The sequence below is a fragment of the Pan paniscus genome, chromosome 6 (assembly GCF_029289425.2).
Source record: "Pan paniscus chromosome 6, NHGRI_mPanPan1-v2.0_pri, whole genome shotgun sequence".
In the NCBI taxonomy this organism is placed as follows: domain Eukaryota; kingdom Metazoa; phylum Chordata; class Mammalia; order Primates; family Hominidae; genus Pan; species Pan paniscus.
Window position 1 is genome coordinate 46,992,195 of NC_073255.2, and position 144,179 is coordinate 47,136,373.

The following is a 144,179-nucleotide window of genomic DNA, read 5'->3' on the forward strand; positions in this document are numbered from 1 at the left end:
CCCACACCTATCATCTCAATCCAAGACCTTCTGCAATAGGACGTTTCAACCTAACAAAGCTGGCATGAGATCTGACAAGGTTGCAAGTGCTGTGGGCCCAGCAATATGAATAAATGCTGGTTTTATTCTGGTATATTTTGGATGTATACGTGAATCTGTGAATCAGGAAATTTCAAGTTGGGGAATGGAAAGGTAAGAAAAATGTCACTTTTGCCTGTCCTGACGCAGCAAACATTTTTTAAGTAAATTATGATTGCCCTCATAACATTTGTATTTTGGTCACTTCATAATTTTTGTTGTCGTTTTTCTGCTAACATGATGCGTATTTCTTGATGCCTTGTTTTTACAACTTTTAATATAATACTTCCCTTTTTACACATTTGCATATTATATTCTTGTTAGAGAGTCCTCATGGGGATCCCTGGTTATGGACCTGAGAGACGCCTAAAGGATTGTGTAATACTATCGCCACCCTAGTGGTATTCTATTTGGAATTTAGGTCCAACTAAGGTTTACTACTAAAATAAAAATTCCTCTTTATAAACTCTGATTATTTCTTTATTCCTGCATACCTGTTTCTAAGGGAAAAAGAGAAAATACAGAGTGTTTGCTTGCTGTAGATTCAGCTATCATTGCTGTGCTTGAAAATCCACAGGCACCGTATTTGCTCCACTGACTGGACATTTCTGAAATAGTACCACTATCAGGTAGATCAGATTGTTGGCAAAAGCTTTGGCACCAAAGAGATTCAACAAATACATTTCATCACACTGACCCTGTACTAAGAGCAACTTTATGTGGATAACCTCATGGGAATGGAAGTTGAGAAAGAGCTATTTCAAGGCTGCCAATGCCTTAATCTCTGCTCTGTTCAAAATGCAAACTTGCTGCTTTTTATGCTCACAGTAGTAAAACAAATCTGTGGGATTTTTTAATCCTCAGCATGGGAAGGTAGAGAGAAAAGTGAACAAGGGGAATCCCACAAAAAATATCTACAGTCACAATAGAGAAAAGATAATGAGCAGTAAAACACCTTCTTAAAAAAAAGAAAAAGAAAAAGGAAAAAAAATTATATAGGAAATTCACCCAACCTCAATTATAGGAGGGCAAAAAATAGCTTTTATTTGAAGCACCAACACTCACTTCTTTGTTACAGAAAACTAGAGCAACACTCGGCAGACTTGGAGGCTCCTAAGTTATCAGGGAACTGTTTCCTGGGAATATGTTCACCCGTTCCATGCAGCCTGCTTCATAAAGGCAGAATGAGTAGTGCAAATAAATTCTGTAAAACAGATGAGTGTTCCATGCTTTGTTCTAACAACTATGATATTGATGTAATGGAAATTTCAGGAGATGTCTGATCAGCTCTGCCCAGAGTTGGATGGCTGCCGGGGGGACCCTGACTATTCTTGCTACAGCCAAGCACTCTCCTGCCACTCAAGGCCTCTATGCTGACCAACCTGCTATGTTCTGGCTGGAATGAAGGCCCCCGAGAGGCGCTCATTCCGCCCAGGCTGTGAAATACGGACATCGCTGTGAGATAGGGAGGTGGACCAGGGGCACAAAGACACGGACACGGAGACCCACTTATCTTGACCACAGTCTCCAGAGCAGCCATGTGGAAGGGTTCCACGGCCTTGGGCTCCCAAGTATCTGCTGTAAGCCTGTCTGTGACCCTGGGTTCCTTCTGTGCCTTCTCACACCATCCTCATAACTGCTGGGGAGGATCAGGAGAGAATGGGATTCCAAGTGGTTTTCAGAACATTGAGAAAGAGGCCCTTAGTCCCCTTTCTCTGTTAGTCATTACCAAATGATGGTTCTTAGCGGGCGATTTAAACAGTGTGGTAGCTTTGTTATGACTATATAGAGTGATTCCAAACCTATTGAACGATTTTTTATTGTGATTTATTTGTGTTCCTTAATTGAAACAAAATGGTACAGCATTCTATAATAATGGTACCAAGCCTTACAGCCCATAATAATGTGCAATGCTACTTTTTTTTTTTTTTTTTCTTTTATGGGGTCTGGCTATTTAAGTTCGTCCTAACTACTTGTATGTCGGAGTGTGACATTCCAGATTGGCTACAACTGAGAGAGCCCTGCAATGTTCATTTCTAAATCCAATCCTCACAGCCTTGTTATCTTTGTCAGAACAACCTAGTAACTGCTTCCTCAATGTTTTAATTTAGATTTCTGAGATACATGAGGAATTTAGATGTTATCCCCGCCCCCCACCCCCACCTTAAAAATGTGGCAGTGCCTCACTGTTTCTAGGACAGGCTAAAAAGAAACAGATCAAGCAGCAGTGAAGCCCTGAAATGTTATTCTAAGGAGTTTTCAGATTTCAGTCCTTCTGTACAGTAGTTGGGCCTCACTCAGGGATATACTGCTCAAGAAAACAGTCGCGGCATGGCCAAAGGGTGATGGTGATGCTCATTTAATGTTAAACAGCAGGCAGCTAATTGTTTCAATTCTGCAGTTTCAAGGGGTCATAAATGAAAAAGAAAATGAGAACAACTCCTATTTCTTTTACTATAAATCTTGAATACAAAATTTTTTTTCAAGGCCCATGTACAACACAATGCATCTTTTCATAAGTTTTTTTGGAACGTTCGTAGTTGTATATATTTCAGTTAAATAATTATTTGGGTGGGACTGTAAGGGGAGACCAAGTCATTTTATGAGTGGAAGCTTTCTGGATGAGAATTACTAGTCTTAGCTAGCCCCAGATTTTTTCTGGCAAAAAGTCTTTGTAGCAATTCCATCTAACCCTGTTCGGACTAGAAAATACCTTTGCGTTTTTCCCCCCATTTTGTCCTTGAGAAAGTCAGGTGTCCATGGTTAGTATATCTGGACACTAAACCAGACACTCAATCCAAATTCAGGAAAGACAAAGACCTATTGTGATAGGATAAATGCTTCCTTCTCAGGCGGCATTTGCTGTTTCACTGTCTTTGTTTTTCAGTTCACTGCTTTGGTGAGGTCTCTAGCAGCTGACAAACAGAGCCTAAAATTTAACACAGTCTGCAAAGGTCAAGTCCGCTTTCCTTGCACTTTTTGTGAAAGAGGGGCCCAGGCATCTTGCCTCGGAAAAGTAGCAAAACAAGACAAAAGAGAGGCTTAAGCATTTATCTATTGGAATTCTTCTGCATCCTAGACAACATCCTCATATTGACGTCCTTGTTACACTGTTGAACTCCACTGTCAATAGAATTTTTTACAGAGTTTTGGATTCTGGGACCCTGAGATACGATAAAGTAGTGTATTTGAAACCTCTAGAAAGAAAAAGAAAAAGAAAGCAGCAATCTCAACAAGGGCAAGGGCAAACAGAGTTGGGACAACAAAAAGAAAAACACGATACTAGCTTACTAAGACAACTTCTAAGTGTAGGGCACTCCAAGTTAATTTCAAAAGCTAATTGCAAGCATTAGCTATTGTGATCTTTGTAGAAAAATCCAATAAAGCTGTCAAAGGGCTTCAGTAATAAGTACTTTGCGGTTGGGAGATATCAATTTGTTTGCTTTTGGATTTGTTTGTGCCTTTAGTCATTTAGGTGCTGTTTTTTATTGTGATGGTTTAGCTTTTTTTGCATAAATATAACCATTTTTCCATTATTGAAGCAAAAGAAACAGTTACAGTTTCTGCACATTTTGGGCAGATAAAGATCAGCAGGGAAGTGAATATCCATTGTCTTCCTTTAACTCTCTCCTCAGTCGGTAACTGTATCCTTTCAGTTTTCCCCAAAAAACTTTTTCAGGTTGGGAACACAGCAACCAGCCTTTTTTTTTTTTTTTTGAGATGGAGTCTCACTCTGTCACCCAGGCTGGAGTGCAGTGGCGCGATCTCGGCTCATTGTGCAAGCTCCGCCTCCTGGGTTCACGCCATTCTCCTGCCTCAGCCTCCCTAGTAGCTGGGACTACAGGCGCCCCGCCACTACTCCGGGCTAATTTTTTGTGTTTTCAATAGAGACAGGGTTTCACCGTGTTAGCCAGGATGGTCTCTCGAACTCCTGACCTCGTGATCCCTCTGCCTCAGCCTCCCAAAGTGCTAGGATTACAGGCATGAGCCACCACGCCCGGCATTTTTTTTTTTTTTTTTTTTTTAGAGAAATGGATACTTCTTAAAATAAGGTTTTCCCTTTCCCAACTCCCCACCCCACCCCCAGGTTAATTCTCACCATTCAGGTGGAATATGTTTGCCTACCAATTGCATCTGGCACCCCAAAATGAGGAGAAGGTGCCAGGTCAGAATAGCAGGGAGCAAATCTCATGATGCCAACAAGTAGAGGAAAAAGACATCTCAAAATAAAAAAAAATCTCTTTTTTGGAGGACAAGGTTGGAGGTAATGGAGAAAGAAGGAAGTTCTTTGAGGAGATAACTTTTTCTTTTTTTTTCCTTCCTTTTTCTGCTTACAAGGAAAGGAAGTGTGCCAGGCCTTTGCACTTAGAAGCAGCTGTGGATATACACGTTGGTTGTTCAGAGAAGAACACATTCATTGCCTGTTGACATTCTTACTCAAAGCCAGGATTATAATTATCTTTTCCTAATGCCTTTCAAAATCTTTAAATAGAAAAAAAAAATGTATCTGTATTTCTCTACTGTTTAGGTCCAATTTCTGTATGAATTATAATTTTAAGTCTTTGAGTTTGCCCTTAGTCCATCAACACACCCATCTCAAACTGCTAAAGGCAGTTAATTTTTTTTATTTATTTATTTATTTATTTATTTGAGACAGGGTTTCACTCTGTCACCCAGGTTGGAGTGTGGTGGCGTGATCTCAGCTCACTGCAACCTCTGCCTCTTGGGCTCAAGCGATCCTCCCGCCTCAGCCGCTTGAGTAGCTGAGTTGACAGGCGCACACTATCACACTCAGCTAATTTTTGCATTTTTGGTAGACATGGGGTCTTTCCATGTTGATTTTAATTTTTAAATAAAATTATCATTATATAGGTCCTGTATGGTCATTTTATACCATATATGCCCTGTATGTTCAAATGTTGAATAAAAAAATCAATCCTTCATTCCAGTGTATGAGCCTGACCAGTGTTCAGATACTTAAAGTTTGCATGAGACTTGGATTTTGCTAGAAGGTGGAAATCACAGCCGCTGGTATTGTATTATTGAGCCCAGTATCACAGACAGCCAAGCACTTATTATAATGCTGTTGAAGGAGTGCCCAGGGCATGTAAAATTATTTTGATTTAAATTTAAACTCTTGGTAATGAAATGTCAGTACTTACAGAAAAAATGATATTCAAGTACATTTCAAAAAGAAACTCCTTTACTTTTCATCATTCAGTGGTTTCCTGGTTTGCCACTCTAGTGAAAATCTCTTGTCTGCTTGCCCAGTATCCATTACCCTCCTTTTGGTGACACTTCGCATTTCCTCAGGGGACTATCTACCCCCACCACCCTCCTTCCTCACTGCTCTCTCCACAGCCCCTTCCACCCCTAACCCCTATGTGGTTTGAATGAGACTATCTCCATCCCTGGCTGCAAAGTTGGGCTTATAACCCAGTATTAAACACAGTGTTTATCCCGCTGGCCATAGTCATTGGTTCATGGATGAAGATAAACGCAGTCAATGCAAATCAAACCTAACATGGGGCTTCTGTGGGAAAGATTTAGAGATGCTGAGAGAATTGGCCATAATATGGGCTTCAAGCTGCTGAGGAGCCATTTTGCCATCAAGAAGGAAGTACATAGAAGGACTAGAAAGAAGTGGAAAATGTTTCCACACACTTTTAAAAGGTAGAGCCAACAAATCTTGCTGAGTTGACTGGATATAGTTGTGGCTTGAATGTAGGTGATGAGAAAAATCAGAACTCTTGGATATGTTCTAGATTTGGGGCTGAAAAACTAGGTAGATATGATTGCCATTTGCTGAGTTAAGAAAACATTGAATGACACAAGATTGAGGGGGGAAAAATCAACTTTTGTCAAGTTAGGTTTGACATGTCTTTTAGACATTCAAGTAGAGATGCCAGTATGGAAATCTGAGAAAGAGGCAGGTTTGGATAGGTGGATTTGGGGTCACCAGCCCTTGGTTGGCATTTAAAACCAACCAAGCTGGACTGAGTTCTTGGGCGCATGCCAATTTGTGTCCAGGGTCAGGAGGAGGCCTTAGCAATAAAACCGAAGTGTCTCTGCATATTAAACAATTTATGATCTATTTCTTTATATGTTTCCAACCTTTTCTCTCCCTATCTCCTTCCTGTACCTTGCATTTCAGACATTTTAACTTCCTGCAGCCCTTCACTAGGATGGCTGAGTTTTCCCCTAGGACTCTGAAAGACTTGTCTTGTCTACTGGAAGTGTCCTCCTATCCCACTCCAACACACCTTTGGTTTTTCACAGTTTAATTTAGAAATAACTTCTTTTCTGACTCCCTCTCTGAGTTTGGATTGGGGTCCAAGAGGAATTTAGGTGTTCCTCTTGCTAGTTTATTATCATGCTTGGTCTATTTGTTTGTCTCTTTCACTAGAAAGCTCCCTGGGATCAGAGGCTGTGTGATTTGTTCATCTTTGCATCTTCAGAACCCTCAGTGGTAACTGGCTCTTAGTAAGTGCTTAAAAAATATGTACCAGTCCAGTACATATCTGACCAACTGATTTGCCACCCTATTGATTGTTCTACCGCCTGAGTCAGACCACTGCTCTGGAAGAGATTCACCTAGTACTATGGTTCTCACACATTAACAAGCATCAGCATTACCTGGAAGACTTGTTAAAATGCAAATAGCTCTACTGTACCCTGAGTGTTTTTGAGTCAGTATATCTCAATGGGACTGAGAATTTGCATTTTGAGTAAGTTCTCAGGTGATGGAGAGGTTTCTGGTCAAGGTCTACACATTGAGAATTACTGCCTAGGAACTTCCTCAAGTAAATCATTCTCATTGTCTACTCACCTCTACCCTATGCCTGCCTAATTAGCTCAGCCCCAAAACTTGGAGATGCTTCAAATTTTAATTACATGAAGCTGTGTACAAATGGCTTGATTTCTCAGTGTTGCACCAGATATCCATGTGGCTAGTTTCTTCTGGTGCGCAGAGACACAGAGATATGCCTAAGTGAAATTTACCTATCTTATGCAAAAGTTTATTAAAATGCTTCCACGTAAAATTACACTAAAACACTCCATTGACCAAGCCTGAATACAAATTTTTCCTATGTCTCAGGTTGTGCAAGAGGCACCAGTGTTAAACTTCATGTTGTTTGCATTATTAAGGGAAGTTCTGTCAACACATGAATCAGAGATTTCCGGAGCCCAGTTCTCAGTGAAAAATTACCACGTGTAAGTTGGCTGGATTTCAACCTGTATCAGATACCACAAGGGCTCACCATCTTAAATCCTCTTGGCCTCACTTTGCCTTCTTCTGTGTGTGTGTGTGTGTGTGTGTGCGCATAGAGACAGGGTCTCACTTTGTTGACCAGGCTGGTCTTGAACTCCTGGCTTCAAGAGATCTTCCTGCCTCAGCCTCCCAAAGTGTTGGGATTACAGATGTGAGCCGCTGCAGCTGACCTGCCCCTACTTTTTAAAAATATTTTTAAGGCAAGGTCTCACTCTGTCGCCCAGGCTAGAATGCAGTGGCGCCATCATAGCTCACTGCAGCCTGGAACTCGTGGACTCAAGCGACACTCACGCCTCAACCTCCCAAGTAGCTAGAATTACCGGTGCACACCATCGCATCTGGCTAATTTTTAAACAAAAATTTGTTGTAGAGATAGGATCTTGCTATATTGCCCAGGCAAGTCTTGAACTCTTGGTCTCAGCAATCCTCCCCATTGGGCCTCCAGCCCTGCTTCTTACTCCAGCCACTGCTGCAGTGACTTTTTTTGTGCAAGCTTCAAACAGCTTTGTTCAGGTGCAGTCTGATGGTGCTTCACCTCACCTGGGCCATGTCCTTCTTGCTTCTGCCACAGATTTTTGCTGACCCTCTGGTGAAGGGTACCTGCAAGATCTTACCCTGTACTCATGCCTGCATAGCTCTGTGAAGTTCAGGGATCCAATGGTTACACATTTTCCCCTTTTGTCCTTGGACACACATTGATAGGGCTTCTTTTGAAGGTCATCTGAGACAGAGCACCAGCCTCTGGATGTGGCCAACTTGATCCTGTATTGCTGAATTGGCTTTTCCTGCTCGCCATTACACACCTCAGTCCCTTATTTCTACTCCGTGGGATCACATTCTCATTGAAACTATTCTCATACAAGCTTTTGTCTCGGCTTTCGAGGGAATCCAGGCTAAATTATGGCCCAAAGAAAATAACCATACTGAGAGGTGAAGATTTAGCTTCAGGAGGTATGTAAGACCAATGTGCACTGCAAAGCCAAATTACAAATAAATATAAAATAACAATAGATGTGATTATTTTTCACTTAAGTGCATAGTAGGAAGTCTGTGACTTGAGTGATTTGAAAGCTTTGGAAGTAATCCTCTGTATAAGTTTAGAGCACTGATTAGAAAATTCTGTGTTTGTTTGAGAGAATGTGTAACAATTTTACTGAGCAGAGAGAAAAGAAAATCTTCCCTTTGTCAAACTTTTGGAAATTCAGGGGCAATAAAAATATTCACATCTAGCTAAATGTGGGAATTACTAATGATGATAAAAACAATATTATTTAGCGATATGTATGTGAAATATTTTCTACTTTAAATTGTGAATAATAGTAATTATTATCTCCTTCATTTGTACAACAGTTTGTACAACCTCAAACTTTTTAAGCATGCTGAAATTTCAGTTGATTTTTTTCAGCCAGCATGGGAGTGAGATAAGGCAGGTATTAGTTTTTTCATCTGTAAAATGAAGTAACTGAAGCTAAACTAGTTTACTTCCCTCCTCCAATAAGGTCCCTTTTTGTTTCTAAATTTTCTATGATTTTATTTTAAGGTTAAGGAAAATGAGAAGTTAAGCAACTTACTTAAAATGGCAGAGCTAGTGAATGTGGAGAAGAGGGAGAATCCAGGTCTTCTATCTCCCAGGTTACAATCTTTTAAAATGACCACCCTAGGCAGTGAGTTGATAAGGCCCCCATGGCCACTGGGACGAAATCTAACGGTGATGATTCCTGGAGCCCACCACTTTCTCCAGGGATTCCAGGGAACATGTTTTGCCTTTCCAAAATACTGCTGCAAGGATTGTAAATCAACACAACAGGTTGTCAAGAGCTGCTAGATTAAAAAATAATAATAAAGCAGGAAAGAAACACCAAAAAGTTTAGTTTGAATGCATGCTTGTCTTGAAAATTATTTTATAAAGACTGAAGCTAATTCGGTTGCCTGTAATGACTTTCTAAAGCGAGCACAGCCCATGAGCGAGCCTTATCACGTTCGTCTTTTCTAATTGGCTTTATTTCCATGGCAGCCAGAGCTTTCACACATAGGACAGGGCCTCTTGCTTATCCTGGAGGGCACACAGAATCCGGGTCCTCACATGGGGTGGCCAGATGTCCTAGATTAACCAGAATGACAGGGGAGCTGGAGCTACTGTCTGTCTTGTTGTGTGCAGACATTCTGGAGGGAGTGTCCTTCGAGCACAAGGCTCTGAGAACTCTTTGAAGGGGAGACACTCACGTCTTTCACCATTTTGGTCTCAGGAGGATGAGGAATGAATCTCTCAGGCCCAGCCCTAGGGAGTACTTGATTGCTTTTGTTTAAAAGGAAATGTTTCCAGTTCTATAAAGAGCTTTTCTTTATTTCTAAGAAGAAAGGAATGATACAACTTTACACATTTTGTAAGACTCCTAAGGGCGGGCATTCCTGAAAGTTTGCCACTTGGGATAGATTACTAAGAGATTCCAGGGAGAGACGGAGAGAGGGAGTCAGGGACAAAAGATACTGACCCACAGGAGATATTGTCTTCTGCACAGTAATAGCGGGAAGGGGTTCTCAGGAAGCAAGAGTGGGAATTTGGGACGGGGGCAGAAATTCCAGCGTATTGCTAGAGCGCCATCTATTTACAGGGCCCACAAGGCACTCTTGAAGTTGTCATTAATCACCGCTTCTCCTTCTGAAGAAGAAATGTGTTTCCTATAAGCCAGTTCTTATGAATAGGGCTGATTACAAAGTCAGACATGAATTAGTGTGCAGTCCCTAAAGTCCCTGAATGCCACACCAAGGCAGGACTTTTAAGTGCAATTATAACTTCTGGAACCAGCATAACACGATGTTCTGCATTTGAAAATCTGGGAAAGCATCTGCATGAATTTCTTATTCCATTTGCTATTTGCATACTTGCAAAATGTAAAAACCTGCTTTGGCATATGTCAGAAAAACTACAAAATCCCTCTCAGAATAATGGAAGTAAAAAAATATAAAATGCAGTGTAAATATTTGGGTCAAAAGCTTGACAAGGGCAATGCCACATTTTTCTTTCGTTTTGTTAATAGTTTCTTGCTTTTCTTAGCACAGTAATTTCAATGGACAAGCAGTTAGGTGAAAAAGTATCGATTTCCCTCACTTACTAGGGGAATTCTGCTCTAATTAAATGGCAGAACTAAAAGTTGGCCTTTGCCAACCAGATTTTAGTGCCAGTTAAACTCCTAGTGGGTTTTGAGTGGCCCATCGGTCTATATTACCAAGCCAAAACTCCTCTTGAGTTTCAGCATCTCTGCCCCTTCCCACCCACCCCCCCACCACTACAGCTCCTTTCCGTAGCCGCCTCTGAATTGCAGTGGGTAATTTTTCTAAGTCTCAGTGAAGATATAAGCAGACTCATTTTGCTGCTTTTACTTTGAAGTCTCAACTTTGTAGATTTGCTATCAAATCTGTAGTTAGATATGGGTTCTCAGGGGTAGGGGATAAGGAGGGTAATTAGTTGAGTTTTAATTTTTTTCTTTTTGAGTTACATTTCCAGGCATATAGACAATAAAATCCTTGCAAACAAAGTCTAAGACTCTTTTGTATGGTCACGAGTGGACATAAAGTATAACTTTTGAATGAATAACAATGAATGAATGAGTGAATGGGAGGTTTCAGAAACCCCATAATGAAAAATTCCTCCTGGCCTCCCTGGGTGTGGCTATTTGCTGAGCACATAGGTATCACGTGCCTCCGTCATGCCAGGTGCTGTTCTGTGCACCATGAATAGGAAGATGAACTGGCTTTTGTATTTGAGAAGCTAATTCCCTCTTGAAGATGAGAAGCCTGTAAACGGTTATAATGCCGGATACTGGAGGCCACAGTGGAAGAGTGGGTGGGAGCTACCAACAGTCACCAGGGGAGACAGCAAGATCCAGGAGCCCTAGATTAGCTCTTAGCTAATTGACAACCAGGAGGTTGTCCTCAATCAATGGGTGGTCACTTCTGCACCAGGACATTGGCCAGAATAAATGATTAGTGCAGTCTCTGGGGCCATGGGCTTTCATAATAGGCAGGGTCATGGTCTACCCACACTATTTTTAAAATAGTCTATTTTTAAAATAACCTTTTCCTTAATTCCAAATGTAATGCCATACAGGTTCATTGTAGAAAACTTGAGGCCACCCATCTGGTAACTCCTGACTCTGCTACTCTTGCTAGCATGCTTTATAAGTTTCAATTATTATTAACAGTGCTGATTGGGCAAAAAGTATGCCCAATCTATGAACTAAGCAGCTGCCTCGTTGAGGTGGTTTGGTGCCAAAGCTCTGCCCAGCAGAGATGGTGATGATTAACTCGATAGGAATTTGATCTGAAGAGTTGACTGTTGAGAGCAAGGGCAGAGAGAGGCTGAGAGGCACAGGGAAAAGTGGAGGCACAGAGATCTGCTGGTCCAATATAATGGAAGGGCATGACAAAGGAACCAGTAATTCTAATAGCTGAAATTGAAGTGTGTATTATGTGTCAATCACTATTCGAAGTGCATTTTACGTATAGTAACTCACTTCAAAGTTCACAATAACCTTCTGATGAGGAACAGAGAGGTTAATTAATTTGCCCAAGGTAACACAGACAGGAAGTGGGAAGGCTGAGCTATAAACCCAAGTAATCTGGCTCTGGAGTCCAAACTCTTATCATTATACCCCACTGCTTATCAATGGAATACATATAAATACATATATGTTTTTTATGTATGTATGTGTATATGCATATATGTATGTGTGTAAGTTTATATGCATACGCTATTTTGTCAGTGAAACTGGCCAGAAGGAGGGTGACCAGATAACCTCAATCAGTGTATCCAGAAAACTCTTCAGGTTCCTAAATCATGTCTCCTTGTCCCGGTAGCAGCTGCTACTCCTAGGCTCCTGCCAGACTCTTGGGTGGGTGACCAACTACCCTATTTTGTCCAGAATGTTTCTGGTTTCAATATTGAAAATCCTGTGTGGTTGGATTCTCATCTTCCTCATTTCTACCCACTCGTCACAATAGGACCCTGCTGATTAGAAAAGCCTATCTCTCTTCTTTGTAACCTTAAAAAGCTTGGTTGGCATCCCTGCCTTTGAACACTGAAATCCCTTTGCAAATCCTTTCCCCTCAGACCCTCACCACTCTGCCCTTCCTTTCCTTCTGATGGTACTGGAAAGGTGGTAGAGTTCCCGTTCTCTCCCTCCCCTGTCCCTACAGGATCCCCTTCAAGCATTGCTCCCCACCCCTCATGCGGTAGCAACAATGACTTACCACACCTTGGCAAAGCACTTTCCTCATAGGTCACCTCACCTGATCCCCTCTGATGACTCTTCAGCTCAGAGGAGGGAACCCATTTGAGAAAACAACCTCAAGGTGTGTCAGTTCCATCTTCCATCTGATGCAAAAACTCCCATTCCTGTATGGTGAATCATACTTTTCATTTTCCACAGAAGCCACCAAGAGTAAAGTTTGTACCAGTAAACTAATGGTCTCCATGAAGGGAGCAGAGATCACACAGAGTGGGAAGAGGGATGGATTCAGAAGCTGACCTGCTACACAAGGGAATGGAGAATGTGGGTAGCACAGTTGAGGAAAATAAATGCACCCACAGGTCGGGCGCGGTGGCTCACGCCTGTAATCCCAGCACTTTGGGAGGCTGAGGTGGGCGGATCACGAGGTCAGAAGATCGAGACCATCATGGCTAACATGGTGAAACTCCTTCTGTACTAAAAAATACAAAAAAATTAGCCGGGCGTGGTGGTGGGCGCCTGTAGTCCCAGCTACTTGGGAGGCTGAGGCAGGAGAATGGCATGAACCCAGCAGGTGGAGCTTTCAGTGAGCCCAGATAGTGCCACTGCACTCCAGCCTAGGCGAGAGAGTGAGACTCCATCTCAAAAAAAAAAAAAAAAAATGCACCCACAGTCCCTTGGATGCACCAGGTTTTTAACCTAGAAAGATGACTAGCAAACAAAGTGGGCCTGGGCACTGCTAGAGGAAAATAGAAGTAATAGTTTTCAGAAGCGATGTAATGGCTTCAGGGAAAACTATAGAATGGTAGTGCTATGGTTTGAATGTGTCCCCCAAAGGTGTGCATGTTGGAAACATAATTCCCAATGCTACTGTGTCCAGAATTGGTTCCTTCTGGTGGGTTCTTGGTCTTGCTGACTTCAAGAATGAAGCCACAGACCCTCGTGGTGAGTGTTATAGTTCTTAGAGATGGCCTGTCCAGAGTTTGTTCCTTCAGATGTTCAGATGTGTCCAGAGTTTCTTCCTTCTGGTGGGTTTGTGGTCTTGCTGGCTTCAGGAGTGAAGCTGCAGACCTTTGTGGTGAGTGTTACAGCTCATAAAGGTAGTGTGGACCCAAAGGGTGAGCAGCAGCAAGATTTATTGTGAAGAGCAAAAGAATAAAGCTTCCACAACATGGAAGGTGACCCCAGCGGATTGCCACGCGTGCTCTGGTGGCAAGCTTTTATTCCCTTATTTGGCCCCGCCCACTTCCTGCTGATTGGTCCATTTTACAGAGTGCTGATTGGTCTGCTTTTACAGAGTGCTGATTGGTGCATTTACAAACCTTTAGCTAGACACAGAGTGCTGATTGGTGCATTTTTACAGAGTGCTGACTGCTGCGTTTACAATTCTTTAGCTAGACAGAAGAGTTCTCGAAGTCCCTATCTGACCCAGAAGCCCAGCCGGCTTCACCTCTCACTACCATATTGGGAGATGGGGCCTAATAAGAAGTGATTGGGCCATGAAGATACACCCCACATGAATGAATGAATGTTATTTGCAGGACTGAGTTAGTTATCATGAGAATATGTTGTTATAAAGTAAGTTTGGCCCCTGGTGCCTTTCTGTCTCATGTGCTCGCTTCCACCTTCTGCCATGGGAAGACCCTTGCCAGATGCCAGTCTCATGTTTTTGGAGTTCCCAGCCTTTAAACCATGAGTCGAATAAATGTTTTTTTCTTTATAAATTACCCAGTCTTTGGTATTCTATTATAGCAACAAAAGACTAACTAAGACAGGTAGCAAGAGGAACTAAAGGGGGGTCTGAAAGGACCATAGAGGTCAACACTCTCATTTTCCTGTTGAGCCATCTGAGGCATAGGGAGAGGACAAGACAAGGATCTAAATAACAGTGGCTGAGGTGGAGGCAGTGCACATCCAGCACGCTGCATGGGCAATGAATAAAGTGAGTTGCAGATTAAAGCTAATTTGACCAATCATGAAGAGTTGTTGGAGGAGACACATGACTGGAAGGCAGCAGTGCAATCGTACGCTTTCTACAAGGCCAATTGGGGCAAGCATCCAACCTTGATGGCACAAGCAGAAGGGTGTCCAGTGGGTTGGGGGACACATGAAAAAGAGTGCAAGGAACGTCACCCTATTTGTTCAGGAGTCTTATGATTACTGTTTTCAAATACAAGACATGCTTTTATCTGGAAGAGTTAAGAAAACTTCTTAAATTAAAAGTACGTGTGTTCATTATATTTATTGCTTAACAATTTGGAAAGATATTAAAACTTTTGTAAAAGTGACTGTTTCTACCTGAAAGTAACACTATTAACATTTTATTTAAAAATTTCCAAGAGTCTTTTATGCCATGCATATTTTTTTAAAAGTTCAGGTCATATTACCTGTGCAATTTTCTATCTTATTTTTAATACTTAGCATATTATTGGTATTTCTTCATGTTATTGAAAACTTTTCGTAGCTATTAAAAACCAACATAGCCTTACATTGAGTGGATAATTTATAATTTATCTCATAATTTCTGTAATAGATATTTGACTTACGTCATCATGATATAATTGCACTGTGACAAAAATCACACGTTGATCTTTATTTTCTGTTTGTGAATAATTATCTGGTATATATTCCAAGAAATAAAATTATTTGGCCAGAAAGCATACTGTTTTAGAGTTGTTGATAAAATTACAAAAAATCTTTACAAAAAAATTGTAAAAATTAACACCACCACAGCATTGCACGCAGATGCCCATTTCACAAGCCTTCATCTACAAAGACCTTCAGCTGTAATAATCATATCATGTATTTGCTAATTTTGTAGATGTAGCTTTCTTGTAATTTTAATTCACTGATAATAACTGAGGTTGAAAATCACAATATATGAGAACAAATGTCATGCAAGAAGAGGTGGAAAGCCTAAGAGACCAATCACATAAATACAAGTTTTAAATTTTCTTAAATAATCTCTCCTTATACTCTAAAATAGTACTCTGTTTATCCACATTAGTTGGAGCCATAGGGGAGTTCTTTTAAATGTTTAAGGGACAAGTAATTGTAATTGTGTGGAAGAACAAAATTTGAGGAAAAAATCAGAAGTCATTTGTTATCCTACCAGAGATGATACAAACACCTGAAAAAAGTAACACATACACACACACACACAGCTGAAGGTAATTCACTCATAAACACAGATATTAAGTTTATTATTAAAATCCAAATCCAGAAATTCATTTTAAAAATACCCCCAAAAGCCGACTGGGTGCTATGGCTCACACCTGGAATCCTAGCACTTTGGGAGGCCAAGGTGGGCGGATCACAAGGTCAGGAGATCGAGACCATCCTGGCTAACATGGTGAAGCCCTGTCTCTACTAAAAATACAAAAAATTAGCTGGGCGTGGTGGCGTGTGCCTGCAGTCCTAGCTACTTGGGAGGCTGAGGCAGGAGAATCGTTTGAACCTGGGAGGCAGAGGTTGCAGTGAGCCAAGATTGTGCCACTGCACTCCAGCCTTGGCGACAGAGCGACATTCCATTAAAAAAAAAAAAAAAGCCAAGTAAGATTTATATAAGATAGCAAGGTAACTTAGTATTCAAAATTGATTAATTAATTATATTCTCAGTAAAGAGAAAAAAAAATTCTACAATTATCTTAATTGATATTGAAAAGGCATTCAGTTAAATTTAACTTCAATCTTTTAAAAATTGTCAAATAGGGATTTATGAATACATCTATATTGTAATAAAGACTATATATCTCAAACCCATATCCAATGTAAAAATTAGTAATGAAATATTTAAGATGCTACCGCTAAAGGCGGGGGAAAAAGTTGCTCACTCATCCCACTTTTACTTGACAAAAACCAAAATAAAATTATACATACTAGAAAGAAGAAGACATATTATCATCCCTAGATAGTATGGTTGCAGAAAATCTCTAGATAGTGTGGTTGCAGAAAATCTAATGTGAAAAACAAACCAATCAAACATTAGCTTGGATACAGTAAGTAAATGAGAGGGCCAGTTACTTTGCCTCTTGGGTTTTTTGTTATTTTTTGTCTTTTAGGTACTTTGAAGTGTAGCCAGTTCTCACCATGATGGCCATTTTGCTCAACAGTTCCAACCGTAGTATAGTGGTTCCAAAGCCACTCCGCTGACTCAAAGGCTCTTCCAATGCTTGCCTCCTCATAGGCTGCTGGCCAGTCTATAGGTTTCTCTCCAATTCCTGGACCAATGAGTAATGTAATTGGTAGTATGGAAGTCTTATTTGTAATAGAAACAAAACATATAGAACACCAAAGCCTGAGCCTAAGATACGTAAAGGACTTGTACATTTGAAACTTTAGAAGTATAAAGAGACATGTTTTATTATATAGAGAGAACTCTCTTATTTGGAGGAAAGAAATGTTAAGAAAGCATACAAAATTTTTCAAGTATTATGGTATAAGTGGGTGAGTTTTCCAAAGCTGAAATTAGTATCTTTTAGTATGAGATTTTGATGATGGAACACAAAATGGAATTTCTGGTTCTGAAAATGACATTAAGCTCATGCATTGTGCCAAGCCAACAATGGCCACACAAAAAAGCTACGTGGGTGGTAAGAAGAGGGTTAGATATGCTTCAGTGTGGGCAAATGGAAAGAAATGAATTTAGAGCAAAGTCATCTAAACCTGACTCATAAGATAATGGAAACCAAATTACCAGCTATAAGCCAGAGAAAGGAAGTAAGAGAAACTGACTTTTTCCTAAATTCACTGGCTTCTGTATTGAAGTCACATATAAAGGTCAACACAATTTTGGGTATCACTGGGAAGAGCACAAGAAAATAATAATGGAATGCATGCATTTACTGCATGGTCATTCAGCAAATATCTAATCAATGTCTACATTGTACAAAATGGCCCTCGGTAGAGACAGGCCAGTGGAGCAACAAAGGGTAATAAAGGAAGCAAACAGCACCCTGTGTTATGAGGAGATGGCAAGCAAAATTGGGACCAGCAGGTGGTCGGGTAGCGGGGAGTCAGCAAACAAAATAATTATGTTATATTCTCTATAGGAAGGTATGAGTGCTGGCCAGGCATGTTGGCTGGCGCCTGTAATCCCAGCACTTTAGGAGGCCGAGGCGAGTGGATCATTTGAGGTCAGGAGTTCGAGACCAGCCTGGCCAATATGGTGAAGCCCCATCTCTTCTAAAAATACAAAAATTAGCTGGCCAAGGTAGGCGGGCACCTGTAGTCCCAGCTACTTGGGAGGCTGAGGCAGGAGAATCGCTTGAACCCTGAAGGCGGAGGTTGCAGTGAGCCGAGATCTCACGTCTATACTCCAGCCTGGGTGAAAGAGTGAGACTCCATCTCAAAAAACAAACAAACAAACAAACAAAAAGGAGGTATGAGGGCTTAGCAGAAAAATAAAGCAAGGAAAAGTAAAACAAGTGTGAAGAATGACAGGATATCAAGAGGTCAGGTTCTGGGAATTTTTAAAAGAATGAAAGAGACATGTTGATGTTTTTGATGTAGGGTATAAAAGAAAAGGGGAATCAATTCTGGCTAAACATTTTGGGCTAGATAACTGGAGAATGGAGTTGTCTTTATTGAGATGGCTAGGTCAAGGGAAAAAATAGGTTTAGGAGAGTATCAGGAGTTCACTTTGGGGCATGGTGAATTTGAAATGTGGTTAAATAACCTAAGATGATGTCAACTAGGCAGTTGGATTGATGAGTCTGGAATTCAGGAGAGAAGTCTCAGCTGAAGACATATCTCTTGGAGTAATTGGCACATGGGTGAGATTGCCAATAGTGTAGATATACAGAGAGAAGAGAAGCACAAGGACTGTCCCTGGGCACTCCAACATGAAGATGTTGGGAAGATAAGGGGAAACTGAAAAATGAGCATGGGAGGAAGTAGCCAGGGAGGGAGGAGGAAAACCAGGCGAACACTGTGTTCTAGAAGCCAAGCAAAGATGGAGTTTCAAGAAGAAGAGAGTCATCAACTGTGTCAAATGCTGCTTATAGGATGATAGAGGACCACTGATTGGATTTAAGAAAGTGGAAGTCCTTGGCCACCCTGATAAGAGATGTTTCAGAGCAGTGGTTAGGGTAACAGCCTGATTGGACCAGGTTTACAAGAGAATAGGAGAGAAACTGGAGACAGCAAGAGACAGCTCTTCAAGGAATTCATCTATGAAAGGAAGGAGAGATACAGGACAGCAGATGGAGCATGAAGTGAGGTCAAGACAGCATTTTCTTCAAGATAAAGGTAAATGGCAGCCTTTTGTATGCTCTGGAATAGCCTGGTGGAAAGGGAAGGATTGCTGCTGCAGGAGAAACAGGAGAGGAAGGCTGGAGAAAAGTCTCTGAGTGAGAGAGAGCAGCATCTCGTGAACTCATGGAAAGTAAGTATAATCCAGGAGCCTGGCCAGTTCCCCCCAGGGAAAACAGGGAAATGGAGAAGTAGAGAACAAAGCCACAAAAATAGTCGGTGGGCAGGTGCAGAAGGGAGCTTGTGGAATTTCCCTCCCCAACGCTTCTCTTTTCTCGGTGGAGTGGAAAGCAAGGCTATTAGCAAAGAGTAGGCTGGAGGAGGAGGGTTTGGAAGTTTGAGATGAGAAAATACAAAATAATGGTCTAGTAAGTGGGAGAGTAAGTGGACTCGGGAGCACTTTATGGGGAGAGCTAGTGCTTTGCTTGAGGTTCATGGTCATGGATAATAAATGCCACCAGCTATCATGGTGGTGTGTCCTCATTCTTCTCAGAGCACTCAGTGACTCCACTGTCTTCAGAAAACTATGAAAGATCCATTATATGGTTGACAAGGGCCTTTAAGATCTTGCTGGAGCAATCTCCTCCAGCACAATCTCTCTCAATACTCACCAACTTATGCCCTTTTTTCCAGCCATTTACCCAAGTGCTGCTGCTTTGGGACTTGAAGTTCTCTCTCCTTGGATCACCTCCTCTATTAACTATTTCTCCTTCAATATTTAGTTCCTCCATTGCCTCCTTTGGGAGGCTTTTCTAGAAATGTCTCAATGAGTTATTTGTTTATTATTAATAATTCTTCCATCTTCGCGTTTATTATATAGCACCTTATGAGGTAGGTATCATCATCATCATCCTTACTTTATAGATAAGGGAAAGGAAGGAAAGAGACATTAAGTAACTTGCTGGGCTCCCACGAGTAGTGAAGTTTAAGGCTGGGAATTGAATGGAGATGTTACATTCAGAGTTCATACACTTGTCCAGTATGTCACGCTGTTAGTTTTAGATCAGATAAAGATGCTATCATTGCCACAAAGGGAGACTGAGCCAGCTGAATAATTCAGAGCTAATTCAGTTGACTATTATGAGGCTAAATACAACACCATGGAATTTGGGATTCTTTTTTTGTGTATATTTGTGTGTAATGTGTGTATTTTTTTCCAGAATGTGAGTGTGGCTACCTCTGGAGGTAATTGCACTTACGAGATTTAATGTCCTTTCATGTCATTCTATTTAAAAGAATTTTGCTGTTAACATTTTACTGTGAGATCATCGTAGAAATGTATATACTGCCTACATGTTTTGATTAAGATATAAGCTTTCAAATTTGAATTCTGAATACCTTCCCATGAAAATCCTTGGGGATGGATGTTCAAAATCCTTCTGGCAGCAGTTGCCTAATTTTCTAAGCTTATGTAGAAACAAGAGTTTTTGAGGGAAAATCATATTCTCCTACAGTTAAAATCAAAACGGCACACATAAGAGCCAGCATACTTGACACGAGTACTTTCAAAATTTACTTCTTGGAAATGAATACACGTTTCTTAAAAACTTTCTCCAATGGCATGTCTAATAATAGTGAAATATAAACTATTTGGCTTTCTTAGGCAACTTCTTCCTAACATATTATCTAATGGCATTCATCTCCGTCTGCCCAGATCCTGTGTTTTCAGCACAGTATAATCTCTATGTAGCAATACTTTGTTGTTCACAGCTGTGTCCTATTAATATGCTCACTTACAGAACTGCCATGCTGCCCCACAAGCTGAGAGCCTGCCAGTGAGTGTATGACTCTAAAGTCATCACCATCCCTAGGACATGAAACCAAAGGAATCACATAGACGGCTTTTAATTTAATTTAAGCCACTGGAAAGAGAAGGAATAGGAAGGTTACATGAGGGCCAATGTTGTCTGATTTTTGGATTCCATTTATTGTTTACCTTTTATTGGGCACAACAGTTTACATAAATTATTTCATTTAATAATCATATCAACATTCAGCTTCAGAGATTTAGTTTGAGAAACATTTATTAAGAAAACGAACAGATCCCAACATTCTGCTCTGCAATGAAGTGAATTTGAACCTCAATAACACGTAGTCTCTGCCTTTGTAAAGATCACTATCTAGAAGGAGCATGTAGGGACTTCCATCAAGTGACATACAATAGAGATAAGCTCTTGAAGGAGCAGAATTGGCTGGTGAGGGAGTGTAAGAAAACTTTCAGGATCACAAAATGTGGCTCTCTAGAGAAAAAATAAATGAGATTTGTCAATGTCATATGAAAAAAAATAGGTGTAAAAAAGAAGAGGGAGGGAGATACCCAACAAAATAAACAAGCTTCACTGATGTAACTCTGGGCGAAATTCCACCAGGTTCTCATAAGGTGGCCAAGCTGTGCATCGTGGAGGAGCCCTGAGACCTCCAAGTATACTAAGTTGGATCCGACAGGGCTTTCTGCTCTTCTGGATGTTGAATATTAGGGCTTATTGTAGAATGTGTTAGCGACCCATTTGGATATGTGTCCAAAACAGGCCTTAGAGAGAATGAAAGTCAGTTCCTCAGTGGAGTTCTGCAGAATGCTATTGCTTGATCTTCAAGATTACAGGTATCTCAAGGTTTTGTAAAAAGTGTGATAAATACCTTTTAAAAACCAAGCCATTTTATGAAGTGTCCCCTGATGTTTGAGTGTGTGTTATGCACTGTCAATTAAACCTCTTCATGTTATTGGAGGAAGATAAATTTATCCCACATTTGAGAAGTTTCTTGAAACACAGCTTTTAAAAATGATTTATTCAGGAAAACTTATGCAGCAAACATGCTGATTCAGTTGTTACAGGTGATGAGACAATTATACAAATAACTTTTAAAACGATAAATGTGAAAATCTTTTAAGAGAGGTACACAAAGCAGAGGCTTTACAGAAGGTTGAGAATATTAAATCAGAGGAACTAATTAAGGCCTTACAGATGAGGTGTCTTTTGAAGGAGGGATCAAAAGTGATGGCTAAGATTTCAACCAGTAGAAATGAGGACAGAAGTTCTTGTTATTCCAACCGTATAAGCAAAGGCATATAGGCAGGCAAGGTCAAGTCCACTGTGGATAGAAGTAGGAAAGTTTTAAAAGGCTGGAAATTTAGGTTAGGGTCACACAAAAGAGGGCTCTGAAAGCCAGGTCAATGGTTTTAGTTTTAATTCAGTTGGCTGCTTTTACAGGGATGAACTATGAAACATGATTGGAGTAGCCCTGTTGGAAGACTATCCTGGCAAATGTCATAATTGGAAAAGAGATGAAGACAGGTACCCTGGTGACAAAACCATTAGGTGGGAAGATTGAGGATCTGAATTAGTTTGGGGACAGTGAGATGGAAAGAAGGGAATGGAGGTGAAGATGTGGCAGGGGCCTTGGAGCTTTCCTAGCTATGGGAAAAGATACAAAGTTTTGAAGTTGATAGATAAAAACAAAGTCATATAGCAGATATGACAATATGATAATGTGGCCTCTAGCAATGGCCTTGGCTGGAAAACAGAGGTACAGCACAGACCTAGAAGATTCAATGCAGTAATAGCTCCTGTCCAGGAATAAATATGGAGATGAAGAGAAGAGTTGGTATACAAGTGTTCAAATAATTCCTGAGTTATCTTCTTTTAATTTCAGGGAACTTGATTCAACATTTTTTAATACAAATGAGTAAAATAAGAAGAATAAAAACACAATATGTGGATTATGTCAGTGGTTCTCAAGCTCTGTGCTCAGAAGAACCGCCTAGGGAGCTGGTATAAATTCCAGACACTCAAGAACACCCCTAAAGATTCTAACTCATAGGTTCTGGGTAGGTTCTAGAAATAAATAATATTCTCACCTATGCTAGATAATTATGAATTAAGTAATCAGAAAAAAAACATGAGAAACAATGGATTATGCATGCAAACTAGTACCTGACACATACATGTAACTTCAGATAATTACGGTGAGTATTGGATATCTGATGTGGCCACCAACCTTCTTTCCAAGGGAAGAGAAGAGCTTCCCATCATGAGTAGCCAGAGGGTTAGTCTCTGACTCATCTTAATCTTTGTTCTCTTTCTGAATCATGTTTAAGCCATCCTCTACTTGTTTATGAACTTTGGGAGCTTTCATTCCCTTGACTGCTGTCTTTATAAGAATGCTGGCTACAGGAACTACTTATACTCCATTTATGTATAGTCCAGTCCATCTTAAAATAGACAATATATAAAACTGTGATCTGCTGCTGCTGCCACTGACAATAATGAGATCCTGGGGAAGTAACCTCACAGAGTTTACATTTTGTCATCTTTGAAATGAAGAGGTCTGACTAGATCATTTTTATGATCCCTTCTCTGATTTTATGGTCTTGTGAGTTATATTCTGGATGCAAATACATTTCAGGGTTAGAAGGAGTCTTAAGTGGGATTTTGCCAGTCTGTCCTTCCAAATGTTGAAACTGCCCTGCCTTTCCTGTCCCTGTTCAGCGTAGGGACTTCAGTTTCCCCAAACAGCTCATTCCTACAGAGGGAAGAGGAATAGCCTCTGTGGCAAGACTCACTTAGGTGAAGCTGGAACGTATCTGTCTGTGTTGACTCTCACACTTCAGAGATTCACCAGCCTGAGGTATTCTTCTCTTATTTTTAGGGTTTTATGATCTCAGCAAACTTTTCTCCACAGTTTTAGATGAAAAATAATAATTTCTGGGCAAAGCACTAGGAAGACTTGCCCTGAGGGAGCTATAGATTCCTTTTCTGAGGGAGAGATGTTGAAGGTTTTTCAGTGGTGGACCACATGAACAGAAAACAGTGATGAACGGATCATGGCAATGTTTTATTAACAAAAAGAATGAGTTAAGAGAGTTCAAGATGGGGTCTGAATATTAAATGGATTGAGGCATACGTGCATATTTCTTTTTTACTTTTGTAGTTATCTTTTATAATGGCCCAGTTTTATGCTATAATTTTATGTATTCATTTCTTATCATGAGATAATACACCTTCAGAAAATAGATTATTAAAATGAAGAAAATTCATCTAAATATTTCAAAACAGGAATGACTAATGCTTTAATATATATTATTTTAGTCATTTCTTTCTCCCTGTCTCTGCCCATCTCTGTTTCTTTAAGTGTGTGTGTGTGCGCGCCTGTGTGTGTATGTGTGTGTGTGTGTGTGAGAGAGAGAGAGAGAGAGAAAGAGAGACAGAGAGAGAGAGAGAGATTTTATTTTAATGGGCCAATACCAAAGATGCTAACCTGATTTTTTTCCCCCAGGTTTTTTCTTTTTAGATTTATTCTTAACGGCAGTCTTGAAGTCCATCTTATGAATACATCACAATTTATTCATCCTATTCTCTTGATTTTAGTAGGGTTAATTTTAAATGGCACATATTATGTAATGACTAATCCCTGCCTTGAATTTCAGCTGTGTGATCAAACCTAGCAGCAAAGGTCCTCAGCACCACATCAGGGCAGTGGTCAGTCCTAACCAACCTGGCCCAGTTGAACAAGACAATCTACTTCCTCGGGTTTTTCTAGAGTCTTTCAGTGGGCACCAGTGGGCCTACAGGCCTCATGTGGGGTGCCCAAGGTCTTGTATGACTTCCCCCTGGGGATTGAATGAGCCATACTAGCTGAGTGTAATACCAAAAGCTTTAAGCTTTATTGAAACTGCCACTCTCCCAACAGAAATGGCCTTTCTGACATTATTCCATCCCAGGACATGTGGGCTATAGCAGTTCTTTGGACTCCTAACAGAAAAGAGTTTTTCTGTCCAAACCAAGCAGGTCAAATTAAACCTTCCCTTTTTGTTTTTGTGAGGCTTACTAGCACATACTTAAACCTAGGGAAGAGACCTGTACATTAAGAGCTCCAGTCATAACACGGGGAAAGATAAGTCCTTCTCATTCCAATAAACTATTGACAGGCTCCTCTGCACATACATTTGTGCCTCTTGCCTTGTCCAATTGAGCCGGAGATTCTAGATCATTACTGCCTTGCATGCTGTGAGCATCTCGTGACCAGTGTGGGCTCTAGCCCTTACAGAGACTCTCTTTGCACTTAACCTTTCTAAAGTCATGCTTATAAAACTTTACATTACAGCCTGGTTAGACTTGCTGACATCTCCCTGTGGAGTATGTACCTGGCTGAAAACCACTTGCAATAACTTTTAGCTAAAGTATAATAATACATGGGTCAGTTATAAGCACCATACCAGGAGGAAAGAGATGAAGGTCAAGCAGAGCTATCTTGGGAGTAGGTTGGGCCAAGAACAAGAAATACATATGCTCTGCCCATCGTTTCCTATATCCACACAGCTGCCATGTCCTGTGAATTCTCCCTTTAAAACATCTCAAACTCATTCTTGTCTATTCATCTCTATTAACTACAGCCCCTGCCCAGGTTACTAGCTATCCTAGTCAGTGCAGGCTACTATAACAAAGTACCATAGACTGAACGGTGCATAAACAACAGAAATTTATTTCTAACCATTCTGGAGGCTGGAAATCTGAGCTTAGGGTGTATTATGACCAGGTTTTATGAGAGCCTCCTTCTTGGTTGCAAACTACCAACTTCTCATTGTGTCCTTACATGGCAGAAAGAGGTCTAGAGAGCTTGCTGGGGTCTTTCTCTCTCTCTCTCTCTCTCTCTTTTTTTTTTTTTCCTTTTTTGAGACAGGGTCTCACTCTATCACCCAGGCTAGAGTGCAATGGCATGATATTGACTCACTGCAACCTCCATTTCCTGGGTTCAGGCAATTCTCCTGCCTCATCCTCCCCAAGTAGCTGGGATTACAGGCACCCGCCACCACCCCCAGCTAATTTTTGTATTTGTAGTAGAGACGGGGTTTCACCATGTCGGTCAGCCTGGTCTCGAGCTCCTGACCTCAGGTGATCCACCTGCCTCGACCTCCCAAAGTGCTAGGATTACAAGCATGAGGCACCATGCCCGGCTGCTGGGGCCTCTTTTATAAGGTCACTAATGCCACTCAAGAGGACTCCACCCTCATGGCCTATTCACCTCCCAAAGGTGCCACTTCTTAATGCCACCACATTTTAACACACAAATCTTAGAAACATGCAAATATCTAGTCTACTGTACTACCTTATCTTGTCTACAATATTTCTATAGCTTCCTCAATTGATCTCTCTCAATATTCTTCTGTTACCACCCCATTCATTTCTTGCAGAATAGCTAGAGAGTAGTTGTTATAAATATAAGTCTGTTGAGAGGTCGAGAAGGGAGGATCACTTGAGGTCAGGAGTTCGAGACCAGCCTGGGCAACAAAGCAGGACTCCAACTCTACAAAAACAAAACAAAACAAAAACCATTAGCTGGGTGTAGTGGTATGCACCTGTAGTCCCAACTACATGCGAAGCTGAGGCAGGAGGATGCCTGGAGCCCAGGAGTTTGAGGCTGCAGTGAGGCATGATTGTGCTACTGCACTCTAGCTTGGGTAACAGAGTGAGACCCCAACTATTCTAAAAAAAATCTAAGTCTGATTATATCCTTCCCAATAGAGTTAAAACTCTGAACAGACTTCTTCTCAAATCTGGCCTCGGCCAAATCTCCAGCTTCATATTGTGCCCCAATCCCAGATACAAACGAGGCTCCTTCTCCCAACTTGGAGGTTTTTATTTAAATGTCAACTACTCAGTGAGGCTGCCTTTGGCCATCTCACACAAAGTTGTAACACCTGTCCCTCCCAACATAGGCCCTAGCCTCTTGGTAGTCTTTTTTGTTTTATTTTTCTCTTTAGCTTGTTTCACCTTCTAACATACTTTACATTTCATTTCCTTATTTTGTTCATTTTCTTTCTTCCCTTCCTGAATGTATGCTTCATGAAAGTCAGGGTTTGTTTATGCGTTTTTAAAATTTTGTCTATTTTGGTTATTGTTTCATTCTGAGTACTTAGAAGAGTTCCTGGCAAATAGGAAATATTTAAAAAATTGTCAAATGAATATTTGTTGAATACACTTCTTATTTTATAATCTAGACACTGGTAATACATATTTATAAGCAGTATTTCTATGGCACTCCTATAGCATATCTATAGGAGATGGGTGTGTTACGAGAAGCTTTGTAAGTAACAGTGCAGGAGAAGGAGGCCAGGAGTAAGTGTTTTCTTCAATACTCCTCCTAACCACATCTCCTAAGTTAAATCATATGATTAAAATTTTTGTATTATGCTCTACTTCATTTTTGCAATTTTTATCACAATCATGACTAAGTAACATTTTAATGTATTTTGTGATTATCTGTTTTCCTAATAGATTAGAAGCATCATGAGGTAGGGACCATGTTTGTCTAGCCCAGGGCCAATGAGTGAATGAATAATGTGCCTCTTTTCAAGCAGCCATGAATAGGGAGGATGGGAGATTTCAACCTGGAAAGTAGAAGACTCAGAGGTTATGTAGTGGGTCTCATGGCCTCCTGTTCCTGCCTTTCCCTCAAGGCAGAAAAATGTAGTGATTAAGGAAAAGTGTGAAAATGGTCTCCTTCCCTTAGAAGGATTCGATCCTTGTCTTCTGAGAGAAGCCACAGAATTTCCTGCCTTGCTAGATTTCCATGTGCTAGGTCTTACATGAATTAAAAGGGCCCTGGGTGGTTGTTCTTTTGCGTTTGAGAAGAAACTAAATACTTACAAGGGTTTTCACTTATCTCTTTACAAGCTCTTCAGACATTATTGAACAACAGTTAAGAATCCTATTTAAGAACTAGTATCAGAAACTGCTCTGGAATCAAAGCAAAGCAGAGGATGCTTTGCATGAAATCAGTCATTTAGAGGATTTTCTGCTGGTCTAGGGATAGCAGAGGGAGTTTTTCTTTCCTAATTATTCAATTTTTGCTCTACAATCATGGTAAAAGTGTTTTCATTCTACTGTGCTGAATGCCAGATGGTAGAAACTTATGAGGAGGAAAGTATTTGTGAATAATCACGCAGCCTTTTGATGGCCAGCTTTCATAGTCATCAACTCAACTTCTTGCCTTTTCCACCTACCACAGCATGGCTGGGATCATGAGTGGGAGCAGTAGCTGCAAGTGAACTCAACTTTGGAAATCTCCCTTCGTGGGAATTCACCCAGTCCAGGACTGGCTCCAAAGCAAACTGCGGGACACATCTCAGGTGATTAAAAATGCCAAACAGAGAAGCATGGTGCCTGTGCGATTTTCTCAGCAAGGATTTGTTACCAACTCCTTGAGCACGTTTAGCTAGAGGGGATTCTGCTGACATTTTTCTTTTCACTGTTTTCATGAGTTTTGAATATTGAAACAGATTTTGCTGGGGATAATGGAAAGCAGACTTGGGAAACACTTTTTTTAAAAGAAAATCTAGATCCGATCTAGCTTTTGATGTAGGGCTAACAATAGGAATATAATGAAACAAGCAAGTGGGATTATACAAGTTAGTTTTGTTGACAGTATCTAAAAACATTTTCACTTCAAACCATTTTCCTTGAATATAATACTTGCCTTTAAAAAAGTCTAGCCTCTGCCAAATATTTCCCAATAAAAAGTTGGCCCATTATTCACATTATGGTTGCATTTTGATTTTCTGGTCATTGGAAGAATGTTCCATGGACATTTATCATGTAGTCATCTTTGTTATTACAACCACATATTGAAACAAAATGAACAAGAGTCACTGGAACTGTTAGAATAGCCAGACCGCGATGAAAAAGTATGTTCAGGTTGCTCAAACCAAAGAAATGTCTAGATTCAGAAAGAAAGACCGTGATGTTGCAGGTCTTACTCCAAGCACTCTATGTCTACCAACCAATTTAAATGGAGCCACAACCCTGTGAAGTGTGGGCTGTTATTATCAATCCCATTTTAAAGAAGAGGAAACTGAGGCCCAGTGATTAAGTAATTCATCCTGGGTTATATTGCTACCTAATAATAATAGCAACAAGTAAAACAATAACAGCTGGATGTGAAACTTGGAAGCCTCAACTGGAATTCTTATACTTAACCACTGCTCATATTGCCTACCTGTATGACCAAAAACGTACATCAGAAAAACCTCTGCTTGATCACATGGCTAACAACATACATCAGAGAAACCATTTTTTATGAGAGGAATGATAAAAGATGGTGTTATTTCCTTTTTTATAGCATTCCTCATATTTCTTATCTTGGAAACTCAAGGACACTAAGAATCCTTTGTGTGAGTTGGGTGAGCATTTTAAACCTAAATTCCTTCACTTTCTCATTTGTGAAATAAAGTTATTGCAGCGATAATGGTTGTGATTCCAGGTGTTCACTGAACAAGCCATTGAGCGTGTGCCTGTGTGGTTGAGAGTAAGGACCACATGAGGGAGGGAGAGGGGCATGGGCTTGGGTAGGAGGATGAAGAAGAACACAGTTTTCAAAGAAAGAAAAAAATGAAACTGAATAACTTCTTGAAATGACAGTGAAAGCACAGTGACATCCCTGGTGAGCAGAGGGACCTTCATGACTTACTTCAGGTTTCAACACTTGTAAGTTTTATGCCATGTATCTACTGGTGGGAATTGTGCATTACACCCCTGACCATTAGCAAGTGGTTTAGATGCATAAATGTTTTTTTTACCTCATCAGAGTTTCACGTGGAAGTAATTAGATTCTTCTGGTCACAAGGAAATCCTGTTTGATATCATCACTTTTGATGTTTTCCCCAAGTTGATCAGCAGAGGCGAGTCTGCTTTCTATAGAAAATAAAGGTATCTTAAAGACTGCAGATACTCAGGCTCTCTGGAGATATTTAGAAATTCTTTTCATGTGATTTGCAGGATTAATAAATAACAATAATCACAATTAAAGCAATAATAGTGTTATTTGGTAGGGTGCCTAATGGGCACCAGGCATTGTACTACACAGTTTATATAAATCTATATAATCATCCCAAAAAACAGCCAAATGATACAATTATTAGCCACAATCAGTAAATAAGAAAAACGAGAGGCTTAGAGTGGAAATGGAAGAAAAAGGACTCAAATGCTGGCTTATATAGCTTTCACTACACCATGCAATGCAATTCACTCCAGGAACACAAGCTGCTAATTTAAGAAAACAAACCATTATCTTTTTTTTGGAATACTGAGATTTTCATTCTCAGGTCATCTCAATTTTTTTCCACCTTTCCATTATTAATTTAAGAGGATTCCTGACTCCTGACCAGATTCTACAACAATAGCGTAATTGTAGCTACTCATGGTGTCCTTGGATCCATTGGACCTAAACCTGAAAGTTTAAAAAAATGCATCCTCTTGGCCCCACCCAGAGCCACTCAGTCAGAATCTGGATCTTAACCAGATCTCCAGGTGATGCACATACACATTATAATTGCTGTGTTTTGTAGCTCTCCTTAAGATTAACCTGCCTTCACAATCTAGCCATCCCTGATCGTCTAACCTTTATGCTTTCCCAACATCAATTCGTCTCTGTAGTGGAGCAAGTCTCTGCTCATGCCCCAGACTGCTTTTTCACAAGGAGCTTTCCTCATGCCATTCCATCCCGCCTGATGTTCCCTACTCCCTTTTGCCCCCTAATCAAAACCTGCTCTTCAAAGGCTGCTTCATGATTTGAAAGGAATCCCAAATTCCTCTGATAGGTGTTGCTTTACCACACATGGTGTCATTTGTTTGGTTTCATGTTATTCCCTTGCAGCCTTCCTTGTGCAAACTTCGCATTACAAATATACTTGCCAACTCATCTAGGAATTAAGAGACAGCTAAGGCCAAAAGCACCCAGAGGCACGTTTTAAAAACCACAGATTGAGTTTATCTCTATTGGTCCTTCTGTCTTTTACAGTCTAGGATTTTACATTTAAAAACCAGCCACACTATAACTGTATTGATCACTATCCTGTAACGCCCAGGGCCTAGTATGTCATAGAATATAACAGAATTAGATTTGTGTCTTTATGCTGCTGATAATTAAGAAAAATATAACTGAGCACATTTGATCTTTGTGTTTCTAAAATCGGTACCAGTATTTTAGATGAATCTGCCTTAACTGAGGTCAGCAAGCAAGTCGAAGCAGACCCAGAAAAATTCAGAGCATTTGGAAATGAAGTTGAAAAGCAATACATAGAAGAAGGTAGAAGCAATTAATTACATGAATTATTTTTTATCATTTTAAGTAATTTAATAGACTTAAAACAGTTCAACTTATTTTTACCAGTTGCTTGCTTATGAATTATAGTAGCCAGGTTCAAGTTCGAGAAAAAGTAGGGATGAAGTATCAAGTATTTTGATCATCTTTGTTAAACTATTTAACAGTTTTTCTTTATTAAAAAATAAAAATAGCAATGGAATACATGCAAATGAAGGAAGTATTAACATACACACATAAAATTTACCACTGTTTATATTTATTTAGATTAATTTTTAATTCCCAATAAATCTCACTAGGCTCTTAACTATAAAAGGTAAAAACTCAAGTTTTGCCACTGAATGGACAATTTCATATCAAGTGGTCCTACCATTTTCTATACCAGTCCAGAGATTCTAAAATCATAGTTTAGATGTCATGTTTAATTGGAATATATTTGGCAGTCATAGAATATTCAATTACTTATGACTTAAATGAAATGGGATTTATCTCACATGGCAGGATGTCTGGAGGCGGGTTGTTTCCAGAGTTGGTGAGCTCAGAAGCTAAGGATTCAAAGGGGGCTTCTCCACAGTTCTCTTGTCCTTGCCCTCATGGTTGGCCACCGAAGTCTCAAAACTATGTCCTCACAGACAATGTCCAAAGGCAGGAAGAGTCCAGTGCCTGTACTGGGTCACTGTTTAAGAGTGAAGAAAATGTTGCTAGAAGTCTGTTCAGTAGAGCACATTAATCAGCAGACCACATGACGATGCTCAAAATAATCACTAGCAAGAGGGAAGGAATTTACGTATTTGGGGAATATAACAAATATCAGCTCTTCATCCTACCTTACTCACACCCCCACTTAGCATTGGAGGGAGATGCCTGGGATATAGAACTGTCCAACATCAAGATAGCATTGAGGTTTGATTAGAAAAAAAAAATGCAATCTATTGGGTAGGCAAGCAACATAGACTGCCCCAGATATCACTGGGTAAATGCAACTTTATAGATGACGACAAATATTTACACAAAAATCTCACAATAGCTCTTACTAAAGAGCATGTTGATGATCTATGTGAATGAACTGAGGGGCACATGGATTAAATTTCCCCTAAAATATACATGGGTTTAGATTGTGGGGGGATGTTCTTGGGAAAACATGTTGAGTTTTACCAAACTCAAACGTTTGAGAAAAAAATAGTCTCAGACAGTTGACAACCAAAAACATAGTGAGAGTTACCCACCCAGAATCCAATCCTAAGGGTGGTTTGTTGAAAGTTTTGAAACCCTTGTGGTATGGCCTCTGATGCGTCAGTGCCTCTGGCCACCTACAGCTTATTGTGATTGAACCAACCTGCAGCCTAAGCTCAGAAACAGGACCAGTTGCAAAAAGGATAAGTGGGCTCCAGTTGATTCATTAATTAACCCATGCATCCATTCATTCATATAACAAAGTTTTTCACTCTCCTAATACATAGCAAACACTGTATTGTGTGATGGAGATTCAAAGATGGCAAGTCAGAGCCCTTGTTCGAAAAATAGTCAATTATAAGTGATAGCCTATAGTGAAGCATGTCCACGTGTAATGGAAGCTGAGAAGGAGGGCCTGCCTGTGCATGCCTTGTGGTTGCAAGTATACTCTTTCTATCCCAGTATGTTTAAAACTATAATGTGAATACACGAGACTGGATAAAACCCCAAACACAGGTTTCCAAGGCATTTTCCCCTTTAATAGATGAATCCACATGTATGTGAAAGGAAATTCAATCCATATGTTTCTGAATCATTCATACTTAAATCATCATAATTTGTTTTGTAAGAGCTGTTAAGGTCCAAGAAGCCTTTGAGAGTTGTTTTTTTCTTTCTTTTTTTTTTGTCAACAGGAAGTTGATTGAACCAAGAGAGAATGACCCCTGATAGCAAAGAAGTTAGTGAAGGCCCAATACTATGAAAATATGAATCCATGAAATTCAAATGGCCTGTGAGCTTGGCAGACTCTGCAACAAATTCAAACATGTTGACACTGGTGCAATCACATGCCTCTTTTCCAGGATATGGCCCTTCATCAGAATTCCTGCCCAGAGGTATTTGGATTATATGTGCCCAATTACATCTTCTTTGTGTGCTCACATGATGAAACAGTCCAAAGGCTAAAGGAACTAAAACTGAACCATCGATCAGGCCTATTGTGAAAATTGGAAAACTGGTCTTTCCCTGCTTGTAAATGCTGCCCCAAATGTCCCCAAACAACTGTTACAAAGTTTTCCTTGGGATTTAACTAAGATTCCTGGGGATTTAAGATACTGGCTGCCAGATTGTTAAAATGCATTAATGTTTATAGTGATTATGATTACGAGAACTAATAATAAATACTTGCATATACCTGGAATGTAGCCCAAATCCTACTGTTTCACAAGAAAGACTCAGTGTAAAGGCATAGCTCTTCGGAAAGCTGCACACAGGAAAATATGAGACCAGTCTAGACCCACAGAACTGTGGCTACGTGCCAGAAGCAGGCTAATCAAATTCTTCCCAGACCTCTTGCAATGCTTTAGAAAATTAAAAAAGAAAAAGAGCTATCTTAATTGTATCTTTTCATTGCTACCAATTTGGATAGGCTGACTCTATAAAAATATTGCTTTTCTGATTGCACCAGGCGCAGTACAAGTAAAAGAAACAGTTGCAGACAGAAGTGGCTCATAAATGTTACTGTCAGTGAATGACACGATTGATTACTCTTTGCCTCTATAACCTTAAAGGCTGAATTGCAGCTATCTCATCACCCTTCAGTCTGTCCCAGGATGGTTAGCTCAAGTGCTCGAAGCCTTTGCTGGCTAATGAAGCCAAGGTTGGAGGTCCAATTTATTGTGGGCCAGTTAGCTCTCCTGAACTGCTTGGTCACAACCCAGGATGGAGTCACTGGTCCCAAGGAGCCAAGTTGTTTCTAATACTCAGAAGCAATTCCAGGTATATTTGCTCTAATCACCAGCTAGTAGCACTGCTGTGATGTGCAAGGTACGGAATGATCACCACTTCAATTCCAGAGTTTCTGTCTCTCTTGAACTTAAAAATCCTGTAACACTCCCTACCCAATCAACAACAGAAGTTGCTGATTGCTTTGTTCCCCACCAAAAAAAGTTTTCACACCTTTTGATGGTAATCATAATACTCAGGTATCATTCAGGAGATCAGTTTTCCTTTCACGGTCCTAGAAAAGGTTTTCATTGTAAAATATATCTCACCGGGGAAGATAATCAGAAGAGTGAAAATTACATGAAAATAGGAAAACATATTTTCAGAGTCAACAGAGGGTAAAGATCAAATTTATCCTAAAGAAATATTTGCTGTACTGAAAAAAAAAAAAAGAGTAACAACTTAGAAGCCGATAAACTTTTAAGGCTATTCAAGTCTCAGTGGTATTGTGTGTCCTTTTTATAGGACAAAGGGGCAATCTGTACCCCAGGAATAATACCAGGGACTATATAAGGCAAATGTTTACAAACTGTGCTGGATTGTTGAATCCAAAATGTTTCCCTCCTGCCTCAGGATTGTGTGTCTACATGAAGTTTAAAAGGCTTTTAAAAGATAAGGTAGACCAGCAAGTGCTTGAGAGCCAATAAGGTGGCCACTTGCTCGGTCAACCTGATATGGACTGATTTACTGATAGCCAATCCACAGCTTGAAAAGTGATGAAAGAAACTCAAGCAGAGGGAAAGTGTTGATGCAGTCTCCAGAAAGACAATTGGCTGAAGCCATAGGGTGAGACACAAAGAACGTGGGGAGAAAAAAAAAAAAAAGAAATCTACTTTACAATTCTACACTCCACTTGCCACTTATAAACAATTTTTTAAAGTGACCACCCTTCACTGGACTTGGAGTTACAGAATCCCAGTTAGAATCAGGGTACCTGGGACAAGTCTCCAAACTTCTCTGATGTTCAGTTGTCTGTGTTTAATAGTTTACAGTTTAATTGTTTACACAGACAAGTGAACATTAGTTTGAACTATTTTAACTATAGTTTTAACTATTTATTTATACACAATTTATACACAAACAAATGGAAAAACATCCCATGCTCATGGATAGGAAGAATCAATATCATTAAAATGGCCATACTTCGCAAAGCAATGTACAGATTCAAAGCTATTCCTCTCAAACTGCCAATGACATTCTTCACAGAACTAGAAAAAACTATTTTAAAACCAAAAAAAGGCCCACATAGCCAAGGCAATCCTAAGCAAAAAGAACAAAGCTGGAAACATCACATTACCCAACTTCAAACTATACTACAGGGCTACAGTAACCAAAACAGCATGGTACTGGTACAAAAACAGGCACATAGACCAATGGAAAAGAGTAGAGAGCATAGAAATAAGGCCAAACACCTATGACCATCTGATCTTCAACAAAACTGACTAAAACAAGCAATAGGGAAAAGACTCCCTATTCAATAAATGGTGCTGGGATAACTGGCTAGCCATATGCAGAAGATTGAAGCTGGAACCCTTCTTTACACCACAGACAAAAATAAGCTCAAGATGGATTAAGAACTTAAATGTAAAACCCAAAACCATAAAAACTTTGGAAGACAATCTAGGCAATACCATCCTGGATATAAGAATGGGCAAAAAATTCATGACAAAGACACCAAAAGCAATCACAACAAAAGCAAAAATTGGCAAGTGGTATCCAATTAAACTTAAGAGCTTCTGCACAGCAAAAGAAACTATCAACAGAGTAAACAGACAACCCACAGAATGGGAGAAAATATTTTCAAACTATGCATCTGACAAAAGTCTAATGTCCAGCATCTATAAGACACTTAAACAAATTTCCAGGATAATAACAAACAACCTCATTAGAAACTGGGCAAAATACATGAACAAACACTTTTCAAAAGAAGACATACATGTGGCCAATAAGCATATGAAAAAAAGCTCAATATCACTGATCATTAGAGGAATAAATCAAAACCACAATGGAATACCATCGCACACCAGTCAGAATGTCTACTATTAAAAAGCCAAAAGGTAACAGATGCTGGCAAGGTTGCAGAGAAAATGGAACACTTATACACTGTTGGTGGGAGAGTAAATTAGTTCAACCATTGTGGAAAGCAGTGTGGTGATTCCTCAAAGAGCTAAAAGCAGAACTACCATTCAACCCACCAATTTCATTACTGGGTATATACCCAGAGGAATATAAATCATTCTACCATAAAGACACATGCATGTGAATGTTTATTGCAGCTCTATTCATAACAGCAAAGACATGAAATCAGCCTAAATGCCCATCAGTGACAGATGAGATAAAGAAAATGTGGTACATACACACCATGGAATACTATGCAGCTATAAAAGAGAACGAGATCATGTCTTTTGCAAGAACATGGAAGGATCTGGAGGCTGTTAAACTTAGCAAACTAATGCAGAAACAGAAAACTGAACACCACATGTTCTCACTTATAAGTGGGAGCTACATGATGAGAACACATGAACACAAAGAAGGAAACAGACACTCGGGTCTACTTGGTGGTGGAGGTTTGGAGGAGGGAGAGGAGCAGAACAGGTAATTATTGGGTACTGGACTTAATACCTGAGTTATAGAATAATCTGTACAACAAACCCCCATGACATGAGTTTACCTGGGTAACAAACCTAACATGTACCCCCAAACCTAAAATAAAAGTAAAAAAAAAAACTAAAAAGCTTCTGCATAGCAAAGAAAACAGTCAGCCCAGCAAAGAGACAACTAGCAGAATTGGAGAAAATATTTGCAAACCATACATCTGATAAAGGATTAATATCCACAATATATAAAGAATTCAAACAAGACAATGGCAAGAAAAACAAATAACCCAATTCAACAAATGGGCAAAGGACCTGAATAGACATTTCTCAAAAGAAGGCACGCAAATGGCCAACAGGTGTATGAAAAAAATGCTAATATTACCAATCAGCAAGAAAAGGCCATATTTAAAACCACAATGACTTTTCACTTTACATATGTTAGAATGCTTATTATCATAGAGACGAAATACAACAATGTTGGTGAGGATGTGGAGAAAAGGGAACCTTCTACACTGTTGGTGGGAATGTGAATTAGCATAACCATCATGGAAAACAGTATAAAGATCCCTCAAAAAACTAAAAATAGAACTCCCTTATGATCCAGCAATCCCACATCTGGGCATATGCCCGAAGGATGTGAAATCAGTGTGTGAAAGAGGTAACTGCACTCCCATGATCATTACAACATTATTCACAATGACAAAATTATGGAATGAACTTGTGTTCATTGGCAAGTAAATGGAGTAAAGAAAACGTGGTATATATCCACGATGAAGTATAATTCAGCCTTAAGAAAAGAAGAAGGTTCTGTCATTTGTGATGATGTGGATGAAAATGGAGGACATTGTGTTAAATGAAATAAGCCAGGCACAGAAAGACAAATATTGCATGATCTCACTCATGTGGAATCTAAAGAAGTTGAATTCATAGAAGCAGAGGGTAGAATGGTGGTTGCCAGGGGTTGGGGGTATCTACGTGTGTGAAATGGGGATATGCTGGTCAAAGGGTACAAAATTTCAGTTGTACAGGATGAATAAATTCTGGAGATCTATTGTATAGCATGGTAACTATAGTTAGCAATAATGTATTAATTACATGCTTGAAAATTGCTAAGAGAGTAGATCTTAAATGGTCTCACCGCAAAAAAATGATAAGTAAGGGAGGAAATGGATGTATAAATATTAATTCCCTTATTGTAATCATTTCACAACATATACATAAATCAAAACATTATTTTGTACACCATAAATACATACAATTTTTATTTGTTAATTATACCTTTGTAAAGCTGCGGGGCAGGGGAAGAAATAAATAATATGGCAAAAATACAAAACTAAATTATAAAAATAAAAAAATTAAAAATACTCAAACTACTTTTCAACAGATGCAGACATATATATTACACAAAAATTTACACACATCATCTTCAGTTTGTAAGATCTAAAAATCTGTTATTAAAAGAAAAAGCCAAAGCGGAAAAGAAATCCAAAAGGACTAAAATAAAATGCTCAAGTTCAATGATCAAAAATAAATAAACAAATGAATAAATAACTAAAATTGTGGCTGTACCAAGAAGCTTTACATCTAAACTTGATAATTAGATTGACCAATTATGGGTAAATATTTTGGCATTAAAAAAGTTTCTGGTGTCCAGGTTATTGGAAAGAACACTGGAGCATGAGCAGAGACCATGGTTGTATTCCTGACTCTGTCTCTAATGGTGTACAACTTCAATAGGTCACTCATCTCCTCTGGGATTCTATTTCCTATCTGGGAAATGAACATGGAACTACATGATCCAACTCAGAAATTCAGTAATAAGGGACCAGATCATGTTAGGCTTACCATCTGTGAGTTATTGTTTTTTATCTTTGCAGGAGATAGGGCAGAATTTGCATATCATTCCCCAACCCCATCACTTCCAGCAATCCAAGATTTAATGTAAATTCTCTAAAGACAGTGGAGAACTCTACCTGAAGGGCTCATCTATCCCCATCCGTCAAAAAGGTGTCTAGTTTCCCAGATAATCTCAGCTGACGCATCCAGGATATGTGTCTTTGCCTCTTTGCAGCAATGCCCTTTTGCATACCTGGAGAAGTCAAGGGAAGATTGTGTTGAATGCTGAAACACTTGGCTGGGCTATGATCTGGAAATAGTGGTTGGTACTTAGCTCCTTGCTGCCAAATCTCAATTTAAGAACAGGATAGCGTGCGGCAAGGCTGTAGTCTTTTTTGTTTGTTTGACAATCTTTGTTTAGCATTGGCGTATTCATTTCTTTGGGAAGTTGTATTGAAAGAGTTTGGTGAACTGGTTTTTATTTTTTTTCCCTCTGCTCATTTCAATGATGGTTTTATCAGAAAGGCAATTCTGAACAACACTGGCCTGCATTACAAAACTGTGGAAGGCCACCCCTGACTCAGCAGCATGCGCAGCCATTTGCAGCACCACCAGCCTTTTTCACCTCCTTAAGCACAGGGGAGGTAAATACAGATATTAACCTTCATCTCTCCCTCAGCGCTGGTAGCGTGCTTTATTTCTCAGCAAAATCTAAACACATTGGCTGTATGTGTATGTGTCTAACAGAGGATTAGAGGGAGTAAAGGTACATTGGGAATTAAGCAACATGACATTTACATAACAACCATTTATGGCTTAGGGGGATATGAAACAATAGAAAGAATTCTCAGCACAGGGCTAAGGTTTCCACTGCAGGATTCCCAGGCCCATTAATGAGAATCATGTGGTTGGATCTTGTCACATCTGCTGAGAACTCAGCCTCAAGTGTTCCCATTTTGTGAATGTGGGGAGCTCACAAATGGTGGATTGAGCTGTCATGCTCTTTTCTGGAGGACACATCCTCATCCATGTTCTTTTGTCTCATGCATTGCAGCATGAAGTTTTCCCTTTATCTCATTTTGTTTCCCTCTGGTTATTTGTAGGCCACAAGTGGAAAGGACAAGAGGCAGAGGGAGAAAACCAAGTTAATGACAAATATCAGCTTTATCAGAACAGCTGCCACTTGTGTGATGTTGTTTTTCATAGGAAGACCCATTTAAATTGGGCTTTACATGATATTACACAAATAAATACCTATCATTTCCAGGGACTCAAATAGATTCATTCTATTTGAATATGGTTCACATCAGAGTCTGTCGTAAAGAGGCATTAAAGAAGAGCACAAGGGTGTGGCTCTGGGCACTGAAGAAAACCACTGTCCACCTGTGAGCCTCCTTCCCAGCCTGGGATGGAGCCTGGAGCTGCCTCCTCTGGCAAGGCTCTGAGGAGGCCCATAGGATGGTGCTTATGAAATGGCTTATCTTGGTACCATGTGCTTCGAAAACAAAGAGCACTATTTAGCTGGTTCTCTCTTCTTTGAAGTCTGTATCTCTCATCATTCTGATGCCTCATGTTGCATTTCTCTCATGGGCACACCCAGGCCAGCTACAACAGAGTTGTTCAATAACACACCAAGCTTCGGAGAACGTAATCATATTGCTAATGCTGGGGCCTGGCTCGAAAACAAGCAGAAAACTCCCTCCCAGGATCTGAAATGCTTCTCTTTTCCCCAGCCAGTTCACTGCAGCTTCAGAAGTTATACCCAAGTTTGTTCTTTGGTTTGGTTTTGTTTTTAGTATAAGTTAGAGTGATAGACAACTCATTCAAATGCAAAAATACTCTGTGCTGTAGACTTTGTTTTAAAACCCATCATCCCAGATATGATTCATGAAATTCAATTAAGAAATAAAACATCCAGGCTGGGCATAGTGGCTAACAACTGTAATCCCAGCACTTTGGGAGGTCAAGGTGGGTGCATCACCTGAGGTCAGGAGTTCGAGACCAGCCTGACCAACATGGAGAAACCCTGTCTCTACTAAAAATACAGAATTAGCCAGGCGTGGTGGCGCATTCCTGTAATCCCAGGTACTCGGTAGGCTGAGGCAGGAGAATTGCTTGAACCCGGGAGGCGGAGGTTGCGGTGAGACAAGATTGTGCCATTGCACCATTGCACGCACTCCAGCCTGGACAACAAGAGCAAAACTCTGTCAAAAAAAAAAAAAAAGAAAGAAAAAGAAAGAAAGAAAGAAAGAAAGAAAGAAAGAAAGAAAGAAAGAAAACATCCAGTTGCTCCTTCCTTTTTCCCTTTAAATATTTTTCAAATTCATGATCTGCCTCACAAAGTCAAAAACCAAAACACAAAAAACAACACACATAGGAAAGAAGCAAGGCTCTAAACAGGAATAAATGATAGGCCAAAACCTAAAAGAAAACTTCGTATACCATCCAAAGAACACAATGACACTTAGGATTCGCCTGGTGCACTGAGTCTCCAGAGAATAATGTCAGATTCCAGAACCGTATCTCCAGCATTCTAGGGAGGGTTTTTTGTTTGTTTGGTTGTTTTTTTTTAATTCTCAACTGCTGGTTCACAACATTTAAAAAAAATCAACAAAACAAAATAAAATAAATAGTTCTATGAAACATTTAGTAGGAAGGTCTTTATTCTTCAAAATAAATGACAGCTATTTAAAACATAGTTTCTTAATTTGTGTTTTATTTCAATAGAAGATAATTGAATAAAGAAATTGAATTAATTGCCTTTAGTTGAAGAATATTTGGGTATTCTCATTTTTCAATTCGGTTCATAATAAATATATAAATAATTTAGTTCACTAGGCAATGGTACTATATTCTTTAAAAACAAATATCATGTAGAGCTGGGATATGCCAATCTATGAGAGGTTTAATTCAGACTTACAGCAGCTTCCCATTGGCTCTTTCTCCTGTTTTATCTTTTGCGTTGCTTCTAATTGCTTCTATATTTACTATTGTATGATTAAAATCCTGAAGATGTTGCTTTCATGAATAATATCCTCATGATCATTATTGGTAGTCTTCTAGATGTACAGTCCTGAGTGTAACAAACACCAGTGTTCATGGTTGGACACCCCTACCTCTAAACGGCTCTGCCAAGGACTCCTGTTCTAATGACATGGGCCCTTTTGCAGCTGCCTGAAATCACCACACCTCCTGTGCCTCTACACATGCTCTTCCCTCTGATGAATACACTCATCCTTAATGTTGCATCCAGGAAAATGCTTTCTCTCCCCCAAACTCAGCCCAGCTGTCATGCCCTCGTGAAACTCACCTGACCACCCAAGCAGAATTAGCAGCTATCTCTTATACCATAGCTATCTCTATCTATCTTGTTTTTAACACGGTTTGTCATTATCTATTTGCTTTTCTAATATTTTTCCTTTGAAATACAAGTTCTTCAATTTTGGGGACCATGATTTCATTTGGTGGCATCTCTGGCTTGTCACACAGTGGATGCTCAATAAATCTTTGTTGAAATGGTAAATAAATGAATGAACATCAGTATTTTGGAATCCTGAACATGGAGGGCAGAACCAATCATTTATCATGTTTTCAGTCCTGTACCTATGCTTTGAAATACTCTTCTAAATCATGATTTTAAATGAATTCTAGTAAGCATGTCACAACTTTTTCTGCACCTTTGCCTCAAAGGGCCATGGCCATTTTCTGACATGAAAGGAAGGGGACAAGTTTTTATTTACTTGGGGTTCTTATTCACTTGGGACCTAGAAGCTGCTATATTCTTGTCATGATGACTGGTGGAATGGCCTGAGTACAATACACTAAAAAAGTGTTTTCCTAGGCCAGGTTTTGGAAATACGAGGCAATTGTAATGTGGCGCTTTCTAAATATGTGGTATACAGAAGAGCTAATATTTTTTCACTTGTAAGTGAACTAATTAGCATTTACATATAGTAATAACTTTCAGAATTATTCATGAATTTGCACTTAGGTGATTCTTTAAAAAGAGAGTCTACTTACCAGACTTTGGCAGAGAGGGAGGCTCCAAGTGGCTGGTGTTGGACCCACCGAAGGCTGCCACTAAGTGTGCACTTGCTGTAGCTTGGTGCTTTCTGCAAGTCACAAACTTGACTACAGTTCTCTTCTTTTTGTTTTCCCTTCAGCAAATGATGAGAACAACTTGTAGCATATGGAAGCATTTCCACACTGTGAGTTATTCTGAGGGGGAAAAATGTAATTTGCAAATTCTGTCAAATGAAACAGGCATTTCCAAATGTTACTACGATGTTCAAACACATCCTTGTGTGTCAGAAGTGTCCTGCAGATGTTCAAAAAAAAAAAAATCCTCCAGGGCTAGAAATGAGGAGGATGAAAAAATACAAGAAGCTTGTCCTACAGTCATTGTTCCAGACAGACAGGGAGACCCTCCTCAGCCACTGCTTCTGCGGCATCAGCCTCATCATAAAGCTAGCTCAATTATCTTCAAATAACCACATGTTGCAAGCAGCTGTCTACCAGGAAAAAGGACTGCAGTAACTACATTTGTGGACAAGATGATACCTAAAGATCAGGACAAAACAAACAAACAACTACTTGCAAGTCCCTCTGCTTCTATGGACTTGCCTCATCAAGGCAGGCAGTGAGTGTTTCAGTACTAAGGGAAGGAAGCAGTAGTCAGTAGTCCCCGTGGTGGGTTTTGAGTGGGTCTTTAAGCATTTGGATGTCAATGGGTGGTATGGGTAACAGGAAGAATAAAGACAATACCGTTGTAAACGCCAGAGTTATGGTTTGGCAGACGATGTCACAGAGGAACGGAATTACACAACTTTTTAAGAATACATTCTTAACTCATTTTTTTTTTTTTTGAATAGAAGAACAAAATCGGACAAGAGAGATCCATTATGGGATATATCAGCACACCGATAGAAGATGGGATAGAGAGCAGGAAAAAATACCTATGTTTGTTTATGGATAGTAGAATAGGCTTAGAGCCCCAAGGAGACAGCAGTGAATGGGGAGCCACACTTGCTTGCAGGGCCACAGAAACTTCTCCAGGATATTAACGGGGCTTGTTTCCCAACAGATTTATGGAAGAGGAAAAAAATTATCAAAAATAGGTGAAGCCTACTCTTGACATAATAGCTGTCACCTTTTGGAAGCAAGAGTTACATAACACATGGTAAAAACTGATAAAACTATCATCTGAACACCAGAGAGCCCTCTGTAGGAGATATTCTTTACTAATAGCCTCAATAAACAAACTGGTCAGTTTGTCTGTGCGTTTGGTTGTTTTAGACTTCAACTATATTTTAATTTATGGGGAAGAAGAAAGGGGAACAGGAGATGGCATTAATAACTGGCAAGAAATTTACTGTAAGTGATATCATGCCGCTAAATAGATTCAAAAGCAGAAATGTAAAGAAAGATAATGTTTGTTTTTGAGTTTTTGTTGTTGTTGTTGTTGTTGTGGATTGCAAGATAAGAATTACACTTAAAAGCTGCCTAAGAAAAGTTATTTCTGTGTTACAAAATTGAGACCATCTCCAGGACTGGACTATTAGGTGGTATGGCGTTCTTCTGAGCATGTGGTTTATATGAGTTATCTCAATTAATTCTCACAACAGCCCCATGAGATATGCATGGTATGTTATTCTATTTGACAGTTGAGGAAACTATAGCTTAGGGAGCTAAAAATCGCAGAGCTGAGAGATAAAGGGAGAGAGAATTCTCACCCAGCCTGCCAGAATCCAGGCCCTCCCAGTCTTAACTAGCATCCCATGACAGTGAAAGTGAGCCTCTCCACGACACCCCTGCGATCAGCAAAGCCAGCAATGCTCATCACGAGGTCTCTCACTTCTCCCCAGTTTAGGGATCCCTCCATTTCTTACAACAGATAAAAGGACTTGGTGTATGCCTGCAAATACACCAAATTAAAAATAAGCTAACACATGAAAGAGAATTGATATCTACATGAACTTTGACTTTTTGGAAGTTCACAAAGTTTGTATGAAGGAAGCATCAGAAGAAACAGGAAATAATCATGATTGTTCAGCAAATAAACCTCATTCAACAAAGTTCCGCGTGTTCTAAGTTCTATGCAGGCTGATCCTTGGTTTCCCTTTTTTTTTTTCCCTTTCGCTTCTGTCTGACATCCAATGCTTTCTATACCTGTTTGACACAGTGGAGATCACTAAATCTGGGAAACAAAATCACCTTTATTGTGTTACTAGCAATGTGGATGGCTTACTCTCTTCACTGTATGTCTATTTCCCATAATTTGGTTTAGGAGAAATGAGTCCAGCCACATGCATAGCCATTTGTAAAACAATTAATAACATATAAAAGTGAATTCAACAAGTACTTTTTAAATAATTTCTGAGTAGAAAAAGTTTTTAGATTTCATGTGCAATAAATAATCACTTACAAATAAACTGTCATGTCAAATATACATTGTTTTATTAAAACGAGTGATTGAGTTCAAATTTACAAAACTCAATTTCATCCAAAATTTCTCACGTTTTAATATTCTCCTGGCTTTTTGTCATTTTAAAACTTCTAGGAATTTTTGAATCTTTAATTAAGGTCTGATGATCTCATGTCTAGTATATCATGTTAGACATTCTTCTTCTAACTTGATTCTTCACTTTATTCTGCTTCTCCAATCTAGATGTTACCATGTTGGTAAAGAAGTTTCTTTCAATTCTCTGGAGTATAAATCATGGCATTCCTTTGTCAAGTTTCTACGGAACTCTCTCATGTGTTAGTTTCAGTCTCAATGACTCTGCCTATTTTAAAGATCCTATCCTTGCACCTGAAGCAATCCCAAATTTCCTTTCCAAAATTATTTCAATATACTCCCTCATATGAATTTTAACTTAAGTCAAACCAGTATCCTCACAGTTACCTAATTATGCATAAATGCATAAGGAAGACCATGCGTGTGTGTTATTTTTGGAGTAATTTTCAGATATAGTGGCTCCCTACCTAAGACACATATTTTTCCTTCTCTGCAAGTTCTTCTTATCCTTTAATGCCTAGCCGAAGCCTGCTTTCTTCCGGAAAGCATTTAAACACCTCTACCCATTGTTATCTCCCCTTTTCCTGAATTCCTAAGAGTATTAGGAATCTGAATTGACGTTTTCCAGGGGTTGGTTAGCAGGCCAGAGGGTAAATTTTTAGTGACTCACATTAATTGACAGCTCTGTCCCTCACCTTAACTTATTAGGGGTTCTGTCTTTTGACTGTTTTGCCTTCACTTCACTCTAGGATTTCATTGTCAGAAATGTAGATATATTGTGAAATGTCTTGTGAAATTTGGGTGAGAAACTTTAATATTATATATTTTAATATGTTACTATAATATATATCAGTAAAAAATATACTGACGTGTAATAATTTTTTTTTTTTTTTTTTTTTAGTGCAGTGGCGTGATCTCAGCTCACTAAAATCTCTGCCTCCTGGGTTCACGTCATTCTCCTGCCTCAGCCTCCCGAGTAGCTGGCACTACAGGCACCCGCCACCTCGCCCGGCTAACTTTTAATATTTTTAGTAGAGACAAGGTTTCACCGTGTTAGCCAGGATCGTCTCGATCTCCTGACCTTGTGATCTGCCCACTTCAGCCTCCCAAAGTGCTGGGATTACAGGCGTGAGCCACCGCGCCTGGCCTGACGTGTAATAATTTTACATTGATTCATGAGAGATAGACACATCATTTCAAAGGTCCTTGAAGACTAAAACTTCCTTTCATATCCCCTAGAAGGAGCTGCTGGTTGAAAGAGAGCCTTGTCATAAAAAAGAGCCATTCTATCCTTCTGAGGCAACTTCTGGTGGCTCTAAAGGTGACACAGCCTGGATTTTGACTTTCAGAATTTAGGGGAAATTATTTACCTGTATTACTGTTTCTTAAAATAAGAGTAATAGTGATAGAGTTTGGTAAAGTGATATAATAATATATCTATAAATCCTTTGGGAAACCATCTAGATCAAAGTAAGAAGAGAAAACCTAACTAAAATGATGGATTAATTTCAATGTGGTTATCTATTATTTTATAGCTTTGCAGGCTTTACTCTCTGGACATTCGACAAATACATATTGAGCATATATATGTGTATCATGCAGTATTACAGGCACTGCAGTGGAGCAGAGAAAAGAAGCAAGCAAAAATCCCTTTTCTTATGTAGTTTCCATTCTAGAGATGAGAGCTACACAGTGAACACGCAAATAATTACAGTGCATAGCACATCTGAGAGTGGTAAGCACTGTAGAGAAAAAGCAGGGAAAGACGATGGCATTGAGGGCAGATGGTTACAATTTTAACTAGAATGGGCAGAAAGATCCTACCGAGAAGGTAACATTGAATGAAGGCCCCAAATTGCTGAGGAAGTAAAATCAGTTAATTCCTGGGAAAAGAGCCTTTCAGTAGAAAAGCAGAGAAAGTGCAAAGAAAATGGTGCAGGTAGGTGTCTGCTTACCATGAGCAAGAAACGGCAATGGGACCTGGATGGCTGCAATGGAGGAAGCCACAGAAAGAGTGAAAGCAAAAAGGAAAAAGGACCAGCCTGTGTAGGGCCTTGAGTCGTAAGGACGCAGCTTTCGCTTGATTGAGGTACTCCACTAGAGGGTTTTCAGCAGAGGAAAGATACAATCGGTTTTAAGTTTTATCAATAGCAATTATCAGGCTACTAATAATAATAAATTAAAAGTCAAATTTAACAAATTAAATTAAATTTCATAGTATTAAAGACCACATTGGGCAAAACAGTGGAGGAAAGGGGTTGGGCAAGAACACCTAGCAAGGGCTTGAGGAAGAAATGGCTGAGGATTCAACAACTTCATTCCATTCCCTAATCAAACAAATGAGCATTAGCCTCTCTTCATTCATCTCTTATTGTACTGATCAAAATGACAATTAAATTGCTTAGAACTCTGGATGCTGAAAACATGAGACTGGGTTAGTTTTATTCTGTTTTTCATTTTTTTGTTCTGTCTAGAATTGTGATACAGAGGTTCAATATTGTTTTTCTCAGTTTCTAATGTAAACATTCTACTTTCAGGTATAAGTTTGGGAGTGATTATGTTGAACATTAACATTTAAAATATAAAGGAAATGATCATTTTTATCTCAGCTTGTGGTGGTGGTTATTATTACAAAATAACTGAAGATTTGATATAATGATGGTTTCTTTGGTTAGTGATAGATTTAAAAATTTTGTATCACAGGTTACAAGTTAATTATAGTAGGCCAAATGTTTCTCTTTAATAAATGGATCTTTAAGAAGAATCCATGGAGAATACAATCTCACCAGTCCAGAATTTCTAAGGGAAGGTTTTGGCAGATTCTTTGTTAACCCAGAAATTTAGATCCTCTGAAGATGTGGGGTGAGTTACCATTGAGGGTATAAAAGCTGTCAAGTTAGTTTAAGGGCTTATCAAGTTAAATAAAGGCATTTTCAGATGCTTTATGACTTGAGGTCTGTGATGCCAGCTAGCTAATTGTTTTAATTCGCTGTCTCTCAACTCTCCATGAAACCAATGGGGAGGTAGAAAGTTGTCCCAGCAGAGACTCTGAGAGAATTCATTTACAACCTCCCTTCATCCGAAAGCAATATAAAGAGTTACATGAGTGATGGTTGGGATTGGAAAACTTTCTGGAGCGTCCACATATTCCTTTTGAAAGAGAAAACATAAGACATAATGTGAAGCAGAGAGGAGGCACTATATGCTCTCTGCTATACCTCACAGACACGTAGAAGATCCATCTGACAGACATGAAGCGTTGTTCCACCAAAAAACACTAAGAAATGCTCTAATCTGTGAAAGAAATGCTTTCTGAGACAGCTGGTGACAACTCCTTGTCCCTAGTCCACATCCACCAGTACATTTCATCCATTATCCATTTGGAGATTACAGCTGCCCCAAATGCAAGATGGCAGAATGAGGAAGGACATAGGCAGTGATGCATTGCTTCATGAAGTGAGGTCATTCATTGAGTTGCAGATAGAAACAGGAAGAACCAGAGAGAAGCATACTCAGGAGATTGTAGTCATCTACCCTGTATGGCAAAGACGGACACACTGCACTATATAAAGGGTAGATGTCGGCCAGGTGCAATGGCTCATCCCTGTAATCCCAAAATTGGGAGGCTGAGGCGGGCGGATTATGAGGTCAAGAGATCGAGACAATCCTGGCCAGAATGGTGAAACTCCATCTCTACTAAAAATACAAAAATTAGCTGGGCGTGGTGCCACGTACATGTAGTCCCAAGTACTTGGGAGGCTGAGACAAGGGATTCGCTTGAACTCAGGAGGCAGAGGTTGCAGTGAGCCAAGATCGCACCACTGCACTCCAGCCTGGCGACAGAGCGAGACTCCATCTCAAAAAAAAAAAAAAAAGTAGATGTCTACAATTTACAATAAAGGGTAAATGGAATGAAAGAACAATCTCCTTTAATCAAAGTGGCAAGGCCAAGCTATGAGAGGATAGGACTATTGTTATTTTAGCAGAGTCACATGGACCTCAACTCTACAGTTTTTAAGTTGAAGTGGGGCTAGGGAAAAAATGAGCTGCTTAATAAAAAATAAACATCAGATTTGCCTTGTACTGTCCACAGTGTGAAGTGCTTCTTTTTTAATTGAAATAAAATAAATGCACTGAATAAAATTAATTTTAAAATTAACTACTTTTTTTTTTTTTTTTTTTTTTTAGACAGAGTCTCTCTCTGTTGCCCAGGTTGGAGTGCAGTGGCACAATCTTGGCTCACTGCAACCTCTGCCTCCTGGGTTCAAGCGATTCTCCTGCCTCAGCCTCCTGAGTAGCTGGGACTACAGGCGCGTGCCACCATGCCCCGCTATTTTTTTGTATTTTTGGTAGAGACAGGGTTTCATTGCGTTAGCCAGGATGGTCTCCATCTCCTGACCTCGTGATCCACCCACCTCAGCCTCTCAAAGTGCTGGGATTACAGGTGTGAGCCACAGCACCCAGCCAAAATTAACTTCTTGATTAGATTTGCCCCTATTTAGAAAATGATGAAAATAAAAATAAAAGCACTGCACATAAAAATATATGGAGCTTTCTGGTGTCCAGTCCAGCCGGCAGGTAAGGAGCTTAGAAGTCACCACTCCAGTCTAGCAACTAAAAAGCTAAACAAACTGAAAAATCAACAACTCATTTTAGATTAGTCAGAGAAGTGACATCACAGGGAAAACCATTGTCCCTTAAATTGGAGAAACAGGCGGATACAAAGAATCACAACATAGACCAGAGCAAAAACCCATACGCAAAACCACCATGGGAACCAGTGCTGGGATAGAGAAACTGGAGCTGTAATTGACAGATAGCTGGAGGCTTGTTTACTGTGGACAAGTCTGAGAGTTAAAAATGCTGCGGGGGACCCAGTCATAAGGGACCCTCATGTTTCTGTGAATTTTACCTCCAGAAGCTCTGTGAGGCATTCACAGTGAAAGTGAGAAAAAAAAAAAAAAATCCCTCCTGCTTCTTGCAGGGGAAGGGGAAAAGGAATCCTTTCAAAATATACTAGGGCATTCTGTTCTTCTTAGCAAGGCCTGTCCTTGGGAGAAACTATTTTACCAGAGTCCAACTTCGGAAGTTTTGTCAGAGCCTAATCCACTTGGGAGATTCCCATCTTGATCCCCCGTTAGCCTTCCACTTGTGGAAAAAGAAAAAAAAATTCCAGCTCCCTCTAGCCATCCTGTTTCATGCAATGCTAGGGGATGGGACTGGGGGCTAGGGGACCTGAGATGCACTGGTGAAGTTCACAGTCCACAGGGCACAGGCTCACCAAAACCTGAGGCCTAATCATGTCACTCTAGAATAATTTCCCTCCCCGACACCTGATCATTATATTATTAAAAACTTATACACCTCCGTTTCTTTCTTTTACCCACTATTTCAAATCTACCTTCCAACAAAAAAAGAACAAGGCATATTAAAAGGCAAAAAATACTTTGAAGAGACTGAAGAAGGCATGAGAACCAGAGTTAGACAGGGCAGTAATGTTGGAATCATCAGACCAGGAATTTAAAACAATGATGATTAATATGCTAATTGATTTAATTGAAAAGGTAGACAATAGATAATGGATACTGTAAGTGGAGAGATAGAAATTTGAAGAATGTATCAAAAAGAAATATTAGAGATTAAAAACACTTTAACAGAAATGAGGAATACTTTTGATGGGTTACTATTATACTGGACACAGCTGAGTAAAGAACTTCTGAGTTTGAAGATATGACAATAAAAACTTCCAAAACTGAAAAGGAAAGAAAAAAAAACGAGAACAGAATATCCAAGGATTATGGGACAACTACAAAAAGTGTAACATATGTGTAATGGGGATACCAGAAGGAGGAGAAAGAGAGAAAGAAATAGAAGCAATATTTAAAGCAATAATGACTGAGAATGTCCCCAAATTCATGCCAGACATTAAATCACAGATCTAAGAAGCTCAAAGAGAAGCAAGCAGGGTAAATGCCAAAATAATTAAACCTAGGCATATCGTATTCAAACTTCAGAAAGTCAAAGAAAAAAATATTGAAAGAAACCAGAGGGGAAAAACACACCTTATCTATGTGAGGTGAGATAGAGGAGCAAAGATAATAATTACATCCAGCTTCTCCTCAGAAACCATGCAAGCAAGACAGTTGTATGACATATTTACAGTGTTGAGAGGAGAAAAACCCCACCAAGTTAGAGTTCTGTATTCTTAACATTATCTTGCAAAAGTGAGGAATAAACAAAGACTTTCTCAGACAAACAAAAATGGAAGAAATTTGTTGCCAGAAGACCTACTTTGCAAGAAAGATTAAAAGAAGTTATTCAGAAGAAAGAAAAATTATATAGCTCAGATTCTCAGTTCTACATAAAGAAGGGAAAAAGATCAGAGAAGGAATCAGTGAGGGTTATATAAGAACTTATTTTTCTTTTTATTAATTTTGAGTTGGAGGCCTCGATGTCCCTCTTTCAGAAAGGTACAAATCTAGCAGGCAGAAAATCAGTAAGGGCATAGTTGAATTCAACAGTCCCATCAATCAACTGAATGAACATAATTGACATCTATCAACTACTTCATCCAAAAACAGCAGAACACACATCCTTCTCAAGCTTACGTGGAACATACACCAAGATAGTCCACATTCTAGGCCATAAAACACACCTTAACAAATTCAAAAGAATAAAAATCACACGTTATCTGCTCTCAGACTGAAATGGAATTAAACTAGAAATCAGTAACAGAAGGATAGACAGAAAAAATCTCATAATATTTGGAGATTGAACAATACATTTTTAAATAGCACATGGGACAAAGAAAAAATCTCAGGAGAAATTTAAAAATATTTTAAACTAAATAAAAATGAAAATACAACTTGTAAATAGTTGTAGGGTGCAGCAAAAGGAGTGCCTCAAAGGAAATTTATAGCATCGATGCATATATTAGAAAAGAAGAAAGACCTAAAATCAATAATCTAAGCTCCCACCTTAGGATACTAGGAAGAGCAAATGAAATCCAAGTAAGCAAAAGAAAAGAAATCATAAAAATTAGAATGGAAATCAACGAAATTGAAATAGGAAGGCTATAGAGAAAATCAACAAAACCAAAAACTGGCTCTTTAAAATGATCAATAAATCAATCACGCTTCAGCCAGACTGAAAAAAAAAGAGGAGACACAAATTACTAATATCAGAAAGGTAAGAGGGGATGTCAGTACAGATCCCATGCACATTAAAAAGATAATAAAGGAATAATGTGAACAACTCTGTGCCCAATAATTTGATAAGCTAGATGAAATTGATAAATTCCTTGAAAGACAGGATCTGCCAAAACTCACATAGGAAAAAATAGGCAATCTAATTAGGTATAGATTTTTTAAAGAAATTGAATCAATAATTAATAACCTTCCAAAACTGAAAGCAGCAGGCCCATATGAGTTTACTCATAAATTCTACAAAATATTTAAGGAAAAAAAATACACAATTTTGCTACAATCCCTTCTAGAATATAGAATCAGAAAGAATAGTGCCTTACTCATTCTGTGAGACCAGCATTACTCTAATATCAAAAGCAGACAAAGACATTAGAAAATAAAACTACAGGCCAATATCTCTCATGGACATAGATGCTAAAAGAGAAAAACTAAAAAAAGAAAAGAAAAGAAAATCTAATCCAACATCTAAAAACATGTATCTAAATCAATAGATTTATCAATATCTAAAACCTTGTATACCATGAACAAATGGGATTTGTCCTAGGTATACAAGGCTAGGTCAACAGTTGAAAATCAATTAATGAAACTCATCACATTGATAGGTTAAAGAAGAAAAACCACATGATCATATCAATAGATGCAGAAAAAGTATTTGACAGAATCCAACACCCATTCATGGTAAAAACTCTCAACAAACTAGAAATAGAGGAGAATTTCCTCAACTTAATAAAGACTCTCTACAAAAAAATCTACAGCTAAGATCTTACTTAATGGTAAGAAACTCAAAGCTTTCCTGCTGATATCAAGAATAAGGCAATGATGTCTTCTCTCACTACTGCTTTACAACGTCATACTAAAAGTTGTGGTTAATGAAATAAGACAAGAAAATAAAATGAAAGCTATACGGATTGAGAAGAAAAAACCGTTTATTTGCGGATGACATAATCATCTACATTTAAAAACTCTGAAACAATTGACAAAAAAAACTGGAACTAGTAACTATTATAGTGGGGTTGCATGCTACAAGGTTAAAATAAAAAAGTCAATTGGTGTACTATATACTAGCAATGAACAAGGGAATTTGAAATTAAACACACATTGTCATTTATACATTAGCACCCCAAAAATGAAATACTTAGGTATAAATCTAACCAAATATGAATAGGATATGTATGAGGAAAAGTACATAACTCTGACAAAGGTGACAAAGGATAACTAAATACATAGTGAGATATTTCAAGTTCATGGATAGGAAGGCTTAATATTGTCAAAATACCAATTCTTCCAAAATTGATCTATAGGTTCAATGCAATACCAATAGACATCCCAGCAACTTATTCTGTTGATATCAACAGACTGACTGTAAAGTTTATATGGAGAGGCAAAACACTCAGAATAGGCAATATCATATTGAAGTAGGACAAGAAAGTTAGTTGGGCAAATGACACTACTGGCTTCAAAACTTGCTATAAAGCCACAGTAAACAAGAGAGTGTGGAATAGAAAGCCCTGAAATAGACCTACATAAATATAGCAACTGATCTTTGACAAATAGCAAAGCAATACAATGCAGCAAAGATAGTTTTTTCAACAAAAGGTGCTGGAATAACTGGACATCTATAAGCAAAATGATGAATCTAGACACAGAACTTACATTTTCCATAAAAAATAACTCAAAATGGACCATAGACCTAAATGTAAATGAAAAATTATAAAATCTGAATACATAACATAGGGGAAAACCTACATGGCCTCAGGTGTGGCAATGACTTTTGATTTTATGAATTTTTAATTAAAAAATTTTGTAGAGACAGGGTTCTTGTTATGTTGCCCAGGCTGGTCTTGAACTTCTGGCTTCAAGCAATCCTCCCACTTTGGCCTCCCAAAGTGCTGTACAACATCAAAGGCTCAATCTATAAAAGAAATAATTGGTGGTCTGAACTTCATTAAAATTAAAAATTTCTGCTCTGTGAAAGACAATGTCAAGAGAATGAGAAGACAACCCACAGAGTGGAAGAAAGTATTTGCAAAAGACATACTTAATGAAGAAGTGTTATCCAAAATAGCCAAAAAAACTCTTAAAACTCAACAATAAGAAAATAAACAACCTAATTAAAAAATGAGCACAAGAGCTGAAACAGACACCTCACCAAAGAAGATATACAGATGGCAAACAAACATATGAAAAGATGATCAACATCATATGTGATTAGAGAATTGCAAATTAAAACAATAATGAAATATATCTATTAAGAGGCCAAAATCCAAAATCACTGACAACACTAAATGCTGACAAGCATGTGGAGCAAGAGGAACTCTTATTTATTGCTGGTAGGAATGCAAAATGGTACAGTATTGTACTTTGAAAGATAGTTTGGCAGTTCTTTATAAAGCTGAACGTACTCTTAACTTATGATCCAGCAATCATGCTCCTTGGTACTTACTTAAGTGAACAAAAATTTATGTTGATACAAAAACGTGCACAAGGATGTTTATAACAACTTCACTCATAATGGCCAAGACTTGAACGCTTCTAAAATGTCATTCTGTAGGTAGGTGAATGAATAAATAAACTGTGGTACATCCAGGCAATAGAGTATTATTCAATGCTAAAAATAAATAAGCTATCAAGCTATGAAAAGATGTGGAGGAAACATAAATGTATATTGCTAAGTGAAGGAAGCCAATCTGAAAAGTCTACACACTTTATGATTTCACCTATATGACATTTTGGAAAAGGCAAAACTGTGGAGACAGTAAAAAGGTTAGTGGTTTCCAGGGGTTAGGCGAGAGGAAGAATGAATAGCCAGAAGACAGAGGATTTTTAGGGCAGTGAAACTATTCTGCATGACACTGTAAAGATAGTCATTATACATAGTCCAAACTCATAGAATATACAACATCAAGAGTGAGCCCTAAAGTGAACTATGGACTTTGAGTAATAACGATGTGTCAGTGTAGGTTTATTGACTGTATCATGTACCACTCTTGCGGGGTTGTTGATAGTGGGGAAGATTGTGTACATGGGAAGGGAGAATGTGGGGGACATATGGGAATTCTCTGTACTTTCTGCTTCGTTTTTCTGTTAATCTAAAACTACTCTAAAACATAATGGTTGTTTTTTTTTTTTGAGACAGAGTCTCACTCTGTCACCCAGGCTGGAGTGCAGTGGCATGATCTCGGCTCACTGCAACCTCTGCCTCCTGGGTTCAAGCGATTCTCCTGCCTCAGCCTCCGGAGTAGCTGGGATTACAGGATTGTACTAAAGCTCTTTTCAGAGGCAAATTCATGCCATTAATAGTATCATTAATAGAAATGAAATAATAAAATAAAGTAACTGAGAATGAAATTTAAGATATTTAAAAATATATAACAAAATAAATCTAGATCATATTGGAAATAGGAAATAATGAATTAAAAAGTACAATTCAGTGACATAGATAATAGAAAACCAATCAATTGACAAATCTAGGAGCTAGTTCTTTAAAAAAGAAAAACAAGGCCGGGCGTGGTGGCTCAAGCCTGTAATCCCAGCACTTTGGGAGGCCAAGGCAGGTGGATCACGAGGTCAGGAGTTTGAGACAAGCCTGGCCAACATGGTGCAATCCCGTCTCTACTAAAAATACAAAAATTAGCTGGGCATGGTGGCATGCACCTGTAGTCCCAGCTATCGGGAGGCTGACACAGGAGAGTCGCTTGAACCTGGGAGGTGGAGGTTGCAGTGAGCTGAGATCGTGGCACTGCACACCAGCCTGGGTGACAGAGAGAGACTCTGCCTCAAAAAAAAAAAAAAGAAAGAAAGAAAAAAGAAAAAGAAAAGAAAAAAAAAAGACACATCTTAGACAAATTAATGTGAGTAGACAAATTAATTTAACCAATGGAGTAAAAGAGGAAAACAAATGACAAGGAAGCATCCTTAATAATAAATAGAAAAGAATATATAATATAGATATGGGTAATAGTTTTTAAAAATACAATGTGAAGTTTATCACAATATATTTGAAAATTTTTTTGAAAGAATAAAATTATGGAAGGTCACACACACACACACACACAAACATGAAGAAATAGACAACCTGTTAGGCTGATGGGCCAATAACAATGTAAAAGAAAAAAACAGAAGAACTTGCCAAGAAATTATTTCCAAAAACAATGTCAGGTCCCAGCAGTTTCACAGGTATCCTCTTTCAGAATTTCAAGGAAGAGGTGATTCCCATGGTTTTTAACTGTTCCATGAAAAAAGTATGAGAAAGCTTTCCAATTCTTGGTGAACATAATTTATACTGAAAGCTGGGCACATACACTTCCAATAAAAATAACAACAATATGAACATGGATATAGCTACATTCGTAGTGAAGAAAATAACCAGAAATACAATTTAATAATGAATTAAATGAATTCCTCCCTATGACCAAATGGAGTTTATGCCAGAAAACAAGAATGCGTGAACATTGTTCAATCATTAAGTCAAAAGAGAAAAACCTCATAATCATGAAGTTTAAAAATAACGATCTCTCTCTATGCATATATATATACATATACACACATACACACATACACATACACACACACACACGAGAGATTAAATATCATGTTAATAGTACTTGAAAGTAGGTGCTTATCAGGAATTTGCATATTACAGAAATAAGCTTAAATCAAATCTACTAAAAATGGGAATGGTTAACACTTAGAAAGTAAAGCAACGGATTATTCACAACATGTGAATAAAGTTTGTAATGACATCCCTTAAAAGCAAAGTGATGCTTTTACGTTTTCTAGAGAGGACAGGTATTTTCAGGAAACCCCATCCCGCCTTTTGAATCACCTGATCATGTGACCCAGCCAGAGGAAAGGCCTCTGTCCCTGGGGAATGTTGACATTTTAGGAGGCCTGAGTGAATGACATTCTGAGGGGGGCCACCTGGTCCGCAGGAGGGGAGCTGAAGGAGCAGCAGAGGACCTGGAAGGGAAGTCCAAGAGACTGGTATTTCAGGTCTCCTTCCTCTCTTCTTGATGGCTGCTCAGCGTTATCTGTTTTATATATTGAGGTCCAACTTAAGATTCTGTTTAAAAAGTGAGGTCCCAATCCTAACTGCAAGAAATAAAAAAAAACCCAACTTTAAAATTACTCCTTAATCACTGAAATCAATGTGAGCATTAAGAAATAAAATAAAATTTGAAACAATCTTTTCCCATAACATTTGAAAAAGTGGGAGCTTTTTTGAGACTGCAAGCAGAAACACATCATGAAAACAGTTAAATATACAGAATTATTTTGGTGACTTATTTCAGCTCTTTATATTGTGTGTGTGTTTGTGTGTGTGTGTGTGTGTGTCTTAGTCTTACTCTCTCTCTCACATGCACATAATCTCACATGGCTTGTCAAATGCCACCATGCCCTTAATATTAAGAATTGATTAGCGGTTGCCAGGGGTCATGGCGGGAGCTGAGATTGACTGCAAAGAGGCAAAACAGAACTTTTGGGGTGATGGAAATATTTTATACACGGATTATGACAAGGGTGGCATAGCTATGTAAATTTACTAAAACTTATTGAACTGTAGATCTAAACTGGGTGAATTTTACGATGTATAAATTGTACCTCAATATAACTGTTTCTTTTTAAAAAAGAATTGATGAAACATATAGCAATACTCCAATGCTGGTGTGTAACAGGGCACATTTGCTAACCATTCACATTCAAGGTCTTATTTTACAGCACCTGAACAGATACTTTGAAAGTTTGTCTAGAACCTTATATCTTTTTTGTTGTTGTTTTGTTTTGACAGAGCCTTGCTTTGTCACCCAGGCTGGAGTGCAGTGGCACAATCTCGGCTCACTGCAACCTCCATCTCCTGGGCTCAAGCAGTTCTCATGTCTCAGCCTCCCAAGTAGCGGGAATTACAGGCATGCACCACCATGCCCAACTAATTTTTGTATTTTTAGTAGAGACGGTGTTTCACCATGTTGGCCAGGCTGTTCTCAAACTCCTGGCCTGAAGTGATCCCCCTGCCTCAGCCGCCCAAAGTGCTGGGATGACAGGAGTGAGCCACTGCGCTCAGTGAGCATTATATCTTCTCAGGCATACAATTAGCATGTCACTTTAAAGACTTAAAAGTCTTCTCATGCAATCTCACACTGGAAATAGAAGCAGGAATCTGATAATACCAAATCCCAATTACCAGGTTTCGACTCACCCTCCCTTTGTATAAGGCACTTATAGTGTCTTTCTAGTCATCTTTCTCAATCCAAATACTATCATATCTCCCCTGTTCTTCAGTGGCTTTTGTTGCCTAAAATTGCTTTCAATCCAAAGTCTTCAACACATTTTTCTTCTTTAAATATATAATATACATAGACCATTTTACTCTGCCTTCCTCTTACTTTTTTAACCTTTTATTTTTTACTACTCCACTTCATGTGTTTTAAGCTCTAAATAAACTACATAATTTACAATTTTCTTTCCAAACCTTACACATGTGAGCAATATTTTGGAAAGAAACATGGAATCTTGAAGTTGGAAGTGACCAATGAAATCTATTAGCATGGTCTTCCATGGAATACAGATACCCTGAGCATCCCCCGCTTTGCTGGGGAATATTTCTGGTTCCATGGAGCTCGCCACCTCTCTGGGAATCCATGGGCCTCCCCTTGTAAAGATCAAGAATGCAGGAAGACCAAAGAATAAAATATTGATGTCTCACTGTTGAATGAAAGAACTGATTCTCCGACTTGCCAAATGAAGCATTTTCAAACTAGAAGTTGGGGTTTAAAAAGCTCTAAAAAAAATTCAGTAGTCAGCAAAGCAACAAGTAGTGAAACTTTATGTGGAAAGTAAATTCTACTTTCCTGATAACTTAAGACCACTGATTTACCTTCAAATAATAATTTTCTGAAGCTTTTTCCATATGTGAATTAAGGGGAAATGGATTCTTTTAATATTCCATCCAAAAATCATTTGTTATGCTTCCCCATCCCTCAGTCTAAAAATGTTAAGATCAAGTCTCTTTTTTTGAAGACTTTAAGGAGGCAATTAAGTAGTGAGGTGAAGATTGTGCAGAATAAAGAACACTGGCAGACATGAATTTAATTCCATTTGACTCTGAATCTTGACCTAGTTATGTGATTTAAATTTTCTGAGCTTCAGTTTCCCCATCTGGAAAGTGGGAGGAGTAATGCCTTCCTGGAGCATTGTGGTGAAGATACTGACAATCTGTAGAAAGTATCTCACCATGCCCGATTCACTGTTCTGGCTAGGCAGTGTGATTTTCTACATCTTCCCAAGTTGAATCCTGGGTTCTCATCAACCAAGGCTCACTTTCCCAAGATGGTTCTTTCCACTTTTGTTAGTGTGCCGTAAAATACAACACCAAACACTCCCCTCCTCCAGGATGTCCTCTCGCTAACCTCTCAATTATTGAAAACCCCCGCAGTCTTTCAAGGCCCACTTCAAGTGCTTTTTTCTGAGCACTTATCTACATGCTCCTAGACAAACAAGGTCCCAGGAGCTCAGACGGGTACAACAAGCAGCAGTCTGAGGTGGAAGTAGGAGCCCACATCCTCCATCCATCCATCCATCCATCCATCCATCCATCCATCCATCTATCCATCCAACCATCCATCCATCCATCCATCCATCCATCCATCCATCCATCCACCCATCCACCCACCTACCCACCCATCCATCCACTCATCCACCCATGCATCCACCCATCCATCAATCCATCATTCCATCCACCTATCTACCTACCCACCCATTCATCCATCCACCCATCCATCCACCCATCTGCCTACCCAACCATCTGCCTACCCACCCACCCATTTTTCCATCCACCTACCCATCCATCCATCCATCCATCCATCCATCCATCCTTCCATCCAGTTAATGTTAGTTAGTTAGTTAACGTATATTTGTCGAACCCCTACGATTTGCCAGCACTATTCTGGGTGCTGAGAAAAATGTAGTGAATAAAAAGGCAAAAATCCTTCTGTTACGGAGTTACTTTTTTAAAAAATCTATTATTCTATTATAGGAAGAAATGCAAAAGAATGGGATTAAAAAGTAAAATAGTAATATGTATTTTTTTCAATGGTTATGGTCAGTATGGTACGAAAAAAATAAACCTCAGAAGAGGAATGGAGCATAGGGCAGTTGGCTTTATAATTTTAGACAGAGGAGCCAGGGAAGAGAGTATGGAGAAGGGGATGTTTGCGTGATGCCCTAAAGAAGGTGAAAGAGGAAGTCATAGAGGTTTCTGGAGGAAGAGTACTCAATGAGATAGAGCTTTCCGAGTGCCAGAGAGGGCCGGGAGCCAGGTGTGGCTGGAGCAAAGGGAAAGAGTAGAAAAGAGGGAAGGCATGAGGTCAGAGGGCTAAGCCTAGATGGTGCGAGCCTTGGGCACCTTTGGCAAGATTTCAGCTTTTACTCTGAGTGACAGGAGAAACCAGTGGAGAGTTTTGAGCAGAGGGGTGTGGTCTGACACAGGTTTAATAAGATATTTCTCATTGTGCACAAAACAGATTGTAAAGGATATGGTCTCTGGATTCCAAAGGTGGCCTCTAACAAGCCATTCCCTGTCCCCCTCGGCCAGCATTCACACCCTTTAGTAGTGATAGTCCTCTCCCACCCTGAATCTGGGCTGGCTCTGGGATTGCCTTTAACCAGAGGATTGCTTGAGAAGGCCTGGTGGCTTTGGCTTTGTCCACTTTAGGGGCCCCAAGACTCCATGTTGGAAGTCCAGCTACCCTGTTGGAGTGCTCCTGTGAAGAGATCATATGGAGGGGAAGACACCCTGAGATGACAGGAAAAGAACTGGAGGCCTAGATGTTCTAGACGAGCCTGTTAAGGACCGAATGTGGGAGAAGCCACCTTGGACACTCCATCCTGGCCTTCATCTGATGCAGCCACAGGAGAGGCCCCAGTGGAAATCCATCCAGCAGAGCCCTGCTTAACCCCACAGAAACAGGAGAAATGATCAAATGAGTGTTGTTCGAAAACACTAAGTTTAGGGGAGGCTGGAAGCAGAGGGCATGGGCAGACCAGGAAAACCAGTTCAGAGGCTGCTATGGGACTCCAGGCTGGGAATGAAGTTGGCTTTGGTCATAGGAAAAGTGGTGGAGAGTGGAGGGAAGTGGTCAGACTCCATGTGTCTTAAAGACAGAAGATTTTCTGAGGGATTGGATTGGAGGTGAGCTGCGAGAGAACCAGGAGGGAAGGATGACTGGAAGACTCCACCCAACTTGGGCCGAGCAGAGGCCCTGCACACTGGGGAGCCTCAGGGCCAGCCCATGGAGGCCTGGCAACCTCCAGGTTGTCTCCACATGAGGGCTGGGCAGGGAGGTGACATCCTGTTACAACGTGGCAAGATGATAACAAAAAGATCACAAGCAAAAGCAGAAGATGGTGGCCAAACCTCATAGGAATTCTCTGAGCCAAGAAGTGTGGTCCCTGAGTTTTTATAAGGTGTTGGTGGCTTCGGACACAGGCTTTGAAGTAACCCTCAAAGCTACTGATCTGCCCTGGACACCATCTCACACTCTCAGCTTCCTGTAACTGCATAGTTTAACATGTTTTGTTTTCCTAGAAGCCTAATCTCTTTAAGCTGGGTAGGAGGCCTCTGTTTCTTCTTTAAATCCCCACAACACCTATAAGAGTGCTTACACAGAACAGAGTTTCAGTAAGTTCTTCTCTGATTCACACAGGGACTTCGTACCACAAAAACCTTACAGATCCAAGGCATTTTTTTCCCTTCATAGATCCATGGGTAGTTCAGAGATAAAAGACAGTATTTTTATGTGTGAAAAACTGTCTTACTAAATGTCCCACTTCCTCGGGAAGCAATGCATTATTTTTCCCATCTGGCATATGCTAAATGGTTGTGAAAATACAGGAAGTTCCTGTGAATTTCCTCAAAAAAATCTTGACAGGCTTTGCACTATTTTGGACTATTCTGATTTGTATTATGACATTTAAACTGTGATAAAATAATATAAAACAATAAAATAAAGGAAAACCTGGTCAGACAGTATGAAGCTTTCCTCACCTTCTGGGGTAACAAGTAAGAACATGTATATAAACAAAAAACAAGAGTGAAAACAAAAATGAGGAGAGATCTTGTTTTTGAAATGCATGGAGTTGAAATTAGCTCAGACATTTTAAGTTGTTTTATCAACATTATAGGAACATTTGCTAAAATATTTGGTTTGTTTATATCATAGAATCATGGAGTATCTAAACTCTAAGGAAGCTTTGCAATATTCTAGTCCAGTCCTGTTTCATTCTTTTTAACAGATGAAGAATCACAAGTCCAGAGAAGTTATGATTTTCCAAAGGTCACACAGCTGGTTAGAGGCAGAGAAAATCCTAGAATCCAGTTCTCATAATTCTTAGTCCGGTTTTCTTCCTGAAGTATTCCTGAAATATTTCCAATATAAGTGTTTACATCTTGGTACCTGAATGGATGCACCTCCCAGCCAAGTGAGGAACCAGAGCCAATGAGAAGGTGGAGTTAGGAGCCAAGTGAAGGGGGGTGGGGAGGAGGTGAGAGCAGCTCCTCTTCTCTCTCACATTCTTTTCTCCTTACTCTAGGGAGCCACAACAATGGTGTAGCTTGGGGAAAGTCAGCAAGTCCTGTCCTGAAAGAAATCCACCTCCTGAGCCTAACTATCGCCACTTCCTGTCTACCAGCCCCTTCACTTAACTAGGGAAATGCCGTAGCAACTTGGTTCAGCACACAGACTGCATTGATTCCCTTCCTGGCTCCCCCAGTTTGAGCTGTGTGACCTTGGGCAAGTTACCTTACTTCTCTGTTCTTCCATCTTTTTCTCTGTAAAATGGGAACAATAACACCTACCTCACCAGGTTGTTGTGATGATTCAAGTTAACATATTTAAGAGCTTAGGACATGCCTGGAACATATTAAGCACTATATAAGTATCTAATCAATAAATTCAAAATAAATTAAGCTTATTTTGTAGTGCCATGTCTATTTTCTTGAAATTTTCCTATCATTTCAGGGCTCTTCATAAGGCAACTCCTGTCTTGTGATCTTCCTTTTCTTGCCCAGACTCACTCTCCTACCACCAGTGTCACTGAAGTTCTTGGCTCAGAGGAAGATGCTGGGGCCAATCCAGAGAAGTAGCTTCTTACATAGTGTAGAACACAATGGCTTTCAGGTTTGAGGACACCACCAAGTGGGCTGCACCTGCAGTGCTCTGGCTGACCAAGGCAGGGGATATCCCAGCCACACTCATTAGCACGGTTCACCTAGCACCTCAGCTCTTGTTTTCTTCATCTATAAAAAGGTCCTTGGCTCTCTGCTATTAGGGAACCTCTGCAGGTATATATGTGTGTGTGTGTGTTTGTGTGTGTGTTTGTGCGTGTGTGTCTTTGTGTGTGTGTGTGTGTGTGTTTAAAACTCAGAATCCTTTTCTACACTATAGTTGCTGGCTTCTTTCTGTTGGATCTCCATGTAACGTCAGAAATTGCAGGAGAATTTGATTATATTTTTCTTCCAGCTCTTGCTAGCAATAAAAAGTGAAGACATCTTATTTTCTGATGATCTATGTAAGTATACAGGTATATCCTAAAAGAATAAAGGTCTTATTCATGAATTCAATCAATCAAATAATGTACACTAAATATGTTGTATGCATCAATGGCTGCACTCTTTCATTGGCCTAAATTTGTTATGCTGATCAGTATAGGGTCTCTGAGCAGGAATCTAAGCCAGAGGTAGAAATGGAATGACTTCAAGGACCAGCAGAATGTCAATGAGCTCATCGTGCCAAGTAAAGAAAAGGTGTAAACAATAGAGAATAGTAAGACCTGTGGCAAATTGGTGACACATTTCCCAGCTAGTTATAATATAATTAAAAAGGGCCGGGCACGGTGGCTCATGCCTGTAATCCCAGCACTTTGGGAGGCCGAGGAGGGTGGATCACTTGAGATCAGGAGTTCGAGACAAGCCTGGCGAACATGGTGAAACCCCATCTCTACTAAAAATACAAAAATTGCTCAGGCGTGGTGGCGCACGCCTGTAATCCCAGCTACTTGGAAGGCTGAGACAGGCGAATCGCTTGAATCTGGGAGGCGGAGGTTGCAGTGAGCCAAGATCGTGCCACTGCACTCTAGCCTGGGCAACAGCATGAGACTCCGTCTAAAAAATATTTATTTTTTAATAATATTTTTTAATAATAATATAATTGAAAGACATTCGCATATAATTTTTAAAACTCAAAAATTATTATCTATGTCTAAGAAAACATGTTAGGATGGGCAAACAAACAGGGGGCCAGTTAGAGTTCTCCACGGTCTGGCCCTTTATATTTAGGTCAACCCAGATGTTCCTAGAAGACTAGGTAAAGCCTAGAGCTAATCTGCAATATTAATCTATAGGTAGGTCAGCTTCATGGGAAAGGCTCACATGCTCCTCTCCAGCACCTATTCTAAGAGGCCATAGGGCAAACAGCCATCTCTTTATCTCGTCAGCAGCATTCCTAACAGGAAAGACTCATCCTGCAAGGAGAGAGTTTCAGGGATGGACTCTTGAAGAAGAGAGGTAATTAGATGCCACAGGACACTCAAACCTTTTATTACCTTCCAGCCCTGACAGGTAAACAGAGAAAGAACCTATAAAAAATAGAGATAAGGTGGAGGAAAAAGCTCTACCTTTTTGTGTTAGAGATAGAATATGTAATAACTGGTAAGATTAGCCCCAGGACACATTTGTGTTATTTGTAGCAGAACAAAATAGTGCCACTCCAACAACATAGAAGAAATAAATGGAGTTAGTCCTTCACCAGAGTGCCTTGAGATCATCCCAGCATTCAAAGGAATAGCAGTAGTGTACCTCAGAAGACAAAGAGCGCCTGGAGGGTCATGAAGAAAAGAGCGGTACCAAGGGGTGGGAGAAATAGACCAGAATATTCTGCACATCCATTAAAGTGCACAGGAAATCCTACAGAGCCGTTGACTCACCAGAGAGGGATCTCAAGAGTCCTTGGGCTACAGGAATTTCACTGGAGGAGGTGGAGGCACTATAACTGGGTCATTACGGTTGCACCCCAGGGCCTGGAAAAGCTCAAGCTGCAGAATGTCTGCTGAGGAGAACACCAGGGAGAAGTCCCCTCAGCCTGTCCTCTGTCCCAGTGTCATGAAGGGAACAGAATCAGGATCATTTAAAAATAGTCAAACCTGTAATAACATAAAGTTGAAAATGACTAGGAAGTTTTTGAAACAGCATTTTCCATGGCTGAGACTCCAACAGCCTGAGAAATCACGTAGAAGTCAACAGCACGAAGGAGAAGTTTAAAGGGAGCCTCTGGGTGTCCCAGCTACAACACGCACTTCATAGTTTCAATATGACATTTATATGGATGTAAGTAGGCATGAAATCAGATATTTTTAACCATGAAATTTGTTAATTTATGACTTCCATAGGGTCCCCCCTTCAGACAAGAACATCAGAATGTGGCCCGAAGGCTCTTCTTCCTACCCTCGTAAAGAACCAGAAAATTGGTTATTTTTTGGAATGAGGCACAACTGTTTTAAATTTAACTGAAGATCCGGAATGGGATTTGTCAGTTGGATGATGATTGGTTCTTTGGCATTTCTGTCCTCCACCAATGGGTTCTCATCTCCCTTTGAGCCCTCAGGCACACCTGGTGTTAGCTTCCATGGACCATAAACCCTCAAAGTAGACCTCCAATGATAGCTGGCACTGACACATCATCAAAAAACATGTATTTTAGGCTAGGCATGGTGGCTCACGCCTGTAATCCCAGCACTTTGGGAGGCCAAGACGGGTAGATTACCTAAGGTCAGGAGTTTGAGACCAGCCTGACCAATATGGTGAAACCCCATCTCTACTCAAAATACAAAAATTAGTTGGGTGTGGTGGTGGGCAGCCTGTAATCCCAGCTACTCAGGAGGCTGAGGCAGGAGAACTGCTTGAGCCCGGGAGGCAGAGGTTGCAGTGAGCCGAGATGGCGCCACTGCACTCCAGACTGGGCGACAGAGTGAGACTCTATCTCAAAACAAACAAACACACAAAGAAAAAACATGTTTTAAAAGGAAGGATCTCCCTTGATCCTTTTAAAAGGGAGAGGTTGATATGATTCAACAGGAAGCACTGGCCTCAGACTCAGTGTCCCCTCTCCTCTAACTCAGTATTTTTTACAGAAAAAAAGAAACATGGAGAAAACAGAACAAATCCATTTTTAAAGATGAGAGAAACATACAGATGTGCACAAAACTAACCTCCCATTCTAAACAATTCCCCAAAAAAAATTAGAAAGAAATTGCACCATGCTGAGCATTCCATTTCTGTGCTTTGACTAGATGACCTTCAAGATCCATTCAATCTTTAGAATCTACGATATATGACTTTCTATTTTCATGATTACTTTTGGGCTGTGTTCTTCAAAATACAAAAAGAAAAATAAGATTTAAATTTTCAGCATTTCTGATTTGTATTTTGGGGGGACAATTGAACCCCAAAGACGCAAGAAAAAATGGAAAAGAAAGGAGGGCACTAAAGAAGTTACATCGTCTCTTCAACACAGGGCGTCTATTTTGTCCTCACGCACTGTATCTGAAGAGTCACTGCTTTTGAATTCTATCCTCCTGCCTATTAGATTTCCCAACAACTGTGATCTCTCTCAGTTCTGGGAGAGTAGAATTTGGATGAAGAATGAATACATAAGTGAATGAGGAAATTAGCTGATCCTTTTGGCGATACATAGAATAAGCTTGTAAGTTTCTTTCATCCTGCATAACTAAAGATGATTCTGTGCTTGTACATTTTGTGCATTTGAGGATAAGGAACTCATTCCCCCCTAGCACCATTGGTTCCATTGGGTAAAGAAATATGTCACAGTAATTTGAAAAGGATGACGAGGTTGGTCTTGCCTAATGGGAAATCTTCATCCAAGTGAGAAAGAAAATGTCTTATTTGGGAGGGTGTCTCAATAGTAGGCAGAACTCAAAAGTAAGAGATCTAGGTATGAGATACGAAAAAGTCTGGTCAGATGTGCACTCACTGTAAAATTCGCTTGCAGCATTCTTTATAGGTCTGGATCAGGGTGGGATGAAAGTCAAGATTAGAATTCCATGTTGGAAAGATGTGCAAGATCCAAATAAGGACACATATGTAGTTTTGTGAGACTAATATTATGAGCGACAACTACAGAACACAGCAATGGATAATGTAGTTCTGATGTGGACGCAAAATTGGCACAGAGCCTCTCCTCAGGACACCTGGAAACATTGGTCTTGCGAAAGCACAACACCCGGGAGGTCTTGGCTTTCTTAGCTCTTGTTTGCCCCTCCTAGAAAGAGCTGCTCTCTGGGTTCCAGAGCAGTGACGCTGTCAAGTAAATGGGATCAAAACTGGAAGATACATCCATATATATTAGAAAGCTTGATAACCAGGGAGGAAAAGATTGTATATATTGACACTTGTACTATAAGTTATTAAAAAGATGGATCGAAAAGTAAAATAGGTTGGGCGCAGGCTCATGCTTGTAATCCCAGCACTTTGGGAGGCCAAGGCAGGCAGATCACTTGAGGTCAGGAGTTCGAGATCAGCCTGACCAACGTGGAGAAACCCCATCTCTAATAAAAAATGCAAAATTAGCTGGGCGTGATGGTGCATGCCTGTAATCCCAGCTACTTGAGAGGCTGAGGCAGGAGAATCGCTTGAACCCGGGAGGCGGAGGTTGCTGTGAGCTGAGATCGCGCCATTGCACTCCAGCCTGGGCAACAAGAATGAAATTCCATCTCAAAAAAAAAAAAAAAAAGAAAGAAAGAAAAGAAAAGAAAAATAGACAGAGAAGGATTCCATGGTGTGTGGCAGAAAATGACTACAACTTAATTGACACTCATCCGAGGCTTATTTTATGCCAGGCATTGTGCTAAATCCTTTACAAGGATTGCCTCAAGTAACAGTCACAACAAGCCTATGATGTAGCTACTATTGTTTTATGAGTGCATACTAAGGTAGAGACACAGAGTAACTAAGCTACTTGCACAAGATCATCCAGGTGGCAAGTGGCAGAGATGGAAGTGAAACCCCAGCAGTCTGATTGCAGAGCCTGTGCTCCTGGCCCCTCCCTCAGGTGTATTTCCATCCTTGTTAGGAAGCTCTGGAAAACATAATTGTGACTGTCTCATTATAAATGATCTCAGTAAAGAAGAAACGTGAGCAGTACCGTGGGGTGGCAAGAATCTTGGCTCTGGTATCATGTTGGAACAAATTATTTAACAGCCTGGTTCATTGGTTTTCTGATTTGGATATTTGGAAAGATATTAATTATCTAACAGATTATAAGATCTAAATTGAATAATGTTGTGCAGTATGACTCAAACAGCATCTTCATAAAATAAAGATATTATAAGAAAAATTTTAGTTTTCTTTCCATGGAATTATGTTAAATATTTTTAATAAAAAGTGTGTAACATAGCTGCTCTAATTTTTCTACAAATTAGCACTACCTTAAAAAAATAATATCAACTTCATTTTCACAGAAAAATATGTAAATAGTTGGTCATGCTTGATAAAATATATTTTTCATGAGTGTTTGTACATATGACCTGATATTTCATATGTATACCATTAAACACGTTCTATCGACAAATTATTTTTGCTCTGTATAACAGAAGCAAATATTTCATGGTGCCCTATGAAGAGCACCATGATTTTTCAGATTCTCTGCTTCCCTAAATATGCGGAGAAGAACTAATGTGTAAAAGATGCTTGCAAGTATTAAAATTCTGTTGAGTGTCTGTTGTATATTACCATACCCAAGAAATCAATGGTGGTGCTGAAAGTGAATTAGAACATCTGTGAATTCAGATATTAGGAAGTTTTATTCTAACATTGGGTGCAGGATCAAAGATAACAGTTTTCTGTAATTTCTGATAGTTACTTTAGGAAGCTCCGAGTGGAAGATAAACTTCAGCTTCCAAAAAGAGTCACTGAAAATAAAAAAGCGACGTTCAAATAATGGATTATCATCCAGATGAGGCACACGGGGACATACAACAGGTGGGACAAGAAGAAAATTTGCAGAATAGATTGCTGATTTATCATAGATAATCTTTAAAGGATCATGGTGATGTGGAAAGTCTGAGAAGACTAGAGACGAGTGAAATGTATTCAATTTTAAGAAAAGAATATATTAAATTAGTGTGAGCTCTGTAAGGCAACTCAGTAAATGGATGAATGAAAACAACTTCAAGGTGTCTGGTGGAGTGACAAATGGCTCTGTACTCAACATTTTCTTTTCAATAGTGTTATCAATTTCTCAGTTTTATATATTATACATATATATTATATTATCAACAATATATCATATTGATAAAAATGCTATCGATTTATTGGTTACATATAATATCTTTGTTTAGCCAGCAACATTATCAATTACTTGGTGAAAGGAAACAGGCTTATGAAATTTCTAGAAAAAAGTCAAATGGGAAGGGTCAGAAAATATATTTAACAACAAAATTAGATTTTAAAAAATGGTCTGGATAAATTATAGTGAAAAGTTGAATAATATAAAGTTTAAGACATTACATATGTCTTTGGACCAAAAAAAAAAAAAAAACTCTGGGTTTCATAGAAAACTAGCTGTGGTAAAACTTTGAAAGCCGTTTTATTCAATGTCAGTCTTCCCTTCTTAAACATTTCAAAGCAGATTGTCCAGTCCCTATTTAAACACTTCCAATTATGAAAAATTTATTTCGTAGAGTAGCTCATTTTGCTTTTGAACTACTGATTGATTGAAAATTTTCATTATTCCTTCCTAAAATTATCTACATGGAACAATCAGACCATACTAAAAATGTAATTTTTGAATTGGCCAAGTCTAACTTCTGCTGTTGAGGTTGATTTCACAATTTTCATGCCCACTTTCCAGTATCCAGATCACAAGGGCCACATTCTGGATGCCCAGAACAACCTCATCCTCCACCCCTTCCACCCAAACCATCACCCAAGCAAGTTTTCCACCTACTCCTCTTTCAGAATTTACATATGCCAATGATTGATTGCTTTGGGATTTTCTTTATCAATTAAATGACAGCTTGCAAATCTAATACTGGATTACCTCTTGTAGCAGTCTTTGCATTATACCATAATTCTCATGTAATAATGGAATATTCAAATTCCTCCTTGGACCTTGAATCACACCAAATGGCTTGCCCGCTTTAAGCAAGAGCAAGGCCACTTCATCAGCTCCACTTCAAACTCCATGATGCAGTTGACCCCATTTCTGGTCCATTATGCATTTCCATTTGGTCGATGTGATCTCTGCAAACCCAGGGCAACTTGACCTTATCAGAACAGTGCTCCTGGCTCTTCCAAGAACTGGCTTCTATAAGAAGTTCTGAAGAAGAAAAAAAAAGAACTTTTGCTTTTCTTTTCCCCTGGAAAATGAACAGGATGCTTTTAATTTTTTAAATTCCTGAAAGAATTCCATTTAAATGCACGATGACTAACTAGAAGAGTGCACATGAGATGGGACTAGAACCCTGACCCAGTAATTTCGTGTGGATAAAGCCTCTATAAAATAAAGGCTACACATATAATTAACAGTCAACAAGAAACCGTGTAACTGAAACTCTGGACACTTGGTAGATGTGTTAGTTGACAATTTTTGAAAGGAAAGGTGACTCCAGATCCACCCGTCGAGCTCCACTGTCTGAACACTGGTGTGGTGTTGCAATCCCTGATTGGACAAGATGCTGTACTTTGCTCTTTACAAAATAAGAAAAAGCAATGTCAGTAGTTTCTCTGACATGTATGATTTCCTTTCTACAGTAGAAGGGATAGATGTGGGATTTCAGAGTGATTTCTTTTGGAGCTCAAAAGTAGTTTGTTCATATCCTAAGACTAAGAATGCTTGTCTTAAATCTCTAAACAATTCCCATCATTAGCTGTCCAGGCCACCTAAGGAGGTTGATGCAACTTGCCTTTTTCTGCATCCCTTCCCACCCTTGGGTAACACTCAATAGCCAATCTGCTAACCCCAAAATCCTAATGACTTTACTTGCCAGCTCCTCCATTGCCTTAACTCCTCCTTTGCCTCAAACTTTGTTTCCAGGATAGGGTTTGAAATGATTGGTAAGCCAATGTAAATTAATGTCTGCCACATCTCAACTATTCCAGGGCATGGATAATCACCTGCTGCAGGACAGAACAGGTGAGGTGAGGTGCAACTGGAATCCGGTATCAGACCAGAGATACTCAACTGTGGTGGGATATCAGATTCTGATGGCGGTGGGCGGGGTGGTGAGGGTGCGGGCTTCTTTGGGAGAGTGAGTTGGGAAAGTTAAGTTTCAGAAAGGATATTCAAAGTTATGACTACAAATGATGAAACTTATTTTATGCAGCAATTTTATATAACATAAAAGAATAACCATGGGTATTTATGTTATTAAAAGGGAATATGGTTTCATCTTTTCAACTTGATTCTGAATTCACTCACATGAGAAGAATCCTTGTGAGGGGATTCATCCACTTACTCTGGATGGAGTAGTTTCCAACGGTTAAGGCAACTTCAAGCACTAGGATGGTGCCTGGCCCATGATAGGAACTTAGTAAGCGTATGCTTACTGTGTCCTAGATGGCTCAGGGATAGCCAACAATACCACCCACCCTAACAATGCAGCAGGGTGTTTTGACTTGGAGTTTCCCTTATGTACAGAATTATGAGAATCACGTTGGACAAGTGATAAACATGAAAATTCCAAGGCCCTGCCACAGACTCCCTGAGTCAGTGTCTCCAGGGAGAGCCCTAGGAATATGTATGTTTAACTAATGCCCCAGGTATATCTCACATAAAAAATGTTATTTCATTTTTGTTAACACAATCACCATAATCTACATCTAGTGCTTTTAAACACTTAATTAACAGACTCCAGTGTCTTTCATGCTGCAGAGTAGCCATTTATTTAACACAGGTATTGAACTTCTGTTATGCACTGAAATCTAGATAATGGAGTTACAAAAAAATGAGGAAAAAAGTGATGCCTGCCATTGAAAACTTGTAGCCTAGTGAAGAGATTGGAATATGCACAAAAAATAAGTAAAAATGTGTTCTATTACAGTCAAAGGCAAGTGATGCTGAGGTTGGAAAGAGGGCGGCAAATTCCCTCTGCCTAAGTGATTGAGTAAGGCTTCCATGAGCAGGAAGAAGAGTTTTCCAGAGACGTTGGTGCTGGAGGGAAAAAAAAATGTACCAAGGCATATCTGTTCATGGAAAGTCCTGGCCTGGCATCACTGAGCAATGGTGAAATTCAGCAACACAGAAATATAAGGGATAGTAGGGGAATGACCGGAGATGAGAGACTTGGTGATCAGGAAATTCAGATTTCATCCTAAAAGGTCAATTAGATTTCCTCCCATTGGCAAGCAGAGGAATTACATGATGAATTTGTTTTTTGAGAAGATAACACTAAGTGACAGGGAAGAGGGCCATGGGGTGACAGTGGGATTAAGAGGGCAATTAGGAAAATGTGATAGCAGGGAGACAGTGGCAGGGGACCCTGTAGACCTGAGATTCTGTCAACTTCCTTACATCTAAATGATTATTTCTCCTACCTGGGGTCCTTGGAACCAATCCGAATGGTGCTAAGCTCTCTCCTTAGTATGATGTAGAGAGAAAATTTCCTCACTTAGGTTCTCAGTGAAAAAAAAAAAAAAAAAAAAAAAAAAAAAAAAAAAAAGGGTCTTCACAAAAATCCAGAACAATACTTTGTGCTTTTGGCACAGATAAAAAATAAAACAAACAAATAAAGGCTTTATAATTTGAGGCTTTAAACAATATTTCCAATGCCCCACTCCTTGGGGTTGTCAATTCTATTTCTGTTTCTAGCTTCTACTTAATCTATTGAAAAAAATTACACAAGCATACCTCTATGCAATTTATGTTCAGCACAGCAACCCAGACTGAATAAATGACATGCAATATGAGTACACTTACAAAATTCACTATGGATTCTGGGTGATCATGATGTGTCAACATAGCTTCATTGGTTGTAACAAATGCACCACTCTGCTGGGGAATGTTGAGAGTTGGGAAGGCTATGCCTGTGGGGGAGCAGGGTGTGTATGGGAAATCCCTGTGCCTTCTGCTCAATTTTGCTGTGAACCTAAAACTGCTCTTAAAAATAAAGTCTATTAAAAAGAAAGAAAAAGCACGTTGCAGCAAAGTATGAAGTAAGGTCCTATGTCAAAATATACATATAAATACATAAAACTGTACACTTTAAGATATGTGCATTTTACTGTATGCAAATTATACCTCAATAAAGAAAAAAGGAATATATGAATAAAAAGAATTTATAACATATGTGATTTTGCAGGAGCTGCTTTCCAATCTTTAGTTCCGTTAAGAGTGTTGTATAAATCTACAATGAAGCAGCAATCTCATCCCACCTCAATTTTGATAACGAGATGCTGCTGACACCCCTGTCCTTCAGCCTTGAAACTCATTCTACTTTTACAAAAAATGCCAATGGTCTTAGTTTAAATAAGTTTAGATGTGAAGGGAGACTGCGTTCTTAAATAAAAACCTTCTTATTTATGCTGACTTTCTTAATTAAGGGCAGAATCCCTGCAATAACACATAGATATTTTTTCCCCTAGAAAAAGACTCCAGCTAATATTTTGAGTTCATAAAGCACATGTTTTTAAATAAAGCCTATTTACTTTATGATCATGTCTTTTACATACACATTTCTTGCACTCTGTTCATAGAGACAGGTATAAAGGCAGGCATGGCCCTTTTTATTCTATGAGGAAAAGCACTTTTGAACATTTTTTTTAAAATTAAAAAAATCCCCAGAGACTTTAAACTGCATTCACGAATTGCATACTCCATTATGTTGTTCTTCAATTACAGAGTGCCATGGCCTCCCTCACTATATGGCCCTCAAGGAGAATCTCGGCATATCTGAACGTGTACTACTGCACAGACTATGTATGCCATTGCCCATATCTATATATGTGCCACTTTATCTCTATCTTTAGCTCTGTATCTATACATCCGAAACATTTTTATGTAGGACAGGCCCTGCCTTAGCAGGCTTTCTGTGGAATGAGTGGCTTCCTCTCTGTGTATGTTAACAAAAGATCTCTGTTCCCAAACAAGAAGGCCTCTCAATCCACCTGAGAAGGCACTTGGAGAGTGTCCAGGGCTGACACTTGACCCTCATTCCTTGGAGGTGCAGGGCAGCATGCACCGTGCCACCTGGCCCCCTGACACCCTTGCCATTTATGCTTCATCAGCCCCCGGCCTGATAAATGAGTTTGCTTAGAGGAATGCAAAGGACGCTCCTGTGTCTGTGCCCACCGTCCACATCCTCCCAGACTAAATATGCTTCGCATGGTGGGGAGAGCCAGACTGCCTCCACTAGACCCTTTGTTGACTCATGAAGAGGCTCTGCTCTCTGCAGTGACCTCGTAATGCCCAGAAGCCTTCCAAGCACCCTGGACACCTGTTCCTTGCAAGGGAAGCTCTCAGAGGCATGGCCTGCGCCAAGAGGGCATAGACTCAACAGAGTCCCCAGTGATAACCTTGGCCAGCTCCATTCTATCTAAAGAGCTAGAGATACCACCAGATGCTGAATGGAAAACAACTGCAGTTGCACAGAAATTATGGATCAGAGATCACTACAAACACACACACAGATAGACTTAAAAAAAAAACACAGGTACACACAAATGCTAAAAATCCAAGGGATTTTATATTTAGCCTCAAATAGAGCAGCTCAGTTGCCTGTTCTTAAATCCATTCTACTGAGGAATTGAGTTCTTTCATACACGGACGGTGGGAACATAATTCCGGCACCCTGTCTAGGCAGCCATTTAACAATACTTTGCAAAACCTGAAATGTGTCTGTGTTTTGACCCACTGATTCCACTTTCAGAAATCTACCTTGTAGAATTCTTATACATGTACCTGAAAATGTGTGTTTAAATGCATCTTTTGGTACTTTGTATGGAGTGGCCAAAAATAAGTAACAGCTAAATATCCATTAACTAGGGGCTTCTCAAATAAAGCATGAAGGCTGGGCACAGTGGCTTACGCCAGTAATCCCAAAACTCTGGGAGGCCAAGGCAGGTGGATCACCTGAGGTCAGGCATTTGAGACCAGCTTTACCAATATGATGAAACCCTGTCCCTACTAAAAATACAAAAATTAGCCATACGTGGTGGCAGGTGCCTGTAGTCCCAGCTACTCGGGAGGCTGAGACAGGAGAATTGTTTGAACCCGGGAGGTGGAAGTTGCAGTAAGCCGAGATCTTGCCACTGCACTCTAGCTTGGGAGACAGAGCGAGACTCTGTCTCAATAATAGTAATAATATTAATAAAATAAAACAATGCATGACATATTATTTAGCACTATGTACTGACAAAAAAGGTTGCCAATGTACCCTATGAAGTAAAAAAAATAGCTCACAAAACAATACAGTTATATAATATGATTCCATTATATAGCAAACACACAAAAACTGATGTGTTTATGAAATCACACACAGAAACCCACACGTGCATACTAATTAGAGGGATGTACCAAGCCTGTTTTGAGAGGCTACCTATGGGAAGTGAAGTGGAATTGGGAGAAGTGGAGGAAAACTTTCAACCTTTATGCAATACATTTCTATTACGTTTGAATTTTTATAATCAATTCCAATTCATGTTCATGGACTGATTTCACTGAAAAAAATAGAAGCATCTGCTCCTATCATGCATTTAAAGATTAGTGAGACTATCAGCAGGCAGCAAAACAGGTACAAAGCAAAGGAGATTTCTACACTACGAACATCCATGTCTCTGTAGAAGGGCAGTAGTTGTGATGTGCTTTGTGGACCCCATATACTATAAATGCATTTTTTCTTTTGCATCCTGAAGTTTTCTTCTTTTCTTTTTTGGCATTTACAAATATATTGTAAATGTTTTGAGAATGGGAATTTTTACTGCTCTTTGATTTTCAAATTACTGAAAATCAGAGAATTCTAAGTAGAGGCCATATCTGGGATGAATCTTGAAAAATGAGAAAGCGTTTGTTAGTTGAAAACCAAAATTGTATTCCAGGCAGAGGAACTGCAAAGCATATTCGTAGCCATATTAACAGATGCCACGATACAAGCCCCCTGGTACTGACAAGAATGAGATGGTTCCCAGACCCCATGGAGCCCCAGAACTAAGAAGCAGAGCCAGAATCTGCATTGAGTCCACCCCAAAGCCACGCCCCTTAGAACGAGCCATGTTGAGAGAGCAGTGGTGTCTTTGCCTGATTAGAATATAAAAGTGTGTGAGATCAGTGAGCAAAGGAGATGGTAAAAATTTTGTTAGGGAGAGAATGTGAGAGGCTTCCTGTGATTCCAGCTTTTAAACAGCTGGATGTTTTCCTGTCACACTGAAAGAAGTGCTGAGGGTTTTTAGCTTGCAAGTGAAAAGAACAAATGTGATTTGTACTTACACCTCCCAATCTGTTTTCTCATTCATAAAATACTCTGTATCTAGGCCCTGGGTGGAGACTGCAGGGATAAGCTGGACTTCCGAGCCCAAGACACTCTGGTGTCTTCCTTGTATACTTGGAAATCATTTAAATTCTTTACTTAGAATAACAGTCTTACACAACATGCAGTTTCTCATAACGGTAATCAATGATTTTCTACACTTGGAATCCATTTTACTATTCTTCAAAATTATTTAAATTTGGCTTTCCTTAGATCCGAATTTCCTGCTTGTCACTGATTTCATCAAGCTTGACTTCCATCCTGAGTCCTTTAAAACTCCTCTTCCCCTTGGGCGGATTGAATTACTAACATGTCTAATAAGCACATTTCAGTACGAAACTTCCAATTATTTGATGTAAACATTGTTTACATATACAGACCTAATAATTTTCTAGACAGATATCTGGTTAAGGCCAATGGTATGCCAGAAAAATGTTTAACAGCTGACTCTCCAGGAAAAAAAAAAAGAAAGAAAGAAAAGGCCTGATGTGATGCATTGGCCCTTTTCTCCGGTGTAAATATTCCCAATGTGGCCAATTTTAAATTGCCAATATAATATCAGTGAATGCAGAGTTGGAAAGAAATGGGCACAATCAGTTCTCCTGAACTGCTATGAGCCAGTTCCAGACTCCACTGGATGACCTTTGCCAGCATTTGAGCTCAACTAGTCTATGCAGGAAAGCTCTACTCACTTCAGTCTCATCCAATTTTTCACTACTTTCATGTTTATTGAGCACCTTCTATGCATCAAGCACTGTTTTAGAAAGTAAAACTTTATCAGTAAAACAGATAAAGTTCTTACGCTCATGGAAATTATATTCTAATGGCAGGAGATAAAACAAAAGCACAACAACAACAACGACAACAACAAAAAAACTAAAACAAAGAAATAAATAGCTGGCAAAAAAGTCATAAAGAAATATAAAGAATGGGAACAGGGATAGATATTCTGGTTGGGGAAGGTCAAGGTCAAGGAGGAATCATCTGTTTTTCACAGAGGAGTCAGGCAAGGACCACAAAATGAAGAAAGAAAAATAAGAAAGTCAGACAGAAATCCTGGGCAAGAGCTTTCCAGGCCAAAAAACCAGCATGTGCAAAGGCCCTGAGGTGAGGGACTGTGCTTGCCATGCTAGGGGAACAGCATGGAGGCTGGTAGAATGCAAGCAAAGTGATTTCCAAACCTCCCCATCTGGAAATCCATTGACATTTCCTCTACAAATTTGTTCTTCATTTCCTTTTTTCCTTTCCAACAACATCAAAAATAAATTTACTTGGAGAATTGACATTATTACTTTTTATTTTCCTTAGAAAGGAAATGAAATATAGAGAGATTAAATCAAAAGCCTAATTATGGATCCAAAGTTATGATTGGTCTCTGTTTTATATACACTGCAACAAAACTTGGGCCAGGCAATTTCCCGCCTGCCTTGACCATTTACTGGATCCAGTAACAACATAAGGGCTGCTTCATGTGTTTGCTGCAACATCTGCAGCTCTCCAGAACAGAAACATGTTCTCCTGCCTCCATCAGTAGACTGCCCTTAAATTGTGTGATGTGGTTTCCATTAAAAAGCCATTTCTTCTGTGGTGAAATTAGAATGTCATTTATTTATTTTCTAATTTATTGGACAAATATTTATTGAACAAAAGCTATGCTGTAAACAATATTCAAGGAATTAAAGATCCAGCAATGGACAAAATGCACTTGCTTGCCATCCTAATGGGGGTCAGAATTTAGCAGAACAAGTAAACATGCAACAAATATTTGCATTTCTGGCAATTCTGGACATCTTACTGTAAGGTAAGTATTATAAAAAGATAATACATATTAGAACAAAATGTTGTTGATGAGTGAGAAATTAATACATGTCAGACAAAAAAAGTTTTAAATGTAGAAAATGCTTTGGGAGACAAAATACAATGAGTTAGAATCCAGGGGTAGCCTCCTGGGGCCAAAACTTGATATTCTGGAGTTTGATAATAAGGGGCATTGCCACTAATGTCACAGGGAAGGTGAGGACAAGAATTCACCTGGGAAGAGTGACAACCTCAGAATCTGAATCCAAGTGGAATTTAGGGCTGTAATTTGAGTGGAAGCGGGAGTGACTAGCGTGGCTACCGACCGCATTTGCAGAGCACCTCAACGAGGTGCAGAGGGTGTCAGTTACTCTTATCAAAAAACGTTGAGGATGCTGAGAAACCAGCAACCCCCCACCCCCTGGTCCCTCCTCACCTTGGACTAACCAAGGATAGCCTTCTTTCAAGGGTAGTTGGGGTACTTTGAAATCCCCGGTGGTGACCTTGCTTCTAATCATCCCCGGAGTGGGTGACCAGTGGATATCCTGAGATGAAAGAGTAACCCCTCTCACAAGGGGATTCTGGAGAGGCTAGCCTCCCGAATCAGACCTGACCCCATTTCTGGCCCCTCTGAGCAGGGCCTGAACCTGGGGGGTGATTGTGGATGAGGATTGAAAAGCTGTGTCATGGTTTGGAATTTAGACTGAGGAGAGTAGAGAGACACATGGTTGATGTGTCAACCGTCAACCTATGTCTCTGTACACACCCAGCAGGCCCTGGCCGAGTGGGCTGGATCCCTTCTGGAGGGCAGTCCAGCCTGGAGAGCTCCCAACACTGAGAGGAAGCACTGCCACTCCCCAGATGCGGCAGGGACAGAGTGGAGATGAGTGAGGAGTGGGTGGCGCGGGGGATCCTGTAGACGCCGGACCTCCTCTTAATAAGGGTCACAGGAGGAGTGAGGTGAGGGCAGGGTGCTCAGGAGTTGCCACCCTTGCTGGATGGGGTGCAGAGTTGCATCTCCTACTGCAGTGGACATCCTGTGATGTAAGCCAACAACCTGATTGGAAAGAATCCAAACTATGAAATCTGTCTTTTAAACTTACTATGAGATCTGAAGAGCTTTTTAAGCTGCTAAACATGGGGCTAATCAAGGTATATTTTGACTTAGTTTTATGGCATTATTGATTTTGTATAAAGGAAAGAAGGGAGGGAGGGAGGAAGGAAAGACAAGGAAGAGAGAGAGAAAGAAAAAAGAAAGAAAGAGAAAGAAGAAAAGCAGAAAAAGAAAGAGAAAGAAGGAAAAAAGAGAAAGAGATAGAAGAAAGAGAAAGAAAGAAAGAAAGAAAGAAAGAAAGAAAGAAAGAAAGAAAGAAAGAAAGAAAAAGAAAGAAAGAAAGAAAGAAAGAGAGAGAAAGAAGGGAAAGAAAAGCTTACATGTATGCAGCCTGAGACTCTTGTAATCGGAAGTGTGGGATGTAAGAATGCTTCCTTGCCAAAAAAGAAACACTGTTGAAATGATACAGAGTGAATAAACCACAGCCCCCAATTAACAGCACTGTGGGACACTGTCAGGCCACACACACAGAAGGCAGACTCTCTGGACAAGGCTAAAGGAAGTGGAGAATTGGAAATTCTCAGAAAATAGATAGAGACAGAATTGGGAAGGGTGGGAATTTGAGAAAGGATATTTCAAATAATCTTAACTCGTCTGAACCAGACGGAATAGTCTTACTTCTATAACACAGCAACTTGAGACAAAGCACATGTCTACACCACAACAAACATTTTGGTAGGGAATAAACCAGGGCACATGTCCCGGGAAGCGTGTTAATGAAACCTGTGCTCTTGCATTGAGCATGCAGGACGCTCTTCCGTCAGCCATCCTCAAGCTGGTGGACAGGTTCAGTAATGGCACCCAAAGTCTTCTAGGTGTTTCTCAGGGCAGGAAAACCCCTGGCAAACTGTGTGATTTGGCCATCCTATTTTAAACTAACTGGTTTGAGACAGTCTTTGGCGAACCCAACACTTGCTTAGCCAAGGTCCCAGTCTAGCAGATGGCGTCTGTTCCCCAGGCCGGCGACATGAACTTGGCCTAAGCCCTGTGGAGAGATGCTACAGACAGAGGCTGAAGGACATATTTTTATACCAAGGGCTGGATGTGATCAATTAAGAATCAAAGTGGCACAGCGAGGCCTGGAGAAAGAAAAGCAAAGCTTTTTAGAGGGAACCACTTAGTTTTTACCAGTCTGTAGCTTTGTGAGCCCTGGGAGCCAACACCATGGGCCACGCTCTCATCAAAGGGTGTGCGGGCAGCAGGGACAGGGTGGGGGGGCTGCCCTCAGGTGGCTTCGTGGGCCCTACACGTTGCCTGCAGGACCAGGGAGAAAACATCAGAAGTCTCCTGGTGAGGACATGGGAGATGCCCCTCAGATTCCTGGAGGCAACTAAGAGTGGGAGAGAAGAAATGACATGTCAGGGGACGGAGGGCAAAGGAGATGGAGTTATAATTCTGTGAGATTTTGTTATTAGAGTTCATATGACTTTGTCATAATTATAAACTGCAGAGGCCTAAAGGAATCTGGACCACACATGGATCTGGTAGAGCTGTGCAGTATGGTGAGTGAGAAGAGTGCAATAATTATCTTTTTGTGGATTATTACTATGTGTCAGATCTGATGCTAAGAGCATGTGAGCATGATTTTACTTGAACCTCATAGCAACTTGATGAGATAAGTACTATTAATTTCCATCCCCATTTTAAAATAAGATACAGAGAGGCGTGGAAATTTGTTCAAGGTCACATAGGTCACCTGGCTTCTCTTTTAGTGGTTAGACAAGGACCATCTTGCAAAGAGGTATAGCTGTGGGGCCCAGAGCCAGACTTTTTGCAAAGGAACCCTGGATTCACTCACTTGCTAGTTGTTTGTTTTGTTAATTTAATGCAATAAACCTAGAACAGAGCCTGGCACATGGCAAGTGATAAATAAATGTTGGCTATTGACTAGTTGTTGATTTATCACATCCATCACCAAAAGCCTCATAGGGAGGAGCTGGAGCTTGAAATTTAGTCTGAGTCCATAGCCTGAGTTGTTAACTCGAGCTCTTGATTTTGTTTTGCTTTGTTTTCCATTTATTTTTTTTATTTATTTTTAATTTTTTATTTTACTATAAGTTCTGGGATACATGTGCCAAACGTGCAGGTTTGTTACACAGGTATACATGTGCCGTGGTGGTTTGCTGCACCTATCAACCTGTCATCTAGGTTTTAAGCCCCACATGCATTAGGTATTTCTCCTAATGCTCTCCCTCCCCTTCCCTCCCACCCCCCAACAGACCCTGGTGTGTGATGTTCCCTTCCCTATGTCCATGTGTTCTCATTGTTCAGCCCCCACTTATGAGAACATGCAGTGTTTGGTTTTCTGTTCCTGTGTTAGTTTGCTGAGAATGATGGCTTCCAGCTTCATCCATGTCCCTGCAAAGGACATGATCTCATTCTTTTTTATGGCTGCATAGTATTCCATAGTGTATATGTGCTACATTTTCTTTATTCAGTCTATCATTTATGGGCATTTGAGTTGGTTCCAAGTGTTTGCTATTATAAATAGTGCTGCAATAAACATATATGTGCATATGTTTATAGTAGAATGCTTTATAATCCTTCGGGTATATACCCAGTAATGGGATTACAGGGTCAAATGGTATTTCTGGTTCTAGATCCTTGAGAAATTGCCACATTGTCTTCCACAATGGTTGAATTAATTTACACTCCCACCAACAGTGTAAAAGCATTCCTATTTCTCCATAGCCTCGCCAGCATCTATTGTTTCCTGACTTTTTAATGATTTTTTTTTTAATTATACTTTAAGTTCTGGGATACATGTGCAGAATGTGCAGGTTTGTTACATAGGTATACACATGCCATGGCGGTTTTTCTGTACCAATCAACCCATCATCTACATTAGGTATTCCTCCTAATGCTATCCCTCCCCTAGCCCCCTACCCTGCAACAGGCCCCAGTGTGTGATGTTCCCCTCTCTGTGTCCATGTGTTCTCATTGTTCAATTCCCACTTATGAGTGAGAACATGCGGTGTTTGGTTTTCTGTTCCTGTGTGTGTTTGCTGAGAATGATGGTTTCCAGCTCTATCCATGTCCCTGCAAAAGACATGAACTCATCCTTTTTTGTGGCTCCATAGTATTCCATGGTGTATATGTGCCACATTTTCTTTTATTTATTTATTTATTTATTTTTGAGACAGAGTCTCACTCTGTCACCATGCTGGAGTGCAGTGGCTTGATCTCAGCTCACTACAGTCTCCGACTCCTGGGTTCAAGTGATTCTTCTCCCTCAGCCTCCTGAGTAGCTGGGATTACAGGCACCCACCACCACACCCAGCCAATTTTTGTATTTTTAGTAGAGACAGGGTTTCACCATGTTGGTCAGGCTGGTCTCGAACTCCTGACCTCTTGATCTGCCCACGTCTGCTCCCAAAATTCTGAGATTACAGGAGTGAGCCACTGCACCTGTGCAGGCACCTTGCTACAATAAACATAAGTGTGCGTGTGTCTTTATAGTAGAATGATTTATAATCCTTTGGGTATATACTCAATAATAGGATTGCTGGGTCAAATGGTATTTCTAGTTCTAAATCCTTGAGGAATCATCACACTGTCTTCCATAATGGTTGAACTAATTTATACTCCCACCAACAGTGTAAAAGTGTTCCTATTTCTCCATATCCTCTCCAGCATCTGTTGTTTCCTGACTTTTTAATGATCGCCATTCTAACTGGCGTGAGATGGTATCTCATTGTGGTTTTTATTTGCATTTCTCTAATGCCCAGTGATGCTTTTTTTCATAGGTTTCTTGGCCACATAAATGTCTTCTTTTGAGAAGTGTCTGTTCATGTCCTTTGCCCACTTTTTGATAGGGTTGTTTGTTTTTTTCTCATAAATTCATTTAAGTTCCTTGTAGATTCTGGATATTAGCCCTTTGTCAGATGGATAGATTGCAAAAATGTTCTCCCATTCTGTAGGTTGCCTGTTCACTCTGATGATAGTTTCTTTTGCTGTGCAGAAACTCTTTAGTTTAATTAGATCCCATTTCTCAGTTTTGGCTTTTGTTGCCATTGCTTTTGGTGTTTTAGTCATGAAGTCTTTGCCCATGCCTATGTTCTGTATGGATTCCTGACTTTTTAATAATTGCCATTCTGACTGGTGTGAGACGGTATCTCATTGTGGTTTTGATGTGCATTTCTCTAATGATCAGTGATGATGAGCTTTTTTTCTTATGTTTGTGGGCCACATAAATGTCTTCTTTTGAGAACTGTCTGTTCATATCTTTTGCCCACTTTTTGATGGGATTGTTTTTTTCTTGTAAATTTGTTTAAGCTCCTTGCAGATTCTGGATATTAGAACTTTGTCAGATGGGTAGATTGCAAAAATGTTCTCCCATTCTGTAGGTTGCCTATTCACTCTGATGATAGTTTCTTTTGCTGTGTGGAAGCTCTTTAGTTTAACTAGATCCCATTTGTCAATTTTGTAAGCCCTAATTTTGGTAGCCAGTGTCCATGCTGTGTCAACCCCTGACTGTTCCAGCACAGGGTTTTCAAGCTAGACTAGTGATTTTATCAACAATTGGTATGTTTCCTTCCTACCTTTTTCTCTAGGAACTTTTTACAATCCCAATCTTAACGGTTAAATGGTAGACTGCAGAAATATTTAGTGGCTGGATAGTTTTTTTGTTGTTATTCCATATTTTAGGGCAGCTTTCTGGTCTCATAGCTGCCTGTCTTTTTGATTGTTTGTTTTGTTTTGTTTTGTCTTGTCTTGTCTTGTTTCAGTTTTCTTTATAGAACTGCTCAAAATAGAAGTATTTTGATTTATTTCTTCAAGTTTCATGATATTAGAAGGGATCTCTGGAAATATCCCTCACTAAACTCTTCCATACATAATTCTTTCTTTCTCTATTTTTTGAGACAGAGTCTCACTTTGGCACCCAGGCTGGAGTGCAGTGATGTGACCTCAGCTCACTAAAACCTCTGCCTCCTAGGCTCAAGCAATCCTCCTGCCTCAGCCTCCAGAGTGTCTGGGACTACAGGTGCATGCCACCATGCTCAGCTAATTTTTAAATTGTTGGTAGAGACAAGATCTCACTATAATGCCCAGGTGGGTCTTGAACTCCTGGGCTGAAGCAATCTTTCTACCTTGGGCTCCCAAAATGCTAAGATTGCAGGCATGAGCCACTGCACCTGGCCTCCAAACTCTTGATCTCATCTAGCCGGTTCTCAATCACTTCCTAACACTTGACATGTAATCTACTTAAATATAAAGAGGCTGCTTTTTTGGCATTCAGATTTATCTGTAAGAATGGAATCTTCAGTTCTTTAGCATTTGACACAACACCATATGCCTTTTCTAGAATTTCCTAGCATTCAACTGCTGTTCAGTTGCTGTCTTTCCCATGAGCTAAGTGTTAGGCTTGAAATAATAGATTTGCTAATAATTCTGCTTCTTTTTTCTCATATGAAAACAGTACCATTTTGCAGTAATTTTTCTGAGCTTGTGAGTATCTGAGATGAAAATGCTGGAATGTGATTTATATTTTCTGGGTAAAGTTAACACTAGCCACTTCCTGACCTCTCTTGAAAACAAGCTGCTACCAACAGTGGCTGTTTATAAGGAAAATTGGTGTCAACCATTATAATTTGAGACCTTTCTGGAATACTTGGTGTTTGTAATGAAATTTTCATGTGTTTCAGAGCTTGATTTGTCAACTTATTTCTTATCACTAGCTTTTAAAAATCTTTAACTCATACATAATATATTTTAGACACAAGTAATTAACCAAACTTATCTTTCATTTTCTTGTTTTTGGACTACTTCTTATGTTATGCATTTTCTAGATATGGCCAAGACTGAAAATATATATCTAAATTAACTTAAAAGAATTTTATTGGCCAGGCATGGTGGCTCATGCCTGTAATCCCAGCACTTTGGAAGGCCAAGGTGGGTGGATCACTTGGTCAAGAATTCAAGACCAGCCTGGCCAACATGGTGAAACCCTGTCTCTACTAAAAATATAAAAATTAGCCAGGTGTGGTGGCACTTGCCTGTAATCCCAGCTACTCAGGTGGCTGAGGCATGAGAATTGCTTTAACCTGGGAGGTTGCAGTGATTTGAGATCATGCCACCACACTTCAGCCTGGGTGACAGAGCAAGATTCTGTCTCAAAAACAAAAACAAAAAACATACAATGTTTTGATTTCAATTTTTTTATATAAGTTCTAATGATATTGCCAACAGGAATGGTCCCTTTAATGACTAACATATTATAAAAAATTGCAGGTTTTATTGTGGCAAGCCTATACATTTTGCAACATCAACGATATTTCTAATGGTCTTAATTCAAATAAGGCCTTCACAGCTTAGGACAAACCAACAAAAATTTAGTATTTTCTGAGTGTCACCTTGTAAGAGGCACTTCCAGATGTACATAGACCCTACTTAAGCACATTTATTTCTACAAGGATGAAATCCCCAAGGTTTCACTGATGCTCCCATTATGGAATCAGAATAATTATTATAAATTTTGGTTAGGTTGGCATACCTCTTCGCCTTTCCCGAGCAAGGGGCTAGTAACTTGGCATTTAGACTAAAGTAAACAGAAACATACCATGGAATGAAATAAATACAATGAACACCAGAAAAAGCCTGTTCACCGACCCAGAGAAGCAACATGAAACCTCACCTCTCCCAACCATAGTATCACCTGTGTGAGTGTGACTGTGGGTTGAATTGTGCTCCCCAAAATGATATGTTGAAGTTCTAGTGCTTGGTATGTGTGAATGTGACCTTATTTGGAAACAGAGTTGGTGCAGATGTAATCAAGTTGAGATGAGGTCATGCTGGATTAGTATGGACATCGAATCCAATGACCAATGTCTTTGTAGAAGAGGAGGGACACACATAGACACAAGAGAAGAAAACCACATGACAATGGAGGCAGAGGTTGCAATGAAGCAGCTACAGGCCAAAGAATGCCAAGGATTGCCACCAACCACCAGAAGCCATGCAGAGGCAAGCGTCGCTTCTTCCCTAGAGCCTGCAGTGGGGGCATGACCCTACTTATCACTTGATTTCAAACCTCTTGCCTCCAGAACTGAGACAGAATACATTTCTGTTGCTGTAAGCCACCCAAATTGTGGTACGTTGTTATGGCAGCCCCAGGAAACCAATGTAGGGGTGAAATCCAAATGTTCATTTTCACTGTAATTTAGAAGAAATTGGTATAAAAACCCATCCCAGATAAGTGTTACTGTTGCAATGCCTTGCTGTAACAAACACAAATGTTTTCTGTAACGTTTCTGTTTTCTGTAACTGCACACACACACACACACACACACACACACAAAATGAACTAATTTAAAAGTATTACAAACAACGCAGGGAAATAATCTGCCAGAGGAGGAGTGAGTGGACATGGCAGAGTGGAGCATTAGAACCTCAAGAATTTGAGATAAATGAAAGAGACCATTAAATAAGTAGGTTTTTAAATGATATAAGAAATATGAAGAAAAGATGTGACACTATGAGAAAAGAAAAGAGGGAAGAAAATAGAATTTCTATACCCTACAGAAAATAAAAAGCAAAATGAAAATAAAGCAGAATAAAAATTCTAATGACTGAAATAAAAAACTTAGAGGGCAAGTAAAATAGCAGATTAATTGTAGTTAAAGAGATGTATGATCTGAGGAAATTATAATAGTGACTAATCATTGGGTGTTAAGAATATCTTTTTCTTTTTCTACATATCTTTAAAAGGTATCTTAAATATTTATTCCCTACAATAATTACATAATAATAAGAAAACGTATGTCATCTATATTGACCTTGCTTCTACTCTGTTTTAAAGTGGAAGGAATTCCTGGACAGAATTCCAGTTAATTTTGCTCTTGTCGGTTGAAGCTGATGGATCCTGGATGGTAAGCTCCTGCCCTAGATAACAGTGTGCCATGCTTCCTTTGACAGCTGCAAATGCATGAGTTTAAAGGCAACACAGAAGAAAACATCCCTTTCTCAGTGCTAATATGAAGCTACAATATGAAAGCAATAGGCCTCAAAATTCAACAACACCTGATCCAATAAAACATTGATCAGACACCTAACATCCAATAAAACATTGATCAGACATCTAACACTATATAAAAGGTGTTATAATAATGGCCTATGGGCAGTGGCTCACGCCTGTAATCCCAGCACTTTGGGAGACTGAGGCAGGCAGATCATGAGGTCAAGAAATCGAGACCATCCTGGCCAACATGGTGAAACCCTGTCTCTACTAAAAATGCAAATACTAGCTGAGCATGGTGGTGTGTGCTTGTAGTCCCAGCTACTTGGGAGGCTGAGGCATCAGAATCACTTGAACCTGGAAGGCGGAGGTTGCAGTGAGCCAAGATCACACCACTGCACTCCAGCCTGGCAACAGAGTGAGACTCCGTCTCAAAAAAAAAAAAAAAAAAAAAAAGGATTATGGCGAATTCTGGTTTCAGATGATCTAAACTGAAAGGCACCCAGGAGTCAGAGATGACCGCATTATGAGTTCTCTCTGGGCTCAACAACAGCAAGTCCACAGTGATAGATCATTCCAAGAAGTGTAAGAAGTTTTAAGTAAAGGGAAGAGACTAAGTTTGTCACCAGTGGGAAGATCAGGTGTGGAAGAGCTGGCTGTGCTCTTAATACAGAAATTCTTTTCTTCCATTTTCTCTCTTATTCCTCTTTTAAGTCACACAATTCATTTACATGTATTATTAAAACATTAAGTAACTGTACAGTTTGGACATAGATTTGCCAAGAAGACAATGATTTAATGACTAAAGTTAAAAAAACACTAATTTAATGCTATTCCTCAAAATTTACAGAGTATTATTTCAATGGAACTAAAATACTGGTAACTGTATTTGTAAGTATATACACCCATAAAATCATATAAATATGAGTGGCCAATTGAATCTAAAGTTAAACTTGAATAACAATAAAGCACAAATAACTTCTGTTGTTAGTTTTTAAGGAATAATGTGGTGAAGATTCCCTAGGAAGTATTATAATTGATGAAAAGGATATATATGCATATCTTGATCTTAGTATAAATTACAGGAAGGATCACCAATCAAAGAGAGAAAGGTGGATAATTTAATAATCATGTGAGCCAAAAGAGTGATTTTGGGAAGAAGCAGAAATAAGATTATCCTCTTACATATCAAGGCAAAATATATTCCAAATAGATTAACGGTTTAGTTTAACAATGACGAAAGCCTAGAAGAAAATATAGACTAATCTGAAAATACCATTTTTGATCATTAACGAAGCTCTTCGAATACAATTTCTTGTGCAGAGCAGGGATCGAGAAGATAAGAAGTATTGAAATGAAGAAAAGAGTTTAAGATAAAGAAATATAGCAAAGGGCTGAATGTGCAATACCTCAAATTTGATATTAATTTAATCTGATTCCAAAATTAAACTTCAGATGATTTTTGAAGTTACACATGGTATAGCAAAACAAAATAATTTAAAAGCCAAAGAAAGAGTAAAGAAAAAATAATGACAGTTTAAATTGGATTTGGTAGGGTTAACAGCGCAATAAATTAATGTTGTCTGCTTTGATACACTTTCTAAGAGTGTCAATGTGACTATAAGGTTCTCAGAAGCAAGAAGAAAGGCTGAATATGGTCATCCATGGAATTTCCATGAATTTATTTTTATTATCCTCAAATCTAGAATTTTCCTATAGATCATAAATGACTAAAGGGTATAATGACCACAGTTTTAATAGCAGTCACAATTGTAATAGTAACAATTACCAAGCTAGCCATGTTATATTTGTAAAGAATCATAATATTCAAACACAATGGATACTCTAATAAGTGGATATTAAATTATCAATGTGTACACAAATTCTGGAACAAATTTTGGTAGCCCGTAAGAACTTTGAATAAGTTCATATTGGGACCCAGAATTCCACTCCTAGGAAACAATCATAAGAAATAAATTATAGATATAAACAAAGATTTATGTTTGGGGTAAATTACAATGTTATTTATACTTGCAAGAAATTGCAAAAAAGTACATGTTCAATAAAGAAATAACGTCTTTTGTTGTTGTTATTTTGTTTTGTTTTTTGAGACAGAGTCTCACTGTGTTGCCCAGGCTGGAGTGCAGTGGTGCGATCTTGCTCACTGCCACCTCCACCTCCCAAATTCAAGCAATTCTCCTGCCTCAGAGTCCTGAGTAGCTAGGAGTATGGGAGCGTGCCACCATGGCCAGCTAATTTTTGTATTTTTAGTAGAGACCAGGTTTCACCATGTTGGCCAGGCTGGTCTCAAACTCCTGACTTCAAGTGATCCACCCGCCTCGGTGAGCCACCATGCCCAGTCAAGGAAGAATTATAAAATGAAATTGTTATACACATTTCATAGACTTTTTCAGGCATTAAAATAATGTTATAGTTTTAAAAATACATGTTTTGATTAAAAATTATTAAATACAATATGATCTCAAAATAAATACACAGGCAAAATAAAAGGCATTTGGGTTATGAATTTAGTGATTGTTTTTTCTTATTTAAATGTAAATTTCCTCGAATTTTTCCATTTTGTTTTCTATAAAGGGTTGTATAGGTCTTTATAAATATTTTCTTCTGTTTTAAAGAACTTCATTGTGAATGGAAGAAGAGACATAGACCAGGGGAGGTAGTTTTTGTTTGCTTGTTTTAGGGTGTGTGTGTGTGTTTGAGATAGGGAAGATTGAGGATTGGGCTAATAGAGCAGCAAATTCTAAAAATATGACAAAGAATGGGATGAATCTAAGATAAAACCTGAAATCACAGCAGATGGAAGGAGATGGAATTAGGCTCAATGCTAGAGGGATTATCCTTGAAGCAGGACAGAAGTAGAGTTGTAAAGGCACATTTAAGTAAAGGAAAAAAATGTTTAGGGTGTAGATGTCGAACAGCCCAGAAATCCTCAGTGAGGCAGAAGATGGTATCAGAGACACCAGAGAGGTGAGAAGGATGAGCATAAGGCCTTGATATTAGTGGTTGAAATTTTGGAATAATCAATGTCCAGAATAAGGGATGGAGCTGATCAGCAATTGCAAAAGATGCAAAGGAACAAGCTGTGATTGGAGATCCTAACTTTGTCACAGCAGCGCTGTAGGGGTGTCTGCTACTCTCCTGGAGTGGAGTGTTGGCTGGCACCTTCGTTGTAGAGCTGAGAAGGTTATCAGCCTTCAGTCAGTGTGGTGGCTTGCTGGTGTAGCATCGGAGGACAGTCTGCTGAAGGGGTTCTGGTTGAGAATGTGGACAGAGAAGTGAGGAAACCAACGCCCCCACGGGGTCAGGCTAGGTGGAAAGGAAGGGAAACCACAACAGGGAGATGATGGGTGGGCGGAAATTGGAGGAGGGGGTCTCAGATGGTAGGAACCACAGAATTCCCCAGGGAAGCTTACTGAAATGTAGATGAATAAGTCCCCTCCCAGGGAAGGTTAGTTCATGAGTGGATTCCAGCAAATTGCCTTTTTAATCCATGAGTCAGGTGGTCTGAGGGCCATACTTCAAGAAAACTTGAGGTAGACATTGTAAGAATCCAAGCTGAACAGCGGGAGTAACAGAAGGAGAAGAAAAGAGGTGAGAAATGTGAAGGAATAAGAGCCTCTGCTCAGAAATTTAGGCATTACAGCTGAGGGTTTCAGAGGTGGCAAGGTCCAGCCCATGACTATGGTAGCCCCTTGTGGGAGCATGTCAGTCAGAACATCACGGAACTCTGATGTTTGGTCTGTGGCTGAGTCTTCAACATGTTTTGTCAACAAAAATTTTCTGTGTGCTAAGACAATGTTTCCCAAACTCATATTCCATGGAACAAGGCTCTTACCAGAAATAATAAGAAATTCTGAAGAACAACAATGACAAAAAAGTGTTCCATGACCAAGTCATTTGGAGAAATGTGGTCTTAAAAAAAGTCAGGAAGATTCATTTATTATATATTTCCCAGAGCCTTTGTGTTTTATGACTGCCGAATGAGGATAATTTAGCATGCTGCTCTTCCCAGGTGGAAAGGGCAGGGAAGGGAAGGGAAGGGAGGGGAAAGGGAGAGAAAGAAAACAGAAAAGGGAACAGCAGGATGGGGATTCCTAAACTCCCAGTGGCTGGGGTAGTGCTGCCAGGGTCTTCCTCCTGGCTTGGTCTCCCTCTGTTTTCTCCCTTCTCCTGTCACTCACAGACACTGCTGATTTCTGGAGTCGCAACACGGGCCCTGGGCAATTGATAGGCAGCACCTCTCAGACACGTACACTTTCTCAATGTTCATCCTAAAGTCTAGTGAATAGGATTAATGTAGTCAATCCTATTTTCCTAAGAAAGGGGTTCTTCATAAATGGTTTCAAAGCCATGTAATAGAATCATCTGATGCCTTCTTAGTTACTGCAATTTTGAAATTCCAAAATTGTAAAAATGTTTATTATTTTGTAGTTTATTGCTAGTGGTTTTGGTATACACTATTTTTCAAAGTTTGCTTCTTTTAATGTTAAACACATACCGAACTTCAGAAATAAATGCTTTTGAACATTTATTAAGGTAACAATTTTGCCTTTAGTCTGTGAATTATAGTAGCAGATTTTCTATTATTTGACTTTCTCTGCATCCCTTAGTAAATTCTAGTTGGTGATGGTACATTACTATTATTTTTAAAAATATGCCAATGGATTGGCTTGGCTAATTTGTCTTTTAGCAGTTTTTCATCTATATTCATAAGACTGGCTTATAGATTTACTTTCTTAGTTGTTTTTGTTCAGTTTTTCTTAGAGGCAAGCTAGTCATACAAAATTGAGAAGCGTGGCTTCTTATCATCTTTTATAATGTGAAATTTAAAAACATATATATTTTATAGGAATTGTGAGTCCCTGAAGGTTGATATAGCTTATGCAAAACCATATGGGCCTGATGCCTTTCGATAGTATTTTACTTTTTCCTAGATTGATGTATTGAGGCCTAATATTTCATCTTCTGTCAAATTTATAATTTTAATTTTCCTAGAAAATAAAACTTCTAGTATTTTGTCAAATATGTTTAAATAAAACTATACATTATTTTGAAATTTCAAAAATGTCTATTTTGAAAAAATAACATATGCAGTTGGTAAAATTAAATTGTTAAAAAGGTAAGTAGATGGTTGACAGTAAGTCTTCCTTCCTACCGGTTTACAGTGCCCAACCCCCTACCACTTACAGATGGTCAATTTTACAGATTTCTTGTTTAATCCCCCTGCAGAGATATTTTATGTATACACATGTCAATACTTACAGAAGCACACTTTTATATGGAAACAAAGCATGGTATCCTACTAATGTACCAAGCTTTATTCGACTCTCCTCTTTCTTGAAAATGTAGGTTTTTCCAATCTTTGATTCTGTAGTTCGTAGTAGAATCTCATATTCTCCATTTATACTAACTACTGGAGTTGTTACAAAATAAGGATAGATGAGAAATAATAGATTACGGCATTTCTTACACTAAAGAGGAAGCACATCTCCCCAAAGGTGCAGCCCAGGGCCATGGAGCTACATGAACATAGGGTAAAAGCTGACCACAGAGGCTCACTGGCATAGTCTAGAAACAGTAGCAACTAAACTACTATACTTGTAGAATGAATGAACTGACTATAATGTGGAATTCACTGGACAGACAGAACACAGTAAATTATACAGCACCCCCTGATATATTCAGCAAGGTCTCCAGTTTTGCTGCTCAAGACATGTTCATCCAGCATGCATTTCCTGTGTGCCAGGCATTGGACTGGGCACTGTGAACAGAAACAAGAATTTTGCATCAAAGAGATGAAATATGTTACATTATAAATGTTGTAGCCTCTCTAATTAGATTAGAAATTTCTTAAATTAAAAAAAACTTCTATTAACACTCAGGGTGTTAATAGACAAGAACAAATATTCTACTCTTATGTACTTTGTTCTTCACTGTCCTAAAATTACCGCGCATCAATCTGTATTCCCTACTGTGGGTCCCAGGAATAAAGAAGGAAAAAAAAAGAAAGGATGGATAGTATGAGAATGTCTGAGATGCATTTTATGATGTCAAGGGTAGGGACCTGGGGGACAGATTTGGGAGTGGCACTAAGGTGGTAAAACATTTTCCACTGTTTGACTCATGGAAACAATGGAAAAAACAATGGTTTAATTAAAACAGAGTTGATGTAATTGTCCTTCAATGCCTTTTATACTTTTACTGGAGTATCCACAGGGATTTGTTCTTAATTATCTTTCCTCTACCCGGTATTTGGTGTGCATGTGTATAGTTGGATGATATATGTGCATAATATTGCAGCAAAGTAGACCTTTCTAGGTGTGCTAATGAAGGTAGAATGGAAGCAATTCACCCAGCCATGACTTAGGTCCTTGGTGATGTGAAATCAGACTAAAAAGGATGGTGGCCAGGTGCAGTGGCTCACACCTGTATTCTCAGCACTTTGGGAGGCCAAGGTGGGTGGATCACTTGAGGTCAGGAGTTCAAGACCAGCCTGGCCAACATGGTGAAAACCTGTCTTTACTAAAAATACAAAAATAAATAAATAAATTAGCTGGGCATGGTGGTGCACACCTATAATCCCAGCTACTCGGGAGGCTGAGGCAGAATCATCAGAACTAGAAGGCAGAGGTTTCAGTGAGCCACAATTGTGCTACTGCACTCCAGCCTGGGCGATGGAGTGAGACTCTGTCCCCCTCCCCCCGCAAAAAAAGAGGATGGTTATGTTTACCTGTCTCATCTTCTTTTCCATAAAGCAATACGTTTATGGTATTTACTATTTAAAATGAATCTGGATCTCTGTACTTTACACTTTGGTAGAGTTCACATTCTGAATCACTCCATGAATTATTTAATGTTCCATACGTCGTCTGACATCAAGTTTAGAATTGTTTGAATATTATCAATTATACTTATGCATGTTGCCCAGATAAATAAAATGTGTATTCTTTTGAACAGTATCTACCTTAATTTAAAAATTTGCTATTTGTTGTATGTTTCTAATTCATTTTCACTTCAGTTATCAAAATATATTCATGTAATAGCCATTTGATCTCAAAATACTTTTAAAATCTTAAAGTTTGGTCTTTAAAGACATAGGAAGCTGTATTTCATCAGTGTCAAGAAAGCTAAAAAACCAAAGAATTTAAATTTGAACTACAACTAAAATTAGCCCAACAAGTTCTCCCATCCTTTCTGAAAGCATGCTTACTGTTCTTCTAAGTGAGGTTTTCCATTACTTTTAATTGAACAGTGCCCCAGTAATGTTTCCAAGTCCACAATGGGTAAACAAAGAGAAAGAGGCAGACTCCACCCTTTTAGAAAATGATTTTGCCTCAGACTACAAAAGCTTCAAGCTTAAAGACCTTTGAACATCTCTTTACGAACCATAGGTTGCTAACAAATAAATAGTTAAGACTCAATTACTTTGGTATCTCCCCAGAAACAATAATAAGTACATCAGGTCTGTATCCCACGACTGAGGCTCAGTCTAGATTGCCAAAAAAATCTCCATTGCCCTAGAGATTAAAGGAACACAGAAATGGCAAATAACAGTGTCACTAAATATATAACATTCCATTCCAAGCACAATAGGCAACTGGAACATTTTTTTTACTCTAATGGACCTGAAACACAAACGAAATTTTTAGTTATTAAATACCATGATTTTACATTATCTCTAAGTGCAAAAGTACAAGTGGAGGCTGGAGAGAAAGAGAGAGAAAGAAGTAGGGAATGACTAAATTATATTTCCCATTAAGAATCCAGAAGATATGACAGTGGTATAATCAACCTATGATTTATGTCCGGAAACCATTGTCACTGAGAATCTTCAATTACGATTATTGGAATCCAAAAATATGTGTTTGCGCAAACTAAAATAAACAGAATCTGACCTCCGCTCACGTAGGCTTATTGTGGCTCCTCCCAGGAAAGCAAAGGAGAATTGTGTTCTCTTGTGTTGTATACAGCTTTTATTACGTGTCTTTTAATGTTTTTCTAGTTCCGTTTTATCTTTTAAAAGTGTAAGAAGGGGCCGGGTGCGGTGGCTCACGCCTGTAATCCCAGCACTTTGGGAGGCTGAGGCAGGCGGATCACGAGGTCAGGAGATCGAGACCATCATGGCTAACACGATGAAATCCCGTCTTTACTAAAAATACAAAAATTAGCCAGGCATAGTGGCGGGTACCTGTATTCCCAGCTACTCGGGAGGCTGAGGCAGGAGAATGGCGCGAACCCGGGAGGCAGAGCTTGCTGTGAGCAGAGATCGTGCCACTGCACTCCAGCCTGGGCGACAGAGCGAGACTCCGTCTCAAAAAAAAAAAAATTAGCCTGGTGTGGTGGTGGGCACCTGCAGTCCCAGCTACTTGGGAGGCTGAGGCAGGAGAATGGCGTGAACCCGGGAGGCGGAGCTTGCAGTGAGCTGAGATCGCGCCTCTGCCCACCAGCCTGGCGACAGAGCAAGACTCCGTCTCAAAAAAATAAATAAACAAATAAATGAATAAATAAATAAATAAATAAATAAATAAATAAATAAATAAAGTGTAAGAAGGGCTGGTAGCAAAGAGGTATTTTCCAAGTTGTCACAATAGATAGGGTTCTCTAGAGATACCTGAGAATCACAGTCCCCTGTTAGCCCCTAGCCTCAAAGTTAGTTTGGAAGTAATGTGAATGCATGCGTTTAATCAATTCCATGAATAGCCTTTAAAGACAGACATAGCAATTGAGAGACACAGATGAGACAAATGAACGTTTCTACAAGGATTTTCCTCAAAGCAGTTAACCATACTTGCAGTTAATTTTCTCACCTATTTCTCCTACTAGTCCTCTGTGAACGACTTCTCTCCTTGGTCACAATACCATGACTTAAAATGGAAAGGGCTTTCAGCATCCAAAAAGCTTTGGGTCAAGTGGATGGATTTACTTTCTTGGCCTATAGACGACTGGTTTCCCAATTAAGAGAAAGTCAGGCCTTCGGCTCTTGTCCTCCGAACTAAGAGAGGGCTGAAATTGTCTCTGAGACACAGCGAAATCTCTCGGTCCATGAGACAGCAACCGAAAGTATAAAGAATGCTTCACAGTGTAGTCATGAGCCTATTTTATTTATTTCCCAGAGAAATGGTCAATTAGTAGGACCTACAAACAGTTTCTAGACTCCTCCAAGTGTTGCTGATGCAAAACCACAATTTTAGGATAAAATTGTAAATAGTCCATTAACATCACCAAATAGGGAATTTGTATTAACTATAAGGGTGCTATTTTCAGTCTTGGGTCCTACTGTTGATTTTATTTTTGATATTTTACTTTTGTTTTATTTATGATAAGCTAAAGGTTTTTATTTTTGTTGCTCTCCTATGCCCTCCTCCACTCTCAACCTTTCTGGTAACATTTAAAACTTGATTGATTTACAGTATTTTTTTTATTGTTTGTTTGTGTAGTTTTGTTGAGGTGTAGATAGTTGTCCTCTTTTATTGGTTTATTTAATTGGTTGTTCCCATGGTAACATTTTTAGTACTTTTTTTTCAGAAGGTTGAAGGATGCTTTGGGGCTTTTGTGTGGTGGTCTGTTAATCTTCAACAGGCCCTAACAGGATTCCTTTGTGACTTTTTCTCCCCTATTTTTAAGTGACTTGACTTCTTTAACCCTTAGGAGGCTAAGTTCCATTGCTTCTGGGCACCACATCTTCAGATAAGGTTTGTTTGATGGAATTTGTAGGGTGGGGTGGCCAGTCTGTGACCACAGAATCATTATCATGAGAGATTCAAAACACAGGCTGTAAAAAGGAATCTAAATTTGCATACTATAATTATGAAATTTATATAGCATAGTGTGGCTGTTTATATTTGGTTGTCAATCAAAGGAAGTGTAGCTTTTTTATTTTTGTAGATACTTTTTTGACTTAATTGCTGCTGAGTGGCTATTCTTGGTCAACTACTGTTTGTCTTTGACCTGCTTTCTGTGGGACTTAGTTGTGTCCTCTAAGTTTAATGGACGTTGTGAGACAGAAGAAATGAAATCATTCATGAAACATATTTGGATGTTTGTTCACTTAAACATTTCCACTCTGCAAAGAACTACTCTGAAATCTGGAAGTCAGTATAATAACTTGAAAATGTAAGTTTTAAGCCTTATTGTTACTCAGATATGAAGTTTGTTCTCATATGCATTTAACATTTACTATGACATAGTGATATGGAAGAATTGTATTTCTGTGATTATTTTTAATAATAGCCATAACTTAAAATGTATATCACATCCATCCTAGGTTCTAAAAGAACTTTTCATGGATTATTTATTAATCCTGATAATAGAATTAATCAGGACTAATTAATTGTAAAACACTGAGTCAATGGGGGGGTACCAGTACTTTTAAGTGTTTATATATAATAGTAACACAAACTGTTATGTCATGAATGGGGGAAAATATGCTAAAAAAGTATCACAATTATTTTTCCTAGGTATTGTGAAATAGTCTAAACATACAAACAAAAGAGACATTTTAAATTATGTAAAGTAATTTTCAGTAGTGGGATTCATTTTTCAGATATTTTTCCTTCCTGTTGGCCAATGTCTATTAGGATGGATTATTGCAGGGGTCCCCAACCTTTTTGGCACAAGGGACCAGTTTTGTGGAAGACAATTATTCCACGGACCAGGGTAGGGGGGTGGTTTTGGGATGATCAAAGCACATTATATTTATTGTGCACTTTATTGCTATTATTGTTACATTGTAATATATAACGAAATAATTATACAGCTCACCAGAATGTAGAATCAGTGAGGGCCCTGAGCTTGTTTTTTTGCAACCAGAAGGTCCCATCTGGGGGTGACAGGAGACAGTGACAGATCATCAGGCATTAGATTCTCATAAGGAGCATGCCACCTAGATCCCTCACATGCACAGTTCACAATAGGGTTTGAGCTCCTGTGAGAATCTAAAGCCACCACTGCTGTGACAGGAGGCAGAGGTCAGGTGGTAATGCGAGCAGTGGGGAGCGGCTGTAAATACAGATGAAGCTTTGCTCGCTCGCCTGCCATTCACCTCCTCCTGTGCAGTCCGGTTCCTAACAGGCCACGGACCGGTACTGGTTTGTGGCCCTGGGGGTAGAGGATGCCTGGATTATTGGACCTCCACAAGGTGTTAACAGCAGTTGAATTTTATCCTAATAATCGTATTGCCAGAAACTATATAGCAAATTTATAGGACGTGGAAATGAAACAGAGCTGATGCTCTAGCTTGCATATTTAAGAAGTTACTGCAGATACCCTAAAAACTGAGAGGAGGATTCGTACTTCTCTCCTTTTTGTTCCTTAGGCATAATGCATTCCATTTGGCTGGGCGGATAAAAGGATACTGTGTGTGTATGTGCCAGAGACTGTGCCAAGTATTTTCTTTGCATTGTCACTTTTCAAAAGAATAGGAGGCCAGCATATCAGCTAAGAACATGGACCCTGAATTTAGACAGCACTGAGGTTGAACCCTGCCTCTGCTAATTCCTATCTGTGGCCCACTGGTCAAATTCCCTGACTTTTGTGAATCTCAGTTTCTTCATCTGAAAGAAAAGAGTAATAACATAGTGTCCACCTCGTAGAATTTTTGTGAGGACTAAATGAGATAAGTGGGATTGGAGAAGGTTCATTGTTTTTAACCTCTTTTAGTGTGAGAGTTTAGGATTTTTCAGGTTCACAGTGGTGAGGCAAAATAAAGGGCAGGAGATGGTAACTTGTTGGCAGGACAGAATGACAGTCCAAGTGGTGCCCACTAAGATGCTTTCTGCATGAAAAATGCTGTCATGAATGGGACTAATGGAATGATTTATCAACCAGACATTATTTAAGTTAGAATTATTTAAGTTAGAACACTGATTGCAATTATAATAAAATCTTGGGAAAATATCACTAGACCCAAAAATACAAGTATTCTATAGAGAACTCTATTAATTTATTGTTTGAAATTTTACCTGGTCACTAATTCACTGATCATACTAGGATTCTTGTGTGGTATGAAGGTCCTAGTGCTTACTTATACTATTAGAGAAATCTTGTATTATTAATAGGATTTTTATTAATAACTCTAAGATAGTCCCAATAAATGGAAATATATGGCTTCTCAAGAGATGCTGTCTTCTGATGATAAGGCTTACTACTGTGTTCTTGGATCACAGATGAAATTATTATCATGTAGTTAATCCTCAGCAGAAGTTAGAAAAGGTAAAAGGTTAGCATTTGGTATAGAGATTAGGACAAGTTTATACAGTCACAAGGTGTTTGTAATTGAACGCTCTTAGAAAAATGCATACATGCCCTAGATTAAGCGCTGGAAATCTTTTTCCATCCACTTTTTTCACTTCAGAAAGACATTGTAAAAAAAATTTTTTTTGAAAAAGGGTCTCGCTCTGTTGCCCAGGCTAGAGTGCAGTGGCATGATCTCGGCTCACTACAACTTCCACCTCCCAGATTCAAGGAATTCTCATGCCTCAGCCTCCCAAGTAGCTGAGATTACAGGTACGCACCACCATGCCCAGGTAATTTTTGTAGTTTTAGTAGAGAAGAGGTTTTTCATGTTGGCTAGGCTGGTCTTGAACTTCGACCTCAAGTAATCTGCCTGCCTTGGCTTCCCAAAGTGCTGGGATTACAGAAGTGAGCCACCGCACCCGGCCAGTGTGTTTTAAATATAAATGTTACAAAAGTATATTACAAAAACTTTGCAGAAAATAGTTCCAGCCTTGGGAAACATGGTGAAACTTCCTCTCTACCAAAATACAAAAATTAGCAGGGCATGGTGGCATGCACCTGTGGTCCCAGCTACTTGGGAGGCAGACGTGGAAGGATTGCTGGAGCCCAGAAACTCAAGGCTGCAGTGAGCTGTGATTGTGCCACTGCACTCCAGCCTGGGCAACAGAATGAGACTCTGTTTCAAAAAAATAAATAAATAAAATAATAAGTAAAATGTTTAGAATATATGCAATAAGAAAAGAAAATTAAAATTATCCTTAATGTTTTAGTTTTAGCTATTATCCCTTATTTGGGCTCCACATAGAATCATGTGGTAACTCCCTTATAAAATTTACCATTTTACACTCAGTATATTGCAAGAAACTTCTATCACTGCATGTTCTCCTACAATCATATTACAAATGAATGCAATTTTGCTTTTTATGAACCAGTTTGCTTCATTGATTCAGTCCCCTAGTTATTTATATTGGGTAAGTTATCCATATTATTTCAAATATTTCACCATGAGAAACAAACTCTTGCAGGTAATTCTTGGTACTAATCTATCATTGCTCCCTTTGCATAAATTTCTGCAAGTTAAATTGGTAAGTTAAGGGGTATGCAGATTTCCTTGGCTTCTGCTATGTAGTATTATGTTAGGAATTATTTTATTTATAAATAACCCACAATTTGAGAACTAATTGTCCCATTAGTACTACTATTAATATTTCGCTTGCAAGTTTGGTTAGCATAAAATATTCATATGGAGGAAAACTATTCATTAACTTCTCAGTATCATAATGTAGTGCAAAGAGCAAATAGGCTCAAAATAAGATGCCCAAGATTAACATGGGAAGACACCAAAGAAAGCCTAGTCTGAAAGCCTCACATGCTGTTAGTGAACATTGAATGCCTGGTGTCTTCACATGAAAGCAAGGGTTGACACACATAACATTCCCCACAAAATTAATTCCCCCCAGAGCTTGGTTTTCTCAATATTTAAGGAAGTAATTCAGAGTCCCTGATAGCCTCTGTGATATTCTTCCCTCACAGGCACAATTTCAGTGGTCTAGAGAAGCTCAGTGATGCTGAGTTGAGAACCCATATTCAAGTGTTGACTATGCAAAAAGAATGCTGAGAAACCTACAAATGACAATACTCGCTGGGGTGCTGGCAGGGAGGAGAGCAGGGCTGACCACATGACGTGTGGCGTGTGCCATGCGAAGTGTGTGTGCGAAGGGTTTGTCAATAGACTCTGCAGGGCATCATTTTTTTGGCAATAAGACTGCTAACAAAAACATTGTCATAGTTTTGTGGACTTATATGATAATGGAAAGGTATCACATTTAACTACCTGATGTCTGAATTTGGGGCATGAGACTGCACACACCCCAAGTTAGAAACAAATTGACCTGTGTGGCCTGAGGATTTAACAGACCCTGTTCTTTGGGGTTAAAAATCATCTGCTCCCAGCAAAATTCAACTTTCTGGGTTTTTTTTTTTTCCTTTCTAAGTGAGGGGCAGGGTAGGAGGAAAAAGGAAGGGAGACCAGCTTTAAATTACTTATAAAAAGGACCCAGAAAAAACTTTTTGGACATCAAAAAGCTCTACAAAACAGGCTTTTAATGATTTAAGTGTAAATGAATCAAAAACATATGGACAACATTTTCTTTTAAAATACCCTTGGGTTCAAAAAATTAAGGAGAAAAGTAAATGGCAGAGAACGTTTTAGATTTAGAGGCGTAAAAATTTTTTTTTAAGAAAATAGCTTGAAGAGTTTGAGACACTCCAGTTGCACTTGGGGTTACCCATGCTGATGGGAAGATGAGTGTTAGGAGGAGCAAGATCCCCTAAATCCAGGGGCCCTGGTCAACTGACCACATGCACAAGGCATGACACTGGAAGCCCCTTCCAAATACATGCTTTGATATAGGATCTGGGGAGCAGGCCTGAGGGACAGGTACTGAGAGAACATAACTTGCATTTTCAGACTCTTAGTGATTTAGAAATGCAACATGCAACCACGAACTACTACTAGAGACAGAAGTAAATGTGATATAACCCACCTGGGGGAGGAATGGAGTTGACATGAGGTCTTGTTCACATAAGCATGTCGCATCTTCCATGGGTCTTTTTGCTTTGCAAGAGCTTTGCAGCTTGAAGGTAAAATAATAAGACATTATTAAAATATGTAAATCATTTTATTTTCTGCTCCAGATAATTTCTTATTTGTTTTCCATAGTGCACGAAACAGCAATGAAATTCAATTTGCCATCTAAATTTTGAGTAATTCATGCATGGTACATACACATTGATGTTTACTTTTTATCTTCATAAAGAGTTAAAATCCCGAAGTCTGGAAAGTTGTGAAAGGAAGCCATGAGGGCTTTCCTATCATCACTGCTGGATTTTCTACTGCCACTCAAAGGACTTGAGCCACAGTAAAAAGCTGGAGTCTTTGAGGGTGTGGGAAGCGATGTCCCTTAGGATAAGCAATCTCTCAACTGGGTGGTCTGTATCGATTAGTCAAAATTTAATCCCTAGACTTTGATTACATTTCAATAAGGAATCCCCCTCCCAAGGTTAAGTTTAATAAAACCATCTTCAGGGTGGTTATCAGAAAGAGACTTGTGCACACTCAGAGTACCCTGCATATATAACTGGTCTTGTATTTTTATGATCAGGAGGACAATGGAATCCTTGTCCAATAAATCTACCTTAGACTAAGCCTTTGGCTAGCATAGTGTATCACCTGAAAATGCAGCACTCGCCCACCAGCATTAGACAATGGAAACATGGAATGATCAGCACAACCTTTTACTAATCCAGGAAACATCATAGGCTCTCAGTGGGTTTCCAACTCAGTTGATTTAGTTTTAGCAATATTTATGGAAACATATGAAATATCGGGACTAGAGTTTCTGTTTCCATTCTTAGGCATGTCATTAATATTTGATGTTCTTTTTCTCCCACTATCTCACTCTGCATCTCACAGAGAACCTCAGTCAGTGTATTTCTCTGTTCTCATTGACTGTCCAACCTTTCAGTCTTTTTCCTGATTCAGCCGAGATGAAAGGGTGATGTCCAAGATTACTATTTTACCACCACCATGTTCAGTGTCAACCCCTGAGCCCCCCTTTCCCACCTCCCTGCAGTTGTTCCTTTCAGTCCCTCCCACTTCCTGATATACCATCCAGAAAAAGTCTCAGATCCACCATGTTTCATTTTCTCTTTTATATTCTGAAATTATTGCATTCTGCTGAAGAGAGAATCACACAGTAGGGTGGATTGCTGCCTCGCTTCATTCATAGTCTTCAGTCTCAGCCAGGCCACCTTCAGCTTTATCCACCAGTCTTTGAATTTGGCCTGAGCTGGCTCCTACTCTCCCCCTCTCCAGGGTCCCTTCTATACATTACCTCTCCTGAGGCTTTTATCTGATGCCACAGCCTCACTCCAAGGCTCCTCCTTTCATGTCACAGGTGTGGATTACCTGGACCTCTGGCCCCTCCTCACCACACTGAAATTCCCCTTCTCTGTCCCTCCCTACCTCTTGTCTCCGTGGTCAAAGAATGAGACGCCCTGTCTCTTGTCCAATGCCAACATCTTCAGCGTTGCCCTTGGTCCCATCTGCTTTCCTTCAAGACCGTGATCAATCAAATACAATATTTACTGTTTTATCTTCAACCATCCCTTCTGTCTTGGCTTCTTTCCCTTGGCCTAAATAAATGTTTGAATCTTTGCACACTTAAAAAACAAAACAACAGCAGCAGAAAAACTCTCTGGGCTCTTGTGTCCTCTGTGAGTCGGCCCTCCGACATTCTTCCCTTAGGGATGAAAGTTCTTGCAGAAGTCGTGCCACCTCTCCACTCCCTTAAGTCTCATCCTCTCACTCCACGACCCGATCAGCCTGCATCAGCCTCCAGCCCTCACCACTTTTGGAAAGGCCATCTGAGACCATCTTCTTTCAGAATCTAGTGGTACTGCACCAGTGCTTATCTTGCTGGGTGTCCTGGCTTCCTTTGATGTTACAGAACATTCTTTCTACTTGGAATCACTTTCCTGCCTTGACTGTCCTCTCTCTGGTCCTCAGTGACCATTCCCTCTCTGTGCCCTTCCTGGAACTCTCCTGTTTTGCCACATAGTTGGCTGTCTGCTATGCTTTTTAGATATATGCTCATTGTGCTATCACCCATTTGGATTTAACCATCATCTGTTTGTTGACAACATCAATTCCATCTTTGCAGACCTGTCTCAATCCTTATTCACATCTTCACACTATTGGTCACTTTTCCGCCTCTTCTCATGCTATCCTCCCTTCTCCCATTTAACTCTGAATCATCCTTCAGATTGGGATCAGTCATCTTCACTTGCAGGAAGCTTTTCCTGAAACACCAGGTTGCTGGTGGCCCTTTTTGTTGCTTCTCAATTCTACTGGTTGGCTTGTCCCTCAGCAATCCTATGTCACTAGGGAATTATCTAGTCTGTGGCCCTGATTCTCACCACCCTGTGTGCCCTGAAGGACACATATACTGAGATTGGGACCTGGTAGCCACTCAATGTTTATTTGAAGAAATATCAGGTTATTTCCTTAATTGACAGGGATTAGTATCACATATAATTTTCAAGATCACAGAATATTAAAATATGAAAGGAATAAATGACTTAAAATTTGTCTTTTTGACTGTATTATCTGCCTATACTATACATATCCTTAAAGTTGTTACTTGCTACACTCTTCTATAAGAACTTTAATTTAATCTCTATAAAATGGTCTTATTGTCCAGTGTAATGCCTACCTGACATAGCTCAATGTCTACCCTGCCCTAACTCTGCTTATCTTTAAGAAACAGGATGCCTATGATTAAAAGTTCCCTTTGTAACCATACCAGCTGAGACTGGTTAGGACCAAGAGGGCTGAAACTTCAAAAAGACCTCAGGTTTTCTTATAATCTCATTTCCATGCTAAATGACACTGCCATCAGCACCATGACAGTTGGCAATCACTGTGGCAATGGCTGAAAAAAGCCACAAAAGGACAAAAAGGAAGGTAGCACTCTGGTTCCAAGAAGTTCACCACCCATTTTCAGAAAAGACATGAATACTCCGTCTCTCACTTTTCTTTTCTTTTTCTTTTTCTTTTCTTTTTTTTTTTTTTTGAGATGGAGTCTTCCTCTGTCACCCAGTCTGGAGTACAATGGTGCCATCTCAGCTCACTGCACCCTCTGCCTCCCAGGTTTAAGCAATTCTCCTCCCTCAGCCTCCCCAGTAGCTGGGACTACAGGCATGCAACATCACACCAGGCTAATTTTTGTATTTTTAGTAGAGACAGGGTTTCACCACATTGGCCAGGCTGGTCTCAAGCCCTCCTTTCACTTTGAGTGTCCAACCCCTTCATCAGAGAAACCCTATATCTTAAACCCCTTACCCTTCACTAGTTGAGAAGTTAATTTGTGAACCATGCTCCCTCTTCTCAATTCCATGGCCATGGAATAAAACCTGCACTGTTTGACACTCACTTTTGGTTTTGTATATTGGCTTCCAGTAATCAAACAGGGAAAGACCCCATTTTTGGGGGGACCAGCTTTGTCGGTAACAGTCTAATTTGGAGAGCTAGTTCCTGCCGTTAATTTCTTCCCTTTCCTCTTTCAAAATGTAATTCCCTCAGATAAACCTTCTAAGACCATCCTAACACAGTTCCTGCACATTCATCCCCTATCCTTACCCTAACCCTGCCCTTAGATGAACACATTGTGTTATGTACTTACCCTGTAATATCAATTGCTATATAGTTCTCATAAATCAATTGCTATATAGCTCATATCTGAACTCATGATCTTACATTTCTTATGTGATTAGTTTTGGTTTTTACTCTCCCCTATCTCATGAAGGCAAGCACTTACCTATTTTGTTCTTCACTGTCTTCAATACCAGTCACTATGCCCGGCACATAGAAAGGGCTCAATCACTATTTATTGAGTGAATGAATGAGTGAAGGGAGGATAGATAAATTAGTTGGGGACTATAATTATTCAGAGGCAAAAATGAAGCCTAGTGAGAGAAGGTCATAAAAGTCTTGAGAGCTTGGAAACTGGCCTTACTGTAAAAAAGAAAAACAAAACACTTCCACACAGATGTACTCCTAGGCCAGTAAAGAGCTTAAGTAGGCTTTGTGTTGTTTACAAGAAATGTAGACTCGGTGGGGTGTGATGGTTCACACCTGTAATCCCAGTACTTTTGAAGGCTGGAGGCAGGAGAATCACTTGAGGCCAGGAGTTCAAGATCAGACTGGTGATCACATAGTGAGACCCTGTCTCTACAAAAAAATGAGCTAGCATGGTGGTGGCATTTGCCTATAGTTCTAGCTACTTGGAAGCCTAAAGTGGGAGGATCGCTTGAGCCAGGAGTTCAAGGCTGCAGTGAGCCATGATCGCACCATTGCCCTCCAGGTGTGTGACAGAGTAAGATCCTGTCTGAAAGATAGAAAGAGAGAAAGGAAAAAGAAGGAAGGAAGGAAGGAAAGAAAGAAAAGAGGGAGGGAGAGAAAAGAAAGAAAAAGAAAGGAAGGACGAAAGGAAGGAAGGAAGGAAGGAAACAAGGAAGTCAAAATGAATCCAATCTTTTTTTTTTTTTTTTTTTTCAGTTTTCTAACTTTATCTTTCCTATTTGGAAAAAAATGTCCCCATTGTACATGTTTGGCCCCAAATGGTGTCTAAAACAAGAAGAATCAAAGCCTTCCATATATCAGTGGTATGAAAACTCAAGAGAACTGTCAGGCATGGTGCATTTCCCAAGGATTTTGCCCACATAAGTCCTTTTCGTCCTTGTATCTATTGTGTGCCTTACATTTTGCCTGATATGGAAAAGCTGACTTGGCTGTAGTTGCAATATCAAACAGAAATCATACAACTGAAGAAACAGGTCAAAGTCACTTTGTGAAATGTTTCAATGCCAGGCTAAGATGTTTAGGTTTTATGTATTAGGAGGTAATTTTTAAAAACTATGTTAGAATTATACATAAATATGTATTTTAGGGAGAAAATGCTCTAATTTCAGATTGTAAATTGAATTGGCATTTTCCAGAAATTAAAGATGAATAAACCAATTAGGAGATTGTAGCTTTAATCCTGGTTTTAGGTGATGGGAATTTTAATTACTCCATGTAACTCTATCATTCTCATTCCACAATGGATTATAAAATACAAAAAAAAAGTTAAATGGGGAAAAATAGAATCAGGGAATAGTGACAGAAAAATCACAAGGGGGTTCAGAGGATGTAATTCTTACAAGAAAGTTATAATTCAGTCATAAATTTGCTTTGGAGCTTCCTGGAGGCCAAAGTAAAACAAGAAACATAATCACATAATTTATATTGCACATATACTAATAATAGCTAATATTGATTGTTTCTAACCTTGTACCAGGTATTGGTTATATGTGTCCTTTTCATGTCACCACTTCCATATATATTTGAAGGCCTCATGTTCTTTATAAATAAGTCTATTAATTAAATCAGCTGATAAAAAGATATTTTACAATGAAGAAATGAAGATGTATGCCGAAAAGCATCCCCCTTTTTTTTCTTTAGAGAATAATCAACCTAAATTAAACTTTTAAATTTTTGGTTTAAGGCAGCCAGCCTGTTTCAACAAAGTTGCCAAATATTCTTAACCGAAAGGAAGCATTGCAAGATATGACAAACAGGAAAGCTAAACAAAAGTCAACAGTGTTGCAAATCATACATTTATGGGAGGAAACGCTCCAGTTCAGCAGCCAAGCCTGGAGCTTAAACCTGCAAGACAGACCATGCTAACATGAATGTGAGTGAACAGGGAAGGATGCTGTGTAATCCTACATCCTGAGGTGCCTGCAGAACTCAGGCCTCGGTGTGCAGGCAGCCAGTGAGGTTAGTGACCTGTAGTGGAAGGCCTTCAGAGAGCAAGTGAGAATACCAGCCCTTAGCTGTGTTGTCACATGTTATCAAAACTAGAAGACTGGACATGTCTTTGACATTAAACTCAAATAATGCACTATTCTGTTCCTCAGTTGACTCCTTGGAAATGAGTGATAAGGCGACAACATCCTCAACATCTTCGAAACAAATCAGTGGGGATTTTCCCTACCTCTTCCTTACAGCACTGTCTGTATGTACGTTAGTAACCTTGTTCCAGTGATAAAACCTGGACTATTACCAGGGGTCACCAGTTTAAATGTTGGAGGAGCCAAACAAGAAGCAAATGAAGTACATCGTTGCAGTTTAGGAATATGGGCCCAGCAACAGGGGAACTATGTTTAAAAAATGAAATTCAAAATACACTTTTAGGCTGGACTCGGTGGCTCACACTTGTAATCCCAGCATTTTGGGAAGCCGAGGCAGGCGGATCCCCTGAGGTCAGGAGTTCAAGACCAGCCTGGCCAACATGGTGAAAACCCCGTCTCTACTAAAAATACAAAAATTAGCCAGGTATGGTGGCATGTACCTGTAGTCCTAACTACTTGGGAGGTTGAGGCAGGAGAATCGCTTGAACCCAGGAGGCAGAGGGTGCAGTGAGCCGAGATGGCACCATTGCACTCCAGCCTGGGTGACAGAGTAAGACTCCGTCTTTTAAATGAAATCTCCCAAATTTTAAACATCAGCAACAAATTCAAATATTTTTAAAGCCTGCTTGAAGCAATTCTATATGAACTGAAAGCCTCAATTGAAAACTCTCTTAGGAGAAGGATGAAGCCTTGTGAATTGAATTCCCTATTAATAGTGCGTTTAATAAAGTGGCAAAGTGAGCCGCTGATTGTGGTATTCTCTGGTAAAGATTTTAGGCTTCTGTCTCTAATTAAGGGCAGATACTTGATGACTCAAGCTGACAACAAAAGTGACATCCTTTTGTGAAGATCAAAGTGGTACTAGAACTTACCTGAACCAAGATCAAGTATCTTCCATGGAAGCTCAGAGAGATTATCTGTAGGCTGGGCCACGGCTTGCCTTTGGCCAACATTCATTTTGCCCCAGCAAATGAATAATTGAGCATATATATTAACAGGATTCCAGGCCTGGCATGTTGGCTCATGCCTGTAACCCCAGCACTTTGGGAAGCCAATGCGGGCAGATCACCTAAGGTCAGGAGTTCAAGACCAGCCTGGCCAACATGGTGAAACCCCACTCTACTAAAAATACAAAAGATTAGCCAGGCACGGTGGCATGTGCCTGTAATCCCAGCTACTTGGGAGGCTGAGGCAGGAGAATCGCTTGAACCTGGGAGGCGGAGATTGCAGTGGGCCAACATCATGCCACTGCACTCCAGCCTGGTCAACAGAACAAGACTGTCTCAAAAAAACAACAATAAAAAAGAATTCCATCAGGGTAGAAGAACCTGTGAAAAAGGAAGCGGGCCTTAAATAATTGTGGGAGAATCTGGGCAAAGAAGGTCAGAAGGGGTAGTTGCAAGATCAGAGAGTTGCAAGTCCCTCCAAGCCCACTGAAAGCACTGGAGACAATTTGGATTTTGCAGGGAAATGTGGGAAGCCAAGCACATCTCTTCTCAAAGGGACTACCTGTGGAAAAGTCTAGGAAGCTGCTATCTCTGTGTAACCACTGCCTCTGTATGTCCATAGGCCAGCATCTTGGGATGGGTGTTGACCTCTGTTGGTCAGCTCTGAAGTCAGAAAGTCCTGTCCAGCTGGTGCCATGGGCACCTCTGCATCTCCCTGTACCGTATCTAAGCACAGGAAGGTCTTCAGAGTCTAATGGGTCCTGCTTTATCTTTGCCTCCCAAATTTCACACCAGCTTCTCTTCTGGCCAGCTCTAGAATAACAGAGGTAAGGGGATTTTTGAGAAGCGTATTGTCCAGATTGGCTAGGTCAACCACAGAACAAACTAGCACACAGAGGACGCATACTTCACTTTTTACAAACCAGGTCATGATCAGTTTAGCTCGTGCAGTTCCAAAACCATTTTGATTTCTGTGTTACAGATGAAGTCATTTGGGGAAGAAAAGAGGGAAGAGGTGGCTAAGAAGTAAGAGGGACTTGGACTTGGTTTTGAATCTTGATTGCTTCCTTGCTTTATGGCCTTGGAAAAGGCAGTCCATCTCTCTCATTTGTAGTTTCTCCATCCATAAAGTGGGGCTCCTAATACCATTATGATAGTGTTGTCTTAAGGATCAGACACAATGTTGGGAAAATACATAGTGCTGTCCACGGGGACAAATGCTACGTTTAGCTTATTCATTGTTGCAGTCTCTGTGACACCAGAGTAAGCAAGCAATATGTTTAAATCACTATAATTATTGCTTATAAAAGCAATAGAGGCTCTTAAACACACATGAAAGTTTAAAAGAATGGATGTACTGTGGGAATGAATAGCCAATGAGATTTTTTTCCTGATCTTTTTGGAGGGTGATGAAAATGAATTCTCTCAAAGGTTTGTTGTCTGCTAGGACACATTTAGAATGAGTTGGGTTTAATTTTCATAGTAAAAAAGATTGAGAGCCAGCATAAGACAGATTCTGTAAGTAAGTATTCTTTCATTCTTTGTCCAAAAGAGTGTACAGTCATGTAATCTCCCTCAAGGTACATAATCATTTTCATTGTCATTCAGCATCCCATCTCTGAGCAGAGTCCAGCTCACATCCAATAAATGGAAGACAAGCACGCTGACCACACACACTGCATCTTTCTCCTTGAACACATGCACACACTGGCCTTTGGTAAGAGGCAGGGCAAGAATAGGGAAAAACAGAGATGCATTCCACAAAGACATTAGCTAAACAAAAGTCAAGTCCACCAGGCGAAGCCATCAGGAAATTGGTTAACATATTTTTCCCCCATTCAACAAAAGATAGCAGGCACTTGTCTCAATATCTCCTTTCATCCCTGAAAGCTTTAAAATTGATTCATGGTTTCATAACTACAACAAAGTAACCTTGGATAGATTAAAATCAAGGCTTTTTTTAATTTGGATATCAACAGCAAGAATCCCACCCAGGTCTTACTAAAAACGACTTTGGCTGACGTTATGAAATGCTTCCTCAAGCTCTTCTTCAGCCAAATGAGAAGTCGTCTGGAAAGGATTCATCCTTTTAGTGTACACAGAAGATCTTCTTCTTGGATCTATAAACTAAGTCTTTAAATTCCACTGTAATTACTCCAAAGACATAAATAGAGCCGATACTATTTCTGGTATCCCAGCTGGCCCTTTAGACAAGGTACACAGCATTTTCAAATAAAGCTTCCGCAAAGTGTGTAGGTATTCTAGCAACAGACAGATGCCTGGAAATTCTAAAACATAGTGTCTAAAAAGAATGGCTTCCAAAAATGCTAGTGTGTAAGACAGGCTCCTTTCTTCATTTTAATTCTTGCACCAGTTGTTAGGATTGAGTTTCTTAGTAAGGACTTAAGCCTATTCTGTTTTCAACCACTAACTTGGCTCTCTTTGAAAGTATACTGAAACAATTCATTAAAATACTCATACATAAAGTTTTATTAAGAGGACATGTTATTGCTCTCAGACTCACTCTGTAGTTACTAACCAGTGCAATTTAAAAGCTTTATTTCAAAAGCCAGAGCCTCACAAACCATCCTGGTATTTGTGCTGATTAATACCAACATCATATCCATTTTAAAAATGAACACCACCCATATCTGGAGTATGTCTCAGATTTGGACATGAACGTTTTGCTTTTGTTCTTTGTGGACATGTTTGGCTTTCTTTTCAGAGCAGATTTGTAGAACCGTAAGTTTCCATGCATTTGTTTTCTCTCCATTGTTTCTGATCACTTTTTTATTTTCCCTCTGAAATTTGAATTCAGATTACAGGTGCCATTGGTACAAAAAATGAACATAATTTATTTCCAGAACTTATAGTCATTTTCATTTCTTGACTTACTAACAAATATAACTGAGAATCAGCACTGTGTTCTTTGATTATTCATCAGTGGATATGTATCAGCTGTTCTGTGGGTTAGCTCCCTTGTAAGCCAGGATCCCTTTGGGTATGACACCAGGGCACAAGGAAGAAGCAAACCTAGAGCTTTAGCACACAACTATGTGAGCTAGACCACAAGAGGGACAGCCCATTCTCAGTGCTGGCCCTGATGGAGTGAACTGGCACTAGAGAGAGCATTTCCGTCTAGATTTGTGGATAGTATGATAATGAGAGGATGGTGATATTTAAGACTGGGTCAGACAATTTCACATTCTGCTATAGTGACTAAAAGGAGGGGTTTTGAAGTCAGCCAGGACTTGGCCAAATCAAAGTTCTCAGTGATCATGTTATCTTCCATAACATAACCTGTTTGAGGCTAGATCGCATCTTTTGTATAAAGGAGATGCCATATTTTAATGTCTGGTGCACAGTGTGGGCTGTTATTATTGACTACTCTGTAGTCATTGGCAATATCTGCTCATAAATGAAATCTCTGCTTACAAAGAAAGCCAAACATTGCACACACACAAAAAAGTGGGCATTTTGTGGCAGAAAGATTCTAAGGTGGCCCCCCATCGTACCCACCTCCCCATACTCCTCTCTGTTTCATTCCCTCTCCTTGAGGGTGGGCAGGACCTGCAACTTGCTTCTAACTAATAGGACATGGCAAAGGTGATTGGACATCAATCTCATCATTAGGGTATGCTATAACAGAATCTATCTTAACAGACCAAGCTAGAGACTTTCCTGTGGGCTTGATGCATTGAATGGCTGAGATGGCAAAACCCATGTGACAAGAAACTGCCAGGAAGGCTCCAGGAACTGCCGTGGCTATTAGGATCTGAGGGCAGCCTACGAAAAGTCAGGGCTCTAACCACAAGGAAATGAATTCTACCAACAACCTCCATTAGTCTGGATGTAAATTCTAACCTAGTGGAGCTTCCTAAGGAGAACAAAGCATGGTCAACATCTTGGTTGAGCCTCGTGAGACTGAGCAACAGACTCAGCTCAGCCGTAGGCAGGCCCATAACTCTGACCTATATAAACTCTGAGAAAATAAATGTGTGTTGTTTTACGCACCTAAGTTTGTGGTTATTTGTTACAATAAAACAGAAAACTATATATATGCTTAACTGGAGAACTTGGCTATTATGCCATGCAAATAAGATCATTTGAATTTTTATTTCAACAGTTATTAAATTATCTTTCTTCTGGTATCTTTTTCTTTATGAATCAAAAAAAAATTGTGATTCCAGGATTTTTCTCTACAATCGTAGAGTCATATGAGAAAGTGGCCCTTCAAGTTTAGCCTGGATATTGGTTGTCATTGAGACTTCATAAGGTAAAGAGCCCAGTTAAGAGAATATATTTTTAAGTACTTCTGCAGTGAAATTTTATAATAAAAAATGCTTTGTTGTGGAAAGGGCTTGAGAACACTTTCTGCTAAGAAGGAAAGTAAACAGTCATTTGTTCACTTGCCCAGTCCTGCTCATCATTAAATATTCAGCAGAATGTCACCTAGTTTTGAATGCACTTTTCATGTCTCTCCCAGGCATGGGAGAACTGCTTCTCTCCTTTCAGGTTCACAGAGCACCTTCACTATGAGCATCTTACTCTGTGTTGTAATTGCCTACTCCATGGTTGTCTCTGCCCCTAGCCCAGCACTAGCAAATTACAGCTTAGGGGCCAAATCCTGCTTACTGCTTGTTTTGTTAATAAAGTTTTATTGAAACATAGCCATGCCTTTTTGCTTGTGCATCATCCGTAGTTGCTTATGTATGGTACAATGCAGGGCCTAATGATTGCAACAGAGACTTGTGGCCCAAAGTCTCAACTATTTGCTATCTGGTCCTTACAGGAGAAATCCTGGCCCTAGAGGTAGACCATGAACTTCACGAGGTGGTAGACTGGGTCATGTTCATCTCTGTGGCCTCAGAAGCTAGCCCATAGCAGACCCTGAATTTGTAATTCAGTGAATACAAAGATGCATCAAACACCTGAAATTCAAGCTAACATTAGCATTTATCTTCTAAATCAGACCTTCCCTAGAGAAGCCCGTAGAATTTCATCAAGACTCTGTCACAGGGAAAGAGTCTGTCCGCATACTTTGCATGATCCTGAAAGTTGAAAACAGAATGAAGACAGCTGGCTATTAAAGCACATTCCTATCTTTCATTAGGTCACATTTAGACCAAATTGTCATTTATTAAACAATTTTCACATTAGTTACCAAGTCCATGTGCCTTTCAGGGGACAGTTATCCTTTTTTCAGATTCACTTAGAACCAATTTCCAAAATACTGCTGGTGTATTTGCTGTCCAAGAAACCTTTTAATTTTCATTTGTAAACCTTTTTTGATGTTGCTCCCTTGACAAAAACAGGAAACTATTATTTTCTAGTGGTAAACAAGTTCAAATTCAAGTTAGCCACTCAATTCCCCAATTCAAGACTGTGTTTTGCATACATTTTTTAAAAATCATCTTTCTAATCTTCATCAAATGTATCAAAATTCTCAAGGAAAAGCCAAGTGCCTTAAAATTTTGTGGGAATCAAAGAATTTAAAGATCCCCCCACCACTCCAGCTTTGGCTTTTCTCCAAAACCAGTGAAACCTTTCAAATATCTTGTGATTCACTCCTTCACTATTTCAGTCCCCTGAGATTAGTCTGACTGCTTTCCCCTTCATTCATCCACCCACAATCTCTTTTACTCCCATATGGGATGTATACAGTAACACTAACCACCAAGAACAAAGCAGAACAAGATGTTTGCCATGGATATCAAGTCTCAAAAGAGACAATTAAATTGATACAAATCATCATTGCTTTCTGAATCACCATAGACTCCAGTATTTTAGAATGCCAATTACTATAAAGTGTTACCTAAAGATTTTATAAACAAATGTATTAAACTCATAGGGGAAACTTAATGAGTAGGACGATGTTTCCTTGTTTCATCATGATGTTTAGAAAATTCTTCCAAGTCGTTTGATGAATGCCTCAAGGAGAAAGAGACCTCAATTTCCTATTGGGGTTAGTAAACAATGATGCTTATCCCTTCCTGGCCCTTGACTCTTTTCACTGAGATTGGACTCCCTCCCTTAACACCACCTTCACCTTCTAATCACCCACTCATCCTCAGAAAGGACTGTATTCCCCTTGGTCTGTAGAAATTTACAAAAAAAAAAAAAAACTGTAATCAATATATAAGGAGCTTTATCTACATTTACCTATTTATCTTTATATTGAATACAATGTTAGCTGTCCTATTTTAGAATGTTTTCCCTACTTAATTGGGTGGACAAAATGTTCATTATTTGATAAAATATTAATGTCACTGATTTCAGTTTTTATATCCTTATTGAACAAAAGATAAATTGTCACTCTTTTATCACCTCCCCCAGTTTTAAAACAAATTTAATAATATATTTAATTCAACCCATTAGATGCAAAATATATCATGTCACTATGTAACCAACATAAAAATCATTAATATATTTTACCTTTCTTCTTAAAGTACTATATCTATGAAATCTGGTGTGTATTTTACACTTACAGTCACATTTGTGACTAATTTGAATTAGTCACAAATCATGTTCTCAATTTTCACATGTGCCTAGTTAGCTATCATATTATATAGCAAAGGAAAATGTCTTGATTAAATTGAAACTGACCACTCTGGATGATAATAGTCCATAGGTGAGGTTGTATTCTTCATATTCAATTCTTCCAGGAGACCCATGATGTCCAATTCTTTCACTATTCATGACATGAAGTATGGTCATTTTATTAAGGAATACCTGCAATCCCTTTTCATTGTAGAAGATTTTTCCTCCTTTCAAGTAGTAAATGATCTGTTGGATAATACGTTGGCTCTGTGTGAATTTTCTACTACTTAAGAAACCAGCACCAAATGATTCTTACATTCACTGATGATCTCCACTTGAATCCCTAAATCAATAATTGCATTATGTGTTGTAAAATAGTTTTTGTATCATCTTTTCTCTTATTAGATGTCATTCTTCAGTAGAGAAAAGCTTTTCTTTTCCTTTCTCTTTTACTATTACTTTTCAAAAATTTCAAAATAATCATGTTTTTAAATTTAAAATGTTCCTTCACATTTCCTGAGGGTTCTTTTTCTATTGTATCTTGTTCTTGTTCCTTGGATGTAAATTTCTCTCCACTTATTCTGAATGAACTAGATGGTTCTTGGTTTGGTTTAATTTTGAATCCACTTTATTAAGATAGCCATGACCCAGGATAAAAGTAGTCAGGGTCCAAAACTCATTCCTCCAATATTTAAACTGATCTATGAAGTCACAAAGACTCTAAGGACTTAGAGCACTGAGGAGTCATTAAAATAGAGAAGAGGAGGGGATGTTGGGAGTGTTTATGACTCACAGAAGGCCAATGACTTATCTAAGTTCTCTCAGCTGGTTAGTGGCAGTGACATAAAGTGAATTATAACCTAGATCACTAACTCCTGGACAAGTGCACTGCTTAACATTCTGGGCTGCTCTCTGCAGAGCTAGTGTAGCCAGCTCCTTCAAGAGCAGTCAAATCTCATTTGTTATTAAACCTGAAACTTTTCAGATGAGCCCTATTCTTTTTTTTTTTTTTTTTTTTTTTTTTTTTTTTTTTTTGAGACAGAGTCTCGCTGTGTCACTCAGGCTGGAGTGCAGTGGTGTGATCTTGGTTCACTGCAACCTCCACCTCCTGATTTCCAGCAATCCTCGTGCATCAGCCTCCCGAGTAGCTGGGACTACAGACGTATGTCGCCACGCCTAGCTAATTTTTGTATTTTTAATAGAGACGGGGTTTCACCATATTGGCCAGGCTTGTCTTGAACTCCTCACCTCAGGTGATCCACCTGCCTCGGCCTCTCAAAGGGCTGGGATTACAGGCGTGAGCCACTGCGCCCAGCTGCCCTATCCCTTTTTAATTGTTTCATTTTATATCTTTAGCAAATTTGCCGATGTAGGCATTCCTAAAATCCTCCGAAAATTGTTTTGAAATTAATTATATCTTGCTCTATACTTGTGTCATCTCATGAACTACTTCCCCAATGGGGGCAATTGTCATGTAAATACCAAGGGCAGAGATACGTAGCAGAAACTCGTGATACCCAACATGTCCCAAAGTGTTGTTGAAAGAACAATCATCTCACAAAACATCCTGGAAAAAAGAGGGATGGTTAGAGAGCAAAAAAGTCTGAACCACAGTTTATTTTTACCACAAATACTGCAGATTTTCACAAAACAATTCAGCACATGCCTTCTCTGACGCTTCCCTGGTCCGTGGCAGTTCTAATGTTAATATGATGTTTTAAGTCTTCATAAGTATATAAAGATAGCTTTTCAGGGTTAAATAACCGACAGAACAACGAGATATTTGTAAATACCCTTGTATTCTTCAATGGTAAGTACCAATGTATATGCATATATTTCTCATAAATGACTAAGGCGCTGAAGTATATGTGGGGCTTGCAGGCACCAAATGAGAATCACAGGGGTTGGGTCCAGTGCTTTGGAACTTTCGATAAGCATCTCAGATGTTTGCTGGATTTGTAGGTTTGAGACCCACCGATCTATTGGGATAATGGCCGAGGCAAACGTGCATAAAGAACTGGTCAGGGCCGGTGTGCTCAGTGGTATCTCTCCCACCACAGAGATGCTGTCAACCAGTGCAGAGGGTGCCATCAGCTTCCCGCTCCCACTCACTTGAGTCTGCCTTTCCCTCCATTCCCAGTGGATGAGGTTCTGGGGATCACCTTATGGTGCCTGGCATTCTACCTTGCCTCTGACTGCACACCCCAGTTCCTCGCCCCCAGTACCTTTTCACCACTTAGATACACCTTTGCACTTTTTGTTTCTGTGTAATCAGGCACCACTCCTGCCCTCACAGAGCAGGATTTATCAGGATCCTTTCCTCCTGTCTCACCGCCACTGCTGCTGGGGGCGCCCATCACAGGTTCTCATCTCTTGCTCAGGATGAGCATCTAGGCAGTGAGGAGGGCCCTTCCACCCTCACTCATGGACCAGTGGCCTCTGGGAACTTCACTCCCAGTCACGTGAGTTCTCAAGCCTGGGTTTGTCAGACTTGAGATAGACAGAGAAGGAAAGACAGCTAATTGGATGTGAAATAGGAATTTTAATTGAGATGCAACGTAGTGTATATAACCTTTTGATATCTAAATGATGACGGAAAATAACCAGAAAGTGGGGATCCGTTTGAGATCACTGAGCAGCCAGGATGGAAGATAACAGTTCAGTGAGTCTAAAGGCAGAGATGGGAAAGAAATGCAGCTTTTTCCTGACGGGATTCTACCAAGTTTATCCCATTCAGTAACCTAATATAGGTCCAGTAGTCTAGATGTGTGGTGTATTGGCACCATAGGCAACATCACGCCTTTTATTTACTGCTCTGACATTTACAGTGTGTCTGAATATCTGGTAAAAGACAGCATAGACCTTATCCTTCTGCAAACAATTTTAAATGAGCTTGTCAAGCCTCCTTCCTCCATCCCACCAATATCCTGCTGGAATTATGTATGAGATGTCATTGAATTTACAGATTAATTTGGTGGTTTTCAATTGAATCTTACCAATGTTAAGGCCTCCTATTCATAAATATGTATCCAAGTTTTCTTTTAAATCTGCTAAGAGATTTATGGAAATTTCTCCATAAAGGACTTGAGTAAATCTTTATAGGTTAATTCCTAGATATTTTATAGATATTTATCTCATTTTAAATGATTTTTCGTTATATATTCTAGTTAGCTATGCTAACATCTCTGTCTCTCTTCCCCTAGACTGAGTGAGGTTAGGTATCTATGCTCATATTTTTTCCTTTACAAAACTCCACTGTAACAATGATCACATGGTACAGAATGTGACTATTGTTTAAGGACTACTTACTCTACTGCACTGTGAACCCCTTGAGGGCAGGAATGATCTCCTATTCACTGTTGTATCCTCAGCAACAAGCTCAGGTATACTTGTCTTTCAGTGTTTACTGAATGTACATAAAAACACATACCACAATTACATTATAATAATATGGTTAAAAATATCTGGAAATAAAGAAGATAACCACTTTGACTGAAGGCTCATATCAGCTAAATAATTTATCTGCTAGGTAGGCAGTTATGGGGTCATCCTTATAATCCAACTCCTTTTCCTCCCTCCTTCCCTCTTCTTGCTTTCTCTCTCTTTCTTTCTTCATTTCCTACTTTCTTTTCTTCTCTTTCTTTCTTTTCTTTTTCTTTCTTTCTTTCTTTCTTTCAATTGAGCTTCTTGGAAATGGATAAATCAAAGGCAACTTATTATAATATAAATGCCTAAGATTCTAGTTCTTCCAGTTCTAAATAGTGACATGAAAAGTCATATTGCTATATTCTCTGCTTCTGTGTCTCCCCACCCCTCCCAAGTTAGTCTCTCAGTTGCCTAAATTCAAGTACAACTATTTCCCCAGCAGTAAACCCAGACCAAGAAGTCGGGCCACAGGAAGCCATTGGTTGAAAACCCATTTTGTAGATTGCAACTGATGTGGCTAATTGCACAGTCATCTGCTCATCTGTTTCTCATCACATTCTAGCTTTCTGTGTCCTAACTTCAAATTTGATAATGGTCCAGGATTCCGTGTGTAATCCATTGGGAATTTAGAGTGAGGTGGCAAGAAGCAAATGAGCAAAGTGGGAAAGAAAGGGCATGAGGGTAGTTACAGAGCCCCTGCCACTGATTTAATAAGGCCTGGCTTCAAATCTCAGGTATCCCAGGAATCATTTCAGCTGTCATAATTATTAGGCCATCATCATCCTTTAGGATAAAATAGACTGAGATATTCAGTAAAAAACATTTTTAAAAAAGCCTACAGAACAACAATAAGAACAAAGCATAAACAAACGACAACAACAAAACAGTTCCTTGGGAAAAAGCATTGCAAGCAAGAATCGGAGGAAACTATCCCTGTCTACTCACCCCCCCACCACCAGAAGGAGCCTCCCATAATTACCTCTCCCTTTGGCCACTGTCTCTGATCCTTCCGTCCCTGGTAGAGAAACATGCAAATAGAAAAGAATTCAGACATCTGGAAATGTTTTAGTTATCACAAGTTTTAGTAACTTTTCAAAGAGAAACATAAAATTGAGTGAAAAGTCAAACAAAGATTTTGGTTCACTAGAGGGGTAACAACCTTCCTTTTATCCTGTTCATCTCTCATTTGATGGGATTACTCAGGAAACGTATTCCTATTTTGATTTTAAATTGCTCCAAAATATGTGACTACATAAATATAATCCAGAGTGAATCTGCAGGAAAAAAAAATTTGGGGAAGAATCACTATTTTATTGCATTTATTACATTCCCTTTTTGTTCCTTGTATATGTCATGAGAATCCATCGATCTGTATTATCATTTTGGGAAAACATCCCTGAAAATGCTATTTGAAGTATCCAGCAAGCCTGGGGTAATCTGGCTATCAGATGTTGGCTCAGTGATTGAGGATGTATAAAAACAAACTGAGTACTAATGTCATCCACCAGTCTAATTTCTGCTGAAATTACCAAAATGGATGAAAGAGTATTTACACTGTGTTCTTGTTTTTTGTAACTTAAGATGCAATTTAGTACACTTTTTGGGTTTTAAGCTCATTTTCCTAACCACCAACATACTAACACACTACCTTGCACACAGAGCACATGGAAACTTCTTGCGTACACAGGCTTCTGGGTCTGACTCCGTCCCCTAACTAAATGGCTGATCCTTGTCGATTTCCTTAACTTGCCTGAGCTCCAGTTTTCTGTTCTCAAAAAATAGAATTAATAGAAAAACACAGTGGTACTTAGTTGCTAGGTTTATTGTGAACAGTAAATGAGATAAAACAACAAAAGTAATGAACACAGTATCTAACATCTTATGTGACAAACGTTGTCAGAACTGAAAGGGATTTTCAGGAACATCTCATACAAAGACTGCTGTATGCATTTTTAGGGAGAGGGTCCTAAATGATCCTCAAAGGAGTCTATGACTCAAAAAATTTAGAATCATCTGTCAGTCTTATTGACTTGTAATTAATCTATTTGCTAAAAAGGAAACCTAGGCCCAGAGAGGGTAAATTAGTGTCCAAGGTAACACAGCTCCTTAGCAGTACAATAAAAACTTAGATGCCTCATCTCTCAGTACTATTATCCTGTGTCCAATACTGTATTCTATTATACTAATGTTGTTTTTAAAAGCATCAATATGAGAGAATATAATGAGAAAAGAGCATCTAGAGAGAGACCATGGGGAACAGCACAGAGTAAATGACCTTAGCCTGGTCTCAAGGATTATTTGAACCAATTCCAATAACAGAAGTAACAACACAACATTAAAAAAAATACCCAAATAGTAAAAGTCATTGTCCTATAATAATACACTCTATTATCAATCCCAACGAATCCATCAAAATTAACATCATCTGACTCTGCAAAAAGAGTAAAACAAAGTCCCTACCCTCCAGAAATTTCCTGTCCAGGCAGCACTAATACAAGTCTGAACAACTTTGCTATTACAGAGGCACAAAGAGGCAAGAGAAAGTAGAAGAGGGAGATGCTCATTCCTATTGCAGACATGGCCTTTTTTCATGGAGTTGGATGGCAAGGAGAGAGAAATATCTTTAGATGTATCAGCCTGGTCCCTGGATCTTTTGTGATGATGATTTTCTGGTGCCAGAAAAGTGTCCAATATAGGTTAAGGGAAAAAAATCTCAAAGTATAATATCCTCATAGTTGTATTGACTCCCTAGCATGTTCTTCTCCATTAGCATAGAAAAACTAAGTGTACTTATGTATGCCCACATGAGCAAATGAGCAAAGTGGGAAGCAAATGAGCCTCAACTTCTCTAATTCCTGTTGGCCTTGGATTTGCTCTTCAGAGAAACCTACGCAACACTGGTAAGTATATATCTTTTTCAGCTCCTAAATTTTGTTCAGATATAGAGCCTTTGAGAAATGTTCCGGTGCATGCTGCGTTATAAGATCGCATACCGGTTGTGATTATGATCAATAAACTTGACCATTAAAAGGTGTGACAATAAATGGCTATAAAGTTTACATTTATGTCCCAAGTAATTATCATAGTAAATATAAGAAAAATGCTAAGAAAAGAAATACCACAAGCCAGAGATACATACACTAGCCATTAACTTGTATTAGCTTCACTGAGTGTTTGCAAACAGGACATTATGTCTTTCTCCCAGGAGAGCAAACTTGGCTGTGTTATCAAACTACATGATAGTTATGGCCTTCAAAGAACCAGTGGCATAGGCCGGGCGCAGTGGCTCACACCTGTAATCCCAGCACTTTAGGAGACCGAGGCGGGTGAATCACAAAGTCAGGAGTTCGAGACCAGCCTGGCCAAGATGGTGAAACCCCTTCTCTACTAAAAATACAAAAATTAGCTGGGCACGGTGGTAGGCACCTGTAATCCCAGCTACTCAGGAGGCTGAGGCAGGAGAATCGCTGGAACCCACGAGGCGGAGGTTGCAGTGAGCCAAGATCATGCCACTGCACTCTAGCCTGGGCTACAGAGCAAGACTCTGTCCCCCAAAAAATAAAAATAAAAAAAAACATAAACAATCCCAAGGAAAGTGGGAGATTTAAACAGAGATACGTGTTCATCTATTTACGGCAAATTTAAAACCACGATGTATGATTTGTGTGTGAATGTTTTAATGACTTTTCTGATAATGTAAGTGATTAAATGATTTCCTGGCAGAAACTTTATAGGTAATTTTTCTAGTTTCTCCATTTCAGAACAATACATTGGAAAGCCCAGTCTTCGTTTCTCAACAGGTCTCTTGGCCTTTTCTGGGATGCAGAGTTTGTTGAACTCTAAGAATGAGTGCAGTGGACAGGAAGCCGGCTAGAAGCTGGAAGTCTGGGGTTCAAGCGCCACACAGCTACCACCTGCCCGTGTAATCTCAGACAGTGGATTTCCTCTGCTGGACCTCAGGATCCTCGTCTGTACACCAAGAGTGGCCTGTACAGTCTCTTCCAGCTCTAAAATGCTATGATTTACTAGACGTTGCTCTAATAATTAATGTATTACCTCTTTTTATTTCTTTAAAGTGCTGTTGAGTTCCAGAGAGTTTTATTACAATGTGGAAACCAGGTGTGGTAGGCAGAATAATGGCCCCCCAAAGATGTCCGGGCCCTAATTCCCGGAAACTGTGAATATGTTACCTTATCTGGAAAAAGAGCCTTTGCAGATGTGATTAAGTTAATGATCTGAGATGGGGAGATTGTTCTGGATTATGCAGGTGGGCTCCGTGTAATCACAAGGGTCCTTATAATGGAAAGAGGGAGGTGGGAGAGTCAGTCAGGGAAGGAGATGCGATGACAAACAGAGGTTGGGGCGTTGATGGCTGGCTGGGGGCCATGAGGCACAGAATGGGGCAGACAGCAGACGCTGGGAAACCAGGGAATTCACTTAAATATCCTGCTTGTTGTTTTTTTAATTTAATATTTTAAATCTTTTTTTTTTTTTTTTTTTGAGATGGAGTCTCACTCTGTTGCCCAGGCTGGAGTGCAATGGCAATCTTGACTCACTGCAACCTCTGCCTCCTGAGTTCAAGCAATTCTCCTGCCTCAGCCTCCTGAGTATCTGGGACTACAGGTGTGCACCACCACATCCAGCTAATTTTTGTATTTTTTTTTTTTTTTTCAGTTGAGACAGAGTTTCACCATGTTGGCCAGGCTGGTCTTGAACTCCTGACCTCAGGTGATCCACCCACCTTGGCTTCCCAAAGTGTTGGGATTACAGGCCACCGTGCCTGGCCTAATATTTTCAATCTTTTGTTGACACTATTTTGGTGAAATTAGCATCCTCAGCAAGAAAATTATTCTTAAAATGCACGACCCAAAGTATTGTGTGTACCTGCGTGTGTCAGGATAGCCTTGGGAAATCAGTTTTCTAACCTTATCTGTGAAATGAGAATACTACCTTAGGTTTAGCTCAGGACTTGGCAAATTAATCACTCAAACCATAGTCATTGTGAATGATCACAAGGATGTGGGTGAAGACGATGTAAGAGGTGAGGAAGTTGGTCACCAAATTGGAGGAAACAGAACCCCTCTCTCCTCCCTTGTCTTTCTGTCTTGAAGGAAAAGCAAAACCTTTTGAGCTTTTTCCCAAAGGGAACCCAAGTGTGACTGTGGCCACGGTTCTAGCATCTGCCAGGGCATGTCAGTTTTCTTAAAGCACAAGGTATCTTTCTGTTGTGCTTCCTGACTTGCATTTAAAGCAGACATCCTCGGGGTGATTCCACCACATCCTCCTTCATCATTCCCTCTGTAAGAAGGACTTAGGACTGGAATGCTTTTAAAGAAAGACCACGAAAAAGAAAGAGCCTCAGGCCTCTGAGTAATGATATTGTGGCCCCTCCTTCTTTGCCCCCCACTATGCCAGGCAAGACCAGAGTAATCATTAAAACATTTTATAATGAAAACAAGTCCCTTATTAAAAGGAGTGAAAGTGATCTAAGTCATTTGCTTTGCCCTAACACTTGGTAAAAAGTGAACAAGCTTCGCCTACAAAGAAGACAGTATTGTGGTTTTTCTCTCCATTTCAGCTGCCAAGAGTGTTAGGGACCTCTCCTAAGAACAGAACTGTGCCTGACAACTGTCTTCCAACATGGCTGATGCTCATGTGAAGATTCTGAGTGCCTCGATCCAGTGATGCAGGGATGGTTTCCTTGTTTGTTTGTTTTTCATTACAACTGTTATTGCAGAAAGCATGCTATAAACTGAGACCAGCTATAAAATAGGAATAAGTAATAAAAACAATTGTAAAACACATTGCAAACATGAAGTGCCATGCAAATGCTTTAAATAATAAGTACCGCCTGGCTAGTCTACAGCATGGTTTATAAATCCAGTGGTAAGAGACAGGCACAAGGCAAGATTAAAGAATGCATGTAATGGCCAGTAAGACCTGGGTTCAAATCCTGGCTTGCCCTGCCTGTGATTAGCCATTTAATCTTGACCTTGATTAACATTGTTTAACTTCTCCATGCTTCAGTTTTTTTATGTGTAAAATGGGGCTGTAAAATATCTATATTATAGGGTTGCTGTGAATCTTAAATTCTTTGCTAGGTACTTGACATAGAGGCTGGCACATTGAAAATCACTCAAACTTACATTTCAAGGCAGAAGTTTTCTCTCCCACAATCAAAGTCACTAGACAACAAAAGTCACTCCCCAAGAATCTTAAGAAGGGAATTTAAGGCCAAAAAAATGCTCAAGAAAAATCAAACAGAATGGCAATAATAATAAAGAAATTGATTTTAAAAGGCCATGGTCATGCTGAGATATTAAAGGGTGAGATGGCTCTTCAGACCTTAACTTTATCCCAAGGGACATTTAGGCTGGAAGATCTGCTAGATACAACTTTCTTTGCTTGTAAATATGCTCTAAGCTGTGCTCTCTGGCCACTATCTCAAAGGTATTTTCTTTCTTTTGTCTCCAAATTTTTAATTAAAAAACAATAAAACTCTTTGAAGTACCCCTACTCCTGCCCAACCCATTCTCCTTTTCACCTTAGAAAATGCTATCACCCTAAAGTTGGCAGGTACCCCTCTCTCTGGGATGTTACAATTGTATTCCACAATCTGCACTTGTACGAATATATAACATGATGTGATTTTTTTGAAAAAAAAAAAACTATATAAATAGTATACTGTGAGTAGCGTATCCCAACTTTTTGTTCATGTAACATATTTTCAAGATTTACTTGGGTAGGTATATGTAGATTTAGTTTTTCATTTTAAATAGTATAGATCAGCTTTTAGAATACAATTTATTTTTCTCACACCTTTATGGGTGAATATTTAATGTTTCTGATTTTTCCTGTTACATACATCATTGTGTGAAATTGTCCTTGGTTGCGTCCTTTGTGCATATGTGCCAGAGCTTCCCGGGAAATGGAACTGCTGAGCAGTAGAATCTGCACATCTGTAACTTTACCAGACAGTGCCAAATGACCATCTGAAAAGGTTACAGCAACTCAGACTTCCACATAGCAGAGCATGGGGGTGTCTTTGCCCCACATCCTCATCCACACGTTGTAATACCAAACTCTTAGATGTTTGCAAATCAGATAGGTAAGAACTGATATATTGTTATTGTTTTACTTTGCAGTTACCTAATTTACTTTTTCCATCTGGATTGCTAATTATCACACTATCATTTACTAAATCTCTCATTCTTCCCACAATGATTTGTAATGTCACTACTCTCAAAAACCAAGTTTCCATATATTGGGAGGCCTATTTCCTAGCTTTCTATTCTTTCAATTAGTCTGTTTATTACCACACAATCTTAATAAAGGTCTTGTTTTCTGCATAGTGAGTCCTCTATTATTGTTATTATTTTTAAAAATCTTCTAAAGTATTCTTGGCCCTCTATCCTTCAATATAAATTTGAGATTAAGCTTGTCAAAGCTATTTTAAATGCTTATCTGAATTTTTATTATAATGGAGTCTACTGTCTATTAATTTAGAGACAAATTTATGACATTGAGTCTTCTTATTCATGAACATGGTATATTACTCAATTTATACTCTTTTGTTAGTTTCATAACAAAGTATCTACTATGTATCTATTCCATATTTGTCTTGCATATCTTTTGTTAGTATTCTTTAGTTAGTCTTGTTAGTATTTAGTTAGGTATTTCTGCATACCTTATACATTTTGTGGCTATTTTCAAATAGCAACTTTTATAAATAACCATTTCTAGTTGGTTGTTATTGGCATCTGTGAAAGCTATTGATTTTTGTATTCTAATAATATACACCAAAAGCTTACTGAAGTTTCTTATGAGTTTTAATAATATATTTGTAGGGCCGGGTGCAGTGGCTCACACCTGTAATCCCAGCAATTTGGGAGGCCACGGCAAGTGGACCACGAGGTCAGGAGTTCGAGACCAGCCTGGCCAACACGGTGAAACCCCATCTCTACTAAAGATACAAAAAGCCAGGCGTGGTGGCGTATGCCTGTAATCCCAGCTACTTGGGAGGCTGAGGCAGGAGAATCACTTGAAACCAGGAGGCAGAGGTTGCAGTGAGCCGAGATCACACCACCGCACTCCAGCCTGGGCAACAGGGTGAGACTCTGTCTCTCTCTCTCTCTCCCTCTCTCTCTGTCTCTCTGTCTCTCTGTCTCTCTCTCTCTCTCTCTCTCTCTCTATATATATATATATAAAAAATATATAAACATATATAAACATATATATATGTAGATTATTCTTTCCATCTTGAATGATTTTCTTAGTGAAGTAATTTACAATGCAATTACAGAATGCAGAATGCAGAGAGAGAGAGAACCAGACAACAGGAAAGGGCTTGGAGCACAAAAGTCAGACAGACCTGAATTCAAATCCTGGCTAGGCCTACATCTGATTAGCCATGCATCTTTAAATACATTGATTGACCTCTCTGCAGCTCAGTTTTCTTATGCATAAAATGGGGCTAAACTATGTTTATATTATAACATAGTTTAACTGTCATCTTTTATAAGATAAACCTTATCTTATAAGGTTTCTGTGACTCTTAAATTAACTATTAATAATAATATTAACATTAATAACACCAAAAATACTTACTCTGTGCCAAGGTCTCTGCCACATAGTATAGAGGCTGGCACATTGAAGGTGCCCTACCTAACTTCTCTCTCTCTCTCTTTCTTCATACACACAAACACAAACACACACCCCTTGTGCTAGGGAAATGTGCTAGAGGAAAATACAAATATCAGATATCACCTCTCAGGGTTTGGTGGCTGCTGGGATGGCGAATACTCAGAAAATTATTCACACTTAAAATTTCTAATCTTATCTTAACTTTGCCTGGCTCCAGTTATAATGTGAGAGCTCTGAAAATTTCCAGCAAAAACTCACCAAATTTTTAATCCGTCTCCACCCCCAGCTTACCAAGAGCAGCCTCAAGACCCTCTTTTGTACTTGTAGGGGCCATTCAGCCATCACACCCTATTGAACACATCTGAACTGCATCTTAAGATTTTTATTAAGCGTATGTAGGAATACACAAAATACAAAAATTAGCTGGGCATGGTGGCATGTGCCTGTAGTCCCAGCTACTCGGGAGGCTGAGGCAGGAGAATCGCTTGAACCAGGGAGGTGGAGGTTGCAGTGAGCTGAGACTGCGCCACTGCACTACAGCCTGGGTGACTGAGTGAGACTTGGTCTCAAAAAAAAAAAAAAAAAAGAAAATGACCAATAGAAAGAATAGAAAGCCAGGAAATAGGCCTCCTTATATATAGAAACTTCGTTTTTGAGAAATGTGACATTACAAATCAAATCTCTGGGTATAAGATGAAAACTGTTCAGTGGAACTAAGTCTCAGCATTGACCTAAGCAGCTTGCAGTTCAGCTGTGGAGGGGCCCCTAACTTCACATCAAGTATTGGTGAGTAAGGAGTTACAAATGAGACAGGGGAAAGGTTAATAAGAAAACAAATTTCTTAATTTCAGAAGGAATGTCAAACATCTAAGTTTGGAAGAGGACAAATAATTGCAAAATGCCAATAGTGTATTCATAGGACATTACAGTAATAATGACCATGCAGAGAGTAAAACCAACCAACTATGACTTCCACTTCCATCTGGGTGGATGTTTTAGGAGCGTGGTGAACATTTGTTGTTTTTCTCCCAAGTATCATTCTTTTAGCAGGCAACAGCTCTGGTCTTGGCTTGGGGATTCCTCTTCCTCACTCTGCCCATGTTGCCTGCTGAAGGCTTCAGTTGGGGTGAAAGGCAGAACTATAACTGGAATGACCCTGGCCAAAGAGACTATTAGGATGAGCACAAAACTAGCTTAACACCTTCCAAGTGAGTCTTACAACTTTGTTGTAAAGACCCAGAAGGCTCTCTTCTTTTTAACTCAAAGTTATGAGAACGTGAGCTCTGGGTGACTGCAATACTATGCCACTGGATTTGTTTCTTGAGGCCGCTATTTTAAAAAAATCCTAAAAACTTGGTAACTTGAAACAATAGAAATCTACTCTCTCACAGTTCTGGAGGCCAGAAATCCCATATCAGGGTGTCAGTAAGCTCCCACCAGAGGATCTAGGGAAAGTGCTTTCCTTGCCTCATTCAACTTCCTGGCTGGTGACTGCATCACTCACATCCCTGCCTCCATCTTCACAAGGTCTTCTCTTCTTCCATCTGTGTCCTCTCCCTTCCTGTCTCTCTTTTTTTTTTTTTTTTTTTTTCTGAGATGGAGTCTCGCTCTGTCACTGAGGCTGGAGTGCAGTGGTGCTGAGAGGTGAAGACAGCTTGGCTTCTGGGTAGGGTGGGGACTTGGAGAGCTTTTCTGTCTAGCTAGAAGATTATAAACACACCAATCAGCACTCTGTGTCTAGATAAAGGATTGTAAATACACCAATCAGCACTGTGTAAAAACACACCAATCAGCGCCCTGTGTCTACCTAAAGGATTGTAAATGCACCAATCAGCACTCTGTAAAAATGTACCAATCAGCACTCTGTGTCTAGCTAAAGGATTGTTTATACCAATCAGCACTCTGAAAATGGACTAATCAGCACTCTGGAAAATGGACCAATCAGCAGAATGTGGGCTGGCCAAATAAGGGAATAAACGCTGGCCACGGGAGTCAACAGCAGCAACCTGCTTGGGTCCCCTTCCGTGCTGTGGTAGCTTTGTTCTTTCGCTCTTCACAATAAATCTTGCTGCTGCTCACTCTTTGGGTCCGCACTACCTTTATGAGCTTTAACACTTCACTGCAAAGGTCTGTGGCTTCACTCCTGAAGTCAGTGAGACCACGAACCCATCTGGAGGAACAAACAACTCTGGATGCGCTGCCTTTAAGAGCTGTAACACTCACTGTGAAGGTCTGGTGGCTTCTCTCCTGAAGTCACCGGAAGGAAGAAACTCTGGACACATCTGAACATCTGAAGGAACAAACTCCAGACACACCATCTTTAAGAACTGTAACACTCACCACGAGGGTCCACGGCTTCATTATTGAAGTCAGCGAGACCAAGAACCCACCGGGAGGAACCAATCCCGGACACAGTGTGATCTCAGCTCACTGCAAGCTCCACCTCCCGGGTTCCCGGTATTCTCCTGCCTCAGTCTCCCGAGTAGCGGGGACTACAGGCACCCACCACCATGCCCAGCTACTTTTTTGTATTTTTAGTAGAGACGGAGTTTCACCATAGGCAGGATGGGCTCCATCTCCTGACCTCCTGATCCGCCCGCCTCGGGCTACCAAAGTGCTGGGATTACAGGCGTGAGCCACCATGCTTGGCCTCCTGTCTCTGCTATCTCCTATAAGAATGAACCGTCACTGGATTTAGGGCCCACCTGGGTAATATAGAATAATTCCATGTCAAGACCGGGTGTGATGGTTCATGTCTATAATCCCAGCACTTTGGGTGGCCGAGGCAGGCGGATGACCTGAGGTCAGCAAGACACCGTCTCAAAAAAAAAAAAAAAATTCCATGTTAAGATCCTTCACTTAATTACATCTTTTCCAAATAATATACCATTCACAAATCCCAGGGATTTGGATGTGATATATCTTTCTGGGTGCCACCATTCCATCCGCCATAAAGGGAGAGTTTGTTCTGAAAATGCAGCCAACCCAGAGGAAGCAGGGCCAAGAGATGGAGAGAGAAATCTTGGGGCTGGTTACTCCCATGAGGCCCTGCACCAAGCTGTGCCTAAAATCAACCCTAGTCCTGGGGTGTCCTGTATGTGAGCCAGAGGGTTTTATCACTGTTTCCTTAAGCTGGCTTGAATTGGGTTTTCTGTTATTCACACCCCAAAGAGTCCTCACAAAGATGCCTGGGCAAAAAGAATACTTTCCATCAGGAGACTCGTCCTTGATCTTTCAAGCAGAAGGAATAGCTGCAGGATTCTATGCAATTTGAGAGAATTCAGGAATTTTCCCTTCGATGACACAGTCTGAAGGTGCCCCCTTATTCTCTTGTACTGTAGGCTGTGTGGATGTGCACACCCCAAGAATGAGCCACTCTCTCTCTTACTGAGGAGGGCCACAGGGGCTTCCGTGGGGTTGACCTGGGGTAGGATGGAAAGTTACAACTGGGTATTGAAAAAAGAGATTTTCTGATCTCAAGAAGAGGCAGTATGGGATAATGAGAAGGCAAGGGTTTTGGAGTCAAACAAACGTGAAATGGAATCCAGCCCTGTTGGCTGCTGGCTGGGTGGTGTAGCAAAGCATAAGTTACTTAACCTTTCTGAGCCTCAGATTCCAGAAGCTCAAAATGCACCCTAACTGCATCTTACCTGCATTATATGGTGATTGCATCCTATAGTGATGCATCACTAACACTCTTCACTGCCTCAGATGGCAATTATGAGGATGAAAAACACAAATATAGCAGAAAGAGGATGTCCCATATATTCTCCAGGCCATGTGACTGCTGACCCAATGTGTCCTGAGGGAGAAGCAGCAGAGGTGAAGATGGAGATACAGATACTGAATGGGGACTAGTGTTTCTTGAGTACTCTCGAGGCACCAGGCTGTGTGGGTCTCTTTCCTTTAATGCTCTGAAGTAGGAGGTAATCGTTGCATGGCACAGATCAGAATCCTGAAGCTGCCAGGATTATGTAACTTCCCCAGTTCACACGGGTAGTGAGTGTCCGGGCTGGAATTTGAACTCAGGTTGGTCTGACTTCAAAGACCACACTGTTTATGCTACTCCACCCTCTCTTATAATGAGGGAGGAGGACAGTGAGGTCAGGAAAAATAATCCTAACACCAAACAGAGAAACAAAACGCTTACAATGCTTACTGTGAGCCAGGAGCTCTGCTGAATGCTTTTGTGAAATTGCCTTTAAATATTTATAAAAATAGTCAATGTTTATTGAATGCATACTGTATGTCAGGCTGTGATGAAAGGGCTTCATATGCAATATTTTGTTTAAACCTTACACCAATCCTTTGAAGAGTATCGTGGTGTTATTATCACTGCTGTTTTTATTATTACTAATAGTAGTTCCATGTTACAGATGAAGAAAAGGTGGCCCAGAAGGGGTTAAATGGCTTGCAGAAGCTAGCAAGGAGGATATGGACCCAGGTGGGCAGCTTCAGAACTGTACCTTGTAGGTGCAGGACACTTTGTAGATGTTGAGGGTCCCTGGACCCCACGCATTCTAGCAACGTCCACACTACGGGGCAGGCATCATGCACAGATTGAGGGATTAGTATGATCATACCACCCCCTCCCCAGCCTGCCCCATGCAGCACCTTCCAAGCAGCCTGCCCAGGAGCTCTGCACAGCGCCCTCAGCTGGCCAGGGGCATCCGCACACAGAGCAGCTCTGAAGGTGGGGTTGTGGGGGACAGGTCTTCTCTTCTGAGGTTTGTCGGGAGGGATGGACCATCTTTACCCCTTAAAGAGTTAAGAATGTAAGAAGGGAGGTAAAACAACCTCATCTGTAAGGACTGGGGTGGTTTTTGTTGTTGTTGTTCTAACACTGGCACATACAAAATGTTCAGCCAGTAAGTCCATTTCAAAACACAGGGGTCCTGTGTGATTTTCAGGAAAAAAAAAAAAAAAAAAAGGCTATTAACACCTTTGAAGTTGCCAAGCTTCCAGACCCCACACTGTATCTTTCTTGAATATTATTTTAAACCATTCAAACAAAACATTTATTCAGAATTTACAAAAATAATTCGAGCAAGACAGCTGAGCTTAAAAAAAAAAAAGACGCCCACAGTGATTTCCCTCAGCCTCAGTTTCCCCCCATTTATACAGCAGGCAAATACTACTGACTTCAGCCAGCTGTTGTGAGGAATAATGGAGAAGATACTTACAAAAAATTTAGAGATGTCCCCGGCACAGTGACTCAGTCGTTGTTACTGTTAGTTTTATTATGCTTATCTAGATGATGATCTTAATTTTGATATTAGGACAAATCATGCACTGGACAAAATGTTATCCCAATATGAGGGCTGATCTTGTTCATTTGTCCTGCTGAATCCATGCTTTATCGGTGTCCACCTCATCTGACTTATTGGTCACCACGCAGGGATGGCGACTGGAACTTAAGAGACTCACCCTCTGTGGCACGAGCACCATGTGTCACATGGTTTGCTGGCAGGGTGAGGTTTGCACTACGGCTTTTGACAGGCGGCTTTCGTTCTTCTCCTTTAAGCTCTATACTTGATGCTATTGGACTTGTAAATAAATCACATTTTATTGAGATCCTTTTTAGAGAGTCTTAGAAAGGCTCTCAAAACAAATCTCATGGCCGGGCACGGTGGCTCCTACCTGTAATCCCAGCACTTTGGAAGGTGAGGTGGGCAGATCACAAAGTCAAGAGTTCAAGACCAGCCTGGCCAACATGGTGAAACTCCGTCTCTACTAAAAATACAAAACATTAGCCGGGTGTAGTGGCATGGTTGTAATCCCCGCTACTCGGGAGGGTGAGACGGGAGAATTGTTTGAACCCAGAAGGTGGAGGTTGCAGTTAGCTGAGATTGTGCCACTGCACTCCAGCCTGAGCGACAAATGAATAACGTCTTATAGGATAAGGATATGATTTAAACTGACATAAAGAGTATCATTTTTTTGGCCAGGCATGGTGGTTCATGCCTGTAATCACAGCACTTTGGGAGGCCAAGGCAGGAGGATCACTGGAGCCCAGGAGTTCCAGACCAACCTGGGAAACATAGCAAGACCCTGCCTTTACAAAAATACAACAACAACAAAAAAGACTAGGCAGGTATGGTGGTGCACATCTGTAGTCCCAGCTACTTAGGAGGCTGAGGTGGGAGGATTGCTTGAGTCCAGGAGGTAGAGGCTGTGGTGAGTTGCAATTGCACCACTGCACTCCAGCCTGAATGACAGAGCAAGACCCTGTCTCAAAAAAAAAGTGTCATTTTTCCATCTTGCTTAAATGAAGTCTAAATTTCTAAAATAACAATAATAGAAATAATAAGGATTTAAAAGTTATCAAACTCTTATTATTTTTAATGTGTACATGTAGATCATAATTTTCCAAAGCTATATAAATGTTTTGGTCAAATGGTATGCTGAGTAACTAGTTATCAAGTGAGACATTTTAGTTTACGTTGATAAACACAAATATTAGAGATAATCTGAATCAGACTGATGGTCCAGTTCTTAAAACAATCCAGTTTCAGTTTTTAAAATGATTAATAGTTGGATTTGATGACTCAAGGGCTGTTTGTAAATTGGCCTAAGAGAAGCCTCCTTTTGGTGGAAGGGGAGAAATGGGTGCAGGCCCCTGTGAACTCATGATATGACCTTGGGCATATCACTACTACACTTTTCCAATCTTAGGAGCCTGAGACATGTCATCATGCAAGTGAACCACTGATGTCAACCTTTAGGATCTAATTTGATTCTCAGGTTGTAGATGTGATTCCTCAGAATGACTTGACCATCAACCTACAAGCAGCCTGTGAAATAGAGGAAGACTTTCGTTCTATGTGTCTGCGCTATTCGCAGTTGTGTACTTTATGCTATCCTTTCATTAAGAACTGCAATTTTAAGAATTCAAGAGGAGAATCCTCTTTTGTGGGGAAAGAGATTTGTCATCATTCTTTCCTATAAAGTCTTCACAGGACAGTGTTCAGTGTTTTGCCAAATAAACGTTAAGAGTCTGGTGATGGTGATCACTTTGTGATACACCTTATCTGCGAAAACTTCTCCCTTACTCACACAGCTTGTTCTCATGAATATGTACACTTCCTGATGTTCCTTTTCAAGTCACAGCACATCATATTTCTATTTCTAGAAAGCTCTACCTAAGACACCATCATTTCTTGTTTAATTGGCTACTTTTAAATTTCCAATGTGGTCTTGCCTTATATATAGCCTCTTTCACAATTATTTCTAGGGTGAGTCAGGATTCCATAATAGATTGCTGGAAACATCTGGGCCTTCACAGAGGAAAGATTTCTAGAATGGGAAGGGAGAAGTATGGTGGCATAACTCTCAAGCATCAGTATCATGTATGTAAAAGGCCAGTTTGGAAAACATGGCTAAGGTGATAAATGTAGCTTGTCACTGAGAGGTAAAGAAATGCAGATGGCATTCAAAGGCGATGGTAGAGGAAATGCATGGAGATCGGTCAAGTCTCTATAATTGTATGTGCCACCAGGGAGTCACATACCAGGCAGGAGACAGCAGGGAGAAAATCCATATAGCAATATTTTTAAGCCAACATAGTCTTATTTTAGATCAAATTTGAATACTTCAGTTAAAAAGACAATGTTTCTGGTGGGATATGCCTTCTTCCCTTACCATAAAATTCCTTTATTATTCTCTGCTGCCTTGCCTCTTCCCCAATGCACACATTTAAATTTCCTTCCTGGCCCCATTAGGATTTGGGTTTGCAGACCCCTTGAACTGATTCCTGAAATTAGATGAGAAAATGACCTTACAAAATAATTCCACTTATTCTCTTCAACCATAGAATGTTAATCAGATTTTTTTTTAAAGCGAATGACTATCAAGAACTGACTTTCATGCTATGCCTCAAATCTATGGCTCAGAATCCATAAGAAAGCTTTGGAAATACTGCAGAGAGTAATGTTGAGCTGTGTACGTCCCTTTTCTTATGGGGCCAGAGACCGAGGACTTTAAAACAGCTTCAGTGATTTAGCTTGTCCCAGCAAGACACAGTTGGAGGTGCTGCAAAGATGTTTGAAAATGTTGTCTCCCTAGCAGAAGCAGCAGCGGAGGCTGAGAGATGATGCTGGTCCTCCTAAGGGTTCCCTCCTGGAACTCACAGGGTGGGAAGAGGCTATAAAGCATTGTTTGATCTGGCACTGGGCATTATGTTATCATCACAGGTTGAGCTTGCCAAGACTGTCACAGGCTCTGCATTGAAATACTGGCCTATACATAAGGCCTTATGCCTGGGTTTGTGCTGCCCTAGATCCCGGCCCTTTTCATGCAAAACCATTTGCAAATTCACCTAGCTGCATGGCATCACAAGCTAGACAGACGTGCTTGGAATAACTGCAGGAGTCATTCCAGGTAACACCGTCGGACACAATCCAGGTCTTCATTGCACCCTTCTTCACCTTTGGAGTCTCTCAAATATTTATAATTTATGGTAGCTGATTTCTCTAAGTCAGAATATACCCTGCAAGACCAATGGAAGAAAGCAGCAGGCGGCCCAAGCCACCCCAGGGAGGGGTTAAATCCATGCTCTATGCTATGCCATGCCAAGCACTCTGTGAGCAGATTCCCTGCCTGTCCTCACACTCTCTTCTTTAACTGCTGTCTCTGACGGACTTGTTAGGTTCTAGCCACACTACAATGTAGGAGGTCGCCACATGAGTTATGCTTTGCCTTTGTGTATACCGTCCTCTTTTACTAGTCCTGTAGGACCAAACACAGGTCCACCTCTTCCAGGAAGGCTTCCTGATTTCCCCTATCCTATGCTGAATTTCACACTCCTCATCTCTGCTCCTTACTAGTACCCTGTGTAATTTCTATCACTTCTACTTATATCATAGTTACCAGTGTGTGTCTATCTTTTTCACAATTATGACCCCATTTAGTATAGGAGTTGTCTTGTTCATTTTTCTGCCTCAGGGCCTTGTGCAGGGTACATAGTTCGCACTGAATGAATGAATGAGGGGGAAAAGAGTGAGAAGAGGATTTGAGAACGAACATGTAGCCATCATCTGGCACGTGCGAGAAACTGTCAGATGTGTTATGTCATTCAATCCTCAGGAAAATATGCAAAGTGGGCATAATTATCCAAATTCATCAAGTGAGAAAAATGAGGCTCACAGAGGAGAAATACCTTTATATCTGAGAAATATCTTCAGGTCCTATAATTGATAAATGACAGCAGCAATTTTTGAATCGTAGCCTTCATGACTTTGAAGGCTGTGCTCTCTTCATTGTATCCTGACCGGCTCCCTAATGGCCACCATCTGAAGTGCCCGGGCCAAGGGTGCCACGGTTGGGTGGGGGAGGCCAGTGCTGCAGGCTGACCTGGTACATAATAAGACCCTTTTTGGATAGTGTCTTTTGACTACCTGTGTTTGACCATGTGTGAATGCTGCTGTGAGAAATAGCATATTCAATTGCCATTCTCCCTGGAAGAATTGCCCAGGAAGGAGTCAAGGTTTCCTCTTAACCCCTGTATGACCTCAGGGTTATTGCCTCACAATTTTTTTATAACTCTGCTTCCTACAGATAGCATTTAGCTTTTATAAAACCCACCCAATTCGTTATCTGCTCACATTTCTCCAGATGTTTCACCTCCCACTCCTGTCTTTCTTAATGACTCTAGGGGTTGATTACCAGCAGGGTTTAAGCTGTCAAATTATTCTTGGCTCTATTCCATTTAAAAACATTTTTTAAAAAATCCATCTTCAAAGTTCAATTCTAAATCCTCACCAATGGATCAATAATCTAATTTTGAATTTTAATCAAATCACTGTCCTAGAGCTGGACACATAGAGAATATTTTATTTTTCTGTGATTCACACTCACCCTGAAGACTTTGTGTTGACTTTGCTTCTGGGTTCGTACTCCTCCTCCCTGCTTCTCATACAGAACCAGAGATCTGGAAAAGCAAGAGGAGGCTGTGACCGCCTAAGGACTCCGCACCAGGGAGGGTCTTCCTCTGTCAGCTTAGACCTTTTTAATGGGGGAGAGAAAAGGATATCTCTGGGATTCTGGAGTTTCAGCAAACGTATTCCTGCTGATCTTTGGAGAGTAGAGCATGAAGGCCAATATCTTTTTTCATGCAACAGATTTAATGGGGCTGGCAGTCTTCTTTTTCTAGATGCCACCATGTATTTACACAGCACACAGAAACATGCAGGGGGAACACAGCCTTGGAGCTCCCAGAATCCTCACAATGACCCCACTGAGTCCTGGAGGCTGCTGCGCACCCCCAGTTGGTCCCTACCTGAAACTTTCCCTTCAGCTGGGGCAAGATGAGATCATTTGGGGGCGAATCCTGACTTTAATTCCAACATCCACTTTTCCTAGCACAGAATTGATTGTGGGAAATAAAAGGTCCTGCTTTCTCTCAACTTGGATTTTGATTATCTCTGAGGTTCTGGGTCTTTTTTGAGAGGGAGTGGGTTTCTTGATTTGGAGTAGCAGTAAGGGGGCATAAGGGGACACTGAAGCAAATTTCACTTCTGAGACCTCAAGAAAGTGCTCTAATTGGTCCTTTGTTAAATACTATGGGGGATATGCAATTTCTTCCTCCATTCTGGGACTCAGAGTCTTGGAATTACACCTACTGTACCCCAACACAGCATTACTTAAAGTATTTCTTTAAAAGTGATAATTAAATATTTATATTGCACTTAACATTTTGCAAAGGATATTTTCATTTAATATTTCTTGTGTGCAACTGGAAAATCTCTGCACTGAGTGAGAGGGAGGGCTGTAACGTATGATGAAACTGTATGATGATGCTGTGCCTTATGTTTCCTTTCGAATATTGTTACACATTTTCACGGACACAGAGTTGAAGACCATCATAGGAACCATGTATTCATAGAGCAAGAAGCGGTTTTCAGAAATCCAACTAAACGACTTTTTTTTTAAGACCTTGCAACTTCATCTCATACTTGAAGTCTTGCCATCCACACACTCCACTGGAAGGTTGAAATGATCCAAATGATATCAATTATTTTATTTTTAACCTACAGTCAACAATTATTAATGCTTTTCATACACAGCAGCTGCATATACACAGGCACACACATTGTGATAATATGCTTCTTAGACTTAGTTTTATGAGATTAAAATCTTTCTATTTTTGATAAAGGAGATAGAATAAGTATATACACACATGAGATGAGATTTAAAAAAATTTTTAAATTGTTTTTCAGCAAAGGATTGTAATGAAAGCTTTCTAAGGACAACTTCACTGTATATAAGACAGTTTTAGGCTCATGTTTTAAAATATACTACAGTGCTTTGGCAGAACAGCCATGTTTGTCAAAAAGGTATTTTTTATGTCAACAGTGCCTCATAGGCTGATAGGTTTTTTATACATTAATTTTTTAATCCAAATATTCAAATCCAAATATTGAATATACTTAATTGGGTTTGACTATATCTGTTTATTTGGCCAGAATGTTATCAGAGTAGATGAAACCAGATAAAACTGCTAGTCTAGGAGCACAGCTTGTCACCCCTGCTCACTTTCTTTAGTCTCTATCCAATAAGCTAGAGCACACCAGCATTTCTTGCTTGGTTAAATTATACATTTCACGAATACCCCTAGTCAAATGTTATTCTCACGTTCTCAATAGAAACATTCAATATTAAAAATCATGTATGTATACAAACTACAGACTGGATGACTTAAACAACAAACCTTTATTTGCTCACAGTTCTAGAGGCCAAGAGTCTGAGATCAAGGTATCAGGAGAGGTGGTTTCTTCTGAAGCCTCTCTCCTTGACTTGTGCATGGCCGTCTTCTCTCTGTGTCTTTACATGGTCTTCTCTTTGTGAATATATGTGTCCAAATTTTCTTTTCCTATAAGCACCACAGTCATACTGGATCAGGGCCCTCCCTACAGAACTCATTTTAGTTTAATTATCTCTTTAAAGATCCTGTCTGTAAATGCAGTCACATTCTGAGTACCAGGGTTTGGAGCTTCAACATACAAATTATTAGGTATCCCTTTGCACAGAGACGCGTTTTTATTCCAAGTTGCCTATGCATTCTCCAAATACCCAGGTTATTAATTACTTGGCCAAAAGGCCCCAGTTAAGTAGGGTGGTATAAAATCAATGGTCACATTGGCTATTTGGTGTCTTACAGACTACACTGTGGAGTCTTATGCCCCCAACCCCACCACCTGCCAAAGCATTCCATCCAAGAGGGAAGAATTTAGGTTCATTTAATCATGCCTATGGCAAAGAGAGACAAGCTCTTGAAAGTCAAAATAAACTTGGCCTTTCATCTCTCAAGGGTGGCCCCCTGGCTCCCAGCTTCCCTGACAGAAATGTAATCTTAAGATGACCCTCTCTTGCCAAACCCAAGAGCTTTGCTAATTCCCACAGCCTTTAGGGAACTTTTCATGGTGGTAAGATAGCAACTAAGTTCCAAGCAAGAGTGAAATAATTAACTGAATTGTGTAACTCAGTCCTAGTAGAAAGAGTTTGGGGTACTTCTAAATAAGTCTTTGAAAATTCTCTTTTGGGGCATTAATACCGTGAAAACAATCTACTTGTTGCCTTCTCCACTATATCAAGTTTCTGAAGGGTGGGAATTTTGGCCTTTTTTTGTTTTTCTTTTATGCTTTTGTTTTTTTAGTAAATATAGGGTCACACTCTTTCGTGTTCATACTAAATACACTAAAGAGAGTGTTTTTTTACACTTACGATCTGTGCCACATACTAAACAGACACATTCCTTTCACTAATACTTATCTTTTTTGTATCCACCTTACCTAGCATAGGCATTATCTTAGATTTCTTTAACTCTAATTATCTCATTCATTTCCCACATATGATAGATGCCAATCTTATTTGTTTATTGCCCATTGACTTAAAAATGTCATATTATGAATCTCAAGATTAAAAAATCTTTTTTATGGCACTATGATGATGACGGTTGAAGCCGCATCATGGCAAAGGGGTTCATTATACCATTCTCTCTATTTTTGTGTACATTTGGAAATTTGAATGATAAAATGTTTACTAAATAATACAATAGCAAAGTATATCTTTGAGCACAGTCTAATTTGTTTTAATTTTTTAAATATCCAGTTTATGTTGAACATTTCTAATTTTCCCTCAGGCTTCATTATTAAATTTTGGAGTGAAACGTAATTCAAATTACTTATTTAGTACCAGCAGACTTCCTTTTTTTATAAGAAGTTTATAAATTTATTTTACTTTATTGTTGAGACAGGGTCTCACTCCCTCATCCAGGCTGGAGTGCAATGGCACAATCTCTGCTCACTGCAACCTCTGCCTCCTGGGGTCAAGTGATCCTCCTGCCTCAGCCTCCTAAGTAGCTGGGATTACAGGTGCATACCTCCAAGCCTGGCTAATTTTTATATTTTTAGTAGAGACAGAGTTTCCCCATGTTGGCAAGGCTGGTCTCAAACTCCCGGCCTCAAGTGATCTGCCCACCTTGGCCTCCCAAAGTGCTGGGTTACAGGCATGAGCCACTGTGCGAGGCTTTAAAAGAAGTTTTGATAGACTAACAGTGTTAGTGGACATGGAGGTATGCTTTCCCACAAAGTTTTGCTAAGTAACTTTAGGGAATAAACTATTATCCCTGATTTCTAAGCAACCATGTTCAGTAGGGACAGTGAGGGTGTGAAAAGAGACACATATCTGGACCCATGTTAAGATGCAAGCAGTAGAAAACAAAGACAGACTGCAACAAGCATGTGCCACAACTCCCCACCCTCTCTCCAACCCCCTAGGACTGGAGAAGCCAGCCAGAAGGAATAAAATATCTAGATCTGCTCTTGAAGGGATGGGAGAACCCAGCGATGTTTTGAGTGGTCTGGTGAAACATCTTGAACTGCTTCTTAAATCTTTAGGACTTGGCAAAATACAAAACACATTTTGCCAGGCACTTTTTCTCTTAATTTTTAAGCCCCTGTGTATTTCAAGGGAAATTAAATCCTTATGTTTCTGATTCATTTACACTTAACTCATCAAAAATGCTATTTTATAAGAGTTATTTGATGTCTAAAATGCGGTATGAGTATTTTGTATGTCTTTTTTTTTTTTCAAACCATGAAGTTGCTTTTTGCCAGCAGTAAATAGAACTTCAACCACTGGAGACTTAATCTCAGTTTTTAACTAAGGACCCACCAAATTCAAATGTCTTTCAACTTCCTCAAGCATTTTCTCTTGCTGCTACATGAGCGTACATGGTTTGTCAAAGAGGGCTATAACCATCCGTTCAAGAACCACACAAGGAATAAGACAGCCTTCCTTGAAATGGCAATGTTATTTTTTAGTTAAAGATCATCTCTTCCACAAGATCTTTCACAACCTTCTTCCAACATGTCAGTATTATTTTCGTATTCTTAGAACTTTTGGTATCCGCCTTTGCTGTAGCACTAATTGAACACTTGATTGCAGTGATTTATGTGTGGACTTGTCTTCTCTCACATACCATTTGTTATGATATTTTGTGGCAAAAACCAAAAACCAACTTTCACAAATAAAATGAAATAGGGATTTATTGAAGGTATATTGGGTGGCAACAGAATGAATGGAAGGTTAGAGAACCAGGACCAGAACCTGGGCAATTCCAGGCATCCAGACACTACCATAAGAAATGATTGGCTCCAACTGTTCTTTTCCATTCTTATACTGTTGGCCTCAAGATATAGAAAAAGGAGGGTCCGATTGGCTTAATTTGCTTCACGTGCATACTCCCTTGCTAGAGGGAGGCAGAGTATTTAATTTTCTGTCCCAGCCAAAATCCCGTATGGGGAAAAGTTGGTTCCCCAGAAGGAACAGGGAAGGGAAACTGAATGCTGTGAGCTCCTTCAGGGCAGGGACTGTTTCTCATTTTTTAATCCCTAGAGCCCAGAATAGGGTTTGGCATGCAGTCCATCTTTGAAAGTCTACACTAAACCATTAAGGAGCTATTCCTTTAAAAAGAGACAGTGGTAGAGGAGTTTGATAAACTTGCATGACTGGCCAATGCATTAAAATAGAACCAGAGCATTTCTGGTTTCAGGTAAGATGGAGTAAACCTATTTCATCCTCTCCACTTTCTGGACAGAATATATAAAGTAGCAATTTCAGAACTCTCACGAGTAAATAGCAGCAGGTAGATTGGGAAGAAAGCCCTAATTCATAATACCATGAAACCAATGATGAGTTTACAATTTTCATTTCTGCCATTATCTTCTGGCTTGAACTTAATGCTGAATGATGAATTCAGGGTGCTGATGAATACTAGGGTGCAGACAGAGTTTCAGAGAAACCTTCTAGTTTTGCCTCAAAGAGAGGAAAAGGGAAATTCCAGCACTAACATGCAGAAATTCACCAATTTCTTTCTTTCTCTCTCTGTTCCTCTTCTCTCTCCTCCTATGCCCTAGACCCCAAGCAATCCTGTGGGGGTGGCAGCAGCCTACAGTAATGTGAGTAAGTAGGAGAAAAAACTCTGTGGGAGCAGTATCTTCCTCTACATTTAGTGGAGCAGTGTTTCCAGGAATGTGGGGCAAACCCTCACTGCTTTTACTCTCTCTGTCCTCCTGCCACTTGTCCCAGACGTAGGCACAACTACAGAAGTACATGGCAGAACACGGTAAGTAAAACCCTCACTTTCTGGCTGCAGGAGCAAAAGGAGGGAACCGAGAGTACAAGGGAGATTGCAAAGAGGGAAGAACTCAGTAGGGTAACATTAAAAAGGTGCTTATTAACTCCTGGGCTCACCACTGCAGCTGCACATACACAGATCTGATTTGACCTAGTATACCAAAGCCTTTGAGAACTGAACTGACGTCTAGGCCATAGGCCACATCCTCAAGTGGCTACTGGGGGGCACACACAAAAGACAGATATGATATTGCAAATGCTTTGACTCCTGAACTGACATTGGAACTATGGTCCACAGAATGTATGTTGGAACTTGTTACCTGAGCCTGCAACATTTTCCACAGGATATAAAGACGACTCATAGTTTCATAATATTCAAAATGTCCTGGATATAATACAAAATTTCACCGCAGGCCGGGCACGGTGGCTCATGCCTGTAATCCCAGCATTTTGGGAGGCCGAGGCGGGTGGATCACCTGAGGTCAGGAGTTCGAGACCAGTCTGGCAAACATAGTGAAATCCTGTTTCTACTAAAAATACAAAAATTAGCTGGACATGGTGGCACATGCCTGTAATCCCAGCTACTTGGGCGACTGAGGTGGGAGAATCGCTTGAACCTGGGAGGCAGAGGTTGCAGTGAGCCGAGACCACGCCACTGCACTCCAGGATAGGTGACACAGAGATACTCCATCTCAAAAAATAAGTAAATAAATAAATAATAAATTTCACTGCACATAAAAAATCAGGAAAATCTCAACTCGCATGAGAAAAGATAATCATCAGAT